The sequence below is a fragment of the Diuraphis noxia genome, unplaced genomic scaffold, assembly GCF_037042655.1.
Source record: "Diuraphis noxia isolate RWA-SAM2 unplaced genomic scaffold, SU_Dnox_SAM2 contig0003, whole genome shotgun sequence".
NCBI classification, from domain to species: Eukaryota; Metazoa; Arthropoda; class Insecta; order Hemiptera; family Aphididae; genus Diuraphis; species Diuraphis noxia.
The window spans coordinates 57,315,497-57,437,392 of record NW_028301713.1 but is presented as its reverse complement, the minus strand read 5'-3'; the positions used below and the strand labels follow the sequence as shown (position 1 = coordinate 57,437,392).

Below are 121,896 nucleotides of genomic sequence, written 5' to 3'. Positions count from 1 at the left end.
AACTTTTATGAATAAATTATTCGTATTATATAGGTTACATAGAACATAGGTACCTATAGCACCGATATTATTATAATATATGATTGAAAATTAAGCGAAACTGTAAATAACAGTATCGGTTTTCATAATATTTATTTTGTTTTTAACACCACTCATTTATGTTAAAAATGATTTACTTCATGTTAATACCAGGTGAATGTAACAGTCAACATAATATCCAATAAACGATTAAAATTAATATAATTTAATAATCACAATTATAACTTTTCATATTTATGAGTACAAATTGCTTGAAATTAAATATCATCTACATTACACAAGAGTTAACAAATACTATGAGCAAATCTATATTATGTGTAGGTACACCATTTTGTATTGTTTTATCAATATATAATAACATTACGAATATCATTATTAATATTAGATATTTATCGGCCTTTAAAATCTGTTGGCCTATAAAAATCGCACATTACGATTTGTCATAGAAATTACAAACTAAAACATCAACTGTAAAAATAAAACAAACAAATTTTTGTATAAAATAAAAACAAAAACAAAAAAAACTTGACGAAATACATTATGTAATCTATTGGTATAAACAATTTTAAGAATATTAGCATGTTATGACATTTTCATTAGAAAAAAAAAACATCGAGAAAAAGTCATAAGACTATACGAAACCATTAGCAATAAATAACAAAATGTGTGTTTAAAACTGTTTATTTATCTTTCAATTTAAGATTCTTATATACTCTTATTTATTTATTTTTTTTTGGTTTGAAAAGAAATCGTCGAAGAAGTAGGTATGATGAGTTATTCAAATCACGGTCGAACAATCAGTTTTTGTTAAAAATCTAAGAAAGAGACTAGTCACAGTTTTGTGAAATTTTAAACCTATAGCAATAGAAACGGCATTAGAATAATACAAAAAACAATGATTAAAATTTTTAAATAATAGAAAAGAAAATTACTCAATTTTTCAATTCGCAATAAATCTTAATTTTATTAATATTTTTGATTGTCTGCTAAATGATGGCAGAGAAAGATGAACTCGGGCGTACAAACAAAAACAAAAATTTAAAATTTAAATGGTATAATCCGAATAGTCGATAACGAATATGAAATTATTGTATTTTACTTAACGATAATATAACATATATATATAAACACATGTATAATATATAATATAAATTATAATAAAAAGAATTTTATTTTATTTCATATTAATTATGTAATATATGTTTAATTTCAATCATTAATTTTTGCTTAACAATTAAAAAAAAACAGCGCCTAGATGAGCAGGACCATAATTTTAACTTAACGATAATAATATGGTTTTAGGGCATACAGTATACACTATTAAATCATTGAATCAAACTAAAGTCTAATTAGGGACTTTTTTGTATTATTTTTCCTATGTATGTTTTTTTTTTTTTTGTAATTTTTTGTAATAATAATTTTAGATGATTAAAGACTGGGAAAATAATACAACATGGCGTTATGCTGTATCTAAACATAAATAATAAGAACAACAATTGGTAAAATAAAATAATTGAAAATCAATCAAAATAAAATATTGAGATAAAAGATAAGATCTGACGAATAAAATTAGGTACATAAATGAAGACGTGTTAATTTTATTTTACCTAAATATTCGATTAATTTATTTACTAATCTTACTATTTGCTATTAATTGAACTAATGATGAAAAAGTAATAATAATAATAAAAATAAAACTGACAAAAGTAACTATATATAAAATAACGTTTTAGAACAATTTGATATAATAATGTCGTTATAGTGAAATGTCTTTACAATACGATGTATAATAATATGGATTACTGAGTTTTTTACATATATTTTCAAGCATAATATAAGGCTGTCAAATTCATGTTACACATAGTAAATTTAAGTCTCTTATAGTTGTTTTATATTCAATTATTACGTCTTAAAACATAACAAAATGTTTAAAACCTATACATTAATATTTTATTATTTCTAAGGGCTACAGTAATATAAAATCAATTATAATTATGTTAACAAGATTCAATAACAACGTACAAATAACAAAGTAGGTATTTACATGTTTTTTATTTTTTTTTTTTTAATATAAAACTTTTTTTATAATCATTTTTACATTTAATTTTAAAATGATTTCCATTTTTATAAAATAGTTTTGTTTATATTATGTAAACAATGTATAGCTCTAAACAAACGTTAGTTTATGTATTTTTATTTTACAATAATTTTTATTTTATTTATTAAAGCAATTAATTGAGCTGAATTTTTTATTTAACACTTTGTTTGTTAACGATCAATCATGAAACATCATCGAAGAAATTTATTAATTCCAAATCACTATTTTATGATATCTCTACTAAATTGTATATGTGGTATATAATAATTTATATATTTATATATTATATCAAATGAAATTTAAGTAATTTGTAACCTATATATTTTCCAATTATTTGTTTGTTTTATGACATTTATTTGAACCGGAAGACGACTCAAGATTTTGTCATTTAATGTATTAGACATTTTTAATACCTAGTATTTATAATAATAATAATAATAATAATAATAATAATAATAATGATATTGATAATATTTTTAATAATTATTAGTATTACAATTGTAATATCTACCGTTGGGCGTTACGATGATATAATTTTAAGATTGTCACAGCAAAACGTGCACGTAAAATAAAACAGTTAAGTACTCTAATACATGTCTAACAAATCCATAAACAATGTATGTAATGTGATAGTATAATAATCTGTTTATTTAGTTACGTATTAGATATTTAGGTGTGTCTGAATAAAATATATTTATTTCTTACTTCACAGATGATTAATATAAAAAGCAAATTATTTTAGCTAAGCTAATAATATAATCATATTAAGTCTATAAATATATCAATTTGAGCAAGAGGACACAAAAATTGGATGTCATGACAAATAACTTTATAATATTATATAGTAATTTTAGTAATTATTATAGAAATAGATAATGGAATAAATTAAGTGATTGACACATGTATTCCAGTAAAATATTAATGATCTAATAATTATACTAATATTAATTATAGCTACTATTTACGTTTAATCAGCACATTATTTTAAGATAAATATTAAATACCAAAGTTGAAATAAAACATAGTTTGACATTTGGATCGTTTTTCGGGACGGAAAATCCATTTCCTATTTTTGAAAAATGTTTGTTAGTATAGACATTTAAATTCGTCGAAAACGCTAAAATAATATGATTTTTCATTATCTCAGACTTATAATTTATTGCAATATTTCTATATCAATGAAATACTTTCCCAATGAAAAACTATTGTAATAAAAATTATTAGTAATTTTTATGATTGATCACATGGTTCCTAAGCAATTTACAACGTCATAAATATTTAAAATAATTTTTAATTATTGAAACCAAAAATCGATAGAGTATAATATATCGGTAGAGTGTATACTTTGTAGGTAAAACATCTAAAGATAAATGGCAGTCTAAAATCAAGTCACTCGGAGACTTATGGTACATGAATTATGTTTTATTTTCAGAGCAGTTGCGAAACCTGTGAATTTCGAAACAAACGTATTTGTGCTGTTTGGGAAGATAAATTAACGTTAAATAAATTATATTGTAAATAATATACTATCGACGGTTTGAGACAAATTTTGTTTACATTGGTCTGAAAAACGAAATTGTATTTCAAACCATTCGTAGTTAAATTAATAATATTAAGGAACCCAACATCAGTAATTAAAAAGATTATCAATATTATGCAATAGAAGTTAGGTAATTTGAAATAAGTGCATTTATGTGAAAATACAATATCACTACTATAGTAAGCTAAATAAAAACTTTAGTTTAAACTATTTATTTGGTTAATTAGCAATAGACACTTTTATAATATCGTATCTCGATGTCCAGTTATGTAATATAACAATAATTATCGGTTTTTAAAACTTAATAGCGTCATGACATGTTGTGAGTTTTACGACGCTGTGACAATGCAAAAATTTATCGATTCTAGAATGTTTATAATATTATTATGGGACTTCCGATATCGAATAGGTATAAATATTTTTTTTTCGATGAGAGCCCTTATTCCATAAACAATACGAAAAATATGAATAAACGAATAAATATTATATTCGTATGGCAGTATGTCTACTTAAAATTCAACTATTACTCTTCCCGCGGTGTTATGAAAATACGCAAAAAATTAACAAATATGTTTTAAAAATATGACAATATCGTACACTAAATACGTAGGTATACAGGGGACCAACTTTGTAGTAAATTCAATGATAGTTTGTTAAATTATAATATAAATATGTCTATTTTAGTTTCTCATATAAAATATTATTTGCTTGGATATATTATTGATGTAAATAACAATATTTTTGACGTGTCTTGTTCAATATTCCATGGAACAGGTTTAAACGTCAATAATATGCGTTTATTAATTCGTTTCTAGGAGCAGGGCTAGAGTAATATACATATATACATATATATATTATTATTACATATAGTAAACATATATATATATATACTTTAGTTAATCATCGTTAGAAAAGAAGTAGTTTTAAGAAAAAAAAAATTATAATAATTATAATAACTTTAGATATTAGGAAGAGTATTTAATAATATTATAGTTATCTGCGTATAATATATTATAAATATTTAGAACGGTACCACACCGATTCCTACATGTCACTTTTCCGCGTGTTATGCAGATGTGACTACCATAATGTGGTCGTCATATAATATATTATGGCTGCTTCGTCGCAACCATTTTATATTGTAATATATAACAAAATCTATATATATATTATAGAAGCCGGACCGGAGTCGATGATGTCGGTGGTGCGATCACGTGACGATGACATGCGGCGCGGACATGAGTACTGCTATGGTAGCGGCCACAGTGAAGAAGGTGAATATGTACAGGCACATGCGGTCGACCACCATGGCCGCGAACTTCCAATCGTTGGTGATCTCCTCGTCCTCCTCGTCTTTGCGTAGTTTGTCGGTGATAACCCGGAGCTCCTTGAGGATGAGCGACAGCTCACGGTGTGGCCCCAGACACGAGGCCGCGGCCACCGCCGACGCCGATCCGCCGCCGCCGGTCAACATCGTGTGCTGTTGCTGTTCGACCATCACGTGCTCGGGCATCGGAGCTACTTGGCTTCGGGTGCCCGGGTAGCTCCGGGTGGACGAGCGCAGGTCGTCGTCCAGGTCGAGCACGTTGGCTAGCAGGCTCCTGGACGACTTGGCTCGGAATTCCAGGTCGGGCAGGTGGTGGATGGACGACGCCGCCGACTTGTTCTTGGAATCCGACGACTTGTTCCCCCCGTTGGTGGGTTGCTCGTCACGGGCAGGTCGGCTCATGCACAACAAGCACGGCATCCACACCAGGAACATGAGTTTCACCTGTTTAGACACAAGCGCGTATTGTTATAGTTGGTACTTTTGTTGTCAGAGTTGTGTCATTGCCCCAGGGTCGAATTCAAAATGGGGCCATGGCAAAGTTTGAGTAGAGCTACACCAAAATTTTTAGTTTTTCAAAAATTTTCGATATCGACATAAATGATTTTTCTCTTATAAATATCGATTAATCAATTTTTGATAATTCAATACAAGTTTTCTCACAAGTTTCCCAACAAAAACTAGAAACAAAAACAAAATTTAGCGTAAAACTTGCGTGTCGGAACTTGTAATTTCGACGAGATTTTAATAAAAAAAATTCACTTATCAAAACATTTAGTGCGCTACCGCGAAACGTAGTGACTCATTTCTTGGAATCTCCACGGGGCACGGGTCTCTTTCACCTTGCAAGGTTTAGGAGAATCAGCAGCTATATAGTACTTACTACTAATTATAGAAGTTAATTTTAAAATGTTCGTAGACCGAGCTCTGTTTTTATGTATTCCATGGTATCGCATAACCACTGCAGATTGAATCACTGTACTTAATCATATTGCATAACAAAGTCCAAATAATTATATGGCCGAGGTAACACGATAACTTCAATACAATTAAATTCCACGAACATTTTTATATAGGGAATCGGTTGCTCAATCTATGGATTTTGGTGGTGTTTCATCAAAAGTCCTGGGAGAGGGTGAGATATTTCTTATCTGAATTTATTATATATAATAAAGAATACGAAACCATTACGTGAAATCGATAGAGTCATAGAGTCTACTTGAACAATTTTCTAGGCTCTAGAAATTGATTACTACTAAACAAGAAATATATATAACGACAGTATTACGGGCGGTGGTAAATCATTTCGAAGTGATGTAGCTTGTCTTGACGAAAAAATACAATTATATATATATATTTAAATTATCACCCTATTACCCCGTATAACCTACCATAAATCTTGAGTAAACGACTAAACAAAAAGTACTCTCTTTGTATTGCTGCTCTCCATACAACTACTGCTTGTCTAGTATAAGGTCATAAGGTTAATATTTTATTTTTTATGGTCTATGGTTAAAATAAATCTATTATTTTTGATGATATAAATAGTTAACACAATTATTAAGTTTCAATAAGTGGCATTTTTTTTTTTATAAATGATTTAAATGTGATTTATGCGTCACACAATTCGAAATGGGTTTAAAGAATAAACCCAACTCAAGATTCTGAGTAGAGCGGTTAATGCATAAGTTTGCGAAGATGTGTGATTTTTTTAAATTCCATGTGAGAATAATTTTTACCAAAATTTACAAAATAACCAAGATAAACATAGACAGCAAAACAATTTACCTACGAAAAAATCATATGAGATATTTTGTTCTTATTTAAAAACAATTTAACATAAGCTTGAGTACTCATGATTTTCAACAAACATATTATATAAAATATGTATTTTAAAAACATTGTAAGGTGTTCAGTATATTATATTGCTTATTTTTGAGTTTTTTTATAGTCTATAGACATTTAAAACGATCTACTTCTTTTCAGATTATTTAACTTAAGGATGAAAATTTTTTTGTTAGTTTGATTGGAATTCATTACAAAGATTTATTACACATTCTTCTTACATTAATTGAAAGTATAAATAATTATAAGTATAGGTTCAATAGTTTATAAGTGTTTACATTTATAATTTTGAAAAAAATTGTCAGAACCATGACAGTTTTGGAACTATTTTTTGTAATACTTTTATTAAAATTTAAATATATATACCTAAAGTTCAATCAAAGGTTTGCAAATTGAATAGAAGATTTTTCAAAAGTTTTTCTTGTAAGAATCAAAAACTAAGTTTAGTATAAAGTCACATTTATTTGTTTTGAACGTTATAAATTAAAATATTGATGAATTCTGACAAAATTATGAAATTATTTAGTAACACTTATATATGCTGACAGATTTTTAAGTTTCTGGTCTTAATCGTTTTTAAAAATATTCAATAAATTATTGTTATCATTAAATTTAACACAACCACTATACTGGCCCAATAAATTAAGAGGTAAACTCAACACTTAATATATATTAGAACGACTTTGGTGATTTATTTTTTAAATAAAATTAATATAAATGTACACGTTTGAGTATTTATGATCTTTTTTTTTTTTTTGAAGGGCGTTTGTTATCATTTTTTTTTTTTTTGAATAGGTTTAGATCATATTTTTATTGACTTCCACATGGTTATAGTTTGATCAATTCATATAAAAGTAATGTAAAAGCATGTAAAAATATTAAAATAAAATTTAAATTTTGGATTTAAATATGTTAAAAATGCTTTGGTTCATTTATTTATATTCATTGTACTTCATATTATTTTTTTAGTAAACTGCATTTCAACCAGCGATGGTGATAATATTATAATAATTTAAAATAAAAAACGTGGAACGATAAGTGTAGCGGCGCGTTGGATAGGCAATTTTGCTACACACATGCGTCGAAAATATTATATAACAATATTATTTATGATTATTATTAAATTATTATTTTAAAGTTTGAAATTTAATGTAATTGGTGTATTATTTTAATATTATTATAAATACAATTTTTCTAAAAAAAGTATTTTTTTTTCCAAAACCCTCTTCTTATATATTATGTTATACAAATCTAGACAAAGGTTTAAAACAGAAATTATTAATTTAATAATATCATTAATTTATTATTAAGTTAAAATAATTATTTAATACCTAATATATTTCGTATTATAATAAGAACTAAATTATGATTACTTTGTTCTTGTGCTCTGTTTTTTTGTAGTCTCAGTGTATATTTATTCATTATCTTTTATCTCAATATTATACCATAATTTATTGTAATAATAATTGAATTACCCATTTGGACATGACGTGAGTGTCCGCATTACGGTGATGATAATTCAGAATCATGATTGTGGACACGACTGACGATGCAACCATAAACATGATACAGTTGAAATAAGTACCTAAAGGCCGCAAGAACACAATAAAATATACATTAATAAACACGAATTGGTATTTTTTTTCATTTTTTTTTTCAAAGCATCGTGCATTCATGTTTTCTAAGTGCAATAAAAGTAATCTAATTTGTGACTTCGAATATTAACCAAGGATAAATTATTAATGCATAAGATTTTTGTAAGAAATAATATAATACTTTTAACTATCTTCATTATATTATTGAACTTACATTTGAAAAAAAAAATATAATTCCAAGTCACTGTAGAAATCATAAGTTGATTCTCATAAAAAAAAATATCATCTATTTTGAGATGTAATGATTGAGAAAGTAAAAAGTGTTCAAAACAAACTACATAGATAGTAAATTGTAAAATAAAATCAGACATAAACAAGACAGGTTTGTATATTTAAGACAGACAGATGTAAAGTAATGTACTACTCATGCAAGTAATACAATAATTATCGTAACATTCGTAACTATTTTTATATTTTAAATTTAACATTTGATAAACTATCAAGTCTTGTTTAAATCATCATCATTATATAATGAACACTTTAGACCACGGATGATTATAGAATGAAGTTGTATTATTTTCGTTGACGATTTATCATCTAGCGAAGTAGGTACTTTTCTTTTGATTTTAGTTGATGTATCAAACAAAAGTATCTATACAAATAATTCCTTTCATTGTATGTTGTATTTGTATATATAGTATAAACAAAATTAAAATAATATAAACGTGTCCACATGCATTGGCGCGTTTTTAGCGCTTTTATGTATACGGTACGAGTATACATAATAATAATAATAATAATACAAATAATAATAATTATAACCATGATAGACACTTATAGATTACACTTTTATTTAATACTGTCACACGTATAATATTTTCTTAAAATGTTATTTCTGACGATTGACATAGTAGAAATATTCATTAAAATTATATATTGAGTACAGATTTCTGCGTGATGTCGGTGAAAAAAATGATTTATCGCTATAAACAAAATGTCAGTTTATAAAAACTGAATATAGCAAAAAAAAAAAAATTGTATGAACTGCATGTTGGTAATACACAAATAAAATAATATAACTATGTAGGTTGCGGGTAAGTCAAAAAAAAAAAAAAAAAAATATATAATCATATGATTTGTAGGCATTTTTACCTTTTACCCTGTAAATCACTAAATAAGTTTTTGTAATTAATATAAATAGTTACGCATATTTGGGCTTAGTAATTACAGTTGTTAGTTGTTACTTTACTGGATGAAGTATATGAAGTCACTGGTCAGAATACGAACTATTTTGTTTGTTTGACGTATTTAACATGTTAATATCTAAACAACTACTGTTACTTTATACCTTTTTGTAGTAAAAATAAATTTAACATCTTGGGATTTTAAATTAAATCCAAATATTCAAACAATAATTAAAATGACCATTTGCCTATAATGCCATCTTACATAATTAAATATGTGAGTTAAACCTAACCTCAACTTTTACCACCGACATAAATATTTAATACAATTTGAGCTTCGATAGTATTAATAGTGTAAAATATATTCTATTAAATATTTTATAAAAATAAAAACCAAAATAATAATAACATAAAATACCAAACTAATTATTTGTACGTAATTTTTAAAATATTAGTAGTTTACATAAAAACTTCGCTAGATGTTAAAAATAGATGTACCTATCCTCGACAGACGTATGTACATTCCTTATTCCTTAGAAACAATTACATCTGAGTTCATCATCTATGGTCTTAAGATAATCATAATTTAAATGACTTATACAAATCGGAGTTAAAATAACTTGTTATTGAATCGATTCTGTTTTTCATTAAAAAAAAAAAATATATATATATATATATATAAATATATTTAGCTGTAAATTAATTATATTTATTAACTTTGTACATTTATTTTCAACGGTGGGTAAAATAGAGTTTTTAACGGTTTTTAGTCTTATTTTTTTGTTCACCCTTGACGTGAAATGCATTTATAATATTATATATATATATATTTATTTTTAACCCGATTTGCACGAAGTCATGTGTAAATTAGCTAAATAACTTTTAAGAAACTACCGGCTTTGTTACTTGGAGGCAGAGGGGCCCACAAATATATTATTATAGTAATATATATGATTGATTAAACATTTTGTTTTTAAATTAATATTTAACCATTTTTTTTTAATTTGTGAAATAAACAAATATTGTTTAATTTACAATACGAATTGGTTAATATTTATCTTTGACGCGACAACATCGGTTTAATCAGTTTTATTGTTTTCACACAACATTGAGAGAAAATAATTGAGTAAAAAATAAAAAAATAAAATCAATAAATAAACTATAAAATGAGGAGGAAAAGGAAGGAAATGATGAAATAATCATGTGATAAACATTTTTAACGCAAAATGATAAAAAAGTTAAATGAAAATGAAAATAATAATATCAACATTTCGTAATAAATAAAAATGTATGTTTTACTTAACATTTATAATATAATACATTATATTATATAAAACAAATGAATAAATAATATTTATACTGATTGATAATAAAAAAATAATAAAAAGTTTTTCAATTATTTAATAATTATGTTTAATTTTTGAAAATCAATAGATCACTGGTGCAGTCTGCAATATCACGTCCCATCTGGTACTTTGTTTCGGTTTTAATAGTGTAGTGTTACAAACTGAACAGAAACAAAATGTAGAGAAAATGAAAAAATAAATAAATTAATAAACAGAAAACTACTGTAATGAGTGAAATCAAAAACAATAAATAAATAAAACATACTGCCACGTATTCATGATCACACAAACAAAACTGTGTACATTATTTTAAATGTTTAGTAGTGTATATTAACATATAAGCATGTATATGTTCATACACATATATATATATATATACACATTAATATGCGATATACTTATTTATTTAGCAGTAGTTTTTTTTTTTAAAATTATTATTTAACATTCGCACGGCTTTCTTTCTTATTTAGTTTTTTCTGCTTAGATGGTTTATCGGACAACTGAGAGCAGAATGTCAAATACAAATACGAATGCACAATGAAACACGGTGACGATCAAGTAGTTTACGAAACATAAACAAAAAGATAGCATGCTATAGAAATGTTTGTAATGATGTTGAAGAAATATGATGTGTTTTTTGTGTTTTTGTATTTATGTACATTGTACAAGCGTTTTCGGCTTTTCACAAAGAAAACTGATAACTGTAATTAATTTATTTTGTGTGTTGTGATTTAAATGTTTAGATAACCACATCGCTATGAACTCTGATGGTTACAATCGTTCTCTCAGAAAGGCTGAAACGGTGTGAAGTAAGAGTTATTTAGGACGTAAGCGATACTATTATGTTTACTAACCAAAAATTTTATTTCCTTTAAATATTTTGCCATTTCTACATTTATTTTTAATGAGAATTGTGAGAATTAAAATATAATAAAAATAATTTAATCTTTAAAAAAAAATTGAAGTTTTCTTTACAAATAATGTTATTCTTATTTTTAGTATTCAAGTTTTTTTTATACAAATAATTTAAAAGGTATATTATATTGTAATTCCCCAGAAAATGGATTTTAAGTCTCAGAAATTATATTTATCGTAAAGTATCGTCTGTTGACAAAAAAAAAAAAAAAAACGATTTACCTATAATGGTTCATAGCGTTATAGTTTTTTTTTATTTATTCAGACACAAAATATTCATTTATTTTTTTGGTTATTAGAATTGTTTGTTTTGTTGTGAGTGTGTTGAATGTGTTATTTATTTTTTGTATGTACGAGAAAAACAGAGAAAGTAAGAGCAAGCTGAACTGAACACAAACCACAAAATTCCGCAAAACATATATATTTATAATATATATAATATATTAAAAATATACATATATAATTATATATATACATAATTTTAAATATATATACATATATAATTTTAAATATATACATATATATTATATATATTATTAATTAATATTTATATATATATACTGCGTGTGATTTATTTAAATGGAAAAATCAAAATGAAAAATTCGAACTAGATTATGGTTACACAGCAATAGATGGATGTATACATACATATATGTATATATATATATATATAAATATATATTATAATATTATATGTATAAATATATACATATAAATACAAGTATAAAAAGTGTTTAAAAATATATATATAAATATATAATAATTATACATATAAGATTTAAGTGAATATATATATATATATATATATATATACGTGTATGTATGTATTATGCACATTCATATAGATATACCTATATATATATATATATGATTAAATACACACACATATATATATATAATTAATATTAAATTGTTCCTAATACGATATGTATTTATTTGTTTTTATTTTTAATATTGCCTGACCTAGTAAGGGAATAGCTTCAGATGTTTGTGGTAAGGCATCGGCTATCATGAGTGAGAATACAGACAGTGATAGGAGGATTGTCACTCCTGAAACAACATAAATGCCAAACACCACACATTCCATTAAATAATAATAATATTAATAATAACAGTAATAGTAATAATAATAATAATAATAATAATAATAATAATAATAATAATAATAATAATAATAATAATAATGATAATAATGATAATAATAATAATAATAATAATAATAATAACAATAATAATACAAAAAATAATAAAAATAAAATAACAATAATAAATATTATAGTGATAATAATAAATAATATCCCAATGGCCGATGTCGCCGAGGGTTTGTTCTATATAATAAAAAAAAATAAATAAATAAATAATAATAACAAAATTAAATCAATGATAACGTTTAGGTATAAATATAATAAGCTAACGGTGAGTTAGTTACTAAAACAAAAATAGTCAAAACTAGTGGATGAAAATTTGAGTACCTACTCATGACGACGACAAATATTAAACAGTCGATTATAATTTAGACCTAATGATTACATACTATTATAGTCTCTTGTACCTATATGTGTTGTTGATGAATACAATTCCATTTTAATACATGTGTTGTACCAATATTATATAAACAGTATACAGCGGTTGTGTTGAAATGAAATCGAAAATAAAATCGAACAAAATAGCTAACTACACGGAAACTACAAAAATACAATTATTACGTGTGTGCTCACTGGGTTTTTGTTTCTCAGGTCACTTAACATGGAGAAATATATGTTTTCGGTCGTTATTTTTTTCCATAGTTATTATTATTTTTTTATTAATAATTTCTTACGATAAGTTTTTTCTTCTGGAGACCAGGTTCGAAGGGTGAATTAAAACAATACAGTGCTGCTTATGGTATAATATTATCATATTATGATATACGTTTTATTAACTGTTTTTATAATATATTACCTATATCTTAATAGTAAACAGTAGAATATTATTATTATACAGGAAACCTATAATATAATAATAATAAATCGTATGAAATTCCAAAATAGTTTTATAGCAATTTGCATTACAAAAGTATATAATATAATATAAATAAAACCTTCCGCTTTTTAAGATGCAACGTTGTTGTTTTAAAATTGAATAGTAATGTTACATAATAATTGTATTAAGTATAAGAAAAAGTAATATTTTTACAGTGCGTATAAAAAATGATATTATTATTGCTTTGAATTGTATATTATTAACACTAATCAAGCGATCACTGACTTTGATAGAAAGCTAAAGGACTCCACACTCTAAATTTTATTATGTCCAAGTACAAAGACATTTAAAAAAATATTGTTTTTCATGTAATAAATAATAAAAAAAATATAAAATAAAAATATATAGATCGATACATGCATTATTATGGATACACGATATTTGTTTATCGATTTTGTACAATATAATATATACACACACACACACACACACACACACACACACACACACACACATACGAGTATATTTATATCTATATCTATATCTATATATATATATATATACATATTATACACACATATATAAATATAAGATTATAATAATATAATAATATAATATAATATGTATAGTGTATACGTAGGTATATAGTATATTTTATTTCGATTGCAATGTTGTATATGTTTATTGGGATCTAGTTCTTGAGAATGGAGGACTTGTGGTTCGTTGGTGATCGTGAGACGGCGGATTAAACGTGGAGGAATAATGGAAATCGTGGTGAACTAGCAAGTGGGAGGTATATTATAATAATAATGTACGAGAAAATGTACATTATCACCAGGACGATATTCAAGACTGGGTTTATTATTCTTTGAAACTACTAAATTGCATCCCCAAAGTGGCAGTTTCTGCTGTAGTCACAGCAATCGGGATATATTCAGTGTGTTAAGTGTGCACGTTTGAAAGCGCATTCTAAAGCGTATTTTCATCTATAGGTACATTTGCAAAGAGTGTGTATGGACGCGTGTGCATTGAGTGTTTGTGTGTTTGTGTGTGTGTGTGTGTGTGTGTGTGTGCGCGTGCGTGTGTTTGTGTGTAATATTCTGTATCTGTGTGCGCGTACTGTGCGTTCGTGACTTGTGTCTGTCTATGGGTGTATCCCGAGCATTACTTCACTAACGAACTATAAATCTAAAATAGGCACTAAGCGCTCTAAATGACATATTAATATAGTTTCATACATGTACGATTTAGAATATGCATTCAGTAATATTTATGTTTTTTTTTTTAACACGTGCAGTATAGGTATGCTATGATAATATCATGGTATTTATGATATTATATATACGTCAGACAAAAAGTTATCTATTTATTTAACTTTTCTCTATACCTATTATAATATATATAATATTATGTACGTATATTATATTTTTATACATGTATATTATATCTATATAATATAAAATGCATAGAAGGAAAATAAAAATATTATGTTTGGGCCGAATGAAAAAGGAAAAAACAAAAACCCGTGACCGTTCATTTGAGTTATATGTAATCATATTTTACTATGACAAATAATAAAAAAAAAAAATAATCAACAAAATAATAATAATAATAACAGCAATAATAAAAGTTGTGTTCAAACAAAGCTTTATAAGTTTAAACAAGATTGATACATGGCGAAATTTGTCTTTAAATAAAATTAGACTGTCGGTTTTCGAGCGAAACGTTGTTACGTGTTCTCACAGGATAACTTTTGTAGGCATTAGCTTTCAGTACTAGAATATGTTATTATTATCATTAACAAGCATAATATTTATCTAATATCTAATAAGCATTTATCGTATTGTTTTATTTTGGCCGTATCAAAATAATTTAAAAAAGAAAAAAATACTTGACACTATGTGAAGCCTCCAAGCAATTAGTGACCGAAACTAAAATGTTATTTTTTTTTTAAACAATAATAATATATTTCTTTTTTCTTGTATTATTGCGATGTTTATATGGTACGTGTTAAATTTGATATTTATTAATTGAAGTCCCCCGATTGTTGCACCCCTGCCATCCAAGTACAAACCCTTAAACAGGTGCAAATAATAATAATAATAATAATAATAATAATAATAAAAACAACAACAAAACAAAGAAAATAACAAACTTTTAATTTGAATATACCTATCAGTGGTAACTCAGAGGCAGGTGGCATTGTTTCGCACACCATATTTAGGAAGAATGTAAGCGATAGCAAAACCGTAACTCCTGTTCGCCAACATCAAAAAATATAAAATATTAATTATGATTTTAATAAATTATTGAAAAGAATACATATTATTTGCAAAAAAAAAAAAAAAATGTATAATATAAAATGTTATTGTTTACAACACGTTTTTGATAAGCTGAAAATGTGTATTTTGTTAATGCAATTATGGGAACCTGGTCTCCAGTTCCTCTCGAGCTATGATATTATATACTTCGAATATATAGTTTTTGATTTTTTTTTTATAATAAATTCCTTTGAGCAATAAAATCATAATAGACTTTATGTTCAAAATCGATCAAAATAATCAGCACAAACACAATTTTTTCTAGCTATAATTTTCTACAGCAACTTATATTCTTAAACCTATTGTTAGTTTTTTACTTTCAAAAATTATTTTTAAAAAGAACATTACAAAATTCACTCAAACATCTGTTTTAAGAAAAAATTATTTTTCGAGTTAACTCCTACAAAAAGTTAATGTTGTGAAATCATGATAACCGGTTTATTGGTTAACGTCCCATCATTTTGTTTGACAGCCTGCTTCAATCAATCACATTGAAATTATTTCTAAATATAAAGGTACATTTTCAAATTTCAGGTAACAAATTTGGGAAATTTTCGAAAACTTAATATTTTTTAAAACGGTTTTACATTCAACAAGTTATCAATGGTATCATCACACTATTTGATGGTATTTATGATTGATACATACAAAATGTAAAATTTGATAGAACTTGAAATTTTTTTGATAGGAAACATAAAAAAAAATGTATTAATAGTGTTCAACATTTAGGTATTAAAGTCGTGTTAAGCTTATTGTTCAATACATCGAAATGTGATTAAAAAAGTTTTGTATATTCATAAATATTTAATTATTGATTTGATATGTCATTAATAAGTTTTATGGACTTTTTATATTTCGCTGATTAATTAAATTAAAATATGTAGGGATATTATATGTAAAATAAATAATGAATCACATTTTTTAAAATCCTTCAAAATAATATTTTATATTTTGAAGCTTAAATTAAATATTGATTTTATTATTTTTTATGAATACTTGTATCATATGTAACATTGTTATATTTCAATAATACCTATATGGTATTAAGATGTTTAATTGGAGTTTATTAGTACCTATGTATAATAGATTTACACAGAAGTTAGATTATATGAAAATATAATATTTCCTGTCATTAAAAATCTACAACGTAATCATTATAAAATAAAATAATAATAATAATAATAATAAAATAATAAAAAAAAACAAAAAACATATAGAGTAAGTAATTAACATTTTTGACCTCAAATGTGTTTGTGAAAAAATACAATAATATTTTTACAATATATGTATATATATATATTTATATAAATTCATATATAATGAAAAAAATATACTCGGTGCGTTTCGATTACCAGTATGGTAGTAGTTTTGTGTGCCCTCCTTAGCCAAGTCATGTGACCACGAAAAAAAATTATTAAATATGTTATTAAAATATATGATGTATATTATATACGCAAAAATGTTCGTTTAAAACGAGTACGTATATTGTATACAAAAATGTTCAGTTGGCCGTGCGTTACCTAAAAGAGGAACTGCGTCCGAAGTAGCCGGCATTGTCTCGGCCACCATGTTTAGAAAAACGGTCAACGACAGGAGAATTGTTACACCTTTAATTAAAACATTTATATTTACACACCAAGTATGGTAGATTGACAAAACAAAATAAAATGTTAAATAAAATAATAATAATAATAATAATAACGATATCGTTTCCCCAGCCACCCACTTAATCTGAAGAAAATGTCACGTCGAACCGCGGTTATTACGATTAGTTTCGTATGGACCGGGTATAATAATAGATAGTACAACAAGTATATAGTCTTGAATTGTAACATTATATACAGACATATAAATACATATACATAATATATACATAATGAATTATAATAATAATAAAAATTATAGGTTTTATATTATATTCTGGTAGTGTCATCGGAGACGTCACCAGAATATTATAATATTTTATCATTGTCTTGTCGCGCTCGCTAAGTGTAGATACGTAAATGTGTGAGGGTGTGTTTGCTTGTGAGTGTTTGAGTTTGTGTTTGTGAATGTGCACCTGTGTATAAACGTTTGTCAGTGTATTCGTGTTTGTGTATGTATGCCTGTGTTTGAGTTAATGTATTATTGTAATATGTGAGACTCTGTACGCATGTAAGTAGGTACCTAAGGTCATTTTTTCGCCACAATCTGAGGGCAGCGTGAACCCGAGCATGGCCATAGCGGCCAGCGTTACGCTTGGTAATATCAGGTTGACGATGTAATAAACAGTTCTGCGCCGAACGAATATGGTAAAAGTGATATCCACGTACGGATTTGGACAACAAGAGTAGTTTTTCAAGCTCCTCGCGGCTCTCAAGTCTGTAAAAAACTGATTTAAAAAAAAAAAAACAAAAAAAAAGACAAAAAACGAAACAAACAAAATAGAGGTAAGTCCACCACGAAAATCGTTTGGTTCGAAACGTCCCAAAAATATGTGAAATATACACAGTACACTCGTATGCACACATATACACTTAAAAACCGAAGCGATTATGAGGAGAGAATAAATTATGATATGCACAAATATTGTGTGATGTATATGTGTGTGCGAGTGTTAATAACAATTTTTTTCGCTACATCGCGAAAATTCCGTCTCTCTCGTACACTTTCCACTACCTCCTTCGATTTAATAAACGCATAAAATACTACGTTATTTTACTACACGATTAGATATTTATTTGTTCACTGTTTTGAAATGCAGTGGTTGGAAATGAGTAGGGTAAATCGAAATTAGCGAGAAGTTTGGAGTGTGCGAAGAGAATGATTAGGCACTTTCCCTGGTAAAATCCTGAAATGATTTCTTGTAATAAACGTTTTTATCTTGAAACACCCCATTAAATGAATTGCAATTTATCGTCATAACAATTTAATAATAATTGTTACTGCTGTTATAGTTTGATATCGTTACATTACAAGCCGACAGATCAAAATGTTTAATTTATATACGACTGCAATTTCAGACACATTAGGGCGTCATTGGAAGAACTTGTTGTCGTTTAAATAATCAATAATTTAATAATAATATCCAGAGCTTGCTAATGTACCATGAAATATAAACAATGAAATCGATATAAATATAGACATTTCTGGTGTGTTTGTCCAAATGACAATAGTCCTGAATCCTGAATGGCAATTTTTGAAATTACGTACTCGAGTACCTACTCTATATTACATGAATGCAGCGTTCAGATGAGTGTGTGCACTATGCATATAATATATATTTAATGCAATACACATATAAATATATAATATAATAATATTATTAGTTATCATCTTAAAACGTGATTATCGGAAACGAGCTTGGTAAATTGAAATTAGTCAGAGTACATATTAAATATTTTATACACTGGTAAGTTTCTATCTACATGTAGTATAATATATCAGACTGCAGTAAACAAAAGCATGAAAAAAATCATCTTAAATATTAATAATAAATCAAGTCCAAAAAGAATTAGTTATAGAAAGACGATTTTCGGTTTTTTTCTTTTAATGACGTGCTTAACAATGTGAAAAAGTTATTAATTCGATTTTAGTTGATTGCGCGTCACTATTGTATAAAATATGACAATAAACGTTTGTAATTATGTAAAACAAAAACCTGAAGGTCATGGTTTTGGTTGACCTCGATTAATACCTATTGAAAAGCACTTGATGCATATTGAGAATTGCAAACATTTACTTAAGGTAGGTACCTGATCAAAAGGACACAACTTTCAATGTCAGTCCAACCACTTAATCTGTTACGAATAAAGTTTCGAAAAGTAAATGTTTATTTATAAGTGGTTTGCCGAGAGAGACGTTAAAATAGCTGAAAAAAGTAAGTACATGTTATTTAATAAATTTATAAATTTAATAATATCGTGTTATTATATTAACACGTAATAATACATTGTTTAATTTTATTGGTACAGGTAGTTATTTATGGTCCTGAACCGTTGATAATATAATGGTGACTCATTACATTACTATTAGTCACTATAGTTATATGCTATTATGTTACACTTAAAACTAAAAACCCCTATATTATGTCACAAATAATAAATGGTATTGCACGACAGGAGACACTCTGACATGTAGTAAAAAAATACAAATAGCTATTTTATTATCATATTAATACGATTATTAATTTAATTTTGTTTACCTAGAGATAGTTTTTCGCCACAGTCCGGCGGGAGAGTAAATCCTAGTACTGCCATAGACGCAATCAACACGCACGGGACTATCAGGTTGAAAAAGTAATACAAGGTGCGCCTTCTAATTAGGATGGAAAACGTTATGTCTATGTACGGTTCGGGGCAGCAACTGTAGTAGATCACATTGCGCTTTCCGGGAACGCCTGCCAAAAGGAAGAGTTATGTGTGAAGGAAAGTGATTATTATTTAAAAAAAAAATTAAACGAACATATTAATTATTGTTATAATATTATAATCGTTGTATTCACAACATGGAGTTATTAAACGCACTGGACCGTCACCGATTTTTGGGCACTAGCTATAATCAGAGAAGGGCTTTATTCGAATAATTTTTTATTAAGATGATTAATTAGATAAAATTGTATTAGAATAAATTATTATTCGAATGAATTTTTCACAATTATTCTACAAATATTGAGCTCCATACAAAAATGTATAGATAGAGTAGACATTTAGATATTATATGGGAAATTTGCGTGTTTAAAATTATCAACCAAAATTTAATTAATTAAGTAAACGAAAATTAATCGAATAATATTTTATTCGAATAAATCGTTGTGAAAATTATTCAAATAATTAGCTTTGAAAATTATTCGAATCATATTGTTTTTAAATTTTTTATTTGAATATATATTTATTTGATTAATTATCTAGATAAAATTTTGCTCAACTCTGGCTATAATTATATCAATCGTCGAAACGCTGACAGGTGGAAATATAATTTATTTATTTTTCATGTAAATTTTATACAATGTGATTTTCCTTTTTCTCATATGGTATGTCTTTTTTTGGACATCCTGCCAATACTTAAGCAATTATTCAATCAGGCCGGTATATTGTCTACGCAGATTTCAATTGGTTTTTGTCGATTCTGTCCATCGTTTGTTTTCATTTTTGATATTCATGAATTATGACTATTAATAAAAACATATTAAAAGCTCATTTTAGGAAAATAGTTTCACGGAAACTCCAAAGGTTGAGAATGGTTCGAACAACATTAAAAAAAGACGATTTGCGTATTTATTTTCCATAAAAAATCAGATTGTTATTAATTACTTTAGTTGTTGACACTCAAGAATTTTTTGATTTTCTTGGAATGACATTTCGTATAAACACCATATATTTTGAAACACGGAAGCATAAATTTATAAAAGTGATTGAAAAGTTATTACCTGTATCTCGTTTACTCTTGTATAGTAGTTAGAGTGCTGAGTATCGACGATTTCAAACATTAACCACTAAATGCTCAATCACGATTTACAATTTTAATACTAGCTGTTTTGTATGTCAAATATTGACGTAAAATTGTTTTTTACGCAATGTACTCGTAAAATATAAATAAGAGATATTTCGATCGTAAATAATCAATTTAAAAAATGATATATATATATATATATATAGACGAATTTACAACTATTTTCAGAAGCCAAAAAATTGTTTGTACCTATTCATCTTGATTATAATCAATAAAACAGAAATTGCATTTAATATTAATCATAGTCGTAGTGAAGTGAATTTTGGGGAAATAAATTTGATCTTGAGAATGGGTTGGTTACAAGCGTAGAATAACATAAATGACAAACAATGAAAATCGTACCATCAAAAAAATACGTTTGTGCCTATGTGAAATTAAATATTTACTAATAATTCATAAATATTAAACTAATATCACATGGTACATTAAATGCTAATAATAATAGATAGCTCAGACGGTCCAGGCGTTAAATATTTTCATTTACAGCAGTAATATTTATTGTTTTGTGATTTAACTGATTTTCAAGTGAATCAATACTTTTGTGGTAACAAAAACACATTAAAAAACAACAATTGTGTGTAAAAACGTCATTTTTATAAATATATTATAATATCACAATAGTTTTAGAGGTGAAAAATATAAATGAGGTGATCCATTAATTTCATTTTACACGATACTAAATATTAGACGATTACAATTTAAGTTGTCTAAACCATTACAATATGCATAATGTTCCACAATAAAAGAGTTTGTAAAAATGTAACTATTACATATTGAAATTAAATTAATCTTTACTATTTTAATAGCAAACATATCGAATTTTCCAACATATTAATTATCTAGTTACATTTTAAATTAAATAATATGATTTTTGTTTGGAATCTAGTTAATTTTAAAACAAGTAATACATAATTAACAAAAACTGGTCGAGTATTAGTAAAACCATGAACAAATAAGTTTATTAAGAACTAAACTAGTTATCACAATAATTACTGTAAATATTAGCATAATATTAAGTTTTTATTATAATGGATCACCGTATTATATTTTAATATAGAACTACATACATACTAGCTAGTAGCACACACATCAAAGTTTTTGAACTAGTTTTCGATGCAATGATTATTAAAATTATATTAACATGCAAAAAAACTAAGAAACAAAATAATGTACATTAAACCAAACGTGTGTTCAGATGTATTTATCTAATGTGTTATTTTAATTTTACATCAATGCTATATTTTATGACAAAGTTTTCAAAAATGTAAAATACGTTCAAAAGAATAAACTAATTGAGTACCTAAACTGTTTACGTGTTTATGTAACTGTCATACAAATAACGTAGTGTTATTTATCAATTCAATTTGACGAAGACTATAATAATGATTCTAAGTGACGAATTCAAAAACTATAATATATTGTTTAAAAACAAATTGTATATTTTAATTATTAATTAATGAAAATTGATTAATTGTAATGATAGTTATGATATAATGTTAATAAAAAAATAATATCATGTTAGATATGTTATAAAATCTATGAATAAAAGTATTGTTTGAAGAACAAATTAATAATATAACAGTTTAATTTTTAAGTACAGAAAATAATTGATTTCAAATGTACCTAATTTTATCATATGAAAAATAAAATTTTGAACTTAATTGAATTATTCGATATATCTGGTCAAAGAAAATAACTAGTAACTATATTATTAAAAACCAGAAAAATCGGAATTAAGGGACTTCAGAGAATGCGAATTATCACATATTGAATTCGCCACTAACATCGTGTTTAATACTCGTGTATTATCTATCTATACCATGCTTTTTAAATCGATGTGATTTAGTGCGAATTTGAAATGGTATTTTATATATCTTTTTTTTTATAAAATTTTGAATTTTGGATTAGATATATTTAAAAAATATTTTAATCATTGTTATATTACTAAATATTTTGTTCAGGATATTTGGGATCCGAGGAAAATGTGTTCTATATCTAAGGATATATTCAGAAAGTATTCGCATTGAATAATGTTTGGTCAATACATTTTTAACGAATAATATTTTATGTTTATTTTATTTTCATTTTGTTACTACCTTATCTTCACTTGAAGAGTATAAATAAAATGGAACGATGCTTCGTTGTAGGCTGAAATTCAAATGAATACGTTTTTATCCGTGTCATTTATTATTAAAATTTATAATACTATAGAGTGATAGTAAAATAGTTCTATTAATTTAAATATAATGATTTGAAGATAGTAATTGGATTTGGTTTGAAAATGATCGAAAGCGGATTAATTTTTGTTTTTTGAATACATTCGTATATTGAAAATAAAATAAATGATACTGTTAAGATCTGGAATAATATTTTTACATATACCAAGTTAGTTATGTACCTATACCTAAAGTATTTGCAATAGAATTCCTGTAAAAGTACAATAGGTAGATACTGTTAGTAGCCTAATTACATTTGTTCTTTATCATAAAGCCTAAAACTATATTGTGCTTTGATTCATATCGTATGGTCTATTTTATAAGATAGATTCTTCATTATATTATATTTAATGGAAAATTATTTATGTCAAAGTATCAGATCTAAACATTTATAATAAAATATGTAAAGGGTAGGTAACTGAAACTCAAGAAACATATTATCATAAATTTTGAATATCGTATTTACGTAAGATATTATATACGATTATAATACAATTAACATTCTAACAACTTTATGGTGAAATTATGACTTTTTTAATCCCCAATCATACATGTAATGATCATATATTAATATTATTGAATTAAATTGTAGATTAAGTAAGTATTTTTTCAAGTATTTCAATAGGTGCACGAAATTATAAACATTGTATTGTACACTTGTACATTAACAAAAATATTTTATTGATTGTAAAGGATATAATTTGATTTTTTTTAAATTTGTTAATAATATAAACATTGATAAAAATATTTTGAAAATCAAATTAATGTATTTTATTAAAGATTTTCAGTACACCCAAATAATAATTATTCATTCGTCTGAATATGAATGAATGCGATTTGTCTAAAATTGTTGTATTTTAATGACTACATTAATAATATATATTATGTAATATATATCTAAGTGATGCTATAATAAACGAATTTTATAGGCTAATTATTAATGTTCTACCTAGATGAAATGTACCTACATATTAGAAAACTATAAAAACAAAACTAATTAATTATGGTTTGTATGTATGTACATGTATAATTATATTATATTATGGGTTTTTTGAGAGAAATTTAAATACAAGATATTTTAGTGCATAGGATAATTATACCATCAAAAATGAAATTATTTATTTACTAAATAATTATTAGTATAATAATCTCTATTAGTATATTAGTCTCTCAAAAAACCACAAGTAGACCTAAAATGACATATTAGTAAAAAATCTGAAATTATGAAAATAAAAATAAACGAAAGCTGTCAGAAATGAAAAAAAATGATTTTTTAAAACGAACGGTTATTTGTTTGCTCACCAAGCAGGTCCCATTCACCGTTAGTAATAAAACCACTGATGTCTCCTCCGTGATCATCTTGGAGTTGAAGGTCAAGCTGAAATACACAATTCAAAACGGTTTTATTGAAAAAAATACATAGATGTACTAAAATGCACGATAATATATATTATAATTATTAAATTATTTGTATGATTTATGAAAATTCTTCGGCTTGTTGAAAAAACTGAACTATAATTAGAAAATCAATCATGTATACTGAACCAAATTTAAAAAATACACCAATAATGTATGAGTATTGCATATAGTTCAGGTTATATTGTATATGTGTATTTGCCATATGTGTGAAAATAAAAATAAAAACTTTTAGTTATCTGAGTATTATAGTGACGTGCGTAGTTATTGTTTCACGTTTTCACACTGTATTTGAATAACAATATGATATTTTTGATCATAATTGTATGAATTAAAAATTAAAAAAATTTTCAATAAACACACGACGCACAATAATAGTCTATTAAAGTTACGAGTTGCGATCATATGATAATAATCCGGTTAATTCGGCGATAAAGTGAAGTTTGATGAAAATAATAATATTATTTCGTTGGACAAAATAAACAAAACCTCGCGAAATTGTTTCGGTGAAAAATGATTTACCTAAAAATATTATGTTATTAGAGTAAAGTTTCACACTTTCGCGTTAGCTGTGCAGTCGAGTTTACCTGAAATCCGTCGTATGTCCAGCTGCCAAATTTCATATCACATTTTTGATCATCGAAGGGGAACCACGTAATATCGATCTTGCACGTGCTCTTGAATATCCCCGGTGGTATGAACACACAGCTACCATTGCTGTTGACCACCACGTTGGTTGCGTACGTGCCGTCGAAACCTTCATCAGCGCTAAACACACACAATTCAAAAACGATTTACACATTGTTGTGATCATATGATAATTAGTAATAATTTTACATAGGTATAGGTAGTTATTGATTTTTCAACGAGAATTTATAATTTTAAATTTCGTGGGAAAAATGTGTGCCTATTTGTTTATTATAGGTGGAAATAATTGGTTAATCAACTGCCATGTATTCATATAATGTTTTATTTTTTAACATACAACAATATAATATGTCTCAGGTTTATTGGTGAGTAGAGGTTATTTGGATGTTCAACAATTATTTTTTATTGCGATTCAATAAGTTTAAAAATATATATTTTTCCAATTATAGGGATTTTGAGTATTAATTATCCGGCTATATTCTTAACACCGTTTGGTGGAATGTCAGACACTATTTTTAAGTACCTATATGTAACATCCCACACACATAAAATACATTGATTAAATTTGTAAATTTACTCTAATAATTTGTGTATTAATATCCATCCTAATCCCTCTAAATTATTTAAGTGATATTTTTTCATATGATGATAAAATTTTTCATTTTCGTCGTCGTTTTATAAAATATCAGAAAAACTAGTGAATACATTATATTTTATTGTCAAATCACAATAATTGAAACTTATTAGATGTTAGACTAACTATAGTGTTTCTTCTCCTATTATATTTATCAATCATAATTTTAGTCGCATTTCAGTAAGTATTATATTTATTAATATGATATACACGGTTATTTAAAACGCGTACGGCCATTCGTCAGAATCACCCAATAAGCTGCTTATCTTAATTTATTTACCAATTATTTACTATTTAAAATTTGTCATACTTCAATTTATAGTTATGTCTAAACCAGTGATTGCATATTGATTCGATGTTGACTATATGTCTATAATAATATTATGATGTGACGTGACAGGGAGGAAGGAGTAGTTACACTATCGGCTACTACGCTCTCATGATCCACCGGCCCACCGCTGATTAATTATTTAATCAGTCGATTGACGACTAATATTCATTTTAAATTATTGCTTTTATTTTTTTCTAACCATGTTTTAGTCTGAGATATACAAACTTAAAGTATGTTGTAAATTGTAATTGATGGATGCCGTTGAAATGAATTATTTTGTCACTTTTATTATGTGAATCAGAAATACATAATAACATAAGTGGGTGATTGAGTTTTTCAGTAATTTTTGCAGCACACCACTTTCATAGTATTTTTTACATTGTATAATTTCTTACCAAAATATTTCAATTTCACTCGAACTTTTTTAAATTGTATAGTTATACAGTTCGCACTCATATCAGAAAACTTCCCTATGGTTTTGGAATGATTTATTTTAACTCATATTATTTCAATGGCTTGTTGTTCCATTTTGTTAGGTCAGATTTATACATGTTATATATACATATCTGCATCCGCTATAATATACTTAACTATCTACACTCGGTTGGTTTTCCAACTTTATCGTATTAATTTCTCCCTTATCTTTTATGTCCTTTACGTTTTGTCATACTAGTAAATATACAGTTTTGTTTGGAACTTTTACAATGCTGTATTCTTATTATGAATACAAGTTATTCTCTCAAGAATCACCCTATAAATCGACAATCAAGATCCTGTTCAACTAACTGGTACTGTGGTTTATGACTCTATTACACGAAAATCAAGATAAAAAAATAATCCTTTTTCGACTTTTTTTTAAACTTAAATCACAGAAAATTATTTATTTTTCTGTATAATTGGTTTGAATCTTAACTCAAATGTTCGTAATAAACTGAAAACTAAATACTCCGAATTTTTCGATTTTTACATTAGGCGTATGATGTACAGTGCAAAAGATCGTAGGCATACTCGTGCTGCTCAGCATTTATAATCCATAAATATTATTAAACTATTTGGGATACAATTCAAAATTCGTATGCATCATTCTTCAACAAATTCCACTTTTCTTCAAACCACTCCCACACAGAAACCATCAAAGTATAGTTGTCCACATTCCATTTGACTCATTCTACACAGTGTAATCCTTTAAAATGCTACCCGAGTGTACAAAATTAGACTATATGACATAAGTACAGAAAGTACAAAATTGATCTATCGTTTGTGCCAAAATGTGTAGGACATAAGCGCCAATCTAATATTTTATATACCTGTTGTGATTCCGTTTTCAACGAAATTTAAAATAGGTTGATTTCTTTTTCTACCAAAAAAAAATGTATATAATAAATTTAAAATAATAAAATAATGATATACAATTTTTTTATACAATTAATTAATATAATAATAAATTATTCTTCTTCTTCATCAGCTTAGCGGTCCATTCAGGACCATCGCTGCCATCAAAATCTCTCTCCACCTTTTTTTCTCTGATATGCTGTTTCTAACGTTACGTCTTGGTCTATCATTTCTATATCTTTGGCAACTTACGTCAATCCATCGGGTTTTGGGCCGTCCTAGGGGTCTCGTTTTATTTATTTTATTGATAAGTACATTTTGTGTATTCAGTTTAATTATTATGAAACAAGATTATTATATTGTTTTGCAATAAATTATTATATTATAATAAATTACTAAATTATAACTTTACTTTTCGATATTGTTCTATGAACAAAAATATTAACAAAATAATTAATTGATTGACTTAAATAATAATTAACGAACTTACTATAGGCACCTATACATTTTTCTTCCTCATTATTTATTTTTACATGATAATCGATGATGACATCATATTTAAAACAAACACTCCTACTTGATTGGCAAGGATATGTTGCTTTACACGAATAAGAAGGAAATCCTTGCTTTACTGAAATATGTTAAATACTCGCACCGAAAATTCCATATTTTTATCAATTTGATCAGTAGTGAAAAATTGAGTTGTTAATTTTTTCAAACATTTTCTACCGAACCATCCTTTAAGTAAACCATATTTTGTTCCAAGTTTATGCAATCCTTTTTTAAAATTATTATTTAAGCCAATCAATTAATTATTTTTTAGTATTTTTTTTATTGAACAATATAAAAAAAGTATGGTTATAAACGCTTATAGTGTAGTTATAAATTATAATATTATGATTATACCTGTAATATAATATAATTATTTTATTTTTTTTTTTTAATGATCAAAGTACATCGACAACTGGGCCATTAGTAATATAATTATTTATTGTAATATAACATAACAATCTTGTTTCATAATAATTACATGAAGTACACAATATAGATAGGTATTGACCATTTCATGAAATGGATATCTAAATAATTTATTCTAATCAAAATTCACAATATGGACGAATTTGACGATCTGTATATCCAGTCCATGAAATGAGTGATTTCACTATGTGGATGCGATGTACATAATATGCAAATCAATAAAAATGTAATATCTATTAACTCTATTCACCATAAAACACAAGTACCTAGGATTTTGGCGCTTATGTACCATACGACTTTTTTCCTTATTTCATTTTGACGGTTGTGTCTTTCACCAAAAAACTATAACGATAAGCTGTGTAATTTATAATTACGCATTGTCACGAACACTCGCTGGCTATTAGATTTTATAATATACTGTGCTTATAACACTGTATTAACTTAAAAATGTATGACGTGTACAATGAATATATGCCACATATATGTAGGTGTAAACATTAATATGAGGTGTACTGACCTATTATACATGAGCATATCTGGTTTCCATATCTTATGCGGTGGTATTCTCAAATCCTTTACACCACCATAGTCACTGTCGTTCCACCTGAGGTTGACGTCGTTCCACTCCTAAATTTAAATTAAAAACGTTTTAATGATATATTTATTAATTAAGTAACGTATGTATATATAGTGCATACTTTTAATTTTAAAAACACATAACCTTTGTAATTATAAATAATATTATATTAAAATTTATAATTGTATAGTTTTTAAACATGATGAAATGAACAATGATTAATAATATTATGCGAATCGTTAGTTTATACTATAATATTATATAGAGGTTAGTCATTTTTTGCTATAAAGCTATTTAAAGATGTAGCTCTGTGAGGCATTATATTTAGCAAAATTAACGATACCAAGAATATTACTAAAAGATTACGAGGAGTTCTTGGAATTAATTATAATATTTATAGGATAGAATAATTTTAACTGTAGGTTTCAAATTTTGCTATTTCCTTTTTAGAAAGCAAAGAATTTAAAGGTGTTAAAATAAAACACTATAAATTAATACATGTATATGTAATTCTGAAAAAAAAATATTTCTTGAAATTTAATGTTGTGATCAACAGTGGCTTAGAAGGATGAAAGAAATTCAAAGATATTATTTTCATAAAAAAATGTACCTAATCATAGTATAGAAATACTAATGATGTAAAAAAAATAGGTTGATCTATAATAAAATTTTTTTTATCGTTAACGAAATAGCAATTATCTGTTATTTAGGTCCCTAGTTAAATATCAATTTATTTGAATGAAATATTTTATCATGTTTTTAACTGTTCAGCAAAATATTTTTAAATAGATAAGGAAAAACAAAATGTTTTTAGATCAGATACATATTTTGTATTTTTTTTTTTTGTTATAAAATAATATATATTGGATTTACTATTGTTGTTTTGGTAAGTAAGTTATGATAATATTGTTGTAGAAAATGTATCGAAAAATGGAAGTAATTGATTAAAATACAATAAGAAAAACCTCTTTGGCTATAATTTACATTTTTTTGTGAAACACGAAGAGGATGAATAATCGGGTCTACATTTTACAAAATTATTTTTTAATATCACTTGAAAAAATGAGAGAGAGTTTTTATTTTAAATTTTTTAAACAAGTTTTTTTTGAACTACCTTTATATAATATATAAATATAATACACAGCTAAACTTTATACATTAAAAAGGGTTAAGTGATTCATGATAATACAGGTGTTGATGTATATTTCAAATTATGTTTTCTCGTGTGACAAATTGCATTTTAATACTTTGTAAAAAACAAACAAATATAAATTGAACGTTCTTGTTCGTTTATTTTTAATTATGAATAAAAACAAAAATGGTTATATAGTTTGCGTCATGCACTTTGAGATAATATATTTTGCTTAGTGTTTTTTTATTTCACTAAATTGGTTAACATTGCAGCCATCGTGAATGCTTTTACAGAATACCTACCTATCACTTTTTCGTTCTTTATATGTCACTCAGCCGCACAACGTGTGTGATTAATCGTTTATGTTACTACCTATCCGTTTTTATGACTTTAGGTGAAAAGACGATGAAAAAAAAAATAAAAAATCATGAAAAATGGCCCACCTAAACCTATATGGATATATTATACAATTGCAAATTACATTAATCAAGAGAACAAAACATTTTGTATTTATTTGAAAAATGCTCGGAGTAAACGCGCGTGGATGTACAAATATGTAAAGTACTTTTACTCCAACTATAGATTTTCCCTAAGCTCTAAGAATCGAAATGTTTAACTTTAAACCAACATTTATGCATTATTAAAGGCTATGTAAGCTTTTTTGTTGTTGTAGATATCTTCGTGTGAGAGTCTATTAAGAACTTCGTTCTACATTTTGGCCTCATTATAATTATATCGTACAGTATATATTAAGGTATATTTGTATATACTATATACTGATGAAGCGTTTAAAAATAATATGTTCTTCCTAAGGATACTTATCAGCTTATACCGATATATCAATATTATTGTTTATGAACAAATAATAACGTGGTAAAACATTTTTAATTAAGAAAACTATTCGTTTTTATAAAAAAGATTTTTTTTCAGCCATACAATACACAATAATATTTCAATTTCCTCTTCCGTTATAGTGCATGTCCAATTCTTTAGCACAAGGTGGTAGTATTATAGAACTGTTTTACACAAAATTAAGATTAGAAGACAACAAATTCCATTTCATATAGATTAAAACAGCTGAGATTAACTAAGTTTTATGCCTTTGGCATAGAACCTTGTAATTTTGAATAAGTCTTGGTAAAAAATATGGTGTACCTACTTCAACTAAATTGCATTTAGTATAAGAATGACTGAATATTTATTTTACGCATGATTATTTACATAATGTTTTCAAACCACAGTGCATAATTTATCATTATTATTATTTAAATATATTTTTTTTAACTTTTTAGTTTTAAATCTATATAATATCGTATACATTTATTTAAACGTTTGGCATACGGTATTTATTTTGCATGCATTTTAATACATCATTTTAGTAAAAGTATTAAATGTATAACGCTAAAAATCAAATTAGTAGTGAGCCATGGTTCAAAATATTGCATAACTATCTACGTTTAAAAAAAAATCTTAGATAAACATTTTTATATATTTTCTATATATCACACGGGTAAACCATAACCTAATATCTATACTCCCAATGTTAACCCATCCTAAGCTCTACATGGTTGTATCACTACAACTCTTTTCGGGAAGTTTTTAGTAAACTGCAGAATTTAGTATCATAATAATCTAGTGTTTATGCTAAAATATTAGTTTATGTAGTTGAATCACAATGTAGAAAATATATAGTGATACATTCGATCCATATCTAACGGATACCAAAATTAACGATAGTCCAGGAGTTCGGAAATCTCTCAACAGAGTATGCCACCATTCGCCAGGGTGACTAATATAATTCCAGTTGTAATGCGTAAATTCACTTATAAATATTTAAAAATATATTTAAATGTAAATATAATGTTCACAATATGAATATAAAATAGGTAATATTACTATTTATATGTTGTATAATGCTGTATTTTATAGATATAAAACAAGTTTATATAGTGATATAGTTATAATAATCATATATATATATATCATAATCATAATATATTATAAGTATCATATTATATTATGTTATTAATTATAACATTGATTCTTAACACTATGAAACAATCAAAATTACTTTTATATAAGTAATTAACTATTTACTATTTATGAGTTATTATCTTATTTTATTATTATACATTATGAAATAACATAGTTTAAACAAATATTTTCAGGAAACAAAATTCTAAATTTATATTTTATTTATTTTAACAATACTGCCTATACATTTTTATTTACAACTTAATTTACTGACATTACAAATATAAGCTGTTCAATAAACTGTTCGAAAGTCCCTCAACTGTTTTAATTACTTAAATAAAAATAATTTTGATTATTTCATGGTGTTCAGAAGAAAAAAATAAGTACGTACAGTTAAAAAAAATTAATTAGGTAAATTAAATTTTTTAAGTTTTACTTATTAGCTCTAGTTTCACAAATTTTGGGTATAGAACACAAGTTGATACATCAAAATGACTTGAAAAAAATCGATAAATTCGAGTATGATAGAAAATGGGGGTTGTCATTTAAAAAAGTTAAGTTTTGTTGCGAATGCGCAAGAATGCAAGATACATGATTTTAAAAAAAATGTGAGTCATAAGAATTTACGATCCATTAGTCTAGTTTAATGTCACGTAAACAGAATTGAAAAATATTTACAGGGTATTGAGTGGTTTAAGAGGCCCCTTTTTTTGGGACCTGCATTGTTATGCTAATATAATCATTTGTTTGAAATATAAATGTGTCAATGGTTATATTTTTTAAAGTTGCTGACACCGAAAATCGAAATCAAAATAATTGTCAAAAATTTGTTTTATTTAAATTTTTTTTTTTATTTTTCCGTAATTTTTTGTTTTGTTCTTTCAACAATTTAAAAACTATTGGAAATTTTAAACTTTTTGACCTATAAAAGTATCAATTAGATTAATTTTCTTTCTAGAAAAGATGCTGAAGTTGAAAATTAACGTAAAGTTTTCTCCCCAAATGGCGATAACTCACAAAAAAAGAAAAGAAAAAAATCACATTGTAAAATCAATAGCCTACATTCATTGCACTACTTAGAATCTAATTTTTTTTTTTATTTCATTCTAAATACCACTTATAAAATTATTAAGTAATACAATAATAGATTATGATCCATTATATCTGTACCTATATCTTTTGTATTCCTGGGTGTAAAACAGGTTAAGCTAGTGAGTTTAAATAACTACAATCAAATAACGAAAATAAAAATGTATTCAGTATTATTCAAGGGTTAGGAGCGTTAGAGCTTACGCCTTATTTCATATTATTCAATTCATAAAGGGTATTTCAATTTTATTAAAATTGATTGAAATATACACAATAAACCAAGAACAATTGCATACCTAGGTACCTATAATTTTCAACTTGAAAACATAACGTCGAATATTATATAAACAATAACTCAACCAGTGCCGGTTAGACAAGGTATCGGCCCACCTAGTTTTAGTTTTTTAACCGGCCCTAAAAAGGGGCCTTTTTCAAATAAAAATGTATAAATTGATCTAGATTTGACGTAGTGCACAGAGTTAAATAAATGTATTCAAATTTGTGTTATGAAATAATTGCCCAAACACTTACGATCGACATTTTTTTTGAGCGGCCCACCGAGATTTTCTCGGTAGCTCGGCTAACCAATCCGGCCCTGAACTCAACTGCACAAACATTTATTTTTTGAAGTGTTGGGATATTTGAAAGCCATTAATTTAAAAATTAAATCTATGGTTGCAATGAACATGATCATTCCTTAGAAAAATTAGTTACACCTTATTATCTGAAATGTATAATTATGTAGGTACCCGACTATTAACTGACTATTAAAATAAATGTATTTTTAATTTGATTCTTACAATACTATAATATTATGTCTTATCATTTTGATTTAATATTTTTAGATAGTTATTTATACTTACTTATTTGTTAGTGTTTTAGTGTTTTATTATTTTAATTATTAAAAGTACTAATTATTTAAGGAACATGTAAAAAAAAAATGTTTATTTATTAGATAATAATTTATTTATGTATTTTAACATTATACCTATTACCTAATCTATTAAACTCCATAATATATATAGGTAATTGAATGTGTCTTGATTGACTGATTGATTAATAAGTTATTGTAGTATAATTCATATTGTAATATAGAAGGTATTTAATTGTTTTAATTTTTGAAAATTATATTTATTCGATGAAATCATAGAAGTATAAATTATGAAACAATAATGAGTTAGGTACAACACTTGTACCGTCATGCCTATGTTTTAATTTCGTAATCTTATATTAATTTACAAAAAAGAAAATTTTTCTCCTTCATGTTTTACATGGAAAAAAAAAAAGAAAAACCAAGCCCCCGAGCGAATTATCACTCTTTTAAGAACGATTTATAATAATATAAAGCAAAATATAACTTTCGTCGAAATCGGTACCAGAAATATTTATAAGTGGTATCATCTTCTGTACGTTGTGAGTAAGTCAAACAGATATATAAAAATACTAGATAGCTAACTTCGGTATTATTATTGTCGCAAGTAAAATGGCCGCCATTCTTATCTAAGAGGTGAATGTTTATGTTTTATAGTATTGATAAGCAATTGAAGAATGGTGTTATAATAGTTTAAACATGTAAATTTTAAAAGCAATTATTATTTTATACAGGTTTTGGGTGGAGTTAAGTTTTCATGTATGGTAAAAATTGTCACCAATTATTTTGCCTGTGTTCTTGAAGATAGGTACAGCTTCAAAGATAAATGTGTGAGTCAAAAAATAATTTATTGTTATACAAATACCAGTATACTGAGAGATATAATTTCTAATAAAGTATTACAATTAAAAAAAAAATTATCAAGTGCTTTATTTAATCAGTACAATCTTAATAAAATTAAAACAAATTTTAAATTTAGATTTTTCAACATAGCTACATTCTTTGGGTTTATCAAAATGAAATTATTATACATAACAATAAAGAAATAAGAGGTATTTTAAACTACATCTCGTAGGTATAGGTACAACAATATTATAATATTATTGATTCATAAATAAAAGTTGTTTCGTCAATTTATGACTGTTACTTATTGGGTTTAAAATATCTGTAGAAAACATTTTACCCAATGAAAATGTAATATTATGCTTAAATATTTCTGTATAAGTAATGCAATTAAAACTAATTTATGGGGTCTATCTTATTATTATTAAGATTCATCAAGTTTCATATGCGTTTGAGATTGAGCTTAATATAGTTATAAATAGCTGGCGATTATCATATTTTTCTATGTGATTACATGAAAATGCAATGAAATATTAAATTGTTTATATAAATAATAAAAGAATCCAAATTTTAGCTCCAATAGTCAAATAGTTTCAGATAAATATTATTCGGAAAAAAATGTTCTTATGTCTTACGTACCAACAAAATTAAAAATATTATAGTCCTCCAAAATTGTTTCTTATCACTTATCATATCATTTAAATTTGTAAACAGTCACCTCTTAAATAACGATTGGCAGCCATTTTGTTGGAGACATAATTTTTCAGGTATGGACTATTGAAGTCGGCTATCTAGTATTTTTATATATCTGTGGTAAATCATAGATATTAAGCAATTTATATCTATGGAGTAAGTTGAATTTATAGTGAATTATGATAAACAAAAAATATACATTGGCAACATTACATTTTTTTCGGGAAACCTCCTAAATTATTGTTGGGCAAATCGAAGTCCTCGCGTTCCACGAACAATGACATTTTTATGACTTATTATATTGATAAACTGTATATGGTTCTAATGAATATGTATATTATGTGAGTGAACGTATTTTAAAATTATATTAAATTACAAATATTAGTTATTGTCTTGAATTTCTAATAAAGTTTATTTTATACACATTATTAATAATCTAAAATATTCGTACAAGACTGAAGGTACTTATTTAAAATTATAGGTACATTGTATTAACATATTTTAGGTATAATAAATATCTCAATAAAATTCAATGATAATTGATAACCTCGGCATTGTATATAATTAACTACGATATATTTTCATCATGCTAACTACACATATTTTTAACACAATAATATGAAGTCTTAGAATATTTTCTAAGACTACTGTTCGTTAGATAAATAAGAATAAATGAATAAATTGTAATCAATTAAATTCAAAATATGCTTACCAATTTTAACCACATGTTAGTAATCAATAGCTGATTTTTTTCATCCTGTAACAAAGAGTTATGTTCACGTTAGTACAAAACAATTTATTGTTGTAAGTATTGTGTTATGATTAGTTTTAATTATGTCAATTAGAGGGATACATTTAAATAAAGAAACGTCGTTTCATTTATGCGCTGGTATTGTGTTACACGAATTCTGTCGATACAAAATAATTCAACTGTCCGAATATTTATCTATGAACCTACCCATATATATAAATATTATGTTTTCTAACCCCTTTTAAAAGAGGTTGATAAATTTGCATTCAGAATGCTAGGTAACCGGGATAACTGACGTTTGCGCTCTGAGGACGAATACATACATTTTAAACAGCTCTTTTTTATTCTGGTAGAAGTAGGGCGGTGACGGACTACAAAAAAATAATATATATATAAATATACCTACCTAAAGAATGTTTTATTAAACTATCCTCGTGTCCCCTTTACTTTTTTGAATACACTCAGTAAACTAAGTATCCACCTAACTCATTTTTAAAATACTAGTTTTCCCCTTATTTACAACTTATTACCATAGGTAAAATATTGTAAAGTCAGTTGGGTAAAAATCTTGAATTATTTTCTATACTTAAGCTAGGATAAAAGATTTGTAACAAAAATATAAAATGTTTGGTATTAGTCAAATAAATTTGAAACTTCTTTGATAATCTTTAGGACGTGCGTTTTATTTAAGTTCAAACTGCGGTAACTCTTCTTAAGATACACAGTACATTTACTTTTGATATTCAACAGAAACTATTTTTATGGAATATTTATGTCTAAATCGCTAAAATTAACTATAAAACACGTATTTATTTTTTTTAGGCAAACGAGGAATCAATTTGTAAGTTGAACTGACTTAAGAGTATATTTGTTTTTAGGAAACAGAGTTTTATTGAAATTATAATACTCAAATTGTGATGGATGGTTATATTAAATATTCTGATATTTATAAAAATTAATTTTATAATTTTAATTGTTTAATCTTAAATAAAAAAACATAAATATATTATATTTTGAAAAGTAAGATACATAATACATTTTGAACATAGTTAATAGGTACCTATAATTTGCTCACGGCTTTGAGCTAGAATTTTTTAGAAAACGATGTGGACGGGTTGAAACATTTTTTGCGGGTTTTTACCGAACTAAACAACAAAAACAGTGGTAACGTCAAAAAAGCACATTATTATAAAAAATAGACGACTTGCACGAATAAATTTTTGAAAAAGGAATTCAAAACTAGCTGCAAGAAAACAAAATCAACTATAGCTCTGAATGTAAGTCACTAAATGCGACATTTACATTTTTTAATAATATTTATGTTATCAATTTTAGAATAAATAAAATGCATAAAATGTTGATATTTATACGTGAGTATTTAAATATTATGTTATCTAAAAATATTTAAATAATATATTTATAACGAGGTATCATGAAATTAAGATAAAAGTATTTATTATTTTATGGAATTATTAGTGGTTTTCTTTTAACTATTTTATTCGATGTTTATTCACTTTAGTTTTTTTTTTTGATTGTTCGGAATAATGAGTTCATTTTATACTTATATTATAATTAAAATTCCATGCTGTAACAAATTTTGATTTTTTTTTATATTATTTTTAAATTATTATTTGTATCATGTCACTAAATTTCAATCAACATTTAGAAAACAATTTTAAACACATATTATATTAAATTTATAAGCTACACAATATATATATAAATATATTATAACATAGATAGGTACCTACTAACTAAAAATTATTTGAATTATTAAAAAATTATTTATTTATTGCGGTATATCATATAAAATATTAAAACATAATAATATAATATTATAAACAATGTAGCTCACCACATCTATGATTTGCATGAGCATAAGGCCGAAACTAAGTTGTAATGGCTCCGATTCATTAGCTACTGGCCTCTCTAGTGTGTTGTAAGGGTCTAATAAATCGTTGAGCAATCGCTTCTCGTGAGGTCCGCATAGCGTTTCTGTAAAATAAAAACATGAATCAAAATTAAGGCATGCTGTGTATGTATACGTAATATGCGAGGGTGCGTATTATAAATATTATAATGTACAGGGTAGATTATCATTTATGTTTGATAGTTAGCTACATATAATATACTAAGTCAGTAAAAACTTTCCACTGTGGAAATCATCACAGATATGATCACTTATATGATTGATTTCGAAGTTATAGGAATTTGATTTTGATAACATGTAACTGCCTACTTCTTAGGATTAAAGTTGAATCCAAAATAATTTTTAAAACTTTTTTAAGAGCCTTCTGAAAAATTGTGTTAACTGGAAAATAATATGTTTGACTGTTGTTTCTAGGTTTTCAATTGGGCGACATAACATAGTTTTGCCGTGGGGAAATATAATACGCTCCGGAACGTTTACAGGATACATTTCGTCGGAGGTCATCATGTGTTCGAAATAGAATTGGTAGCGTGGTGAAAGAGTTAAATTCCGTTTAATGTATAAATAATAATTAATAATTATTAGCTTACGATGGTTATGGTACCATGACAACACACTTCGAACATTCCTAATTTGTCCACGGCATCCGAATCACCGACCGGGCTATAAATCCATGCCACTGATGACGTCATTAAAGTATAATAATATGACTATCAACCCTATCTAATTTTAGCTGTTATATAAAATTATAATAGATTCACAAGACTTTGTTTATGCACAACATAATAATATTATACCAAACCGTATTCGGTTGATAAACGAGTATCCCGTTACCATCACCGCGTTGGGGCGTTTAAAAATATTTCAATGTTTTCCTATAACGTACAGAATTCGATAATAATAGTAAATAGAGTTATGGATAATATAATGTTATGTATACTGTAACGTCTGTAACATGTATAATGGAAGTTATAATTTATAATATTTGATGTTGATCATGTAATAATATTAACATTATTATTGTTATACTGTTGTTGTGGGACATTAATGTTTTCTTATATATATATATATATGCTTTGACCTCGAGTGCATTATTATTTATTATAATACACGAAAGAACGTTATAGGAACAAAAATAATAATCAAAATATTGTAAGGACCACAATCTCGTTAGGCCATATTTAAAAACAGAATAATTATGATGATGATGATGATGATTATTGATTTCGTTTCAAAATATAATATCTATTGTTTTAATATCCTTAAAAACATAAATCATCCGTTACGAAAAAATAAAAATAAACCGCAAACATTTACAATGTACCAATTAAATTGTATTCGATTCAACTTATCAAAAAGTTAATTCTACCTAATAAAATATCTGACGATCGCAATATTTCGTTACCCAACGAGCACTAAAAAAATGGTTTTTAAGAATAAAAGTAAACTGCAAAAAAAAAATTAACACAATCAAGTTTCTCGTGAATTTAAACTGAATTGATTTTTCTCCTATTTTGCTAATTAACATTAATAATTCAACATATTAGTAATATAAATATATTATATTAGTTTGAAACTTTATTTTTGATAGATTATGTGGATGTATGATCAAGAATTTGTCAGTTTTTATTCATTCTATCAAAACTTTTTAAGCTGATGCCTGATGTGATGATTTAATTCATTGAAATAGTTACTGGTAACATTTTTAAACATTTCAGACAGTTTTTAATATGTTTAGGTAAATTTGTCAATTTGTGGGATGCAAAATATTAGATACATTTTGATAAAATAGTGTATTATAATGATTAAGTTATAAAAAACAAACAGTAAAAAGTCAACTTTGAATTGAATTCTCTACGTGATCTTTATAAAAAAATGCTAGTAATATTTTTTGTTTTATATAAATTCAGTGTCACATACTTCGTAATAATTATCTTATATGGATTTTATATAATTTATATTGTACCATATAAATCGATTTGAAAAGTTTTTTATAAAGTTTTTTCACGTCCGGTATTATATCTAGTTTTCTATTAAAACTATCTTCGCTGAAATATAAAATAAAAAAAAAATCCCGTAGGAATAAAAACGAATGCGTTGTTCTAGAAAAAATAGGAATGGTTGCTCGTATTCTCTTGTACATAGTTATGTCGTTATATGTAGTTATTTCGTTCAAAAAGTAAAAACTTGTTAATAAAGTATTATAATGTCAATAAATTACTAAAGGATGTGGACAAAATATAAAAACTATTTTCTTTTCAGATAGAAAAAAAGGTGTTAATAATAATGTATGAAACTAAACACAATGGAAATCACCTGTGACGATAATCGAACTGGCGAGGCCGCAATAGACGGCCCGGAACTAGGTAAATGTGAAACGTTTTTTACTTTCTAGATAGGGATATTTGTCACATAATATAATTATATTATTATTATAAACTGTTAACAGATGAAACTATTATTAAATTTTATACAGTGATTCACCCTAGAATGATCACTCCATGAAAAATTGAGGAGAAACTTTTTTCATGTATTAATTATTATGGTATTTAATATTAGGCAGGTATAATATTTAGAAATTTAGAAAATAAGAATTTGAACAAATTAAAGATTAATAATGGGAATTGAGTGTGTTTTGTAAATCACTCTGCATAATGCATTTCGTATTAGATGAATTTTTCTCTTAGAGGTCCCTACTAATGTATCATAACTTTGCAGCGCACAACGCGTTTGAAAAGTTTGCAATGATAAAGGTACGGTAGATCTCCTGTCGACGATGCCTGAAATGAAAACGTCAAAGGACAACTACTACAATTATCCCAGATCACACTATCAGGGAAGAGGGAGGGTTTTTCGAATGAACCAGGTCGATTGATGACGCAGCATCTGACCGATTCCAGCTCTTGTAAACCACTATAAGTGTAGATAAGAGTTGCGTGAACGAGTCCGGAGCTACCGAAGCGACGGGGAGAAGAGTGCCGCCAGCCCGTCCGACCGACTAGCGACGGAGTTCGTATTGAACGTGATCGAAATGATAAAGAAACGCGCCGTGTTTGTTATTGCTACTACTTTTGGGACTTTATTAGTTTTTGCTTTCTCGGGATTCGAATATCGTGGTACAGTGAGAGGAACAGCTCATCGCTACGACACTCGTCACACACTGTACCAAACTATAAGAATGTTATTAAGGCAGACGAGACAAAATAATATAATGTAATATAAACTTGAAAATATGGCGATATATCGATATCACAGTAAAATATTGTATATTATTATAGAGAAGGAATCAACTGAAAAATAATAATAACAGTATTAAATATTTTATTTATGACGTAATATTATTATTATAGGTGTTTATAAAATACGAAGTATTCCACCGGGTATTTGTCGTTGTGCATGTCCTACACCCGTCTCTACGTCTTACTAATATAAAAATAACTCATCCATCCTCCAACTCCTGTTTAAACTTCGAAACTTACATAACTATTTTAACATTTAACGAAAAAAAATAATTCAACTTTATAAACGTTTTCAAAAAATATTATGTTTATTTTAATTGGCCATCTTATAAGAGAACTTTAAGAACCTAGAACAACTTTTCATTCATGTTTTTTAATTTTAAGTTCACTTCAATCAAAAAATAATGTTTACCATAATTATTATCATCGCGGCTTCAACATGAAAATTATTATTTCAAATATTATAAATACAACATTATTAAGACGCGATCAGACTTTTATATAGGTGGGATACAATTTTTTATGCAGAGTTAGAAATATTTGTATGATTAAAAAAAATAGTTGTTTATTTTATACTAAATATCCTTGTAATTAAAATTAAAATACTTGAAGTAACAAAAATCTTTTGAAGAGATAAATCGTTATTTTACGTTGAATATCCAATTTCAACAATATCTGAACTTCAAACGCTCATAAAAATAAATGTAACTACGCTAAACATTATTTTTTAATTCCAGTAATAAAAACTTACGAGGAATCTTGTATCAAATTTTCAAACCTTGGGTATTAAAATTAAAAATGTTATCCATTTTTAGCCACAAAATAATTTACAAATATTCGTGTTTTAAAATGGCCACGAAAAAAAAAAAACAGTGACTATGAATTATCATATTTTTGAATATTACAAAAAAAAAAAAATTATGAAAAATGTTTAATATCTTCATGCATTTTTACATACGAACAATTATTGTATCATACATTAAAAATTAAAATTAAAAACAAGAAAAGTAAAAAATGCCAATTAAGTTCAAAATAGTTTATAAATAACACAAAAAGAGCGAAAATATTTTTAAATTATAATATATTTTATAATTTGATTATTTTTGTATCATAATTAGAGACTATAAAATTAATACGAATATTGTTTACATACAATGTATGTACTTGCCAAGATATTTAAATTATTTAATGCTCGATAAGGACACTCTTATCCATTTATAATACCAACAATGTATTGTGAAACTTCAATACTAAGCTGTCCTACGAATCTGTTAAATCTTTTAGATAGGCAGATAAGACTTAAAGATAAACTTTCAGCTTAAGTTACTGAATAGGTTGTTTTATTATATGGTATCGTATTAACGCTCTTTTAATTACAGGCTAATTACTTTTTCATTTTCCTAGATAGCAACCGAATTTTCAGCAATATCAATGTAGCTTTTTTCAAATCAAAGCTTTTTGAATTGACACAAGGAAATGTACCTACTCAAAGCTTTAAAATAATATAATTTATTAAGTATAAAAACAAATATACTAGAATAGTCACAACGTAGTGGTTCTGTGGTAGCAAAAAATCAGTGAAAATAATATTAATACATTAAATAAAATAGTATATATCATAATAATCAGTAGACTATAACATAAATGAAAAGCTGTTCGATGGTAATCGTATATACGTTATATATATAACGACTGGATTGACTTGGCTATTTTTTTTTTTTTTTTTTGGGAAATGTTTGTAATATTTCAAATGAGGTTTTTCTGAAAAGACAAATTGAAAAATTTGGGAATATATTAATAGCAACAAATTAGTCAAAATTTAAATTTTTTTCCAGTATTAATTTACAGGATTTCCATTAGTTAAATTACTAAATTTTAATTTGTAGAAATATGGTAGGATAAACTTTTTTTTTTATAAATATTTTACAAAATATCAATCTATGTCATGTGGTGGGGTGGGGACAACGTCAGGCTCAAGTGGTACAACTTGTATACCATATATTTGTAATTATAAAACATATACCAAAATGCTATTTGGCGGATTCCGAAGCAAAGATATAATAAATTTCAATCTACCAATTAAAAGTCATTGGCCCGTAAAGAAAAACGTTTGTAACCAGCGGGGACGTCGGACGACAAATTGTATGTCGGACCATAAATATTTTTATACTACGGACGGGTTTTCTTACATTAACACTAGCAGCAAAATTCCCCAGACTAGGTGGTTTTCAATTTAGGGGTTTTTTTTTGTATTATTTTGGATGACCCAGAGTCTCAGGCGACACTACCAAATTTCATGTCAACGATAATCTCCGGTCTCCACGAAATGTGAAAAGTTGCAATCAAACTTGCACGCGACTATCGATTGCCGCTGCAGAATACGAAACTATTGTTCAAACTTATAACTACTAGCCTGTTAATTTCACCATAACTTCAACTAATTTAAATTGATTGGCTCTGCACAAGTGTTGAAAATTGTTTTATTAAAAACATTCTTAATATCATATATTTGCCTTTAATTTGTTTGCTCGAACACTCATTACATGTTCCATTAATCTCGTATACGCACCGCTTAGTAATGAATACGATTGAAAATATATCGATGTAAATCTTTTAGAATAGGGTAATTCAAATTTAATCACTTTATACAGTAACTAATACCACCTACTCCGTATTCGAAGCTTTGTAGTGGGTGACATTAATCTGCGTTGACGTAAAGTTCATTATTCAGAGTTAAATATAGATTTTTCAGTACTTTTTTTACACTATTATAATTTAAAAAAACTACAGGTATAATTCAGAAACCGTAATATGATTAGAATAATTTATTACGTAAGTATAAAATGGTAAATTTCACGTCGTTCAAGTACCTTTTAGTACCTAAATATTTCAAATGAAAACTAAATCATTTAATAGGTAGGGTATTTTTATTATAATTTATAAATATTGATAAAATCAATCAAATAGTTTTCAATATTGGTTTAATAATTATTGTCTGAAGTATGCATACAATTAATGACAAATATTTATTCAGATTTAATTTTAATTAAAAATAATAATATCTGTATTATATATGGCATTCGTCTATTGAAATGTCATTAGTTATTTTATTGATTGAATGATGTTATTGTTCTCTGGTTATTGTTTGATTTTGTATTTTGAAAATGTGACTTATATATACGGTTGTAATATTTTATTATACATCATAATATATGATTTATACTGGTGCAGTGCGGCGGACGAGCCGCATCTTGTGCCCATATATCTGATATTAATGCAAATCTATGTATATTGATTCTGTATAATGCTATGGAAGAGATAAAGCTTTGAATTTAAAAAAAATTATTTATAAGCCATATAGGTACTTCAAATTTTAATAATGATCATAGTTCTATGTAGGCTTTAACTTTTGATGATATTGAAATATAACGAATTATATTATTATCATTTAGAATTTAGATACCTAGAAATCCAAACTAAACTATTCAAATTTTTAATCAAACTTGGACTGAATTCATAAAACTTTAAAGGGATAAAATTATAGTATACATATATATTTCATATATTTGGTCGACTAGTGAAGATAGTGAGTGAGATGGAAACTGACGGAGGGACGTTCAACTTTCATGACTACCATAAAACGATACCAATAAACACGTTGAACACTATCCATTGATTGCAAAAATCACATTTTACAAGATTAGCAATATTCCATTTTTTTAAATTTGATCGATAATTTCCATATAACATTTTTTTTTTTTATTATTATTTACAACTTTTTCATTGATTCATTTTATTTGGTAATATTTTATTACATTTTTAATATTTTATTTGTAATAAAATATAAAATAGTATGTTAAAAATAATATATTAAATTATATGTAAGCCCGTTCGCACTTTTCACAAAGGCAATTGCACCATGTTCAAGCAGGAATGTCCGGCTCATAGGACAATGATTTTACCGTATGCATTTTATAGGAAAATTATTAGCCCGACCGTAAATTTGTCACAATACAATATTTATCGTACTATAGGTACAGTCATTATTAATTTTTAAATATATACTACTGGAGAGCAATACATTTTTTTAAATTTTGATTTTTATATGCACCTATGCTAGAAATAATATGTATACTGTATAGTTTAGTAGGTAAATCTTCTTATTACTTTTGGTCGATACTTTTAATCTCAATTAAAAACACGCGTCTTGTGGTTTTTCAGTACAATATGAATAAGTAGCTCCATACAATCATATACTCACCCTTTGTTTGTTAGTGAATAAAACATGTTTTTTTAAAATTAAAACTTGGCTTAAGCACAAATGATGCATTGGGTACATACATTTAATTTAGCTATATAATGCAACATATTGACCACGATATCACCATTGTTGATAATAGGAGATTTTTAGAGACTTGGATCCTCAATACGATTTATACCATTTGCATATACTAAGATATTACCCAACGAAAATTGAATACAACTTATGTTAATTATGCTGGTTTGTGTAATGGGACGTAGACGTGTACTAAACACATATAATTTTTGAATAATGTGTAAACCGGAGTAAAAAAAAAAATTGGGGAGGTACGCGTTTTCTCGCCCGTACTGCCACTCCAGGCAACGCATTGCAGTTATATATAATTATTTGAAATTTTTATGAAACAACTTTATTACTACCCGAATCGTATTTAAACTTATATAATTTAGCGATGGGTTTTCTCTGAGTCCTCCGTTTCACGTTTATACCATAAATTAATTCCACCGAGAGTTGAACTTTTCCAAATTACTGTAACAGAAATAAAAACACTGGGGCCTCCGAGCACTGAAATTGTTACTGTCGTTGTGAAAATAGAATTATTGTTAAAACCACTTGATCATGGATTATATTTTATAAGTTAATAGACTTCTCCAGCTGTAATTTGGGAAAACGATAGTGTATTTTATAAAGATATATATTTTTTTTTCATGTGGTATAGTTATACGCGTACAGCGTACACCATTATATATTATATGTACATATTACCACGATTGATAATCTCGATATAAATATATAGTTTTAACTTATTCACCACTAGTAAATTATATTTAATCGGCACGTAAATATTGTTATAAAAACATCAACGTATAGGTAACAATAATTAAAAAACGTCATGTTTATCAGTTTCTGAAATATGAAATATAACTTTATTGTTAAATCATTGTTGAATATAAATCTTCTTTAAATTAATTTAAGGCTCATATGGAAAATGTTTAATGTGGGGAAATTAATGTGCAGTTAATTTTAAAGCAGTCTAGTCCACGTTTGAGTTGGTAATCTAAGAGACCTTATATAGAGACAAAAGTTTGCCTAACCACCGGGGAAATCAAAATTAAGCCATTTTAATGAATAAATGTATATATAGTGTTTATATATAAATAATAAATATTTACATACAAACTACCAAATTATTAAGTTTAAAGAGAAATTTAAGTTAAGAGTGTTAAGTTATATTAAGCCCTTTATATTTGTCATATATCTACAATAATTTGTTTAGTTACATTGAACTATTGTTTGTTTTACCTATAGCCTATAGGTACCAATATATATATAGGTAACCCTATTATATTATGAAAAAAAACACATTATGCAAAAAATTATACATCCATTTGAACGATTTGTAAAATAAAATAATAATAAATAAAAATACACAAAAATCAGTTTGCTTGTTCTATAATAATAATATAATATCGAAATGTATAGAAATAACCACATGGACGTTTTGTTCACTATTCACATTGTCGAGCGCTGTCTGGCGTGGTTGAGGGGGGGAGGAAGGGTTCCATATACGTATAACAGGAGGTTTCGAAAAACAAAAAACCAAAAACATACGAGTATCCACCGATTGTTCATTGTTTTAGTGTGTTGGTGGTAAAAATCGCCAGATTTTCAATTGAGGCGTAAAATCGAGCGATATAATAATATATTCTCGTCGTGCGTCGAGCCATGTACGTGTAAACATATCTGTGCAACGTTTATTCGTCTATTATGTGTGTAATGTTTTGTTAATTTCCTTTCACTCTACTTAATGATTATTATTATTTTTTTGTTTGTAAACCATGTGTGTGAGGGCCGAGAAGAACGAGTTAGCGCGAGAGAGAGATGGTTAATGAATGTTTAAAAAGACATATATGCGATATTTAAAGATATAAATAATTCTAGTCGTTGTCACTCGCACGTAGTCGATGCCATGCAATATCGGTCGGGTCTGGTCTGTTTGAACGAAATTCCAGCTGTCGTTCTATATTATTATTGCCATAATAATATGTAACGGGTGGCTGACGGGTAACGCGTGTGCGATAAAAGGTTTGTTTGGTTACTGCGCCGATCGTTATACCCAAAAATTTATACTAGTAATCCCGGACTGCGACAGAAACGAATTAAATCCTCGCCAATCATTACCAAAAGGGATATCGAGAGTTTAGATGACCTTAAAACATTGAAAAAATATACAAAAATGTCCTAAAAATGATCGTAAAAAAATACAATAGTGACATTTAATTAATAAATAGGTATTAAAATATATATTATATATATTTTTTAAATTTATACAATTCATAAAATACAAAAAGCTTAAACAAATTATCACATTGCACTAAATCAGAGCACGTTTGGTGTTGTCAAAATTAAACGAACGGTGACTGGTACCTATAGTAAAGTATAGTATTACAATATAAATAATATACTTATGATGTTTATTTATTGTTATTAGTTATATATATGATTGGAGCAAATTTGAAATAGGCCGAAACCTCAGCTCTAAAGTCATAAAAAAACTCTTGAAGCTTTTTTGCCATTTAGAATTTTTGAAATTTTTGAAAATCCTGTATTTTTCTCAAGTACAGGCTCTATTTAATTTTTAATTTTAAATAATATTTCCATTCCTATAATCAATAGCTAAATTTAATTTTAATCTCAATATCTTTTATAACTTGACGATACAAGCCGTTAAGATTGTGCTTGAAAGTTTCTATCTTGGAAGCAGAATCGGTCAGAGTTCAAAGATAAAGAGTTAATATAAATTTAATTAGTTCTCTGTCATAATCCCGCATACAATCCTCCAGTGATAATTTCAATTGATTTATTGACCATCTTTGTTTGGCCCTATAATAATTTTTTTCAACATTTAAAAATGTTCACAAAAATAAGTAACATCCAGCCCCCCCCCCCAAATGAGGGGAATGTTGAACCACTATTATACATATAATTTTAACATGGTGTTATATTGGTTACCGACTGTCATGCGCGCATATTGAAATTGACCGGTAAAATATTGTTTAACATATGGATTTTGCTGTACAATTTTTCTTTGTATCTCGTACATAACTATAAAAGTTAAAACGCGAATCATCTCCATCATATATTACTTACGCTTGGAAGCGATGGGGAAAACTTGCTTTTTGGAATAGCAGGGCTTTTTTCTTCCTATATTATGAATGTTTACTAATCTAAAACAAACGACAGCTGCATTTTGTTTTCCGAATGAAATTCATTTTCCTGCTAATCGTGTATTCACGTATTTTTTTTTTTATTAAGAAAGACAATTTACAATCTGTACACAATAATTACAATAAGCAAATAAGATAAAAACAGAATAAAGTAGCATGAATGACGTGATGAGGAAGAAACCCAATGGTAACACCTCCTTTACAAATTTAATAGGTCTCTACACCATTTTCGCTTTAGTCTGCATGGTGGGTTTTTTGGGAGGGTGAGGGAAGACATGTGTGATATTACTGATATTAAAGTATTGTGATGAGTGCTTAAATTTTGGTGGACATGTTAATACATTGTTTTGGCTAGTTCAGTGGTAGTTAATATTTTTAAGTAATTGTGTAAGGTAGAGTTTGAAACGTACCAGGTGGCTTTGGTTACTAACCTTAGCGCTATTGATTGAAAAGCCTGAATTGGCCTGATGTTCGAGGGCTTGGCTGGGCCCCAGATTGCTATTCCATAAGACCAGACTGGTCTCATGATTGACTTATATATAATAAGTTTGTTTTGGAGTGGTATTTTGGAGTTGAGGAGCAGTCGGAGAAGGTGAATTCTATTGCTCGATGATTTTCTTTTTTCTTTTAGGTGGGGGCCCCAGGTAAGTCTTTTATCGAGTGTTATGCCTAAGTACTTTATTTCAGTTTGGACAGGGATGGGGGCGTTGTTCATGATTAATTGAGGGCATTCACGGGGAGATTGTTTTAACGTGAAAGTGACTTGCACAGATTTGTCAGTATTTATTTTGATTTTCCATTTTTTGGCCCATTCGTCTATTTTATTAGCATGATCCTGGAGTGCAGCTGAAGCTAGGATAGGATTTGAACTAGAGGAAAGAATAGCTGTGTCATCGGCGTATGTTGCAAGAAGGGTGTTGCAAGATTGAGGAATATATTATATAGATCAGGGGATAAATCACTACCCTGCGGGACTCCAGCATGTATTGAGTGAGTAGAAGAAATATCGTTACCCTGTCGTACGACAAACGAACGATTTTGTAGATACGATTTTATAATAAGATAGTAGGGAGCTGGCATGAAAAGTTTTAATTTGTATAGTAAGCCATCGTGCCTGACTTTATCGAATGCTTGGGCAATATCTAAAAAAAGTCCAGAACAGCATTCATTGTTTTCGAGAGCAGTTGAGATTTCGTCGGTAAGACGATGGACTTGATGAATAGTTGAGTGCCTATTTCTAAATCCTGATTATTTGGTATGATTTGGTTGTTTTGAAGGATGGGACGTAGTCTTTTCAGTAGGGCCTTTTCAAAAAGTTTGCCAAGAACTGGGAGTAAACTTATGGGACGGTATGATGAAGATAAGTGTTTAGGTTTATTCACACATGATAATATATTAATACTAAATGTGTATCCTACTAATGAATAATAATGTATTAATCAAATTAATCAAAATTAATAGTATTAGTAAATTCATTTAAATTTTATTTTAATATTTTCATCATATGGTTTAAGATTTAATTAATTAATGTTTATTAAAAATAAGACATAATTGATGTGAAATACATAATATTGTCTTTAATGCGTAATATCCTATTTTTTTTAGATCACTGAAGTTCGATCAGATTATTCTAGACTTAGATTTCTGATATACAATGTATTATATTTTATAGTACAAGAGAAACAATGACGTAAAGTGGTCGACGAAGTCGATCAATTATTTCAGTTCATGTTTCAAAAGTTAACTTTTTTTTATTGGAGTTCCATGGTAGGTACTTCAAATTTGATGATGTTTCAATAGTAAACTTCGATTTCCTTTACATAATCTATTTCACTGTTATCGTAATTTGATGAAGCGAACATCAACGCATAAAGGAAAGTTTCAGTTTATTTACTAACTTTACCAGATGGTATTCAAAGATAATTGAAACACAACAATGAGTGGACCTTCACATGAATTTCGATATTTATACAATTTTCGTCCAGAATCGATACTTAGTAAATTATCAGGAGTTTATCATGTTGGAAATGTATTATTTTATCATATATATTATGAATATAATATAATGAGTAGGTACAGATTTGATGTTTTGTATAAAATGATTCAAAAAAATTAGTAAAGTAAAAATAATTTTTTATAGAAGTTTAAGTATAATCATCGTACATGCCTATCATTTTTAAATCCATATTTTTCAGAAGTTATGATATTCCAAGTCATTCGTAACAGAAACATAACATATGTACTTCTGTAAACGCTATAACTATATGGAAGCAACAATCCTTTATTGTTAGTTCGAGTGCTTTTGTCTCAAAACTTAAATCATACAAGTGTTTGCTGTATTACAGAACAGTTCAGCACACAAAACGATTTTGAGGTATAGAAAAATAAGACGTTATGGAAAAAAAATTAGAAAGTACATACAAAATGTAAATTAAAATTATAGTTTTAAAATTGAAGTGATTTATTTCATTATTCAATATTTTATAGATGTGGTAAATAAAATAAATATATTTAAAGTAATAAATATAGTCCATAATATGATATTTAATAGAAATTATTTATGTATCATTTTTATTTTATTTCTCTACCTTATATTTTTGTTTACTTTTCATGATAAAAATGCACAAAATTGTCTCATAAATCCATTTTACTATAATATTTTATGTGCTATCAATAGTTTAATTTATTTTTTGTTAGATTTTTATTACAACTTGTATTATCTTATACTAACAAAATTATTGATAATGTATTATTTATAATGAATTTAGAAATTTTTTTACTATCAACACAATATCATCTTATAAAACTACGGAGGAGTGATCATATAAGTATATTATTATGAATAACATGAATATATAAACTTTATTGTACCTGAATAAAATTACTAAAATTAATTAATTAATAATAAAAATCGTTTTTGGTTGAAGTATTTGTACTGTTATTGATTCTATTGAAAATCTATACCTATCATCACTTTATTTTATTTATCGATCAAATTATTTAACCAATCGTAGATATAGTAAAATCGATTCTGATATTATGTTGTTCCGTAAAATATTATGTTTTAAATGGGTAATAAATATTAGAAAGTGTGTAGATAAAATGTTTAAATAAAAACAAAAAAAAAAAAAACTGTCGAAACAAGTTTGAAACTTTATTAATTAAAATGCAGAGCAGATGTAACAAAACAAAAAAAACTATAGTAAGTTTAAAGGTATTTAAATTGAAACTATTTTTTCTCATCTAGGGGAGATTAAGTTGTGAACTGCTAATTTGTAAAACTTTCTCCAACTAATAGTTTGAAGTTTATCCATCATTTGATTCAGTATTACCATATAGTACCTAAATATATTACCGATTTCATATTAGTAGTATAATGTATATTATATAGCTATTAGTTCATTTAATAAAGTATCTAGTTCATAATCAAGTAACTTTTTGGTATCGACACAAATGAACTGCAATACCTAACTTAACCATTGTAGTTAATTCGAGTTAAATAAATAACTGTTGTTACTATTATAGTTTTATTTCATTATTGATTTTTTTGTTTTATTGAATGACTCTACGAAATGATACATTTCATATATTTGAAAGAGTTGTAATGCTAAATACAGTTATATATTTAGTAAAAAATTTAAACAAGTGTCATGCATAAATAAATAGTAAATTTTTCATAAAATTAATAATTTAAAATAAATTGGACAACTTGTAATGTAAAAATTATTTGAAACATATTTTAAAAAATGCCACACCTTTAATCATTCACCTCACCGAAATTAATTTATAGACGAATCGCCAATTAAAGATTAGTCATCGATACTTCAGTTAAATTATCCAATAAATTATTATATTAATATCATCTATGATACAACTTAACAATATAATACAAACCATACGATTAAAGAACATTTTTTTAAGTTATATATTTCATTTATTATTATTATATTAGTTTTTGAGATTAAAATGTGCATTGTATATTAGAATAAGTATAATAGAATAATTTCGTCCTTTTACTTTAACTCTCCAGCAACACTCTAAATATAACCATTTAAATAGGATTCCCTGTTGGCCAAAACACAAAACACACAGATACCTAACAAATGTTCATCTCCAATATTGGGTTTGTTAAAATTGGCTTTTTCCGCTCACCTAACGGACGTCATGGTAATCATTTGATTTTATTTTCCGGTGAATGTAATCGTATTCTTTTGCTATTCGTATTTTGTCCCCAGTGAAATTTGGATACGGTATGGAAAAGGAAGAGTTTTTCATTTTACGACGTCAATTTATATATAGGTATGCGTAATATGTGTGTGTATATGTACGTGTACACATATATATCTAAATAAGTATTTGGATTTTGTATTGTTATTATTATTTTGTTTCATCTTTCGCATTTTATGCGTCTTTCAAAAAAAAAAAAAACACAGAAGGAATCTGAATTATACATCAGAGTGGCTGTGTGAAAACCTTTTTTTATCGATCAATATAAAATAAATATGATCCTGGCTTAGATAAAAAATAGTTGCCCTAAAGTCTTTAGGACATACCTGTCCTATAATATAAAATAAAATTTTTTAATTATTTATATCTCGAATTTTTTGATATGTAGAATTTAATATATTTAGACGGTTTTTTAATTTCATAAAATATACTATTGATGAGGTATATAATTCTAATATCATATCGGAAAAAATTACCATTTACAATGTTAGCTCACATAAAACAATAAAAGTGATTCATTTACAATATAACATGACGCGTATACGACTGATCAAAGTAATTTTAAAACAAATTATTATTACATGAATGTTTTACATATTGATTAAAACGATTTTAACATCTGGAAAACGTAGATACTATTATTTTGATTCTTTTTGTGTAGGAACAAATTCGCTTTGTTTTTTTATTGCACTTTTTATGGTTTATCATTATATTTAACTTTAAAAGGATTTTATTAGCGTATTTCGTTTTATATTTTTCACCGATTTTATAACATTTTAATGAAATTCATTTTATAGTCATTCACTAATACGACAGAAAATAAATTACATAAAAAATCTGTTGAACAAGTGTTCAAAATAACTAATGCTTATATTCGAATGAATAAAAACTGATTCATTACTATGAAGGCTTTAAAAGGATGTTTTTAAAAGTTATAAATGATACAATATCCAATGATTGTCATTTGAAAAACTATCTTTTTAAAATTTCAAACAATAAGAACATTTTGTCATAGCACAGAAGAAAATAATAGGTACCTAGTTTATTGACAAATTGTTAAGAATTTAGAATATGCTTATTATAAATATTAAATTCATTTTTTTTTCAATTTATGGCGAATAGTTAAAGCTACGCATTATAATATAGGTATGCAATATAAATATTCGTATAATTTTTATTGTTCAGTTCTGTGTCGTCCACTGTCGAGCACGCACGTTCACTACGTCGCGCACGCAATTATACTATCAGTTTTAATGTTTTATTATTTAATTATGTTTACGGGCTTAGCACGATAATACGCAGACCCATCTGTCATGTCCCGCTCCACTACACAGAAGTCTACCAAACGGATTTTTTCGTCCTCCTCTTCGTCAAACATCGATACAAGTCTAATGAAAAGCAAGTTTTATGTGACGTCAAATCGGTTCGCTTCCCTCTCCGTGGTTGACAACCTCCCCAAGGTTTTTAGTCCCTATCTTGTCACAATCTCACCTTCGGCTCAACATGAACCTAGTACGCCACCGTCAAAACACCCCGGTGATGGAAAAGTCGAGGTTACGAGCATGCCAGCACCACCAATTGTCATAAGTTATGTTACTAACTACTCCTCGTTGAAAGCAGATTTAATATCTGTGGTGGGTACCGATGGCTTTACGGCAACTGATTGTTAGGTATAAATGTATAAAAATATTTTTATTTGTTTATATTTATAATTTTTAAAATAATAATATATAAATCGATTTTAGTGGATTTCTTGAAGAGAATAATATCTCGTACTATATATAAATGAAAACAGCCAAACAGGGCGTGTAAGGAAACGACAAAATGACTTTTATTTCATTATTTCTGTTGACCATTGATATATCAATATAGAAGCGATCAAGAGGATAAGAGGGCATTAAGATTGTCCAAATATCCTCTCAGAATTCAATCCCTTTTTACCTTTCCTACTTTTCTCCTCTTATATTGTATATACACCTTACTTGGTCAACTTCTTTCTATTGCGAATATGTATTTTTTCAACCTTTTTCTTTTCCATCCACTGGGTAAACATAAGCGTATTGTGGAAACAACAGTAGTCGTCCCGTTTAACGCGTGTGCATCATTTTTTAGTTTGGGGAGTAAAACTGAATTTCGACCTCTAAGTTTAACTATTTCTTACATAATTCTTCACATTCTCAATAATAAGTGTTTTTCGCTTTCTGTAGCTTTCCATTCATGCTTACTTTGGACCTCTGCTAGGCAAAAAATATAATATATATTCTATTTACAATGACTAGTTAATATTTTCACGGTAAACCACAAAATGTTTACTCTTCAGTAGAAATATCTAGACATTTTTGGAACAACCATAATTCATAAACAGATAGTAAGCTAGAAGTTATTGGCAACCGACAGAAAAATTGATGAAATACTTAGGCTTTTGATGGACGAATTTTTAGATTTGCTTTTTGATCGAAACATGTTTACTGAAATAATTGTCGGTTATCACCTTTCTGTTGCGATCGTACGCCCACCCACTACCCAGCCACATGGTAATAATAGTAAATAAAAAGTTCACATCAAATCGATCCAGAAGAACGCATTACGGTAATGATGGGTCCACGCCATCAATCTTGTCAGTCTTCACCGTCGTTGATATTGCCTACTTCGCACTCCCACGCACTCATCCCACCCTATTTTCATCGAAGAAAGTGGTGGTTGTGGCTAAACGTAGTTTTCCATTATGTACACTAAAATGCCGCTTACTAATAACGATATTCAAAGAGGTAGGTGTATATTCAAAGAGGTTATCGAACATTTGAAACTTTCAAACCGATCACGATGCCATCAAGCCCCTTGAGGGAATATGATTGACTTGCGTTGTGATGAATTAATCGGTAGAAAAAAAAGTATAAAAAGAATCAAAACGAAGTATAATTTATCTCAAGAGCACCTATAAAAGAACAAAAAAGTTTTTAACAGTTATTGATCCTTTACTGTCATAGTTTTACTGTTTTAATAAAAAATTTCCAACGTCTTGTTAATTTATTTTAAAATTTTGTGTGATAACCAGATAACTTTTTTAATTTTATTGAAAACAGTTATTATTATTAATTAAAAAATGCATTTGTTTTTTTGCATAATGCATGTGATACATTCTAAGGCATTCTTTGTTTTATGTGGCATAAATCAGTGAGGCTGGTGGAACAATCTTTATTTCTGAAGTTGTCTTATATTATTTTTATATTTATCTTATAAATAATTTTTCAATTAATCAGGTTGATTTAGTCCCAATTACGTGTAATAAAAACGTGTAAAGTCAGTACCTACCGGTGTAAATGGAGTGAGGTCAAAAGTTTTAAACATTATTCGTTTATTTAGTATAAATATTTTGAAAATGGTATTATTTATTATCATGTATGGAAATGCATAGTTTAAATACCAGGGAAAAGCTATAAGTCACAATGATTAATAATACATTTTTGAATTTTTACAAAATAACTAAACAATTTGTGATTTTGTACTTTTGATGTTTGGAATTTTAAAAAAGTTGTGAGAAAAAGATTTGAGGAATATTGTGTTAAATCTTAACAATTATTGAGATCTCATTACATATGGTTTAGTAGTTCGATATTAATATACAATTGAGTAATTTCTATAATTTATAATATATATATTTATACAAAAATGACTTTATATTATTCTATATTATATTTAAATATTTATAAAACTAAGTACCTATAGGAAATAAAATAAAATTTTACGATCCAGTTAAATCGGGGCCAAAGTTGGTCTAGTGGTGAGCTACTTATTTATAGGGAAATACGTCTCTGAACTCAATACAGCTGGCAATATGCTCCCGAAACGTCTATATATGGGTGTACACGGAACGTTTTAAAAATAGTTAGTGATTAATATATTATTTTAATAACTCAAAACACATTATTTGCGAGCGTGATAAGTGACCCAAAGTGGCAATGTTAGCGAAAACAGGGTTAGACATATCATATACATATATATAGGTAGTATCGTTGTTGATACGACAATATCGACAAAGTAGAATACTTAATATTATATAAAACCGTATATTCGTATAATATGGTAATATGCACTATGTAATAATACAATATTATCACTTTAGACACAGACACACATTGACACAGTCACGCGGAGGTGAAGTTCGGTGTATGTCACGCAGCGGGAATGTGTTAATTTTTTCCCTTTTTTCCCACGTCTTATTTCTGCTACAACTATACAACAGTGTAGGTAGATAGGTATAACTGCCTGCATGCCAAACCGCCTCGTTACGCCACTCTTCTACCATTACCGACTAAGTTGATCATCTCTTTCTGCAGTTTTATTTTTTTCTTCTTTCGGTTTTTATGCCGCAATGAACATGATCCGGAGTTTCTCATTTAATAAGTTTAACCCTTCATAATGCATAAAACGTATTACGAGTCTTAATTAAAAATCCACCCGCATCGTTCCTTTTCACATTAAACTCGCGACATTAAGGTAGTACACACTTCCCTACCCCAATGTGTGTATGTGTGTGTGTATAAAAACATACAACGAGCAGATACGCGGGCAACCACCTTCGCCTCGACCACCCGTGCCCGACGCCCACTCGTCCCGTGGCCATTGCCGGTGCTGCCACCGTGCTTCTTTTGCGCTCAAAAAACAGGAAAAGAGAAAATCAATAACAAAAGCCGGATGGATGAGATGCTCCTGATGGCAGTGTGTTTGCTACTGCTGCTGCTGCTATTCAATATTAGCCATATTGTGTGTACACAAAGAGGGGCAATAAATATCTCTCTTTCAATTTTCACCGACGCGACGCATACCACGCCGGTGCATTTTATTTCCATTTAGATGTGATTAAAGATCGTATATACCTATATATACATATTTATATACATGTCAGATATAATAATATTCTATTTTCCAAAAAGGTATATCTCGCACGTTTTATTGTTATTATTCGCGCATTTATATTATAATCTATTTTAATAGAAACTCAAGGCAGCTGGATGGGTACTAGCGTTGCGCTAAAATAATGGGCACCCAAATGTAAATTTAAACTATATTTTAACATAAAATATGAAACAATATATCTGCACAGGATTTTTGCTGTATAATATTGACTTTTGTACATTATTACTTATTATGATGGAAATAAATCTGGATATTACAAAATAAATTCTATCCCCCACTTAAATTTTTATAGAATAATAATAATTTATATTTTTATCTCGAATAAAATAAGTAGGTATTTAAATAAATACTCGGATGCACATCATGCGTAAAAAAGCTACCTGTGATAAATGATAATAATATATATATACACTTAAATATTTATAGTTATATTTGTATTTAGCATTTATGGCTTTATTTTTTTTTTTAAAGGTATACATATCATTATTTTCATTCAGCAAAATATTATAATATATATATTTAAATTCGCAAATAAAGAGAAATTGTACGTATGATTTTTACGCTGAATATATAAAAGACAGTGTGGACTGACTTAATCCAATGGGTAGCCCAAAATAATTTTTCCCTTTTATTATTTTTATTATTAGGTAGGCTATTGGATATCTTTCATTTTCGGGTAGTGATATTTCTAATTTTCGTTTAAAGAGCAATATTTATAAACTATATAGAATTTTTAATCCTTATGCTTGAAATATGCGAACTTCAACAGTACATCTTTACATACGAGTATTAATAAAATTAACATGAACACAAACATTATGTAATTGTGGTAATATAATGATTATTAGAAGTAGAGTTTATATGGCTTTTTTTTGGAAACTGACCGCTGCACAGTATATTTTATTTTTTATTTTAAAACAATAATCTTATGTTTTATTTCATAATTTAGACGTTTAAATATAATTCGAAAAGGCGTAATTTTGATTGTATACTGTTTGGTGTTATATATTTGTATAAAGAAAAAAACATTAATATGTATACCTATTAATTTCTTATGGGCTCGGGTAAAGCTGTTTTTATAACTCTATGAATTATAAATGTATGCTACAGTTAGTGTACTTCTATATCAAGTATATCATCTGGAAGAAATAATATAAAAGTGAAAAGAGCTTACTTTTGTTTTCTATACATGAATAGTAAACTGAAGAGTAAGGCGAAAGTTTTAAATATTTATACTATGTGACAGAAAAAAATTTCACACAGTTTCTTTGATAAGAAAAACGTGAACAGTTGAGCTAAATAAAAAACAATTATTTGAAAGTTAGCTAAATCCGTGTTTTTCAGTTGAACTTTTTAACTGTGTAATTAGTATAATAGTATGTTTATAAAATCACTCGAAACGATACATAAAAAAAATAAGCTGCATACTTATAACATTATATTGTACCACGATTAGACATTTTTATGATACATAAAAAATCTCATACAATGATATTATGGATGTTGTCTCATTAAAATCAAAAAGTTTGTTGATTTGCATATTATATAAATATACAAGATAGAATGTATTTTTGCAAGGACCTCCGTGAGCACTTAATGTAATTGTTTCAGTTCAATTCATTAATTAAAATGAGAATATTTCATCGAGCGGATCGGATGATTATACCGCGGTACCACATGAAGTGAGTTATCTGAACACGATACTACCTGAAAGCTAGATAAAAGAAGATTAAAAAGCTTTTGAAGATTCGTGTTGAATGAGGACGTTGACAAATGAATAAGAGTAGCAAGAATATGAGTATATATATATATATAAATAATATGGAACGTTGTTGCAATAAAATATAAAAAAAAAACAAAAAAAAAAAACTTTGGAAAAATGTTTAAAACACAACAGGACGTGTTTTTGATAAATTCGTCGACACGTTTATTAGTAATTAGTAGTTACTAATTAGTTATTTACAAGATGTTTTGAATGTCACAAAAATAATCCTAAAGAAAAATTTCCCAAGCTACTATCCATTTGCAGGTAGGCATCATAGGTCCTCGTCGGGCCAATTAATCCTACGGTTCTATTATCTCCGATCATAAGCATAATACTACACAGTTATCATCACCTCACAATCCCAATGTTGAATTAGTCTCGGGTCTCACAACATCTATTATGTTGTTAAATCCATTCTCGCCGCTGCAATATTTATTAATACTTATAATTATTTTATTAATAAGCCACTTGGCATTATAATATTGCGATTTTGGCTTTATATATTTCTAATGAGATGTATTTACTGCAGATCATTCTACATCTTATTAAAATTTGTGATTTCTGCTGAACAATAATATAACTTCTCGTTGCGAGAGCTTATACGAAACCAAAATAAACTTACGGATAACCATGAATGAAATAAATAATAAATCTTTTTTGATTCCGATCCGAACATATTAGTTTTGATACCTATTACTTACAGTATTTGCAATGCGTTTGTTTTTCACATTACTACGAAAGACTATCCAGCACGATGTCTGTTATTGTCAGATATAATCGTATGGGAAGTAATTAGGTGGACATAAAGGAGCTTGGTAGAATGAAACGATTGATAACGACAGTACGATTAATTTAAAAGCCTATATCAGATTAACTATGATTATTGCTATTTAAATGCCACACAGAACATATATCATTACGATAAAATGTGATTAAAGCAGCCCTAGTTGCTACCCTCAATACCGACGACGAAGGAACGGTTAAATTGGAAAATTCAATAAACTCTAAAATATAAAATCACTCCGATCGCGAATTTGTTCCGTGTTACTAATAATATTCTTGTACACAATATTATATTATATTAAATGCATAAATCATAACGTTTTAATCATCGATACAATGCGAGACATTGGAGTTGACTCTATAAGAGTACCTATATTTTGGATAAGATAATATGATTTGTGTCCGTATCAACTATGGATATTATAGACTATATAATATTCATATCAATATGTTTTCCGAGATATACGAAATTATGTAATACGCGAATATTACCAACATTTCTATTGGACGACTGTAATAATTTTTACGACCCAATATAAAAGACGTACGTACCTATCTATATTATTTTGTGCAGAAATAATATGTTGACTACGTATTGTCATGAAAAGAAATATGATATATTTGGTGCCCTGAGTAAACGAGTGGTCTGAATACTACGTGGATATTTTTATATGGTTTTTGTAAGGAAATAAATATTAAATTTTATAAATTGCACCAAGATTCATGGTAATAATAGAAAATATCGCATTTTATTTATTAAAAAAATTGTATACATAAGAATTTTATACCAGTTCTGCAGTTATTCAGTTAGACTGGTTGAGTACTAAATAATTAAAAAAGATTTCTGAGTGTACACAAAATATTTTTAGCATATTTGGGTAAAACTTTTTTCATAAGGCTTTTACGAGGATAGTTTCAAAAGTATTTCTTTAATTCAAACACGCGTATATTTCACTGAAGTCTAGAAACTCAACATGTTTATAATTAGTCTTTGAGTTCTGTTAAAATATAATATAATAACAACAATGTAAAAATATGGCATACAAATTTAAGTTTAGTTTGTATAATAACTTCTTAAACTAAAATATTCATATTTAAAGCAATTAAGTTCTACGACAGTCAATTTCAAACAATGGCAGGTAGTACTCTGTGCTTAATATGATATAATTGCTTACAAATTATAATAAAACTTCATGTACAAAAAAACTAATTATTGATGTACTTTTGCGTTTATTTTTACTTTGAAGTAGGTTACAAATGTTTTCAAAATTGTCTGTCGGTATAAAATATTTCTAGCGGTATACCTCAGATACTTTTCTTTAGCGTCGTTATCCATTCAGCTGATACTATTGTACTAAAGTATAGTTAATCTGTCAAACACGACACACATCATCACACAGTATATAATGGTATCAAACACAATGCTTTTAAACGACTATCAACTAAATGGCTCTACTTGTTTTTTTTTTACCAACATTTTATGAAAACAAATTATTTAAATATAGGCAAAGTTTACCACTCGTTATTGGTGTCTGAAGATTAAATTGTATATAAATATAAAATGTTAGGCTTTTTTTAAACTTGTATTTATTTTAATTATTTGATATTATTATGATAAAATATGCTACAAATATTTAATTTTTAACATTTAAATATTATGAATGATTGAAAATAACTAACTAAATCATTAATTTATATTACGAGTACCTACCTACCTATTATTTATAAAAACGTATTCAATAATAAATAAATTATATGTGCAAAACTAATAATTTATTGTAGGTACTCAATTAACAATTTAAATTGATTTAATATTTATAATTATTTAGTTCCCTTATACTAATTTGTTCAACGATTTTTATTTTATGGTAAATTATAAACATAATATTGTAATAATTTACTCAGGTGTCAACTATTAAGCGGAATTGATTCTTTCTAAATGGAGGTGGTTAGAAAATATGTATGGATGTAAATATCTATGTATGATGTGGAAAACATTACAAAAAATAATTTACTAAAATAATGTATGGTCACAAAAACCAAAGATTTTTTAAACAATTTAAAAAAAAAATTTTTCGTCATTTAAAGGACTAAAGCTTGAATCCCTGGATGCTTTTAATAAAAAACCTGGCGAATGGCTTTAATAATAGATATATTTTCTCGGTATTGTACTATTATATTTGAAGAATAAAAGATACATACAGTTGTACCGTGCGTTTTATACTTGTTTCATGAATAAGATATATCTCATGTTAGCAAACCAATCATTGGTAACAAACATCACATAAGTTCTACAATAAACGTGCTCAATGATTTTTTTCTTCGAAGATCTTTTTGAACAACAAGTATTTCTTTAAAATTTAATTAGTTTACGTAGGTATAATGTTTTTTGGTCGCATATCACCAGTATATGGCACAAGTGTATGGTTTCTGATTAGATAAAAATCATTACAAATTACATGTTTTAAAATGGAATAATAAAATTGTTAGTACTTGTTTTCTAATGAAAATATACGCTAGGTAGCTAGAGTAAGTATAATGATAAATTATTCCAGTATAATGCATGAGTATTTATTTTTTAACGAAATGGTTCTTGTTTTAATTTAGTTTCATTTCTGTCCAAGCGAATATTGTGAAAATATGATGAGTCACTCTAAGACCTAAGTATATAGTAAAATTATTGACTTGACTTTATTTTAAATAGTTTAAAAGATAAAAATTAACCCATGTATAATTGAAATTGGATCTCAGCCAAATGTTTATAAATTGGTTGAGATTATTAGTATATTTGTAATTATTTCGAGGTTAACGTCAATGAATGCTGTCTTCTCTTAATCAATTCGCACATGGTATACTGAATATAAGGAAATTGACAAGAATACAAGATTGATTATACTATGAAAGCGTATGATAGTAAGTTGTAGACGAACGTATAACTATATAGTATGAACATTTTAATATTATATTAAACTATAGACTTAGTAGAGCACCATAAAGCACCATAATAGTTAATGGAATAAACTTTACAACTTAATTGCGGTAAACTATAGCAATGAAAAATATATTTTCATTTTATGATTTATTAATATAGGTACCATTATAAAGTAAAAAAATCAAATACTAGTTTATTATTTATAATTTTAACAATTTTTTGTATAAAACACAGCTAAAAAAAATGTTTGGCTAAAAACCTTAGTTGTTTAAGCTGGTAAAATGTAAAAAAAATTAATAATAACAATACCATTTCATATTATCATAAGTTAAAAAAATGTAAATATTATATTTTGTATTATCTATAAAATAGATTTATTGGTTTAATTGGTATTTAGTAGATAATAGAAAAAATGTTATTTTGTCATTTTATATAAAACTAAATAGATGTATAAAAAAACCATTAATTAGCAGTGTATAAAAGTTATTTTTATAAATATACATCAAGAATATTTAATTTTATTCAGGAATAAAACTTATTATCATCAAATTAAAAAGTAATTAAGTTGTACATAATTTTTATAATTTATGTGTTAAAAAGGTAAATAGAATATTAAAAATATTAAGTTATAAAAAAATTTAACTTATAAACTTTTTCTGGGAAAACTTAAGATACTATGCCATAGACAGTTTATAATCTGTTGGTGATGGTTACAAAAGTTAGTTAGAAATATAATACCTACCTTAATAACTTATTTAAAAACCAAATTAAAGAAATACAAAATATTTAGACTCCTAGTGAATGATGGATTTAATTATCTTATAATCAACTTATTTAATCTTCATGCCTATAAATTGCTTAAGAAAATAATAATTTATTTTGGTTAACTTAAGATTGTACGAACAGCTTAATCTAGGTTACACGTAAGACGACAAGATTTACAATGAATAAATATTTTAGTTTTGATATACGTGTAATTAAAACCAACATTGTGTATATTATCGAAATTATTACAAAATCATTTTTACTATGAGATAAAATAATAAATTAATAAATAATGTAGAAGAATGACAACAAGTTTATTCTATAATATTTAATGTATAACCAATTTTTTTATAATTTAACTGGGATTGCCTACTCTAAATTAAGGTCTAACAATTGCTTATAATAAGAAATGAAACAATCCAAGATTTTTGTTAAATGTGTATGCATATAATAATATTAAGAAAACATTATATTGGTATTCAAAAATAATATACCGTTAAACGTTTGTTATTATTATGCTTTTTAAATAAAATTTAATAATTTTTCATTGGAAAGTAATTTGGTTATTTAAAACTTGAAATATTATTTTAAACGTTAACTAAATACGATTGAATGTAATTAACTTAAATTTTTGAAAGCCCAATTGTAATTATTTTTGTAATATGAATTATGTTTTTTTTGTAAATTGTAGTTAATCGACAAAAAAATAAAAAATAATAATAATAACAACTTCATTATTCTTTGTTTTGATAACTATATTGACTTACGTTTTCAGTATCGTTAAGATAACGGGCAACATTTTTTTTAAATTTATTTTTTATTTTTTCATCCCCATTGAAATTACCCTACTGATTTTCTCGGTGTTTAAGTCCTTTGGTCGAGCGTAAAAGATATGGATGAGAGTATACGAGAATGAGAATCCACTTGAAAAATAAAGATACGCGTTCGTATGAGACGTGAACAATAACATTCATCAGACACAAAAGTGTAGTTAGAGTGCCATTTTAAACACGGCCCCTCGGTAAATCACTTCATGATATACACAAACACCCATTTACATCTTATGTATATACATATAATATAAAACCCATTGTCCTGAGCTGGTTTCATCCTCTTATATACGGCATGCGAGGCAACCGCCCAAATGACTGCAATAATCGTTATTTTTATGTTAGAAATAAACTTCGAAATTATGTTTACTTCTTAAAAATAAATGCATTATTCAAGGAAATGTATAATATTAGAAAAATATTTTAGTAATAAAAATTCATATTTATATTTTATACAATTGTATTTGTCTCAGTAAAATTTTATTAACATCTGGCTCAGAATCATGGTTGTCGGTTTCAGAGACGAATCCAGAGTTTTAGTTTAGGAGATAAGAGGTGGTAGAAGATGGTAGAAAGAATAAAGAATGATACTATATTAATATTAACGAGGTATATTATGCATGTGGGTATTTATGTTTATTCATAAAAAGTGAAAAATTGAAAACATTTAAAGGATAAAATCAGAATAAAAATAATATATAACATACAGAGTAATTCAGGAAAAATGTGAAATACGAATATTGATATTTCCTTAATTACCATATAGTTATTACCACGTTAATTTAATCAAAATTTAACCTAAAATCATGTGAGACATATAATTTCAGACGCCTTATAAATTACACCCCTGGTCTATTAAATTATACTATTAATTTTCCTAATCAAACAGATTTTCTTATAAATTCAATATTATACAAATGAAACTGTTTCAAAATGCTTTTAGGGGCATAATACTATATTATAGCCTAACTCACATAATGTATTATATTATTCAATCTTACCTTGTAAGGTATTTATTATTCCAGTTTATATCATATTATTATTATGAAATATTTCAAAATAAACATCTTAACCCACATTTGGTTTTAAAATATTGAAATGTAATACTTATTTATGTCACGCTAAATCAGTAAGTAATTGGTGATGTGGTATTTGATGTGAAACTATATTGGCTTAATACAATAACATTTAATAAATTACCATCTTCACTATATTTTTTGGTACACTATAAATATAAATGAGATATTTTTTTATCTTTATAACGTATTTATTTGTATGATAATAATATGTAAGCATATGTTTTAAATTAGCAGTTTGTTTAAATATATTTTTGCTAACAATATTCAATTTGATATTATCTATCTGAATTGATATTTATGATAAAGGTTATTAAGTTGAATATTCGCAAAGTAAACATAATCATTTGTTTCAATAACCAGCTATTACAATCCATACAATGGACATTATCTTTTGAAAATAATAATATTTTAAATCACAACCAATAGAGGTCAAATTTACTGTTTAGGTTGTAGCAGTTTTCTTACACTCTGATATAATTGTATAGCCGATCAGGTGCCATAAATTTAATAATGTTGCATCCATGTCATTCATTTATTTTGACTACTGGTATAATTTTCCCTACTCATTATTGGTTTAATTTGTTGTAATATATATTGCTTCGATACTAACATTTAATGGCTATTTAACATTGTACCATAATCATATCAGGTCATTTATTTATATTACAGTGAAATCGTTACGAACGAGGATTGAGTAGCACATAAATCTACTCTCGTAGAATTTTATTTCAAATATGGTTCTACACCGCTCTGCTTGTAATTTTTATTATTATAAGTTAAACACAGTAATATTTTATTAATTTAAAAAAAAAAAAAAATAATAATGTTCTGAACACCAACAAAATTGCAAACACAAATACACCGTAATCTGGTGGTAGAAATTATTACAACTGAAAAATTTCAGGTATAAATACACTATACACTATATACCTATAGTAGAAAACTATCAAAAAAATAATATAATTTTATTTCAATGCCGCAAATACGGTGGATATTACTAGCTCTAATTATTTAGAAAACATATTTAATGAAGAGTATAAAGCGTACCAAAAAGTAATCACAAATAACAATTCTCGATCCAATATGATCGATCATTTAACAAGTATAAAAATGGTCTGTACAAAAAAATTAACTGTCTCCATCATTTCATCATTACAATCTACAATACAAGTTCAATAATAAAAAAAACGTTCTCTAAATCGTAATCATATTGTACTTTTGTGAGGTCGTAATTAAAAATATCCAAATTTTGCAAAGCTAGTTATCAACTAAATCAGTTTTATATTTTGTTATTATTCAAAAATAAATATCCGTAGGTACTTAATATTTTCTTAAATTTTTTTTGCGAGTTTATATAGTTATTAAAAACCTTGACAATATAATACAAGGTGCTTAATAAGTTTATTTTCCTAACCTTTTTTTATAAGCTTTTAAAGTTGAAATTACGAAACTCATCATAGTTATGAGGATCTGTAGCTAAAACTTTGACGATGTTGGATGTTTAAAAGAAAATATCTAATTTAACCTTTTTTTCCGTTTTAACCGACAGCAGAGGAGGATCGGTGTGAACAACACTATTCCTCTGCTGCCATAATTTATTATGTTTACAATACACTAATACAGACACTCAACACATTATGCATACAATATTACGATTGCTCCACCTTATAAAATAAAAATATGAATACAATAAATAAATAAGAATAATTTTGTATAGTCCATTAGTGTTTGATTCTTGTGAGGGCTCAGTCAATCGGAGAGGCTGCTAATAAATTTGCTCTTTCTTCGGCCTCAGTACCTACTTAACCTAACCTAATCCACTTTTCGCTGTTTTTGTTTTAATATAATTTTCATACGATTTATTTGCTATAATGTAATAATATATCTGTTGTCATGACATGGGATTAAGAAAAATCAGTTTTGTTTGCGAATATAATATTAAAGACATATATATTAATATATATTTATTTGAATATATTTAATATTATACCATCATGGACGTTTTATTAAAGACAACCTCAGTGTAGATATTAAACACATTTTCACTGAATACTATATACACTCTTAGTGTAGAGAAAATTCTACGTTTCTGGAATCTCTCGCTGCATCGCTTATCTAGGACCCCAACTCCGTCTCATTCAAAATATTAATTTTAGCATCGCTATATTTTCATATTATCTATGAGTCATTTTACTTTGTCAATATCACTAAATTTGTTGATACAGATTTATTAAAATCAATGAAAAAACAAATTATAATATTTTTACCCAAAATCATGTAGTGGCGTTATCGGAAGGCTATTTGTGGAAAAATTATTAGTATCTGTCACGTTTATATTTATGTTTTGATCCAAAAACTACTCAAAAAGGGGTAACATTTTCATAAGAAATAATCACTCATTACATTTCTTATCATTGAACGTATAATTATTATTATTTTATATTATATATTATATAACAAAACATATTATCAACCACGTGAGATAAACAATGCAATATCACATCTAGTAAAATAATCGTTGATATTATTTTTGAATATCTACCAGAATATCAGTGATCCTTTACAATTAATAGTAATTAGTAGTCATTATAGTCACATTCTCATACTGAAGAAATTATATGATACTTACAGTAATTTATGATTGGTAAATTTATTCAATATCAAACGATTAATTAATAAGTTTATTCTATACCTACCTAATGCTATTATAAATTATAATTTTACGAATTAACATCTAAAATTGTTTATATATATGCTATCATAACAACTTTAAAGTAAAATTATACAAGTAGTTAGCGTAGGCTGTCTTCGTTTATGATGACACTTTATAAATATTGTATTTCAATGTTATGTTATGCGATAATATTATTAACGTTATAGAAATATACGTATAGGCATTATACTAAAGAACTATAATTAATTAATTCTTCTTAATATTCTGTGTATTTGATTCAATTTCGGGATAACGGTATATATGAATTACATGGCCAATATATTTCAGAATAATATACCGTCGCATGTCAAGTTTTACGATCAAAATAATAATATTTAAAAATTATATTATTAAGTAACTTCAACGTTTGCAGCGTCGTAGTAGCGATGAATTTAAACGACTGTGAAAACAAGTGTATAACAGTCTGTAATAATTGAAAATAAGGACTAAAACGAAAAATGAAACCGTTTCTCGAATACATAAATCATAATTAAATATAAATGTTTGTCGGATGAAATTTTCTCTTGGAAATATTTAAGGAAGGAAAACAGTATATTATTATGCATAAAGTTAAATAGATGGAACGAAATGTTTTAAACAAAAGTTTTCAGGGCGTCATAAATCAAATAGAAAATAATTTCTTTCAGTTTTTTATCAGACCGCTGTGGTGTGTGTGAACATATATATATATGTATATATATATAAAGCAAAAGCAGAAGGTGGCTCACCGAGGGTAGGACATCAACGGTAATTTCATCATGCCTACACCGAAAAAAACCAACTGATGTCGACGGCACCATCCTGTGGCAAGACCATAGTGTACCAAGTAGATCCTCTTCTCCTACACTGTCCCTATTCACCTCATCACACTTCACGCGGCCATAAACGACGAGGCCGTCGCCAAGAAAAACTTGCTTTGCAAGTTAACGCCTACTGCAGCACGCCAGTCGCAGTGCAGTCGTTTCGTTTAGGTTTTTCGTCTCATAATCTTTTGAATCCGGAACGCCGAATGAACTCCTAGGTGATATTTCCCGAAGTACTTAAACTCAGTCAGAAAAGGAAAATAATAATATTCAACCGACTTTCTCTCTCTCTCTATGTCTAGGTATCGTGTTGGAACCCCACTTCGTTTTCTTTCTTTCTGTTACACTCTTCCACTCGTTATATCTCTTTCATTCTCTATCACTCCTTCTCTTCCACTATTACATAATATACCACACCTTTAGATTCCAAGTACAAAGTCAGTGTGCTGCACCGTACACTTTTCAAGGATGGGAGGAGGACCATCCGCATCCATTATACGCGCCTCCGTCAGCCGATGACCTATAAACTCCGTCGTTGTCGTTGTCAAACACGGTGCTGTGTTGAGTTCTTTTACACGAGAGTACAAAACTTTTTATTCGGGAAAATCGTTTCAGCTCGCAGATGTGTTTGAATAGACTATTACTTTTATAACTCGATTGTCGACCATTTAGAGTAGGAGGTGGTGACGATGACGATGACAACGTCGACTGAAAGAAAAAAAAGAATTTTGTGCGTGGAACGAGGCAAAGTAACGCTTATATTCCATAATATAGTATACTAAAAGTATAGCAAATTAGCAACTATCAGGCGTGGCACATTCTCCCACTACTCCACTTAGTTTTTCATCAATCGCCTTTAATGATAGATTTACCATTTTTAACGCGTTGATTTTTCAAAGCATTAGTGCGAAATGCGATAATATCATCGCAAAATCAGAAATGCAACTTTTGTCTAGGGTTTGTATGTAAACAATGTTTGTTCATTTACTGAATACATTATAATTTGAATTTAGCTAGTATTCATATTTCCTTTTCCTGGTATTTGAGTTCAACATTCATCTTGCACCAATAGCTTCTCTCATGTAAAAGGAAGTCAAAATATATGCTGAACTGATGCAGCGGAAGTTTTCGAAATCGGAAATATTCTTCCGGGTGATGGTTTGACAAGACTTTAGGAAATAATATTTAGATATGTAAAATGTATATGTGGGTACGTGGTTTGAAATCGTATGACGTGCTGAACGACAGCAGTTAAAGCTGATTTTTAAAATAAAATTTAGATACAGTGATATAGATGTTATATTATTATTTTTAATATACTTATAGTTTATTTTATAAATACTTCCAAAAGTCGTGTACGCTGGATTAGGCAGTTATCATTGTATCTCTCGTATCAAAGTTATAATAACAAGTTTTACTTGTAACTTTTAATCAGTAACATCATTTTCAAGTAAAATCAGTTAGGTAGGTACATTAAAATTTAAGTATTTACAATTCTTATTATAGCTTTAAATAATAGATAATATTGAACAATATCAATATATATTTGGTTGTAATTTTAAAAACTTGTAATTTAAGCTGATTAAATAAATATTTATATTTATGTTAAAATTACTATAAATAATTGCGTAAAATGTAAATATTATAGTTAGTCATATTTTCCAATGTTATAAAATGCATTTAAATGCTATAATCTTATAATTTATTAAACTAGGCATATAATATTTTTTAAACAACGTTAAAAAAAATTGTGAATAATTTTAAATTTTAATTATAACTTACTTACGAGATCTCTTTTTATCATGAGACCATAATGTTTTGGGGGTTATTATTTTAATGAAGAAACAACATAAATTATTAAATAAGTTCTAACTTTAAATGTAACTTAGATACTGTAAGTTTTTTTTCTTTTTGTTATTGATAACGCTGCTGGAACTTCTTACAGATAACTTCGACAACGACGCCATCATTTATTAATTAATTACAATTAATGACGAACAACAATTTACGAAACTCTCAGGAAGCCAGAGACTACTTTCCATAGTGGTCGCTAAGTGTAAATGACGTGTAGGCTCCGGGCGACCTGAGAGTGTACATTTAGTTTTTGGCCAATAAGGGATAGTAGACAGGACGTCCCTCTTCACCCTAAGTTAGTGTAGCTATTACATGTAATCAGTTACACATTTTCAAAGTAACTTGTATCTTGTTACTAAGTTCACAATTTTATTTTAGTATAACCAGTTACAACAATTAATTGAGTAACTTGTCAATCACTTCATGTAGACGGGAAATAATTTCAGCTAATATTTATTTTATGTATATATTAAATTTTGAAAGATATTTTAATAACAATAATCTTCAATTACAAATATATATATATTAAGTTTAACTTAACCCAGTTTAATTGTATAAAACCAGTCAGTGTAATTATCTCTTGATAATCTAGTTACTAACTTTTAACTTAAATATTCATCCTGAGGAAATTGGAATATTAAATTAAATTGTATTATTTATTTTGTAAATGTGTGAAATCCAGTTTTCGTATGAATAATTCAAAAAATATTATAATGGGTGTTGATAAGTAATATTACTAAAAATCGACGTTTGTTTAAATAATTTAAAAAAAAAAAAATAAATTTTAATGTAATGAATAATGATCTATAATATTTGTTAATGAGAATAATATCATAAAGAAAGTGTAATGATAATATACCTATTGTTACAAAAACAAAAGGCCTGACAGCTAGTATGTTAATTTTAAGAACAAATTATAGTATAATAATGTATTAATGTTTCATAAATTCCACTAATCTAAAATGGTTTAAGATGTTTTTAAAAAATCTTATTTAGGTGTAAAATAATGTTGAAAACGTTTTCAAAAAATACTTTGTTGAAATATTTCAATTAATTTTCAATTTAATATAATATTTCGGATCTTTATAAATATATTCCTTAATTTAATTATCCTAATCGTCATTATAATTATTGTTTAAGTAATCTATTTAATAATATGGATCTTACACAACCACGACGATTGTTACGAACCTTTTTCTAGGACACAATATTTTATCAATTATCACTTCAATAAAATTAACGTATAATGCTAATAATAATAATAACAATAGTCGTATCTCTATAACAATAAAGTATGAGTTTTATAACTTTAAAATACCATCATTCTGATTTTATCATTAATTACTATAAAATTTAATTTAATTTACGTTTTTGACTTCTATTCCAAATTAATGTGCTGTTCAAACATGCATATTTTATTGATAAATAATTATTATTCATACACACACACATAGCCTCAGTGAAAGTAATATTAGTTTTGTCAGTGCAGCTGATGTAACATCTACAATGTATACTTAGATATCTTTAACGGAAAGATAAAATAAACTTGTGTACAATTATATCATTTTTAAACATACATAATTTAGAATATTCTGAAGCACATATTACGCTTGTTAAAAAGTTTCTTCAACAAAAAAATTCACTATTATTTAATAATAATTTATTATAATATAATAATTATTATTATTATTATATAATTAATTATTAATAATTTATATATTTATTAATATTAATGCAATTCATACGTTTTATTAGTTATTTGTATACGTATAATTAAATATTAGGTACGTGTATGCGTAGGTGCTTATACGTATATTGTACATGGTTTTGAAAATTATAGATTAATATAATTGTTCTAAAACTAAAATTGATGATATTATAGTTATCAAATATTTAATACGAGTTAAAAATATTGTTTATAAAAATTATTCAGAGAATGATGTAAATAAATGTCGAGATTTTTTTCTCACTAAATCTCAATAATTAATCCTATAGTTAATTTATTTTGGTTATTTTCGCAATAAATAAAATGGTATTAAAGATTTTGAGCTAAATCAGTTTGAGTGAACCATGTCGGATTATATTTGCAAATTTTAACCGAGGGATACTTACTTTATCAATATTTATAAAAAATAATCAAGTTAATAAAAACAAATAGGTTGGATAGTAAAAATTCATTGTTACATTAAAACTAATGATTATAAATAAATTATAAAAATAACCCATGTATTAAATTATGATTAATATGAAAACAATTTGTATTTCAGATGTTAATTTTATTGAACATAAATCTTGTATTTAAGTACAACAATATGAAACACAATTCTGGTTTATTCTACATTAAATTTTCTTTTAAAAATATTTATATTGTAATTTATTCCGCATCCAGCAACTATAACTTAAAAAAGAAATGTTTAGTTGATGTTTTTAAGTTTAAACATTGGATGTAGTTCAGATTTTTAAACCGTCAAATTTAAATCAAAGTGGAACAGATAAATTTAGGTTGGCAAGTCAAAGGGATTTTCATGTCAGTCTAGATACGTATAAAATACAGAGTTTATATACACATCGATTACGGATTCCCTGGTGCTCTTATTGCTTAAACTTATTTTTCAGATGTATTCATATAAAGTAGCTTTGGCAAATATTGTTTAATTTAAATAATACCGCGATGCGAGTAAAAATTAAAATATTAGAAAAACACAGTGAATTTTATAAAAGTTTTAAACTATTTTTCAATACAAACGGAAGTATAATCTGAAAAAGGTACCAAAATATTTCAAAAATTATATTATGTATTTAAAGACATATATTGTGTACTTAATTCAAAATATTTTAAACCAATAAAAATATTGTTTAATTGATTGCAAAAAATGTATTAACTCAATACCATATATTTCATAGATGTAATATATTTTTTTCAAGCAGGCCATGAAAAAATCGTGTACCTACCTATACGTAATTGAAATTAATTAATGGGACTCTCGATATAAAATTGATATAATTGTGGAATAATAGTTTACAGGGAAATCGGGTTGTTAAAAAAAAAAAAAGAAAACGGAAATATAATATTACAATATACTGGCAAAACATATTCCAAAATCACTCGGGAAAAAATGGACAAATGTTAACCACGGTGCTATATATAGGTGTATATCTCGTTATTAGAGTAAGTATCTACCTCAGTTCAAAGGGAAAATCGATGTCGGTTAACTAATTTTAAAATTATCTTTACGAACTAATTCGAACGTGATGAGAGCAATTATTAAATACAACACTTGCTTAATTTTCAAAAGTGGCTAAAACTATCCTCTACACTGATTAGGTTTTCAATAAGAACAATAATTTCGCATAATTTATGTATACCAAATGGACTGTATCACAGTGGTTTTTTTATTTTAAAAGCGCAACCGATTGACTGAAGCCCTATTAGCACTTTAAAACATTTTTAACCTATGGTGTTATACTGATTATTTGCTATCATGTCTGAGTTATGGAATGCATTCGCTATTTGGATTGGCATTTTTCACGAAAACGTTAAGAACATACAATCCCTCTTATGTGCCGTTCTCGGGGGTAAAAAAATATTCCAAGTTTTAATGATTACATTTTATTCAGACATTTCTTCAGCCTACACTTTCACTCTTGCAGATGATATATTTTTCTCGTTGTAAAATCGGTGTACGTTTAAAATACTCGCATTTCCCATATTGAAAACTGGAATGCCACGCAATAGTCACATACTCATACACATAACTCAAAAACAATGAAATATTTATTTTTTTCACGGCCATTTGAGCATATCGTCCGAAACAGACGAATCGTGAATTGACGAGGTGCAACTAGTTGCAAACCCATCGCAGCCACGTCATTAACAGACGACGCAGTCTTTTTTCCCCTGCTCGCGGGTCAAAATCAACAGTTGTAAAATATTTGAACAAATCTGTCGCGGGGTGAAAAATGGAAAAATAACTTACAAAATGTGTAGTAAATAACAGTTAATCTCCGTCGATAATAAATGCTTACTATAATATGATCACAACGGAGAAAAGAAGGAATTATGGTATAATAATATAATTATTACGTCAGTGTATATTTATTATTCACGTATTATATTATTGCCTATCACAATCACGATAATCCAAATAGGTAACTTACTAGTTGTTCTGAAATCGATGAGACGAACGCATCACGGTGTCATATTAAATCTAATGGTTTTGATATTTTTTTTTACACGACGTGTTATTCGCCTAATATTATTATTTGCTATTACGCGTTAGGTATAATTTTATGATTTTAATAGAAAAAGTTCAAAACCGTTAAAAAAAATAATAAAGTCAATATAACGTGGATAATAATCAATTGTTATGAATTATTAGCTTATTTAAGTTTCTTGGACACGGACACTTTCCTCGGTTCCTTTGGTAGGTATATTAGCCTTCACGATTAGTAAAAATAGTAAATAGATGTGTAAATTTTAAAAACTGACTTTAATCCGTGCAGGGTTTCTATAAGCTACATAACGCTCGTTAATGTCGAATATTTTCGAGGAAGAGTACTATAGTAGTCCTCGATGAAGTGGACAGCTTAAAACATCCGCTGGAAAATGAGAAAAACATAAAACAGAAACACTAAGCAAAACTGACCTGTAATGATCAGGTAGACGATGAGCAGGTACGGGAGTATTCCCATGTCCCATTCAGCGGCGGCGGTTGCGGTGGCGCGCACGACACGTACTCGTCGTCGACGTCCGGTTTTCTATCAACAACAGGACGTGTTGTAGCCAACAAAGATCAGTGGCTCCTTCTGACGTCCGTCGTCCTGTCGTCGCTGACGGCCGTATACCAGCTGCTGGTCGCCGAGTCCGTCACCGGTGTTGTGGCGCCGACGGGTGTCTACGGGACGGTGGCCGACCGTCGCGTCCATTTTAACGACGGCGGCGATGGACCGAAACAGTGCGGTCCGCGGTCGGTTGGGCACGTGCCGAAAAAAAAACGCAGACGGCAAAACCTCGCAGCGGCAGCGAGCGTCCGCGACCGGTCAACGGATTGGCACCGGTTTCTGAGATGAAGGCAGCTCGTGTGATCCGAAGACAGGCGGTGGATGACGACGTCTTGGCTACGAAAACGATGTTATTCTATTCGATGACCGTATACTTATAATAGTAATAACAATAATAGTAGTGGTATTATATCGATGAGCGATGGCGGTATTGCGACAGCGGTAACCGCGGTACGACTGCGTACGAAAACCTGTCCCAATGTACTCGGTGGAACGTCTTTGGCGCGCGCCGCCACACACACACACACACACACACACACACACACACACACACACAAAGTGCACGCACGCGCGAGCTTTTATCTCTTTCTCTCTCTCACACACACACACACACACACACGCGTCCAAGCGCGCTTCTACCACAATACTGCCGTTCCAACCGCCGGCTGGCTGCTCCCAACGCTGGTCCTGCCGCTGCTGCCGTCGCTGTTGGTGGTGCTGATGGTGCGTACCGCTAGCTTTCGCACTGCCGTTAAACGAGCGAGCGCGCGCGCACAACTTTCCGCGGCAATCCAGACCCCGCCCCGTACCGCCCGCGTATACTACCTCTATATTTGCACGCCGTAAGCGCGCGCCCGTTTTAGCCGTTTCTGCCCGGGCGGCGCGTGCACCACCGTGTTTTGTATTACGTTGGGCAGCGGTGGCAGCAGCGGCGACGACGACGACGACGACGACGACGACGACAACGACGCGCTCGCTGGCTATCTGCTGTGCTGGCGCGCGCGCACACACACACATAGTCATGCACAGACACACACTCACAACCAACATACCCACCCACACACACACACACACACACACACACACACACACACACACACACACACACACACACACACACACACACACACACACACACACACACACACACACATATATACACACACACGCTCAAGTACACTCGCGCACACTGCCGTTGTCGTTATATCGCCTTCGACTCGTCCCGTGTATCAGCCGGTTATGTAGCTGGCACTCTCGTCGCGATTCCAGACGGTGCATGCGCCAAAGCCCCCGGTCAGAATGCCGCACACCCGCACCCAAATACGATAATTACCATCACACGCACACCCATATATAACCCGTGACCAACGGACCTCGGTGTGATAGTATTACGAGAGAGGAGAGAGAGAGAGTAAAAGAGTGAGACAGTGTGGCTGAGAGGAGGGAGAGAGAGAGAGAGAGAGAGAGAACTTTTCTGTGGGATATTTTCCGAATGTGTATTCGTGTGTCGGTCAAAGGGGTTAGGGTAATGATGGTGGCTATAGTGGCGTTGACGACAGAATGTAGCGCAGCATATATATACGCATTAAACTACCCCGAAATTGTTTTATGCATACACTACTACCGCAGTGGTCGCGCAAAGTCCCGACTACGAAGGCATAATATAATAGGTATATAACATACACCATGTGGGTACAATCAAAACTTGGATTTTATGTACAGGCGTTTCTTCCAAATAAAGAATTATAACATTAATAGTTTATAATATAACTGCAGTCATTATTATTATTATTCTAATAATCATAATCGTCTTCATACCGTTACATGTTATTTCATTGGTCATTCAATTATTAGATAACTTTAATGACGTCTGAAACCTTATGACTATTAGTTTAAGATTTTAGATTAAGGTAGGAGCCACCTCATTGAAAGTGACTCCCATCAACGTGTAAAGTATATATAATTTATATTTAGTAAGTAAAATATATTATATAAAAGACCTTATAGGGTCGTTTAAATAATAAAATACCGGGACATTTAAAAATAATAAAATATACGTACAGAATAAACTCGGGAGTCGAGACGGATTCAATATAATATATTAGGTATATATTGATATATTTTTCATAAAGATTAAAAAAAAATATGTAAAAAAATACGTCCAAGTTTAGAGGAGCGCGGCGACTAGATAAACGAACACATATGCCATTTATAAGTCACGTCCGTCGTGGTTCCCATGATATCGTTTATTTATAATACGGTCAGATCAACCCGCAACCGGTGTTGGTAGACGACATGTCTTCCCGAGGGGGGAACTTTTCCACAGCAGTCGATGGCGATACGGCCTTTGACGTGATATTGGATTATCGCGCAGTCGATCTCAGTCCTCACGTGTTCATGTTTCATTTTAAATTAATTTTATTTTTACGATAACAATATAGTAACTTCATCATAGTATGGTTTCGTATCGTATCCAAACTGCTGTGGGATTATAATAATGTACCATCATAATATACTCCCTGTCATTTTACACATCTAAATTATATAAAAAAAAAAGGCGGGTAAGTCGTGGATGTCGCTCTGCTGTACAGTAGGTTACAATAAGTAGGTTACTGTAATGGATGGAATTAAATTTGAATCCAATGATATTATATCATTGTATACGAAAAACGATTCTGAGTGAAGACGGTTTATCTGTCTAGGATATAATATTATAGATTATTAAAAATTATTTGAAAAAAAAATTTTTTAATAATTTCTAGTTTAAAATAATTTGCGAATTTTCGTGATTTTCGTGATTTTTACATATGTTGTTAAAATTCAAACTTTGAATGCTTGTAAAAAAAATTGTGCCAATATATTTCTTTTATATTTCACCTGCTATTGTAAAAATATGTTAGGAGCCTTATATAAAATTTAAAATTCTTAGATATAAAAGGAAAATTTTTTATGAATTTCTAGCATAAAATAATTTATGAATTTTTGTGATTTTTACGTATGTTGTCAAAATTCAAACTTTGAATGCTTGTAAAAAAAAATTGAAGAATTTATTTTATTTTTCAACTGCTATTGTAAAAATATCTTAGGAGCCTTATATTAAATTTTCAAATCTTAGAATTAAAAAGAAAAACTTTTATGAATTTCTATCTAAGATAATTTAAACATTGCTGTAATTTTTACGTATTTTGTCAAAATTTGAACTTTAAATGCTTATAAAAAAAAATCGTGACTATGTATTTTTAATATTTTTTAACTGCTATTGTTACAATGTGTTAGAAGCCTTGTATTAAATTTTTAAGCTTTTCTACCGAACAAATAAATTTTTATCGATATTTAAAGAAAACAAAACCAAAAAAGTTGAAAAATTAAAATGTCAGTAAACAGCTCAAAACAAATTTAAATATTTTGAAAATTTTATCAAATATAGAAAACGCCTATATAAACATTCAGTCAACATTTCAAGTATCTGTGGTAATTTGTTTTAGAGTTATACCAAAACAAGGAAATCGCTAAAAGTGAAAATCCGATGTTGTAAAAATTTAAATTTCAAATGCTCATAAAAATTTAATTTGAATTTCCGGTGGACTTTTTATTTGTGATTAAATTAAAGATTGAAAAACTTTTAAGGAATCTTGTATTAAATTTTCAAATCTTAGATTTAAAAAGAAATTTTTTATGAATTTCTAGCTTAAAATAATTTGTGAATTTTCGTGATTTTTACATATTAAGTAAAAATATCAAACTTTGAATGCTTATAAAAAATGCTTATTTCAAATGCCTATGAATAGTTCAACTTAAGTCGACAATTTTTGAAAATTGCATGGTGGACAGAATATACTTATATAAACATTCGGTGAAAATTTCATGTATCTGGTCATTTGTTTAATGTTACATCAAAAACCAAAATCTGTGCGTAAAATTTCCCGTTTTTCCCTTAATTTTTAGTTTGTTTTTCTCGATTGTTTAGAAAAATATTAAGAATTTTTCACTTTTGACTCCCCCAAAGTACCAACTAGATTCACTTTCTGATCGAACGAGGTACTGAAGTCAAAAATCGAAGCACTTTTACTGCCCCAAAACGTGATGACAGACACAAAAAAAAACACACACACACATCATGATAAAATCAATACATTCATCGCTCCGCTCAGAATCTAAAACATAATATCATTACAGCGATAAGACGCAAGCTTCGTTTAGTATAAAATGTGGTGTAGCTGATATAAGCCAAGTATTCATTGTTCTAATGATTACAATTCAACCAGTTTTAATCAATAAATTAGATAGGTAATCTATACACGTCTTATATCACGAGTCCATTCGATTAATATTATTTATTTATTTACACCAATCTCTGCATAAGTATAATGTTTTCATAATTAGTTCATACTCATTTTTTGTAATTTTATTATTACATTATATCTAATATCCTTCGTTCGCATTCGATAATAATTTGAGTTGTGTGATGTGTGTGTGCGTGCGCCAACTAAACTATTGATCTATTATGAGCATCTCTACGAATCTGGTAATTTACTTGCTGAAAAAAAAACGAAAATTAGACGAATGGAGTATTTCAGTGAGTATTTTCTTGGATTTATCATTTGAAATCGTATAAAGCAAGTTTATAAATGAATATTTTTATGAATAAAAAAAATAAATACATTTTCTGAATGTTTTTTTTTTGTTTTTGTTTACTTTTTTCCTTCTTATCTTTTCATGGGATTACAAATACATATTCTTGAAGGTTACAATCGACCAAAAAAATCATTCAAGATGTTCCCACTAACGTAAGACCAAACCATGATGAAAAAAATTAATTAAAGTAAAAAAAATGTACTTTCTGGTATACCTTAAAATAGATGAATATAATATAATACTTTGTTTGATTCGCAATAATAATATTTTATCATAATATTATAACACTACCTACTGACTATTTTCAGTGTATTGCCCCTTGTTTGATAAACTACATAAGGTAACAATTCGTATTTATTGATGTACTTATAGAATTATATTAATTTATTTAAAATAATTAATTCAGCATAATTACTGTTATCTGCAGTATTATTTAATAAAATGTACAATTTTCTAATGTTATAGTAACTTAATAAATATATCTGCCTAATTGCCATTATAATATCATTATAATATCTATGTGGTCGTTTCACTGAATTAAATAAGGCACGAACATTTTAACAATGTTTACTATATCAAATTACATAAATGTATTTGTCTTGCAATGTTATTATTTTTTTTTTTTTAAGAAATTTTGGGTAGAGAAATGCTCAAAAAGTTTCATGTAGCATGTTTATAGGTAGTAAATTATTGATATATTACTTTTAAAAGGATAGTTTTCAAGTTTTTTTTTTCAAAAATAAGTCTTAACGAAGCGAAAAACTACCAATCAACGTCAAATAATTTTAAGAAATGTCAGTAAACAAGATTTACACCAAAGATTGATCTGAATTTTTTTTTAAATTCTTTAATTTATTATTGTTTTTAAATGTGACACCCAAACATACCAGAATTTTGCACTGAGATGAGTTAAATATTAGGAAACTGTGTCATATCTGTCATTCTTATTGATTTTCTTAATGTTTTGCTCATAATGCATCGTATATTTGTTTGATTTTTAGTTTCTCTTTTCGAGTCATTAAGTGCATGGTAAAAATATAAAAGCTTAATATGGAAATCGTAGTTTTATGGAATCATATTTGAAATATTATCAATTTTAATCGTATGAATTTATTGCCTTATTTTTTTTCAAATATAATTTTCAAAAATGTTCTGAGATGAAAATAAATTCAAGGAATATTGTTGAAAATTATGTAATGTGTTTTGTTGGTCCAAGCAAAACAAAAGCATAAATTAAGCATACATATAAAAGTTTTATTGTAAAAAAAATGTTATTAGATCGAAAAACAAATCTTTTGCACTAAAGTTTTTTAAGCATATATTATAAAGATTGTAGCTATGTAGAAGCACACTAGTTTAATATTAAAATTGCATTTTGGCAACCTTTTGAAAATGGAAACTATTAAATTAAATAATAATTTCAAAATCAAAAATATAATTCAGCTTGTTAGTTATCAGATTAATTTATTATATTTATTGTATTGTAGCGCGTAGTTTGTTATAATGCTGTTTTTTTGACTGTTCATTATAGTCCTATAATAGTATTATTATATTTATGAAATTTAATCTTGAATTTTTTGTAATCTACAAAAACAACGAAAACTGTCTCCTTGTGGAATCCTATCCTATCACCCACTTTTTAATGGCAGCTTTAAGTTAGTTTTTCTCTTTAAAATGAGCTATTATTGATCGAATTTTCAGTTATACATTTTGAAAATTCAATTTGATTTTGAAGTGATGTGATCGGCTCCTGAAAAAAAGTTAAAAGCACGAACCCTCTAGATATATTTATCAAATTGACAACGATATAGTCATCCGTAATAAAGTTTGAAGTTCCATACATAAAACAACAAAGTTCTAAATAGTTTGCCGTGAGCTGTACTTATGTATTGATAACAATTATTGCACTATATTTTAACGTAATCGGCGCTCATAAGCTTTTTAATCGCTGATATTATGATGCTGAAATTGCAATATGGCAAAATGTTTATAGAATACCCATTACCCACATGTTTAATAAAGACATTGGTTGATATAAGACAAATGGTGAAAGCGTTGAATAATTGTTGTAGTGGCACGAGACAAATTAATAACTGTCTCATAGCTGTACGTATATTTCTGAAAGCTTAGAATAACGCGTTGTGGCACTCTCAAATTATAGTTTAACCATTTAAGTTAATTTCAACAAATATGATTGACACGTCGTGGTTTTATTATGCAAATTACTTAGAAATGATTTCACTTGAAAGTACAAAAACCTCCTCCTATATAGTTGTAAAATCGTATAACGGTTGTATACAGACAGTAGAGATAGGTCCCAGAATACTAAAAAGTATAGTAGTTACACATTGATATAATAATAATTCGAGTCTCATCGATTACCCACTCAATGGAATTCATACAGTTCCTAATTTCGTAGGTTAGGTTAGGTCTATGTATTAATCACGAGCCTTTTATTCTTATATTTTCTATTACACAAATAGCTGATTAATAGAGATGTATTTTTTTTTTTAGAAACTTCTGAAAAATATCTATTTATTTATTTTAACAATAATAGTACATGATGATAAATAATAAATTTAACAGAGTAACATTAATTCATTTTTTTACATCATAATGTAATAAGAATCGTTCGACATCTAGGTACTAACCACTCTAGTTCGATGCCTATCTAAGGTACGCTTTTGGTGTGAGCAAAGAGTTCACAATTTTAAGTTTTGTAACTTATTAGATAAAATGTTAATATTTATATGAATAAAACTTAAAAATCGAAATTAAATATCCACAGAAAAATCAATAACAGAAGAAAGAAAATTTGTAAAAAACACCAAAATAACTTAGAATTTAAACCGTCAGCGAAATAACTGTAAATACATTAGTTTTATTACAATTTTAAATCTTGAGTTATTCTATATATTTATAATTATAAAACAAGGTGACCTGGGCTTAGTTGTTATAATTTAAATAATGACCTACTATGGTAAATTAATATGATTGATATCAATTTCTCAAAATTCTATTGTAAATTATTACCTATATGTAACAAAAATCATTAAATTACATTTATCATAGTGTATTATATCCACTAACACAAATAATAGTATTTTTTTTATGAATAAAAAATTAACAAAATGTACTCAAAATGTCATTAATTACTAAAGTGCTAAAGTGATTGCAATTTATTACAATTATATTATAATAGTAAGGATAGGTTCGAGACTGTGAGATATAAATATATTGAAATCAGTTTTTGTGTTTTAAAAATTATAGGAAATAATATCATATAGATTTATATAAAGATGAAAAGTTTATGTTTTCATATTGATGTATGACTTTTAAATATTTCAAACGCTTAAAAAAAAAAAAAAAATGAAAAACACGTATTTTCAATATTTTTTAATAATGAATGCTGTAAGAACAAATTGTGATGCATTTTGTATTAAATATTCAAGTTATTTTAATAAGACAGGTAGTTCTAAACTATTCACATTGTTTTTTCAAAATCTGATGCTACGAAAAAACACAACAATTGTTTAACATCTAAAGTGTAAACTTAGTCAAATTTACTACCAAAAATACCCACAATATTAAAAATTGAAGCACTTTCCGTTGCTAAAAAAAAATTGTCGTCAAAAGTAAAAAAATAAACAAAAAAAAATGTATCACTTCGTTCAAAATAATAAGTGCAAAATGTAAAAATTAAATTAAATAGTTTATAAAAATTGCCATCTAAAAGTTAGGCTTATAAAATAATTTTATATCATTATAATACTACGGATTATTGATCAATTTTAATTTGTATGGATGATCAAAAGTTTTTGTTTCAATAAGTCTGATTTATATTTAGTAAAAAATATTTATTTTAAGCAATAACGAAAATGTTTATTAGCACAAAAAATATATTAATAAATATTTAGTTTTACAATTTGTAAATTTTTGTTGTATTGATTAGATATCTATTCAAAACTAATAATTCATTGTGTATTTCATGAATATAATTTTTTTTTTCGTATGGCGCTATGTCCTAGACACGAAGGCTTAGTTCAGACGCCTATTTGGCAGAATTTCTATTGGGGCACCCGTAGGTTTCTGCCATACCCCGGAGCGGGGGATGTCAGCACTTGTTCTCCGGACACCGTGACTTCCCTGGAGAAAAATGTCACCCGATGGTCGAAGATTGAACCCGGTCCGGCTGAGCCACAGCCGACGCGTTAGACCACTCGGTCACCTCGTCCCCCATGAAAATTAATCAAGTAATTAGATTAATATAATAATAATTGTTTAATGAAATACGTTGATTTTAATTATACTATAGTATATAACTGAGGATTAGCTGAAATTAAATTTGGTAAACATTTGACAACTTGTCAATTTGACTTTGATGGTTGGAAATAAAATAACATTTATTTAAACTTTTGACATTCATTTTAAAATCGAATAACATCAAACAATTGGTTTACCATACACTTGATATAGCTATATTTAAATTAACTTTATTTTGATAAATGAAAATAAAAATATAGAATAAATATTTTATTCCATATTTTACAATTTGTTTTTTTTTTTTTTGTTAATATAATTATTATAGTTTATGAAACTATGTTTTATTGATTAATTCTATTTATTTAGTTGTAGTAAGTGATATTTTAGCGAATTGATGTCAATATTAGAAGGTATATTAGATAGGTCATAAAAAGAGGGGATTTTTCATTTATGTATTACATTTTAAGTGTTTTTATCAGAAATGTTTTTGCATACAACATATTTTGTAGATAAAATAATTTTCTAAAGAAAGGTATTGAGAATTTTTATTCCTACAAACAATATAATGATATATCATGGGGATTCAAAATGTTGAAATATTGTTACATCCATAATATTTGAGTGATCAGTACATATTTTTTATATGGATCTTCTGGAAGCGTATAACTATAATCCACTTTTTTATATATACAATTTTCAATAATTTATAACTTTAAAAAAATGATTCTAAAATCATTTCTTTTTCTATTAACTGAACTATTATATTAATAATATAATACTATTTATGAAACATAGAAATACATGTAACGTGCAGTTGCTAGCAGACCGTTCGCGGAATTTAGTAAAAATAACTGCAGTGAATTTTTACTGTACGATACCTACAATTGGCTGTACAAAGCTTATCGATTTTTCAGTTTTTATTTTACAGCTTATGAGAGATTATTGCCTACACAACCAGATACCAATGTCCAGCGTGGTTTATTAGTCAATATACTACTAATCAGATCGGGGCTCGTTAACTACAACTGCCGTAACAGAGCCAGCATAATTGTAGTAGAACAATAAAATAATATTAATTATAATGGAGACAAATTTGTGAGTTTACTATATTTTTGGAAAATGCCAAAAAATAATAGAAATAAATAACAATAATAAAAATAATGGTTAGAATAATACAAATAACAATAACAATAATCATAATATCGCATTAATATCGGTAATGCCACTATAGAATATGAACTACAAAAACGAATTACTAACCCATTTTTTAAAAGTACACAAAGATCAAAACATGTTATTTGTGTTTTGTCACTGATGTTATATAAGATTACAAGGGGTTTTTCGATTACTATAACAGTAATACAGTAATACACTAATATATTATAATTGTGTTCTTTTGGAAAATACACAACAATGGCTACAATAATAATATGATGATGATTGTATTATTATTTTAATATCCAAACCAAGGTCTGGATAAATTATAGCATATAACGCTACTCGAGGTACGAATTTGGTTGTAAAATACTACTTCCCATTAACAGCTTTATATGGTGAGGTCATTTTTTTCGTATGACTTAATCTTTGGAACTTCGAATTTTCTTTATAATGTTGCTGAACCGTATTATAATAAAACGAATGAAATAAACTTTATTATTCTTTTCATATTTATTTTTATTTTACTTAAGTTTCAGCATAATAATAATATAGCTGCGGTACACATAATCAATTCATTTTATAGGAATCAAGAAGAGGGAAGAAAAATAATAAATCTAATCTGGACGTTAAAAAAAAATGTATATAAAGATTTTAACTTTTAAAGTTTTCAAGTGAATATGAAAGATAAATCTAAGTTTAGTTATAAAGTACGTTAATTAATAATTATTGGAAAGCGTAAGATTTATTGTCACTATGTCAGTGGTTATAATATAATTGATTAAAACTACTTTAAATATGATGTAAAGTTACGGAACTTATGAAGATTGTATAGAAGTGTCAGAATTGGCTGTGACTGTGACTTTGGCCGTTGTATTAATGTGATCAAGTGTGGTGATCACAGATTTCATACACGCATGAATGACAATAGTCAATAATACTACGAGCATAGTAACAGATTTAAAAGATGATCTTTGTATTGTTATTAATTTTGGTTTGTTGAAAATGTTTTTTACAGAAATGTTGTGTTTTAAATATTTGGGGTAATACAGTTTTTTGCAATACTGATATTATATGCTATACACATTTGGATTTTATTCTGACTTGACAACATTAATTTGAGATATGACTGGTGATTCATTCTGAAATGCAAGTCCACTTAGCCTAGTTAAAATACAAAATTAATTTAATATATAGTTAGGTGGACACGATTCAATGGGTGGGGGTTTGGACCGCATGACTCCTTTTTTTTCTTGTTCAAAATCCAGGAAGGGGTGGCTTTGAATTGAATACTGCCACCCGTTCCTCCCCATGTCCCCCCCCCCATAAATACGCCACTGACTAGATAAATATTAGCTGAATTATTATAAACACAAGTGTAATTCCACGAAGGAGTTCTGCAGTTTCATTTGATACTGAAAAAAATTTGTAGACGATCTGATCTAAGTTCTAATAAGGTGTCGGAAATCTGCTCAATAGGATGGTACCTAACATTTATTCTCACGTTTATTAAAAAAGTTAATAAGAGTCTTTGATCATTGACATTAACGCCTCGAATAATTAAGTAAGTGGTTTTCGTTGGGGGAAAGAAAACTACCACGACCGATCGAAATAAGGTCTTTATTAAATTCAGCCGACTACTCGGAAACAACCCTGATGAATATTGAGATCATAAAATTAGAAGGAGGAGTTCTTCTGAATATAAATTAGGCAAGATATAAAAAGTCTATATTTATTTTGGAGCTGAGTTTATCTATTTAAATAACTCGATTTTAGAATTGTCTTTTTTTACGTAAATTATGTCTTCTATTAGACATATTTGGGCGATTCTCTAATAGTTATTCAAATGGTGGTTCTACGCTGAACTAAATAATTTATATATTATATAATTGAAACTTAAGTTCACATTTTCACAATAAATTAAATTGGAATTATTTGACGAAACATCAAATGACTAAATCAACATAGCTTAAAAAAATAAATCAATTAAAGGCACAGATTTTATATGAATAGAAACAACTGAACTAAACGTCTAAAACTATTATTTAACAAGATGGTTGTAAGTTTTTCAGTAAAACATTTTTTATCTACTTATAACACTATGCTGACTTAAAACAACAAATACAAACGAGTACCTATCTACATACAACTATAATAAACGATCGTACCTAAATATAATTTATAAATAAGATTTTCAAAACTGAAAAGTGCTTATGAAACTATTTTTCATTAAACATTAAATTTAATAATTGTTAAATAAACCAAGCATTCTTTTATTAAAATCATTAGAATATAAATAAATCTAATCTTGTAAAATAGAAGTTTCAAAAATTATTATAAAGATTGTATTATTAAGGGCGAATGTTTGAAAATAAGTTTTGATTTCCAAGACTATTACCAAAGAAAATAATTTGATCAAAACTTCTGCTTAAATACAATATTTAAAACCGAAACTCTATAACATAGGAATAGGGATTTAGAAAAACAAACAAAATGTTTAGTTAGCCTGTTTACGTTTACGTTTTAAGTGTATAGTTTTCTATAGAACCCTAAAAAGCTAAAAGAAGTCTGAAGGTTAGGTTGTTTCAAAGAGTTTTTAAAAACTAGTGTAATTTTGTTCTTATGAATACAGAGTAAAGTTATCTAATTAACAAATTCATAGATAAAGAGTTTTTCTCAACATTTGAAAATACACTTCTTCTGTGCCACGTTTGATGATGATAAACCAATTTAACCCTCGATAAGAAGACAAAATATGATAAATATTGTATTTCACATATTATTCTTAGTATATAACTTATTCTACTAAATAAATATTTTGTATAAGTAACACAATTAATTATTATTATATTTTACACCTTTCAATAATATTTGATACATTTTTTTCAATATCTTAATGAATATATTTTATAAATCATAAGTTATGAGTTTATGATTTATTGCTTTAATTTTACCATTATTTTTGCTTTAATCCACTCAATAGTTTGTATTTCAAGTTAAAAACTACCGATGTATTGTTCACAGTTGGGCATACATATTAATTTTTTTTCTGGAGAGAGTTATATTTTATATTTTATATTTTATTTATCACTCAATACTTTTATAATAATTTCAAAATCAATATTTATCATTAAAATTAAATAAAAATATTATATATCTAGTTAATATAAGTATTGAGGCCATGTATGGAGGTCAAATGGTATCCTAAAGAAAGCTCTGGGCTCTGGAAGGAAAAATCGATGGAAAAAGACCTAGGGGTCGCCCCAGACAGCGCTGGATAGACAGGGTTAAAGAGGATATAGATAAGTGCGACCAGGGATTGACTTTAGAGGATAGTGTTGACAGAGATAGTTGGAGAAAAGTAGTAGAGGCAGCGAAAGTCCTCCAAGGACAGTAAAAGCTGAAGAAGAAGGAGAAGTTAATATAAGTTTAATTCTTGTTGTTTTGTCACTTATAAATCATTTTTATTTGAATTAAAGGTTGGACGTGTTGAACTAAATTATGGTGTACATTTTTGGATTGCTTTTAAATTTGCTTATAATTTATAAATTTTGCATTTAAATATAATATTACTCGAATATAAAACTGATTTACGTATGTGGGGTTATTATTTATGATATTAATAATAAATAAATGTTATACATATCATGATAAAAATGAAATGAGTACTTAATGTGGTATTTGTAAATTCCTACAATAAGTAAAAAATGATATAAAAAGATTTGCATTAAGATGTTTGAAAATGTTGTATGTAGCAACCTTGAACAGTCAGTTTCATTAATTGCCTGTTTGAATATATTTAATAGTATTGACTAATGTAATATCATATAATGCAAAAGAGTCATATGAATACAGAATAGCTGAATTAGTATTATTGTGATTCTTAGTTCTTACATAATGGCATCAATATTATTTTATTCTTTTGAATACATAACTATTTACATAAGACATCAAAAAACCAACATATAGAGGTTGATTCTTTTATCAAACAACACTTATATGGTATTTGTGTGTAAATACCACCTAACATACACCTATAGCACACAAAAACCACCCAACTTTGGGAGACTATATCTTGTAAACAGATTAACGAAAAATGAAAATTTAAACGTGAAAATTCATTGAAAAATAGCCTTTTTAGTTTATGAAATTTTAACTATAGGTTGTCATTTGAAAATCAAAAGTTGATAATGGTTAACCTGATAAATATAAGGGTGAAAATATTTAAAAAATATATAGTTCTAGAACAAGATGGTTCTAAAATTTTGAAAAAAAAAAAAATTGAAAAAAGTCAATAGTTTTTGAAATAATGAGTGTTGTTTGATAAAAGAATCACCCTGTATACTGACTATACTGACTATACTTATATTATATACACTTTTACAAAAAATGTGTGTTAATACCTAAAAATTATGATACTAAATATTTGTTTTTTTTTAACTAAGCATTATTTACTACACTACATTATGTCAGTCTCAATTACGTAGTCCTTTTTGACAGCAAAATAATATATAACTTTTCTACATTTTATTTTAGAATGACATTGTAATTTATATATAAATGTATAAAGAAAATTATATTGTATATTATCACAATATCAATGAATATAAAATTGTGTATAAAAATTAGTTTTGAACATTTTTTTTAGACAATAGTAGTAATAGTAATTAAGTATAATATATAATATATAATATGTTATATGTATACCTAATTATTAAATGTCATTTGTACATAGACATGATATGAATATGCACAACTGTAATATTGTTAAGTAGATATCAATATTAAACTGCAGAATGACATTTCGGAAATGGGATTATTTCCCTTTGGACATTATAGTATCTCCAGGTAGATTTATTCCCATCTGTCTTCATAACCTATTGACAACTTCATATTTCCGCATTCACTCTACTAGAGTTATTAATGGATTGATTGACATTATAATATAAGGTAAGTAAATTGAACATTCTCTGTTTAAAATATTAAACTCGTAACTATGTTAAATAGGAATTATTATGAAACATTTATGTTTCCATAATATCATATATATCTAAATGTACATTAGAACTCAACAATATTATTATGTAATATTTTTATCACTATTTTTTGTTCTTATTTTTATAATTATGATGTAGCAAACGTAGAATATAGGATTATATAAATGCAAATACAATATAATAATTCTAATATATGCATGAAATTTTAGAAGGATTTTTATTTAATAATAATGTGAAATACATAAATATATTTATCATTTAATTTATTTAAAATATATGCACAAAATAACGTTTTATATATTAAAAAAATAAATAAATAAAAATCAGAAATAATTTATTAACCTTCTTACTGATATTTGATGTGCTCACGAAGTCGTGAACTTAAGAATTAATCAAATCTACCAAGCAATACAGTTTTTATGTTATAAAATATATGGGTATAGCATGTTGACTGCTTTGTTGTGTATCATAATCATATTATATGTAATGCATATGGCAGATTTTCAATTACTGAACTTAATATTTTACTTTAACTTGCCAATTTTGTCTTAATTATCATCGTTGGTAATCAAAAATTGTCTAGATTATTTATTTATATCTAAAAAAATTCCAGAAACTTACATGAAAATCCGACATCATATATTATAATCAGTCCATGTTCATAAAATTATGGAATACATATGTGATACTCAAGGCGTTAGTGGTAAAATAAGTGCAATTGGATGGGCGATTAACTTGATAGTTATTATGGAAAATTTTATCTTACCTAGCTAGTAGCTGCCTAGTGCTTAAGAACAACGCTTGAGAGGGTTTACAGATGACTTGAAAATACGTACTTGTGGTTCACGAGTCAAATAGAAAACATATTGATTGTGGCTCACAAAAAGGAATAAAACCTTTCGTCACACACAGAACTAGTTAGATAAAGGGTTCTTCACTTCCAAGGACCTTGGATATCAGATCCTTTTATAGGACACCTGTTATTTCTGGTAACATAGTCGAAGATCACAATATGTTATTATGAAATGAGTAAACCTCCAGTCAATTATAAGTGTTGGGAAGCGATATCAGATACAAAAATCACAATTATGTAAGAAGTTACCCGGTATACGGTTTCTCGATTAATATTTTTAAAATAATAATATAATTCTTTGAAAACGATAATTTATTATACCTACGTATGATCATTCAATGACGTAAAATAACGTGGTTAACATTAAAATTTTTTTTTCTTTTTAATTCCAGCTCAAAAACGTATAGGAAATCTTGCATTTAAGTTTCAAGCATTTCAGCTTACAAAACTATCTTCCATGTTGAATATTAAATAATTTTTACTGCTGCTAAGGCAAAATTCAACAAAAAATACACATAATTTATCATTGTAAATCCAATTAGATGTTAAAATCTCCACCAGAATTATACTCAAATATATCCCTCCATATGGTCGTTGGTATCTCGTTGGACATTTTGAAATGCTGATATCCTGCCGTAGAAATACGCAATCACTCACATGATAACTTAAACTATATTTCCGTTCGTTTTCGGATTCTCGAGTGCGAGACATCTATCCGGTTAGGCCGGACGTCATCAAATTGTGTTAATAATATTATAAACACCTACATCGCTACAGGTGCTCTATATAGGTATATACGCGAGTTGCGGGTAGCGCCTTTAGATGATATTATATGAATATATAATATCGTTTCATCTGCCCAAGAATACGGTATTACGTAATCTAATATTATAGTACATCTGTGACTCGCACACATATTATAACATAATACTCAATGCGTGCCCTCATGTTGGCTGGTACATGGGTGGGTATCTGAGAGGGTAGCAAGTAGGGTGACGACTACAATCGAACTATTTCATATTTTCATACCGATACATTGAAGTGGTGTAAGGTGGTTACCGTAGATATATATAATTTATAATACGTTAAGGGTATTCATTAAAAATCTCAGCTAAGTCATAGATTTTTAGAGGATTTCAGGATGATTTTTTTCAGACATTTTTAAACATTGTCTTCTCTGATGTCTGATACTGCACGTCTTGTTATAACTGATATAGAATACTTGATTTATATTATAACAGCAAACGTGAAATTCTTAGCAATTAACTAATATTTTTATATAATTTGTAAGTCTTTTAATTTTATTAGTCTCTTTTGCTAATCAAGTAAAATATTGGCTGGTCATTTGTCGATTTTCTCCAATAACGTGAACACTTAGCTATAAAATATAAATATATTATATACCTATAAATCTACAACACATAACTGTTAAATTCAGAGTGAACATAGGTTACAATGTTATGAAGAGAAAAATAACTTTTTTTACTAGTGAAAAGAGTTCAAAAACTCATGGCCAAACAAAATTGGCTAAATAGATTTTGAGTTAATTCTTCGAACATGGTCCAAAAATTATGAATTTGCTTTAATTGAATTAACCTTTAAAGCGAGTCACGAACATTTTGTAATGTAGCTACAAATGTTTTAAAAATTTAGTAAGTATTCTTGATTCTAAATTTAACTATAGGTTAATAATTTACCGTAATATTAAACATCATATGGTTATATATGGTTAAATAGATTATTCGGAACGTATTATTTTCTATGTTATGTGTGACGGAGACGATGTTAGACGAAGACATCACCCATGCGGGTATATCGCTGTATCGTGCTCTCTAAATATATTACAGCTAATAACGCGACCAGCCTTGACGATGTTTACGCATTTCCGCTCGTCCCTTGCAGCAAAAGGACCATCCCATAGTATACAACAAAGACTAGATAGCGACAATAAAAATATATACACTTGCGCCCTGCAGTTCCGGAGGAAATCAGTTGTAAGTTGTAACTATCTACTCAAAACCCGCATTTTTGCCACAGTAGCAGCTGTAGTACAAACACACACACGCGCACACACGTACACACTTGGTGTAATAATATAATATAATATAGACGTGACGTCGGTATGGGCAGTTGTGGACACTACGACGTCGATGGGACACGCTCACCCCAAACAACGAGACAACAATAATAATATACCATAATACGCGTATATATATATATTTTTATTTTCGTAGTACACGGATCGATGGTGTGTGTGTGTGTGTTGGGGGTAGGGGGGGGGGTGACCACGACTGTACACAAGAAACACACATACATATATATAATATATCGTCCTGTCTCCGGATCAGATGTCAGAATCGTATTAAAAGTTGCGCGTTCCTTCGGCGGCCCGTCACGTATTCGTATACGCGGAGCTGTACGTGCGATGAATACAGTCTGTGAAGACATTCCACCGCAATTAAATACACGACACGAGTTATAGAGGTATAGTAATGTATACATATACATTCGTACCACACAACACCACGCCACCGCAGCCGTTCTAATTTTGAAAAAACCACCACCTCTGCCGTCTTCGTCTTCGTCTATAAATGCCACAACAAAATATAGCTTGTTGCCACTGGGTCAAAGTTTTTTATTTAAATATTATTACATTTTCTGATGTCATCCTCACTTGGCGTTGTTTGACGTAATTAACGCTATTATACAATGGAATAAAAGCTTAAATTCATACCAAAATATATTACGAAAATAATTAATTTCTTACTTGCTTCCACGGCGAGCTGAGGCGTAGTTTTGTCTTTGTGTTTTCTATATTAATCAGCAATCATAGAATGTTGATAATTTTTGGAGCGAAAATTAATCAGTTTAACCAATTGATAAAAAAAAAATTAATAATTTAAAAGATGAAAACACTTATTTATCAGCAAAACAAATTCACTATGCCAATAATTACACCAGTGCCAATAACTACCTACTTTATCCTAGTCACAATTTTTTTTTTTATAAGTATTTAAAGTTCAAATTTTGACTAAATAAGTAAAAATTATGGCAATGTTCAAATTATCTTAGATAGAAATTCATAAAAGTTTTTCTTTTTAACTCTAAGATTTGAAAATTTAATACAAGGCTCATAATATATTTTTACAATGAAAATTGAAAAATAAAAAAAATGCGTAGTCACAATTTTTTTTTACAAGCATTCAAAGTTTGAATTTTGACAACATATGTAAAAATCACGAAAATCACGAAAATTCGCAAATTATTTCAAATTAGAAATTCATAAAAAATTTTCTGTTTAAATCTAAGATTTTAAATTTTTTAATAATCTATAATATATCCTAGACAGATAAACCGTTTTCGCTCAGAATCGTTTTTCGTATACAATGATATAATATCATTGGATTCAAATTTAATTCCATCCATTACAATAACCCACTTTTAACCTACTGTACAGCAGAGCGACATCCACGACTTCCCCGCCATTTTTTACATGAGTTTGTTTTTAATATAGATTTAATTACTTATTTACAATTTAGATTTTTTCATACAAACAAATTTATCTACAATACAAAAAATTGTCTAATATTTAAGTATTGGTGTGATAAAATAAAAATGGTCACTTATTAAACTATTTATTGTTAATAAATTTCAATAGGTTCCTACCTCCAAACATAATAACTTAATTAAACAGACTATATTATTAAGATTAATTGAAAATTTTTAAATACAGAAATAGAGTTTAGTTTCCATACAATGATTAGAGTGACGGTGGTGGGGAGTGGATCATTTCTGTTAGTTCAGTAATGCATAAAATGTAATGAACATCATCAAAATATGTATAATTATCCTCAAACCATTGAGTAACTGTACAAAGTAATTGGCGTAGTCCAAAAAAATTTTAATTTCTTTCATCTCTTTGAATGCATCAGGAATTTCATCTTTGAACAAAAATGCAAGAGATAACATTTGTCAAACTTTGATGCTGAAATTTTCATTAACTCCATGCTCAATGGATAGACTATGGTCTTGTAGTTTTCACCACACACTTTGGTATTAATGAAACAAACATCCTTCACTTTTTGACAACAAGAATTCATCTTTGCTTACGTTTATTACAGCCATGTAATATGTACAAGTATGTATTTTGGTTTTAACATAACCTAATCACTGTCTTCAGAAAAATCAATTATATCCTAAAGCTTAAGCATTGGGCATTAATTATTATACTTATTAAATATTAAAATGTTTCACAAACTATTTATTTTTATTTAAATATATAATTATATCATATATTGTTTTGATTTTTCACTTCTCTTTGAATTTTTATTTTTAAATTTTTATTTTTTAGCAAATATAATATATATGATTAAAAAAAAACAAACTAAAAAAGTGTGGCCATCAAATTGAATTCATAGTTTATACCAAAGGTATAAATAGATATGTTTAAAAAAATATGTATACGTACGTCAAAATGAATGTGGAAAATAAAATGTCACATTTAGGTTTTTTTCCGTTCCACCTTATGATAAAATATTATGTGACATAATAATATTACATGGTATATGTTATTGCGACATTGGTCTTGTTTATTTGGCATAAACTAAAGGCTAAATTCTAAAATATTGTCACAGCAGTTGATTGTTTGTGTATTGATTTTTAAAGGAATCATTGACTATTAAATATATTTATTATTATTGACTTAGTGTTTGTTTGATTATTACGGTACAAAATACGAGGTATTAATTTAAGTTTTCACCTTCATACAGTTTAGACTAAACCTTCATTTCTTCATTGGAAACTTTTTTGGCAATTAATGATTCTTTAATGAGAAATCATTTATTTTAGATCATTAGGTTGATTATATTGGAGCTCAGATGATCTTGTTGGTTGATTCTTCCGTACTGCTGTTAGTTGATTTTCTCTTTCAGTATTTTAGTTTTCGGTCTACAATCCATCTTTTTTTTTTTGACGAAATCATACTATTGTAAATGTGTCTTGAGTCAATATTATCTTCATGGATATTTTGAAGGCATTGGAAGATATAAATCATGCATTTATCATCGATAATATTTATAAATCAGGATTTGTTGAACTTCTACACTCTCGGTTCCAAGTTTCAAACCTCATCTATCAACCTGAACGCAGTAAAAATTATAGACTGTGAATCAACAGTAACATAAATTACATTTAGTGTCCTGGATGACATCTTCTCTCCAACTTACTTTGTTTATTAATGGAATAATGGAATAAATGTTTTTCGATGAAGTTATCGTATGAAGTGTTTCGACTTAGTTTTTGTTGATGAAGTAAAACTATTTTTGTGAATTTAATCAGAAACCGACTATTAATACTTCAAAAAATGTATTTTATGATTTAATTAGTTTTATTTGGACTATAAACTGTATGTTTTTTTTCGCTGAGCAAGCAAATCCATAATAATTATTAAGTTGTCCTGTCTGTCAGAAAACATTTCTGTCATTGATATATGATCAAAATCTTGACATTTTCATATTATGATTAAAATATATGCCAAAATTAAATTTATGGATTAACGCTATATTTTTATAACAGTTATAGGCTTGTAGCATACATTTATATTGCACATGTTCATAATATCATTCTAAATTGTATATTGGTGATCAGTCTAATTATGAACTATGAACAAATTATACCAATTATTGAACCAGATAAGTCTGATTATTAAGAGCTAAATTTACACCGTAAATATAATTTAAAATATAGTTTAAATTTTCTTCTAATCATAGAAACAATCTTATTTTTTGTAACCAGTGGTAACCATTTATAAAAATTAATTTGATTTCTATGGAAGTAAATATTAATATCCTTGTAGATCATCTTTTTAAAGTGCAAATTTCAGAATTTCCTTTCTTAATGTACCATTACATAGTGGTGCTGTATACTAAGGTATTGTCAATATAAATCAAATCTTTAGTTATCATACTGAATTGTGGGAAAATATAATTAAATATATAATACATAGATTACGTTTGAACACAACTAGTGACTGAATTGAATTTTTGGTTGTAATTTATAAAATTCTATCACAATATTTTAGTTTTGTTTTGCGTAGTTTTCTTTTACGAAAGGTGTAAGTATGGCGGAGAGAGTCATCAAAATTTTAAATTTTCTACGTGTTTTCGTCCCTAATGCATGTCTAATCTTCTTTGACTGTAGCGTTACGTTTTTATCCTTTGAATGTTATTTTATTGCACAGCAACTTTCTTTATTATGAACTACTTTTTGTTTGTACTCAACAACTGTAAGAAAAATGCTTCTATATTATGTTTTGTAAAAATTAAAGATAAAATTCTAAAAGTTCTAGTTCAAGTTCTAGTTAGATTATAATATAATATTCAAGAGATCGCCATTTCACGTTGAATTAATTTTCAATAATTATAAAATATTTTTTTTTTGCTCGTTTACCTATACTTTTACGAGACCTGTCTTATAGTCTTAAAGTTTAAACACTCTTACCTCTTTGAATTAAACATTAAGTCTAACTTTAAATCGAAATATTTGGACAAAACCATTTATTATTTTCAATATCCATAAATAAATATGATAACTTAAAGAATATTTGCTGAAGATGTTGTAAAAACCAGAAAGCATGTGGACAGCAGTGTAAAATTGACCACTTCCCACTATAAATTAAAATAAATTCTCGCTTCAAAAAGAATTCACAAATTCTAAAAACAAGTTTGGAAACAATTGTAAATTATTGAAAAAATATTGACAAAGGTTTGGTTGTAATTGAAAAACATTGGCAGTAATTTCTTACGCGTCCGTTGTAGGGCAATTGGATGTTTTCACCACTGATCAAAAATGTATTAGGTACATTTTATCTGTGAGAACATGTGTAGGTAATGATTTAAATTAAATTATTTCAGACTTGAAACCAACGTTACAAAGCTAGTTATTTTGGTCTCAAGATTATTTCTGGAACAAATAACTTTTCTTGATGTAAATAATATATTCTCATAGGTTAGATTCAATATTTTGTATGTAATTTAAGAATCAATACGTGTAGGTCGTAATGCTCAAAAACACAATCATTAGTTTTCTAGATGGTGGCACGTATTACATTATAGATTTTGAGTGAAGCAAAGGATATATTGGTTTTTCAATGAAGTTTCTTTTTTTTTTTTTTTTAGTAAATACTTTTACGAGTAGTAAACCATCTCTAAAAATTTAATGTGATTATTTTAAGAGGTCATTTTTCAATTTTCCAAGCAGTTTCTTAACTCCCATAAGTGTAAAAGAAAACTACCAATAACCGTAAAAAAAAACATTCATGAAATAACAGAAAATGTTGTTTTACTAAATATCGTTCAGAACCAATACACCGAAAGTGACGAATTTTCGTTTAAAATGTTAAAATAGTATCAACAATTTTTATATTTCATCCGATTACAAAGTAGTTATAAAAATAAATAATAAATGCCCAATACTATAATACTAAATTGCTTGTTCACTTCTTCAATAAAAAAGAATTCACACAATTATATATTTAATTACACCATTTCTAATTATCCTACACAAATTATCAGGTATTAATTTTAAGTACGTTGTATATAAAATTACATTTAATACCTGTTTAAAGTGGTATAAAGTAATGACATTATAATAAGTATCCCCATTTTATTATATTATTAAATTATAATATAATCTGAAACATAATATTACGTTTTTTATAATCCAAATTATATATAGGTAGCATAGTATAAAAATATAAAAATTTTGAATCTTATACATTTAGCAATATGATTTTATATTATTGTACATATTAAATATCTTATAAAAATATATTACTATTTTAAAGACATTTTTTCACTCGCTTTACGCTTTAATACATATTTTAGTTTTTAGTTGTCATGGTAATTAATGCTAGCGTTTTTCATAAATACTTCGGGTATGTGTATAACACCCTTCCCGTACTATAGCTGCTAGGATAAAAAACCTAGTGATTACTTAAATAATTTTGATATTAAGTATCAACCCAACACGCTTTAAATACACATGCAAGACCGACGATTTTCATAATTTATAATATTATAAAATAGTGATGTGTTTCTGTTTAAAATAATATTTAATAATAATAAAATTTAATCACTCTAATATCCAAAAAAAATGCCTCTATAATATTATATTTACAAGTATTCCAATAATTTAATTTTTTTTTAAAGTTTTATCCATTCATAAAATATATGTATCACATCTGAATGTTACTGCTGGATATACTCTCTTCAAGATTTCAGGTCATGTATGTTACTCTGTTTTTGTTCATGCTCATATGCTTATTGTAACTGTTATTACCTACAGATTGCATATTTTTATTCTAATTAGTGTTAAGATTAAAAATAATTACAATAGAACTAGCTTACTAGAATCTGCTAACTTGCTGACATAAATTATTTTTAGATCGTTCAAATATTACTTTTCTAGTTTCGTAGATGGGTGGATTGTAGTCTGACCTAAACTATCGGACTTAATTCGTCGGAGATGTCAAATATATGGAGATTTTATAGGAATTTTAACTATAATATGGTCAGTACAACTATAAAAAAATTATATATTATATATTATATACAAAATTATTTATAAAAATTATAAAATTTTTTTAAATATAATATAATATAATATAATATAATATAATATAATATAATATAAAAAAAAATAGTTATGTAGGTCGTAACCATATCACTCTCACCCATGTATACAATAACTAACGATTTGAAGACGTGCGCGCGCATATGTGTGTTTCATTTTGAGAATTTTAGTGGGATCAAAAAAAAAAAAGGCTAATCGAACTTAATGTTTGTAACCCAATACCGTCGCTACCAGTGACACCTTCGTCGACGAGTGATTTGTTTTGGATCGGATGTGTCAGTTAGATAGACGACGACGACGACGACAAGGCGGACATAAAAACGTCATGTCGTAAATTCATGAGAACTCGGTGGAATTTGTGCCAAAAACTGTTATTTATTTATTTATTTACGTAATTTCCTTCTCGATCACATGTGTGCGTAGATTTTTTGTGCCGGTTTACACCACATACGCGTATCAAATCATATAATACCATTATAACAATATACCATAATATACCTAATACCTAGGTATATTATGTTTATAGATACCAAGGATCGTACGCTGATCTTGAAACGATGACTACGTGTTAACGACCTGTTGTTACGTGTCCATTTCCACTTCAGAAGGGGGTTACTCCTACGCCCATATATTAGTTCGTGTCGTCGGCAGCCACCCTTAAGCGTCGGCGTTAACGGCAGCGTGTCGTATTACTGACATCCCCGTTATTATTGAATCGTCTCCCGACAAGGATTGTTATCGTGATGGGGTTGTTGTTATCGTATATATAACATGTTATCGACGGTTGGTAAAGAGGGGAGGGGTGCAGGTAGTATTTATATACATATCTATACGAGGGTCCGTGCCATGATGACAATACTATTAGCCCAACCAAGGCGACTGCAGTACTTTCACTGGTGACTTGTATTTTTTTTAAATAATCATTTGACTAAAAAAAAATTAATTACATTAACAACAAGTTCTAACCGTATAGAAGAAATGAGTTATAAAATAGAGGTAGTTGTTGTAAGACTTGCGATAACTCCAAGAACGTGTTTGTAATGCACTGCAATGATTAAAATCAAATTATATGTACCTACTTTGTTAAACAAACAGAAACCAGCAATAATAATACATATAATAGGCATTATGCCAGATTGTATAAACAGTAATACAACTAATGAATTCCTATACCTAAATGTAAACCTTAATGTAATGGATTATTTCAACGTCGACTACTCATAGGCCACTATATAAACCTTGTTTAATGTATTAATTCACTATTACATTCATTAAATTTAAGTCGATCATTTGGAATTTATATTTTAATGATTCCAAAATTTTTGTATGTTTGATAATTATTTTTAATATTATTTGATGATAATATTTATTGCCAGTCAAGATTGGCATCTATTAACAAAGTGCAATGCAAATATAAATAATAATAATGTTACGCATAAAAAAAGTTGTAGTTTCCTAAGGAGTGAATCGGACAGTAATAAATAGTTCGTTAATCGTGGATATTTTATTAAAATATGTTGTACTGCAGGTATTAAATAGTATAATTATTATTTATTATATTATTAGGTATAATATACCATGATTATACAAAAATAATTTTCTCACATAAAAATATAAGATCAAAATAAATTATTATAATGTTTTTAAACTCTTTTAAAAACACGTAACTTATGCGGTATTAGCTACTGTATTTTAATTTAGCTTTGGTACAAAACACATATTAAGCACCATACCAATCCAAGTTACGTCACTGGAATTATAGGCGTCTGAGTTATTGAATAATAACAATAATTATGGCTACTGGATGCCCATTGTGGCGCATACCGCCGACATAAATTATTACATCATATAATTGTTATTAAACTCCGACCAACGTATTATTCATATATTACTGCTGCAGCATATGCATAGATATGTAGTTAAAAATAAATAAAAACAACATGCCAGTAGGTTAGTTTTATTGTATCTCTCGAGAAATGTACCTACGATAAAACAATCGATTGAATTCGAGTTTTGATTTCCCTCATGGCCGTATTTTTTCATTTTTATTATCAGAAAACTTATTCAATTTTAAATATTCATCCTTAATATGGCTTATATTCTATTTTAGTTTTATTTATTTAAGCTGATTAGTATGAAAACTTAAATAATGAATGTATAATACATACAATTATGTTCAAATCTATTGTATACATTACAATTGCATTTTAATATTTTATCGACTTCAGAAACATCGACAGTCTCGACATATTGAAATACGTAATATATTTAAGAATTTATTTGATTAATGAGAACACGAAGAGAATTGATAAATTGTGTGTATTATAGTATGTATGCGTTACAATTTTAAGTTTTTGGGGAATTTCCAACAAAACAAGAAAATTTGTCTTGTTTCAAAAATCAATTTAATTAGTATAATAATGGATTTACTGATAATTCTTAAAAATTGTTTTTTTAACAGCGCATTAATTCATACGTGTTCTTAAGAATATTGAATTTGTAATTATATTGCCAAAACCACCCCCGTATTGTAGATAACTACAAATATTCTGATTAGATTTTGTTAGCCATTCAAAAATTAAGTTAGGGAGATTTAAATCACTTTTAATCTCAAACCATATTTTATTTTCTGTATTTTTTGTATTTTCAATAAGAGAAACATAGACATTATATTTATATTTATTTTTTAAAGTTACCTACGTTTTAACTAATTACCGAAATTGATAAGATTTTTTTCCAATTCTTCAAATTTATCATATTGCAATATTATATTTTACTATTTTCTAACAAAAATTAGACTTAAATAATATGATTTTTTTTTTTATTAATTATAATAAAACATTCCTAGCCTATAAGGCTTAAATAATATGATTAAAATTATTGAATTATTTTATTCATTATGTCCTAATTACAATTTGTTTCATGAGTTCTAAGTACTTTTATAATATATCTGAAGTACCGAGCATAGTACCTACCTATTCATTAATTATATTATACGATATTATTTTTATTTTTTAACGTTATATAAAAATTATATTCTCTTGTGAAAAATATAAGATAATGTGTTACCTATTTGAGAATTTTTTTTTACTACAAGATGAAAATATGCTGAGTTGGCATAGTGTACTAATTTATTTCTGTCGATAATCATGCAAGACGAACAATTTACTGAACGTTTTTACATGTGTATAGCTAAAATATCAAACCATTGATTTGCAACAAAATTATGGAGATAATATAGAAGTTAGATAAAATAAAACGATTCTCACATTATGTAACCATTAACCACATTGGATTAGAATAATTTTTTTGTAGACAGTATAAAACTATAAAACCATAGTATTATATTGTTGTAACATATTTAGATTTAATTTAATTAATACAAACAAACAGAACGTGGAGCTTAGATTGCTTGAAAGATTCAAAATGTATATCTGTCCAGCCCATCTGCGTGTCTTTTCTTAAAATTAAATTTTGGGAATACTTAAACATAATATTAAGACTATCTGACCCCGAGTATATTGTTACTCGTAAAAAATTCCAACTCTAATAATACCAATTCAACTTTGTTAAATTAATTAAATTTCTAATATTAAGTTTTTATGGTGTTAAAAACATAAAAAAAGCGGATAAGTCGTGGATATCGCTCTGCTGTACAGTAGGTGTAACCTAATGGTTACTGTAATGGATGAAATTAAATTTGAATCCAATGATATTATATCATTATATACGAAAAAGGATTCTGAGCGGAAACGGTTAATCTGTCTAGGATATATTATAGATTATTAAAATTTTTCAAATCTTAGATTTAAAAAGAACATTTTTTATGAATTTCTAGCATAAAATAATTTACGAATTTTCGTGATTTTACATAAAATGTTGTCAAAATTCAAACTTGCTTATTAAAACAATTGTGAGTATATATTTCTTTTATTTTTCAACTGCTATTGCAAAAATATATTATGAACCTTGTATTAAATTTTCAACTCTTAAATCTAAAAAGAAAAACTTTTATGAATTTCTATCTAAGATAATTTGAATATTGCCGTAATTTTTACGTATTTAGTCAAACTTTAATTACTCTAATTAAGATAACTTTAAATGCTTATAAAAAAAAATCGCGCCAATGTATTTTTAATATTTTTTAACTGCTTTTTATACAATGTGTTAGAAGCCTTGTATTAAATTTTAAAGCTTTTCTATCCAACAAATAAATTTGTATCGATATTTATAAAAAAAAAAACTAAAAAAGTTGAAAAATTAAAATGATAGTAAACAGCTCAAAACAAATCAAAATATTTTGAAAATTTTGTAAAATATATAAAATGCCTACATAAGTATTCAGTGAAAATTTCAAATATCTGCGGGCATTTGTTTTAAAGTTACATCAAAATAAGAAAATCGCTAAATGTGAAATCCAATGAAAATTCAATGTTGTAAAAATTTAATTTGAATTTTCGGTGTACATTTCACTACTGATAAAGATTGACAAACTTGTAAGGAATCTTGTATTAAATTTTCAAATCTTAGATTGAAAAAGAAAATTTTTTATGAATTTCTAGCTTAAAATAATTTTTGTGATTTTTACGTATTTTGTCAAAATTCAAATTTTGAATGCTTATAAAAATAAATTGTGAGTATGGATCTCTTTTATTTTGCAACTGCAATTGTAACAACATGTTAAGAGCCTTGTATTAAATTTTCAAGCTTTTCTACCAAACAAATACATTTTTATCGATATTAGTTTAAAAACAAACTAATAATGATCGAAAACTGTAAATACCTATGAGTAGTTCAACTTAATTCGAACATTTTCGAAAATTGCATGGAGGATAGAATATACTTATATAAACATTTGGTAAAAATGTCATGTATCTATGGTCATTTGTTTTAAAGTTAAATCAAAAACCAAAATTTTTAACCAAGATTTTGTCGAAGATTGTGCGTAAAATTTTCCGTTTTTCCCTTAATTTTTAGTTTGTTTATCCCGATTATTTAGAAAAATATTAAGAATTTTTTACTTTTGACCCCCTCAAAGTAACAACTAGATTCACTTTCTGGTCGAACGAGGTACTGAAGTCAAAAATCGAAGCACTTTTACTGTGCCAAAACGTGATGACAGATACACACAAAAAAAAAAGCACACACATCATGGTAAAATCAATACATTCATCGCTCCGCTCAGAATCTAAAAAATTAAAATTAAATTTTAAATTGGTAAATTGCAATTACCAATAAGTAAATTTCTTTTTTTTAGCGATAACCAATTGCTACTAGAAATGAACAAATATGTGGTTATAATTTTACCATTATTTACCACATGAATAAAGAATATTGTTTAATTAAATATTGATTAAAATTATTTTCAATCATAGAAACAATATAACAATATAATTTTTTGTAACTATAAGTGGAAACCATTTAAAAAAAATTAATTCAATTTCTATTGAAGTGAATATTTATATCCTGGTATAGAACACATTTTTGAAATGCAAATTTCGAAAAATCTTTTATGTGTATGTGATAAAATATATAATGTTATATTGTATAATAATAGTATAGAAATAATGGGTATTTTTCATGGCATGATAAATGTTGGTTCTGACCTTAATTTAGGTTGTATGCCTAAAATAATATTGTTTATACTAATATAGTCTGTGCTCTTTAAAATTGGATTCACAATATATTTGGTCTTAGGATATTTTGTCGATTATTTATTTAATATAAACTTACGAGGGCAATATTTATATATTTATTATTTATTTAAACGTAAAACGTTATTTTTAGAAATAAATGTTAAACCATATTATAGTTTATTTATTCATCTCCACTACACAGAATATCAAAAATATAATTTGTTAATGCTTATAAATATTTTTAGAATATTAATTACTTAACTTAAAACGTGAATGTGAAAAATATCTGTGTATCACTGGTGGTGTTCTGATAGGTATTAATTACCGTATGATACATTGATACAATACATTTTGCGTTACACTTTGTTCTACGGTTTGAATTAAAAATACGTTGCATAAAACACAGAAAATAAACAAACAATCAACAATCATTATTAATTATTAATTAATAAATATTTTTTTCTTTTTAGTTTTTTTAGATCATTATTATTGCGTTTTAGTATATTACTAAAGTAAGAAAGTATTGTGGCTTGATGCGACGTGGTACCTAGCTTCAGTCATTGGTATGCTCTAAATGCCAGTACCATTGGATGTCATTAGTTTTCAGATGTGTGACCACCCAGGTACTTAGTGGCAAATCCTTGTCACAGATACAAGTGTTTCTAACTGACCATATCCATTGTATCAACCATAACTCCTAAAAAATAGAAACAAGCTTATTAACTCAGACATCGAAGCATTAACATAAAAAATTATAAAGTAATATAGAAATATATGAACTTATAATTATGAATCGTACATACGTACTTAATATAATAATGTCATAATTAAAATAAAATGTACATAATATTGAACTCAAACTTAACTGTATAATGATATAAGATATATTTATTCGGCTTAGAAAATTGATCGAACTGTTATATAATTTGGTTTGCCCACAAAAATTTTCACATTTTGTCATTACTCGTAAAATGTACACTTTGGAATAATTATATGTCAATAAAAATAATCCAATGATATAATATCACAAGCACTTTTGTTTTTTTCCTGATAAAACTTCGTATATAGTTTAATATTTAGTTTATTTATGGCCTTATAAATGTATACTTAGTATAAAAACAATTGTTATTTGTTAAATTATTATAAGATGTGTATAGCTTAAATATTAAATAATAACGTTAAGTATAAAAGGTATACACTAAAGTTTATGATAAAAGTTCAATAAAATTGAATATTATAATAATTTAGGAAATAGGAAGAAATAAGAAAAGCCGCAATCACTCTTTATTATGTGATTTAAATACTAATTAAAATAAGAAAATTTTTAAACTAAATTAAGTTAGCATTTTTTCCATATCAATAACTCAAACTAATCAAGACAAATTTATGATTAGTAAACTGTTAACTTCTAACCCATAGATCTAGAGTTATCTTAACTTAACTTAATAATTTTCATTACTTTTATGCCTACCTTTTGTTATTTAAATTAAATAAATACTCACAAGTATCGTAACTGCTTAGATAACTTCTGTGTTGTACAAAAACGCAAAAGAAGGGCTTCACAATTATTGTATTATTCTAATAAATTTTTTTCAATTATCGGTATCGTTATGTTCTTAAGCATAATATCTATACTTTATACAAACTCTATACTCTATAATAATAAACAAAATAACATTCCAAGACGCACTTAAAAAAATCTACAATCTAACAAAAAACCATTGCCAAGACTCGTGGGAGGTGACTCCAAGCACAAATAAACTTAAGGAAATCAAAGCCATCAATCAACCCATGGAAAACCCCCTCACCCTTCATCCAGGCATGAAGAAATAGTCATCACAAGGTCTCGGATTGGACACTCCCGTCTAACGCACTTATACCTTATTACCAAAGAAGATTGTCCGATCTTTGAACTATGCAACAAACAATTAACAATCAAACATATTACTCATGAATGCCCCAAGTTCAACACCTCCAGACAAATACTCGGAAATCCATCATCGATGAATCAAGCACTGATGGAAGAGAACTGAAACATTTTTCACAAATATAGGTTTAGCAAAATTAATGTAATTAAAAAAACAATTAATTGTACATAACATATTTTACATCCCCATTTATAGAAATGTCTGCCCATAAAAAATTATTAACTTATAATTACTTTTAGGCTAATGACCTGTGATGTTGAAGCCTTCTATTCAAATAACAAAAAAAATAAATAAATAAATAATTGTAGTTTACGTAACCATATATATTAATCATGTACCAGGTTAAAAATTGTATAAATTTCGAAGAAAAGGACAAAAAAATATTCAAAACCATGAGCTTGGTTATTACGTATACTACGTGATATCATTTTTATACTTGATATATGTATACTTATATGGCATAAGAACATTATATTCTAGATTCTACTGACGTAATACTCCACTCAGCTAGATTCGAGTAATAATTTATTCAAATAGAGTAATGACATATAACAAAAACTAAAATAATAATCCTTTTATTAATTATTTCTTCAACGACGAGTAATACGCGTAAATGCGTGTTAAATATATGTTTCGTAATTAAAATCGAATTAGTTATACGCGCAATCTATGTATTTAATAGTATAACAATATATTATAATAAATTATCTCGTTGAAAATTATGTATAAAACTAAAATGTAATGAAGGTACACGTGTAATAGCGTTGGTAGTATAAAGCTCAAATTCTTTTCATTTATATAATGTAAAAGAAATAAAAACAAATAAGATTCTCATTAACGCGACAACTATAGTTATAGCCAGTCCAAAAATACTTTGTTCAAAAGGTGGAATTACAAGATTGGCCATTTGGATTTGTAGGATTGAATGGTAAGAAAAACTTTAAAGACGAATAACTCCTGTTACCTTTTACCATCGTTCTCCACAATAATTGTGTGTGAAATTCGACCCCGATGTAAATACTCATTTAGCACCGAAACGATGTTCAATTCGAATGCAATGGTTAAGCAGGGTACCCACGGTGAAGTACACACACACATATAGTGGTGAAATCAGAGACATAAACAATTGGCCAGTTTAAGTTGCAGCCGTTTACCTTAGTTTAGGTATTAGGTAAGGGTTAAAAACGAGAATCCTTGTAGGTAGTCACTTTAAATCAGAACCATAAAATGATAAAAAATCCTTTTGATTATTATAATTGTATCGAATGCACGTCATTGAAAGTAATGATATCAAATTTTAGTTCACATGTCATATTTACAGAATATAGGATAAACATAAAAAATAATATAATAGAAAATCTAGCATTAGCCTATGTTTTTAATTATTAAAATTATAAATTATAATCAGAAAGATATCTAAAAACAATATAAAAATTCTATAAAAGGATTAAAATCTATAATAATACTATCAAGTGGTATCAAGTGGAAAACAATTTTTTAGACATCTTAATTTAAATGTTCAATGTATTAAATTTTAAAGCCTTTTATGTATTTTAGTTATTTTACCATACTGAATTTAAAAAAAATGGAAAATGCGCACATTAAATTAAAAATATATTTAAAAAAAATTATATTCGCTAAGGCTTAAAAAAATATTTTTTTAAATTTGATAATTGTAATTATTATATGAATATCATCAGCAATAAAATATATTGTAAACACATAGAATTATTATTATTACATTATTCTTAATGTAGTAAGACGGCGTTCAGAGTAGGCAAAGTTGCTACATAATTGCATGACTTGTCTTATTGGTAACACAATATAAACACATAATACCTAAAAATAATTTTATATTATCAAATTATTCTTTTGTGAAATTTTGAGGCCTCATATTATCTTTTCTTACATCTTGGCATAGTATAGAGATGAAATGGTGGATATTGTTATCGTTTATCTGAAAGTAACTATGAAATAACTCATATACGAAAAGTGGAGCATGGTACACGCTATAGTATATTTACAAAAATAAGGAAATCACATAATTTAATGTATAGGTAATGCAATTAATAACATTATAAAAATAATTATTTTTCTATTGTTCTTAAACATCGGCAACTATGGACTCATTAGAATTTTTATTCATAAGAGGGGTTACACTTGTTGGTGGGTCACGTGTAAGTGAGGAGAGAATTTTTTACATAGGATATGAGAACTAGTGACACTGCCCGATGCTTGACGATTGCTTGGCAAAACATGATCACAACGAATTCAACCATCGAATCACACCAGGCTTTCCTTTATTTAAAAATAATTATATCAATAATAATACAACACTATTATGCTGACATTAATATAGTAGTGAATTTGAAAAATAGGAAATGAAAGCAACGTACCTATTTATTGTATTATATTATAAAAAATATATAAAAAGGAAGGCAATTAGGTAACCACTTCGTTGTGTAACAGAATGTAAGTATACTTTGTTGTTGAGTAGTCACCATAATATCGGCGTTAAATTTTAATTTAACGATAAATAATAACCAATGTATTTGATACAAGAAACGATTCTGAGCTAACCTGGTCTATGAGTCTATGTTTCTAAGTAGTCATTTTATTACATGTTTTTAATATTTTTCTCAAAGAAATTTATTTCATAACAACGATAAACTGATTTAAATTTTTAATCATTATTTTTACATTAACTGTGAAGTATTACGATTAATATTTTTATTTTTTTAATTTTATTAATTTTTGTTAATATTGTAATACATTTTCAATCTTAGATATACATATTAAAATGTTTAAGGATTTCAAACTATAAAATACTTTGCAAATTTTTGTGATTTTGAATAAATTTGTCAAAAATACTTTATTGTTAATTTTAAATTATAGATTTTATTTTACTTAATATAACATGGATAATTTGTTAATGGTTTTCTAAGCTGCCTCCAAAAATTTGTTAAAATGTTATTTCATATAAATATTATTAAAATAATAACAAAAAAATCTTACATAAATTATTTCACCATTATTAAAGAAACACTTTAGATGAAATTGTTCATTTTTATATAGTTTGTATAATTTAAGATATGATATATTTTATGATTTTTTTTAATATTTCTGTAATAATCTGTAATAAAATCTTGTTACTGTGCGCTGTAATCATTGAGTATGCTTAACGAATGACATAATGACTTATATCGTTTTTATTAACACCGGTCCACATAATACATTAATAAAATATCCTTCTTAAACATAACACTTTTGGTAAATATAATATGATACATATTATTATACAATAAAATAATAAAATAAATCATAACAAAAAATATGAAGTTAAATATTGATTTTATGACGGAAGCAAATCATAAATATATATATAATAAGTATTATGATTATTTTCAAACCATTTATATTTAATAAATTAAAATAGGTTATATATATATAACCCATATAAAAGAGCTCACGTTATGTAAATTGTAAAAGTAGATTCGAGTTGAAACCTTTTAGGTATATCATGAATATTTCTACCGGATATTCTTCCGGACAGACGTGCAATGCTGTATCCTTAAAAAGCCCTCTCTCATCGTACTATACTTCCGTTTATATATTTGACACGGAACAGTTAACCGTTTAATTCCGGTTTCAGGTCCGGTCAGCGCATCTCATCACATAAACAATAAATATATCATAAAATAAGTTAATTTGCGTTTAAGTAGAAACTTGATGATGGGTCGTAATTATGATTATCTAATAATTGGAGGTTAAAATAGCCAATTAAAATTATAACCGTTTTAGGATGTTATATATACCTATATATATCACTTTGAATGATTAAACACAGTGACCGAATAAAATACATTTGATTATACTATAACAGCCTTTGATATAAAATAATAAACGTTTTATGTATTTAAAAGAAGTGTAATTTAATTTCAATCGTATTTATAAAATATAAAAATTATTTTCAAGTGTGTAATAAAATTATTATAATATTTGTATCGCTCAACTTACGTTCCACTTTAACTAAATCAATTATTAGAATTATAAAAATACATACCCTATATTGAGATTTAAATGTATGGTTAATACATTTATTTAAGTTGAACTACTTATGACTTATTTATTTATGAGTACAATTTTGTGCTTAATTCGTACGAATTTGTAATAGGCATTAATATGCACCTTTTTATTTATGCTACAGACACATGATAGACTAAATAATAAGATTTAAGCTCTATGGAGGGAAGCTAAAACAATTATTATGAGTCTTAAAAGACATATTTTAAATAAGAATTGTTTTCAAATAGTTTGAGTTTTCACAGTAATCTAAAAGGTTATATAAGTAGAATAATGAAATAACCGAGAAGTATCTTGTCTGTATAGTAGGTTTCGAATGTACCTCTTTGTTAAGTAGATCACTGAAATGGATATGTTAAATTTGAATTACAAATCAATATAATATTTAGACTCCAAGAATTCCAAATCGAAAATCCTTAATTTTGGATAGCTCATAGAAAGAATTACTATAATATACACACACAATAGTATATTTTCATGCATGCATTCATTGAATTTATTAGTAAAAAAATAGTTAAATAATTAAACAGAATACAATAACTTTGAGAGAGGGGGCAAGAAGGGTACTGGTGGTTTTAACAGTGAAAACCCCAAAATAAATTCTGGCAAATCGAAAAAATGAGGTTGTATTTTTAAGTTATTTTGATTGCTTGAAAAAAACTAACGAGGAATCTTGTATTAATTGTCCAGTCTTTTATGCTATCAAATAAAAATTGAATCATACATGATATAATATTACACAATGATCGTTTTACTTTTGATCCTTCCGAAGTAAAAAAAAGATCCATTTTCCTACCAAAAACCAACCTCAAAGTTAAAGATTGAAACATTTTTTAATTTTTATTCGTTCTCCAAATAAAAGGTTATAACAAACGCTCGAAAATAACAAAAACCATTGTAAATCTAATACATACGTCACTTTGTTCAGAATCTAAAAATCACGAAATTTATCTATCATATTTTTCGTTAAAAATAAACAAAATGTTTTTTTCTACTAACTGATACAAATTTTGAACGGTATAAAAGTACGATATATTTTATTTCTACATACCTAAATTTGACTGTATAATGATTTTTTTTTAAGTGTGGTAAAATATAAAAGTTTACTACCACTAACATAATGATGTTATTTGCAGTTTTAATTTTCATTGTAAATATTAATAAATTGATGGATACAATTTGGATATATCATAAAGAACAAAATAAAACAACTACCATGGTCCACGAGTCAATTAATTTTCTACTTAATATATTAATAATCTATATTTTTATTTTTTCTGTCATTAGCCATCGAAACCTTGTTAGTTTATTATTTGTCATACTTATAATTCCATCACGCTTATGCTAAGCTATACGAATATTCGATATTATTGTTATTTGTTGAAAACGAGGTCTATTGACTTTAATAGGGAATTGGAAACCTTTTGTTATCTTCTTTTATTATAAAATCATTCCTTTATAATTCATATTACCTATACATGTATTCACTGCAACATATCCGTAATCATTAATCCTTATTATAGTTATAAATTACTAATAAGTCGATTAATGATATGTACCTACGACGTTCCTCTTAAAACAGAACCGGAATAATTTTTCTGTGAATTTAATTTTATTAACTGAACTGTATAAACAAATAAGTCGATTTTCACTGATCTATATCATACGACATTTAAAAGATATTTCACATTTATATGTATATTATTCGGAAACAATAAACAAAAACTGTAAACCATAATCAAAATTATTATGTGCAATGCATAGTCCTCGCACGTATACATTGATCATAGAAAAAAGAATATAAACAATGAATATTTTATCTAAAATATAACGATCAGTAACTAGATATATTTACACCTTAAATTTAATCCCTAGATAAATTTGTTATAAAAACAACAGAAACGTCAGAATACAATTCTGAATAAATGATCTCATAATCGAAATAATATTATTTTAAATCTATTTTTTTTCGTTTGCAAGTTTAAAAGCACATCTGTTTATTCATAAATTTTTTATTCGTATTATTTTCATACCTACTTAAAATAGGATTTTTAGAGTACCTATATGGATGCTGAGAAATGTGCATTAGAACTGTTGAATTGAGTTCAGTTTCAAATTCTTTCATCGTAAGAGCAAAATTGGTTTTATGCATGTCAAATTAAGTTTTATAAATCACGTATCTCATGACTTTCCACTGCATAACGCCGTCTCTTTTGGTGTGCATTTATATTATTATGTAGGTCGGTAAAAAAATGTTGGTAACGGGTTAACTACAAATTGAATTTATTTCAAATCGAGGGACAGATGAATTGTGAAAGTTCCTTTATACAGTATAATAATATATAGGTAGGTAAGTTTTAGTCTTTTTAAAATGTTGTAGACTAGTTTCGTAAAATAAAACATTTTACAATTTTTACTGCAAACAAACGTAAGGCAAAGTGCTGTAATATTTTTGTGAAATTTATCACGTATTCGGTACGTATGTAAAAATAATCATAATATGTCTTTGCCCGTCTTTTACATCACGACATATTGATTTAGAACTGAAATATTAAATTCAACACAAACTACTTGGCGACACGGCGGAGGTATTAATAATGTTCGAGAATTCAACAGGAATTAAAATAATAAAACGAGTGTGCGTAACAGCGCTCGCTAGGAAATCGTTTATAACCGACACGAGTTATTTGGAGTATTTACTGTTACTAGTTATATGATATATATATATGTGTGTGTGTGTGTACATAAATTACGTATACAGATGTATTATATACAAGGACATTATATTATTATGTTCTATTTTTTTTTTCGTCGTACACACCATAAAATATCGTAAATTATGTTAAAAGTCCGTCAGGGGAATAACTCGTTTTTAAACTTATATCCGCGTTGGTATTCCGATATAAGTCCTGCCCTCGACTCCTCGGTAATCCCTGCTCCGAAATGGCCAACCGTCGGAGGCGGTGGTGTAAGCAACGGCGGCGTGAGTACGGGGATGGATACATTTAATACTTAATATTATACATTTTTTATGGTCTATTATTTTCTCTACGGGCCGATATAAACGTTTCGGCGCGAAAATCCGTTAATAAATAACGCTCACGGGCTGTCGGGGTGCGACGGACGGCATTAGTGAGGCGGTGGACTGGTGGAATATTTTTGGCGTAAAACCCATTTTTATGATGCAACCCAAAAATTGGTGCGGGGGTACTGCACACCCGAGTTCGTGCAGATTTATTGACATGCACGTACGCACACACGATAATATCTTTATATACTACAATATGCAAATATATTATAATATTATACATTATTATTATTATTATTATTATTATTATTATTATTTAAGCGAAATATCTTATTACGCAGGACAGTGAAAAAAAAATTGATACGACATATGGCTGATAGGTTCTGCCACCGCGTGTGAACATAATAATAATATATTAATATGTGCGATGATATTACATACAGTTACCATATACCATATACCGTGTGTATACTGAATATGTATGCGTACTCTGGTGACTGCATGTGCATACGAATATATTAATATCATAACAACATCCACGAAGATGCTTATGAGTTATGAAATTCTTCTCTCGGGTTCGACTGCACCGTGTGTCTGTGCATATTTATAATAATCATCATAAATTAACGTATTGTTATCAAGCGATTGATGGTCAGATCATTAATTTTCTTTGAATAAATTGCATTCAAATAGTGTATGGATAATATTGAGTACAACATGTATATAATATTATTGATGGGAAAAATCTTATACACACATAGTGTACGTTCATCGTTTCAAAGATTATTCGTGACATAGTGGACTGGTGGAATGGTGGATTTCTGCAGTATGTCTAAAATAATAATAATAATAATAATAAAATGACTAAAAACAAGAATTGTATTAAAATGATATTTTTTAAAAGAAAAGTAATATTCTCGTGTTCTTTTGGCCTATAACATTATGGTATTATAGAAGCATGCTGCAGGATAAATAAATTATTAAATGTATTGGAAGCTTAAATATGTAATATATATATTTTTTTTGTTAGTTTGTTTGTGCGTACGTGTGTATGCATACTCTGGTATGCCCAAGGTCTTTTGTTTGTTATTATCAACATTGACCCATTCGGATCCCGAGTGTATATTACTCATGATTTTCAGCAGTGTTATAAGATACAACAAGCACACGCATAGTCGTAAACATTTCGTCGGTTTGATTCACAGCACGTAAAAATATCACAATTTTCCGAATATAATTATCAATGTAATCCCTTTTCATTATTACACGAGATATATTACTCATCTTCAGACTCAGGTAAAATATTTTTTAAATTTATTTGGAATAAATATTTTAAATACTTCATAAAAATAGTTTTCCGAATAAATTATTACATTTACTTTTAAAATACTTAAACCAATTACATTTTTCTTCAAGAAAATTTGAAATTAGCGCCAACAAAATTTAATGATTCTGAATATAATATATTTTAATTTGTTGATATTCGATTGAAAAGTGTATAATATTGTGAAATTGCCAAAGAAACAAGCAAAACAGTAATGATTGTAACAAAAAAGAATTTTTTTTTTAAGGAATAAAATACTTAAAAATAAATATATTAAATAATTATTCAGAATACTTTTGGAAGTGTACTTTAAAGTATATCGAATACTGTATTCAGAAAACGTTATTCGGAATACTATCCAAGATTGTTCATAATTATTTTTAAACAATAGTAAAAATGTGTAGGTCTTCTAAGAAAATTGTTTTCTGCTCATAAAAATTATTACAGACTACAACAATACACATCATATTATACTTCTCATCGCTTCCAAACAGAATCATAAAAATGATAAAAACAATACTTAATACTAAGTACTTAATACTAACTCTTTGAAATATTTTTATACTTTACTTAAAATAAAAGTATTCGAAAAAATAATTTAAATTTAAGCGTGTTCAATAATAGATGTAATATTATTATCAAAATACATAAATAATGAATTTCCATAGTCTTTTTCTTTTTAAGTATACTTTTCAACACTGAATTTATGAAACAAAAATTATTTCAAGATTATCGTACTAAAGTCATTGTTTCGGTTTGGATTTATTTTCGGCAATCGGTGAATATAAAAAATAAGAATATAAATAAAATATTTTCAAGGCTAGTGGGTTTTTTATTAAATGTCAAACGTTTAATTTATGCCAGAATAAATGAAAAGATATAAAAAGAATATGGCTGGAGTAGAAAAGACAAAAAAGTTGAAAAAAATATCTTTAGATCCCGGTTATGTTTGAATACCAAAGGTGTGGCAATGGTTTAGGAAAACTTTATTTTTCCCCTGGCACTAATAGCGTTTCCCAGCCCGCGTTTCTAATAATATATTTTAATGAAATACCCGCTTACCGATTTTCACTGAATAATAATATCCAATTCGATTACAGAATCCTGATTTAAAAGTTTCTCTGTGTAATATCTCTGGATATTTTACTATTCCTCTTGACGAATACGATGATATACCAAAACCTTCGACATTCAATAAAATAAATAAGAAATTTTATTTTAAAAATCTGAACAATAATTACTTTGGCATTATCGCTTTTCGATTACTCGAAAATTGTGTGACAGGACAAGCGACAATGCCATGGTGAGTTTTAACTGAATACAACTTTAAAATAAAAATGCAATCTGACATTCGATTGTCGGGCGTTTCGTCTACAATGAAGACAACTATAAAACTTCCTGAAGAGAGAACTAACGACTAGATACCGTTTTTTTAAGCGTAACAAACTAACAAATATTGTTGGCGTTTATGAATCTATTCGAGCAAAATTCAATACGATTTTTTTATCTTTTGACATTGGTGATATTTCAAATATTAAACACACGATGTATATCAGCCGTACAATATTTCGGAGACTGTAAAACTGGAGAAAAAACTAAGTTTTAAACATAACCGTTTCAACATACCTACTTAATTAATACAACAAGGATCACTTATAATATTGCATTAGGTACTGCTTGTGCCAATGTGTAACATTTTGCTTTCAAGAGTGTTATCATCACTCTGGATAATGAGTAAATTAAATTATATAAAAAAGTACTTATTCAGTAGATCAGAAAGTCATGGACGATGGATAATAATAATTTAAGTATTAATTAATAATTCAACACGTCAGGGAAAAAATTCCATATAAAATGTAATTACAGTAATTACACGTAAAATATTTTATGGACTGACATTTTAGTTAACATGTCAGTGAATATTTACAGGGAATTCTAAATAGGAATGCATACTTAAATTATCAATTAGATATTTATAATATATTTGTTGTACTGTTTTGTATTAAATATTGATGTATAAAATATATTTATAGTTGTAGCTTTTGTACATGGCATCAATATTAATTAATATAATAATAATGTATTATAACTTATAAGAAAAACCTTGACTATTTATTGTTATTTTGTGTTAATTGTGATTTTTTAAAACTACTTACCCTTTTTTTTTATCAAACGGAATATTATATTTATTTTTTGTTACTATTGGGTTATATTATTAAAATGTTTCAGCGATCTATACATGACTATAGTGAATACAATATAATATAATGTAAATGGCACGAGTAATTAAACTAATGACTATCAAAGACGATGCCTTATCCAGATTTTTTCCTTCTACGGATATGTGTGTACATAAGTTAATAATATTTATTTTTATTATAAGGGTTGGAGTTAGTTATTTGTTCTTGGAAGAACAAACTAAAGAAATACTTAAAATATTTCACAAAACTATGCATTGAAAAAAGAATCAACGCAGTTATTTAGTGAATCTGCCTATATAGTGCCGTCTTATTTTTAATAAGTGAATGGTTATTATTAAAATAATAGTTAAAAAAAATGATTATTCTAATAATAACTATTCACTTTTTACTATGTAATTTATTATTTATTTTATAATACAAGTAGATTAGTGGACCATTATAATTTTCTTAGAAGAGTACAGTTCTTATTTCATGTTCTTATTGTATGACGTAATCTTTTATACAAGGAATGAGTACTTAAGAAGTGTTTATAATCAATTTTTCGTTCAAATATTTTTATTTTATGTACCAAAATAATAGCTAGCAGGTAACGGAAAAAATTAATTATAATAAACTATATCATTAGATTTTGTACAATTATATTTTAGTGACGTAAAATTTAAAGTTTTTGAAATTGGAACTTAATATAATATGGACTAATATACAAGGTTTACGTTATTTTCAAAAACGATTATGTATATTTGATGAATAATATTATATTTATTTCATATGTAATGTTATGATTTGATTTATTTTAACTAAAATGAAATTTAAGAAACGAATTACTTTTTTTCAATTATATTGTTTCCATATTCGATAGTTTATCAATGATTTTAAACTAACAATTCTGAACTACTACTATGTCTTATTCAGGTGACATAAATTCCAAAACCATCTATGACTTAATGAAAAATTACACTTTTTACATTTTATTATATTCAAATTATACATTTCTGATTATATTTCTATTGCAGTATGAATAATAGTAATAAATACACACACAAGTTTCAGTTACATAAAAATGCACACGTCATGAGCATTAGTTTATGCATCTATTCAGGTTGTATGGCATTATTAAATTATTTGTCATTGATATCTATGAAAAATATAATATATAATATATTATATTAATGGGCAAATTATATAGGTACATGGAAAAAACTTCTAGAGGCTTACCTTACAATTCAATATTTTATTGTCTACGTACGTTATTGAAAAAGTTTTATTATTAATAGCACATAATGCTAAACTTGCATAATTCATTCAAAATATAAAATGTATTGTACGGAAAATGTTTATTATCAAGACCTCTTAAGCTTAGACATTTATGCTGTTAAAAGAAATAGAGTGCTCGCAAAAGTATGTTTTGTGTGTATAGTTGGTTTTATTTAAAGTTTTCACACACAGTCACACACACACACACACATATGTATATATATTAACCGAGGGAAACATATATTCAAACATGTTTTAAAGTCGAAAAATTAGTTATTTAAATTGTATTTTAACAATACATTTTCAATTCCAAGTTTTCTAGTGAAGTATTTATGACTCAATGATTTATTTTGCATTATTGAAAATCAAAAACAAAGAACTCCAAATATGATATTTATTGAGTTTTATACATTTATATATTTATAATCCTAATTAATTTAAAAGTAAATTATATTTATATTTTGTACATTATTAAAATTTTGCGCATCGAACACAGAAATCACAATATATATTATATATACATATAGAAATAAAAACAAATTAGTATAAAGCGTACACTGTTTTGGTAAACTACATTCCGCTATGTATTTATAATATGTACATTAACGTAATACCATCAAATTATATAGTTGCTGATTAACTTGAAAAATTTAT

The 121,896-nt window shown here is 27.1% G+C and overlaps 1 protein-coding gene across 5 annotated transcripts; it reads right to left on the bottom strand.

Moving 5' to 3' along the window:
- Window positions 1-221: 221 nt before the first annotated feature.
- Window positions 222-78,015, bottom strand: LOC107163598 (neuronal acetylcholine receptor subunit alpha-7-like). 5 transcript variants are annotated; one of them, XM_089223946.1, is made up of 11 exons: window positions 77,119-78,015; window positions 39,003-39,142; window positions 37,109-37,153; window positions 29,735-29,844; window positions 25,882-26,062; window positions 25,181-25,256; window positions 20,356-20,550; window positions 18,339-18,533; window positions 16,024-16,107; window positions 8,325-8,434; window positions 222-5,448 (listed from the first exon to the last, which is right to left on the bottom strand). In XM_089223946.1, exons 1-11 carry the CDS (start codon window positions 77,162-77,164, stop codon window positions 4,888-4,890), a joined length of 1,743 nt encoding a protein of 580 aa, XP_089080072.1. In that variant the 5' UTR covers window positions 77,165-78,015; the 3' UTR covers window positions 222-4,887. The 5 variants fall into 5 exon arrangements, with proteins under 5 accessions (XP_089080072.1, XP_089080071.1, XP_089080075.1 ...); XM_089223945.1 differs by lacking the exon at window positions 16,024-16,107 and adding an exon at window positions 12,853-12,939; XM_089223949.1 differs by lacking the exon at window positions 18,339-18,533 and having other exon boundaries at window positions 77,119-78,010.
- Window positions 78,016-121,896: the final 43,881 nt, after the last annotated feature.

What these genes read in the sequence shown, in the direction of transcription:
- LOC107163598 (XM_089223945.1), bottom strand. Translation starts at nt 77,164, where the DNA reads ATGGGAATACTCCCGTACCTGCTCATCGTCTACCTGATCATTACAG. An exon ending in CTAACATGTGGTTAAAATTG is followed by an intron (nt 29,845 to 37,108) that starts GTAAGCATATTT and finishes ATTTAAATTTAG; the next exon opens with GAGTGGAACGACGTCAACCT. An exon ending in GGACATACGACGGATTTCAG is followed by an intron (nt 25,257 to 25,881) that starts GTAAACTCGACT and finishes TGTGTATTTCAG; the next exon opens with CTTGACCTTCAACTCCAAGA.